The sequence below is a fragment of the Fringilla coelebs genome (assembly GCF_963513975.1).
Source record: "Fringilla coelebs genome assembly, chromosome: 4".
NCBI classification, from domain to species: domain Eukaryota; kingdom Metazoa; phylum Chordata; class Aves; order Passeriformes; family Fringillidae; genus Fringilla; species Fringilla coelebs.
Genome location: NC_140032.1, coordinates 45599537 through 45743715, shown reverse-complemented (window position 1 = coordinate 45743715; position 144179 = coordinate 45599537). Strand labels below are relative to the sequence as shown.

The 144179-nt window shown below is 42.0% G+C and overlaps 3 protein-coding genes across 9 annotated transcripts; 1 reads left to right on the top strand and 2 right to left on the bottom strand.

Moving 5' to 3' along the window:
- Positions 1–44561: 44561 nt before the first annotated feature.
- Positions 44562–57708, top strand: FAM241A (family with sequence similarity 241 member A; the record flags this gene model as incomplete). The annotated part of the gene is made up of 2 exons (XM_084204369.1): positions 44562–44666; positions 57463–57708. Exons 1-2 carry the CDS (start codon positions 44565–44567, stop codon positions 57706–57708), a joined length of 348 nt encoding a protein of 115 aa, XP_084060495.1. The 5' UTR covers positions 44562–44564.
- A 22199-nt stretch (positions 57709–79907) lies between these two features.
- On the bottom strand, positions 79908–136767 carry SLC20A2 (solute carrier family 20 member 2). 6 transcript variants are annotated; one of them, XR_014616137.1, is made up of 14 exons: positions 136696–136742; positions 118236–118379; positions 118069–118153; positions 111887–112437; positions 107080–107220; positions 105779–105864; positions 103680–103776; positions 101586–101702; positions 100721–100924; positions 98710–99298; positions 87925–88110; positions 87114–87198; positions 86522–86606; positions 81442–81559 (listed from the first exon to the last, which is right to left on the bottom strand). XR_014616137.1 is itself a non-coding variant. In XM_084205022.1 (13 exons), the coding sequence occupies exons 4-13, from the start codon at positions 112173–112175 to the stop codon at positions 81395–81397; spliced, it is 1959 nt and encodes a 652-aa protein (XP_084061148.1). In that variant the 5' UTR covers positions 112176–112437; positions 118069–118153; positions 118236–118379; positions 136696–136744; the 3' UTR covers positions 79908–81394. The 6 variants fall into 6 exon arrangements, 5 of the variants coding, with proteins under 5 accessions (XP_084061148.1, XP_084061144.1, XP_084061146.1 ...); XM_084205022.1 differs by lacking the exon at positions 87114–87198 and having other exon boundaries at positions 79908–81559; positions 136696–136744; XM_084205018.1 differs by lacking the exon at positions 86522–86606 and having other exon boundaries at positions 79908–81559; positions 136696–136739.
- A 614-nt stretch (positions 136768–137381) lies between these two features.
- SMIM19 (small integral membrane protein 19) lies at positions 137382–139885 on the bottom strand. Of its 2 annotated transcripts, none has more exons than XM_084204083.1 (3): positions 139696–139885; positions 139439–139563; positions 137382–138277 (listed from the first exon to the last, which is right to left on the bottom strand). In XM_084204083.1, the coding sequence occupies exons 1-3, from the start codon at positions 139860–139862 to the stop codon at positions 138210–138212; spliced, it is 360 nt and encodes a 119-aa protein (XP_084060209.1). In that variant the 5' UTR covers positions 139863–139885; the 3' UTR covers positions 137382–138209. The 2 variants fall into 2 exon arrangements, with proteins under 2 accessions (XP_084060209.1, XP_084060208.1); XM_084204082.1 differs by lacking the exon at positions 137382–138277 and adding an exon at positions 138349–138844.
- Between the last annotated feature and the right edge of the window lie 4294 nt (positions 139886–144179).

Here is a 144179-nt window from a genome sequence, read left to right as displayed (position 1 = left end):
CCAAAGCTGCAATGAAAAATTATTTTTCAGGTTCTTCAATGAAAAGCTATCTGAATAGAGAAGAAACATGACCTTTTTTTTTATTTACCTTGCTGTTTTAGAACGAAAATAATATGATTGCAAGGGCAGAGCATATTCTTCACAACTCTTTGTCATGCAGCAGCTGTGCTTTAAGTGATTTAAGAAAAAGCAGTGAAACAACAGAGTGCACTATGCACTCATTTAATCCATCAGGTACTGTCATGCTGCTAACTTTCCTTTGTGCAGAGAAATAATCTGATCTTTAGTTAAAATCTTTTATTGAAGCAAACCAAATATTTTACAGCCAACATTCTTCAGCTGGTCATTTTATCTGAAAATGTTTCCATTTTCTGAGCAGTTATTTTTCATAAAATCCTACCAGTTGAAAGCTATTTTTCTTCCTTTATTCTTCATAAAGAGCAAAAGGAGAACCTCAAGAGCTACATAAAGCTTTATATTCCATCTGGGAAGCTCATCAGCCATCCACAGAAATGAAGCTATTTAAAGTAACAGTAAATAGAGATGTGAACATTTGGAATTTGGAAAGCTGAATCCACTGGAAATAAGTTATTTTTCAAAGTCCTTTTCAATATGGTTTTTGCCAATAATACAGTGAATCTGGGACATATCTAATGATTCCATAAAAATCCTTTATGTTCAGTCTACCAAATACTTAGGAAAACAGGAGGACCAAAAAAGAGAGGAGGAAGGAAAATTTATGGCAAATCAATATAGAAATCAGCTGTATTTATCAGGATGTGACAATGTTAATTTTTTTATTCCTTGTGCCCAAAACTTTTGTGTATGCTTGCTTTGAAATGCTTCCTTGCCATAAAATACTTAACAATGAAATATTTAGAAAACCAGTTAGGAAGAAGAATTTCCTTTAATCAGTTTGGAACTTAACAGTTCACTTATGTTTTAATTGGGATATACTGGAAAATGCCCTTCACATTACAATTGTCCTTTTGAGTCATAAGTTTACTTTGATTTCTGCAGTACGTTCCACAGGTGACAGTGGAAAGGGCTTGGTATGGCTCCTAGAGGAGCTGAAATAAGGAAAAAAAATAAGGAAAAGCAAAATAAAAATTCAAAATGTGCATGGACTTACTGCACTGACTTTCCTATGAGTCTGTTTTTCCTAATGTGATATTAAACCTGGGTTTTACCAGGTATGGATGAAGAGCTTAACTTACTCTTGACTGACTCTGGTGGGCCATCAAAGAAATCCTCTGACTTATATCGATGTAAAAGCAAACCAAAAGACTAACTGGGACATGTATCATTGAGTTCACCACACAGAATGCAGGGGGTCACACCTTAGCAACGTGAATTCCCAAGGGAGCTTTTTAACTGGAAAGGGAGATAAACGGTGTGAGTGCAACACAATACCCTGGGGAAAGCTGAAGTGGGTAATCCTGCTCAGAGGAAGAGTGGAGCAGCCCAGAGGCTGAGGTTGTCATTCCAGGTAGAACACTGAAACAGAGCAGCTGAAAATAAGAGAAGAGGATCTATAGTCTGCACTGACATGTTTTACTTTAAACACCTCAAATCAGCTTCTTGCTTTCTTGCCTTCTTTCTTGCTTTCTTTTCCTGCCTTAATTCGTAGAGAAGTTGGCAGCTTCTTAAAGGTTGGTTTTGTTGAAATTAAGCATTTGAACAGCTCTAAAAAATATGACCCAGAAAGCTCACCTCCATTGACATTGCAAGCACAGCAAAATAGCTGAGATATCCTCCTGCAACGTGAAAAGATGAGTTCAAACCTTGAGGCTGAATAGCTAATTTTGTATCAAATTATGTAAAATGATATAACCTTTTTTATGAGGTACTATTTGATAAGGATATTTTAATTAGTTTTAAGTGTACGGTAATTCGATTGAATGTATTCATTGAGATAGGAATTTTAAGTTGTCATTCCACATTTCATGTTCCCTCCTGAAAGAAATAAATGAATGAATGATCTTTGCTTCAAATACAGATGTTTATCCTGGAATAAGGGCCAGATCTTACCAGTTCAGCCCAAATCAGAGACAATGACAGCCTTCTGAGTGTGACTCTGGCCCTGGTAACAAAAAAAAAAAAAAACCAAAAAAAATTACAACTCAAGAGAGAACTACACCTGTGCTTGTCAATAAGCAATTTCTCCAGAGAAGTTAGACAAGCATGTGACACTGACACTACTGCATATAATTTCTAATTTCCTGAGAACCAGTTTACTTTTGACCACCAGCAGGGTTTCTTTGTTTTTCATTAGGACATGGCTAAAGCTTTCTGTGTAACCATATCCAGATTGCTAATGAAAAAATATTGTCTGGAGTCACACATGTAATCTGCAGACTGTGGGTATAATGAGGGTAGGGAGCAATGTATCAACCTGTGCACGTACTGAGTGGCTTTGTTACCATACCACTGCCTCAACTGAGCCTGTATTGTGCTGCTTATTTTGACAGATGTGTGTGAAAATCTGCCTCTAGGTGGAGTTTCCATAGGCTAGTTCTTTTGCAGACTTCGGGCCCTTTCATCTTTCCTTCCTTTTCTTTTTTTTATTTTTGACTTAGTGCCCTATCCTTACTAGTGAAAATTGAATTGAATTCCAATTAACTTAATAGAAATAGCAGAGATTCTTATATTCTGGGAAATGTAATGCATTGGAACAAAATTGCCTCCATTTTTCACATTACCCTTCAATTGCAAATGGTGCTCATCGTGTACTGTCATATTTTTTGGTGAGGACTGACAGATTTCCTGAGACAGTTCTGTGCAGTAAAAGCTGTATGATAAGGCAGGCTGGGCTGGGCTGTGGATAGTAACAAATCTGTCATTGCTTGTACAGCCACAGAAGCACAGACTCCTTCACAACTACAAAACCAGTGTGGTGCAAACAAAGGAGAGATGCTTCTTGAAACCAGAATAAACCTGATTCCGATGATCTAGGGCCCTCTGAACTCACTCTCCATTTTTCCATCCAATGCCAACGAGGCTGTAGTTGTTGTAAGATACACCATGTGCTCCTAGGGTGCTATCCTGTCCTCTTATTTGCCCTCTGCTCTCCCATGCATTTCAGCCAAAGTTTTATCTACAAATGCCTCCTTCCAGATCAGACCTCACCTCGTTCTTATGGTGGTGTAAAGTTGATGCCCGGGGCACAGGGGGAGAAGAGGCAGAAGAGGGAAGCAATTATTCTCTCCATACGTAGGCGCTTCCTCCTTCTCTTCCACCCCTTAGAAGCACAGGAAGTTCATCCTCAAACCATATGGTACCTAGAGATATGCTGTCTTGGGGGAATGCCAAGGGCCCAGCAGCACCCTCAGGGGCCAAGGGGGTCCTTCGCCTCACCTCCTCTCCCCAAGTTTCCGTGGCGTGCTTTCCTTCACAAGATTCCCTTATCTCCCTTCTGCCAGTGCATCTCCTCCTGGTCTGCAACACCTGTGCTGCATTACAGTGCAGAAAACAATACCCACACTGAGACAGGCAAACTGTATTTCATTTGTCAGCCTTGCTCAGCTCCAGAAAAGCCACTGGAATTAATCCACTATGCAGCCTTTGATAGCCTGTTACTGAGAGGCTGGGTGAAGGTTCTGGGGGCACTGCAGGAAGTGTCAAGGCCTTTGGATCAACGTTTGAGTGCACCAAATTGTGCTTGAAGTAACCAGCTTGAAGTAACCAGCAGTAATTATTTTGTTCCTGTGATGTGCTTGTTTCTCACTGAGCTCTCCATTGGCAGTGATGTAATCAAAGTCTCTTGGCGTGTAGTTGGGGAACACACAATGGTTTGTCTGCTTTGGCATTTGTGATCCACTTTGTTAGCAGGACCTGATTATAATTTGAAATATATTATTTCCTTCAAAGTGGCATAGTTTTGAAAAATAGCATGTGATGCACTAATAAATTATTCAGCCTTCTGAACTGGCTACATGAAAAGCACATTTTTCCATCTGCATCTGGCTAGGCATTTGCAACTGTTTCTCTTGGATCTGTACCGCAGCCCACTTAGCCCCGGTTTTGTGACCTCCAGAAAGGATTAATGCAATATGTTGTGCAGGGGCCTGCTAGTGAAGGTCACTTGGAAGTGCAGGCCAGTGTGACATGTGGCTTCCCACCTGCTCAGTGCTTTGGCTGCAGGGAGCACGTTATCCCACGTTTCCAATCTGCCGTGAGCCCGGGCACGCGACAGGCAGAGGGTCCCCCTCCTTTCTAACCATATTCCAGTTAAGTGCTACAGTGCTGCTGGGTTTGCTGGGCTATTTCTCATGGGACCAGTAGTAAGAGACTGCCTACAGTCATATCTTCAGCTACAGTTAATGCAATGCCACTTTTAAAAGTCAGAACTTGAGACCAGCCCCTTAACACCACTTCTTGTGGAGGAAAAGGAGAGCCTGCTGTGAGTGCTGCCAGTAGGGAGGTCCTTTGCCATTCCTGTTGAACTTATACAAGGGTTTGGTACTACCCAGCCATTAACAAAAACTCATCCTTTGTGCTTTGATTCACTTTCAAGAAGTCAATTAAGATTAGACACTATTTTTGTTGAGTTTTTCTGCAGCACTCAGGACTCCAATCTAAACCCAAGATGTCCTTAGAAGAGGGACATAAGGATGGTGCTAGTCTAGGGCAACTGAAACTCCTAAGGCAGCTCAAGACTCCTTTTTACTTTCTCTTCTGTCTGGGAAATAGCATTGTGTAGTCTGCTCTGAGATAGGAAGACTTAAGGGGAAGATGGCTTTTTTAGGATCTAATTAATCATTTGTTTTCATTGTGTTACCTGCTTTCTGCACTTGGAGGTATATTTCATCAATCAAACAAGAAGCATTTGTATGTGCAATGACTACTGGAGCAGTTTGCAACAAGCTGTAGAAAGCCAAAATGATCTCTGTACCTTAAGCATACTGATATTCATAGGCAGTGTACTCTGTTGTTAGGCACTGGATAAACAATGATGATACAGACTGAAAATAGAGCTACACAAACATTTTATTTTTGTGACAAAAGCTGCTTAGTGTGCCAGAAACATAATCATGATCATATTCAGCTAAAAAATATCAGGATTTAAATGCCCTGGGCCTTAATTTTGATGAAAGACTTTTGCATACCACCAAAAAGAGAAATAATCAGTACTGCCTAGGGTCTGGCATCAATCAGGCTCAAAATTATTTCTTTGCCAAGGAAAACACATCTTCCATATCTTGGGCTAGGCTGGATGTCTGATGTGTTGGTACTAGAAGAAAACAAAAATTGGGCACGTTTAGACTAAGATGAGAAGTTTGAGTCCTACATGACAAGGAAAAGGTGCATATTCTTGTTAACTCTGACAAATCTGAGAAGTCAGATTTGAATCCTCATTAAATGTAAAATAAAAATAACATTGAGGAAGAAAGATTTGCCAGATTATGCCTTCCTATTATTTTAATGTGTGATTTAGTAGAAGAAGGAGTATTAAGACAGGCCATGAATGAATATGATATACTGCACTTTGGCTAGACAAATCAGGCACAGATTTAAATGGAGAAAGGTGGGGGAATGAGTTATCGCTTTTTCCCCACCATGTGTATCACCACAGTGGGGAAAATGCAGATAGCACAGCCACGGTCATGCCTGTACCTCCCAGCTCAGACAACTGGTCCTCAGCTCCCCTCCTTCTGTCCCAGCACCACCCTGTCTCTTGCTTCAACCCCACATCCACAGTACAGAAAGGCTTTGTCAGTCGCTCCCATAAGGACACCCAAGTTTCCAAAAAAGCTTCCAGAAAGTCATAATTACCCAGCTGCCAATAGTACTACTGTCTTTCCCAGGTTACAAGACCTGGCTGTGCATGGAGTGATACACAGGATCTCACACACAGGCAGAGAACACCTTGAGCCACTTGGCCACGTGTTCCTCTGGACTTTCCTGCTATTCCTCATGTCTTGCCTCCCCACCTGCACGAAACACGGCACCGTGGAAAGGTCTTAGCCTGGCTCACACAGACACAAGGAACATACATTTGGCATAGAAGTGGCTGAATTCAGTGAGACTCAGGAGCGAAGAAAACTCACGGGACCAAGGCTGAGAAAGGGTCTTTCTACTCAGAAGCTTTTATTGTCCCAATAATTTTGGTGGTTGGGGAACACAACTTTTTGTTGTCTTCTGAGTGGTGAAGCTTGCATTGCCCATACCACATAACTCAGCCCCTGCATGTGTGTCAGCAGATAGCCAAAGGATGATGTTTCACAGCTCTGCAGTAGCTGGGCTAACCTTCTGCAAGGCTCTTAACCTTGAGCTAATAAGTTTTACTCCTTCAAGGGGTAAAATATTTAACTGCAGCTGTTTACTATTTACACAAAGGGACTGACATGGGGGCCTTCCTGTCATGCAGTTTGGCCCATATGAACTCTATTCAAAAAGAAAGGAGAACAAACATTCAGATTTTATTACATTTGCAACTTACAGAGGGCAGACTGTCCTCAGCTGTGTCGCTTGTGAGCTCTTTCTTGAGCTCTGCTCATTGTTAGAGACAATATTAATTTTTTCAGTCATTTTCCATTTGCTGTTCAACACCAAACCATGAAAAATGAGCACTGACGTAATGATTGATCATGGAGCTGAGGGTTGAAAGTGAACACTAGAACTGTTGGGCTCTATATGAAAAGGGTTTGGGGTTTTTTTTTCTTTTTTTTTAGATGATAATATATTGTTTGTGAATGGGTTATTTATTAGAGCCATGTGTAGCCTAAAAGGTTTGTAAAGATGATTACTAAAGCATATCCATATGTGGAATGTGTGTGCATATTTGTAAACTTGGCAATCCCTCCAGAATTTCTTTTTTAATGTTTGAAGAAAAAAGGTCTCTGAAATTGTGTAGGGTCATTCTTTTTCTTAATAGTAGACAACATATTATCAAAACTATTGTGCTTTGCGTAACTTTTAATTTAGTTCTTACATCACATGCTTATGATACTTCTAAAATGATGAATTATCTAAATATTTGATAGTCTGACATCAATCTTAGCATAAAATTTCTTCTTTGCAGCATATTATTTTCTCCAAATACTGTATTAGATCAGATACAGACTTTTTAAGGCATCTCTGTTGGAAGGTAACAAAAATTGGGCATGACTAAACTACTGTTTAGTAGATCTGGAGTGCTTTATCACAATGGAAATTGTCATGGTTTTTGTAAAATTTGTAATCCTGGAGCATCAGATTTTTCTTTAGGAAACTTTTGGCCAGATCACACTCCCGTGAGTTTTGTAAATAGAAACTTTGGAGTCTCAAGCAATATTCTGGTTTTCTGCTCTTAACTAGTGGGTCTTAATGCAGAGCTGTTCCCCTACTGTAAGCAGAGAAGTTCAGCTATAGCCCTGGTGGGGCTGAGAGCAGGTCTTTTTCTGTCATATGTTCCAAGACACCCCAACTGGTAACAGAAATAGGTTCTGTTGGATCTGACAGCATTAAATCAGGCTTTTACAAGATCTAAGCGTTGTACAAAGGAGACCGTCCTGCCGAGCGCCTCAGAGGCAGGCTGCTATCTATTAATCTCATTTTAAAGGAAATGAGGAAAGCAGCACAGACAGGTGCTCCCTAGCAAGGCATCACAAACATAAAAGGAAATCCACGAGCTGATACTGCAGAGAGGAAATGGGCTTGTAACTCAACATTGACAATTACACAACCAGCGGAGACAAACCCAGGTACTTCTGCGCGCAGCTAAATTCAGGCGCAGGGCTTTGCTGAGGCTCCGCAGAGTTTGCCATCATCTGCAATCATCTCCCCTCGTGGCTTTTTGGAGCTGTGCAAATGCCCTCAGCTTCTCTCTCCAAGGTGCCCAGAGCAGCACTGCGCTGTCCCTCTGTGGATTGTCCTGTGAAGTCCATGACTTGAACACCTTTGTAAATATTTTCCAGTACCTGTGTAAATTTCAAAGTAAGAAAAGAAATAGGTAAAAGCAACTTGGGAAAAGAGATCCCTTCCATGTAGTTGAGAGTTCATATTTCAGGAAATAGGGATGTGATTAAATTATGCATTTATTTAAGTGTCTTGTTTTATCAAGGCATAATAATTGATTTACAATACTCTTATAAATGAAGACATGGATCATATTAATTCATTTTCAGGTTGCCAGAATGCCTCACTGGTTTGGACTGGACTTAAGAAAGATCAAAAGTCATGTCACAAACTCGGAAAATATACAGAATACAGGTTTACTTGAGAAAAAGATCTAGTAAACAGAGCAGTCTGAAACTAAATGAGAAACTTAAAAGGGATTTGGGAAGTCAAGCACTGGAAGCTATGATTTGCTTCTCATGTTAAAAATAGCATCTCCTTCACATCTCTGTAGGATCAGGCTTATTTCAAACAATTCTAGTTTATGGAGACTATTCTATGGAAAAATATTTAATATATTAATTTTCCTTTAGGCAGACATTTCAGCTGCAATAATAAACTGTACCTAAATTTCATGAATGAATTAATTTCACATCAAAGCTATGGTTTATGCCCATAAAAAGTTTAATGTTATAGCCCAGTGTGGAAAAACATTTAAATATCCTGGAAGCATTTAATTCCTAAAATATGCAATAAATGTACTTGAAAAAAGTATGAAGTTTGATGTCAGTGATGCTGTAATTTCTCTTCAGCTAACTATTATTTTGGGGAGCAATTTAAGTATATAAATAATTGTAGATTTCTTTTAACTGCAAGTTATGAATATATATAACTAGCTTCTTATTCTTCAGCTTGGTCATAAATAGTCTCTAATTTTGTACCAACTATTTTATGGAGGAGGTTTGGAGGGGGTTGCAGTAACTATGTATGCGATTTAAGAGTCTTCAGACCTGGCTTGTTTCTTTTTTGTCGAAGATCAGCAATGGTTACACAAGGTTTAAACCATTACTGAGTACTTAAAAATTTCTTACCAGATGTCTGTATGATTTTGTTTTCTAGTCTAATATTTAACTGGGCATCAAAGCAGGCTCTAGGATTTTTTGTGTTCACAGAAATGAAAACCAAATCCTTACTAAATTCATCAAATTAAATCCTTGAGACATCCCATTACTTGGTGTATCGCTCTCAAGGAAAATTTACCATTCTATTTCTGTGTCTTAGATTCTTTCATTTACTTCCATAACTTTTTGTATTGTGATTGCCTAGGGTTTCTTTAAATTCTTTGGATTCTTTAGGATCATTAGTGTTAAATCATTGCAGGTTGTCCTCTGTACGCTGTCATATGAACTTGCACAACACATATTGGTGGCTACTGTACTCTAACACTTGATCAACTGCTCCTTCCCCTGGGCTTTTGTACCTTCTGTCTGAACTTTTATTACTGCCTGTTAAATTATGGCAGTCCCATTAGTGCCTAACAAATGTCTTTGTTCTCCTGGAATTGTCGCTGTTTGTTGGTCTTCTCCCAGCTGCTGGTTACATAGTTTCCAATTTTGCCAGATGTAGTAGTTTGCCATTTTTTCATCTCAGATGCAGCTCTGGCTCGACTTTGGTTAAATGCAGCCCCACAAGTTCTCCAGCATTGTGTCAAGGTATTTTCCCACCTCTTCTACACTGTTTATTGAGTGCCTATTTTTCCCCTTGCCTAGATAGTCTTGTACACTAGGGGAGGAGTGTAACAGAGATTACTTTAAAAATGTTTTCACAAGTCCTGTTAGTCATCCATTCAGATTTACCATTGTTACCAGTATGAACTCTAATCACTGTATCCATTTCTCCCTTACATACCACTCCTTCAGTATACATGTATGATTTATTTTATTAGCTTTGCTGACAGTTAAAGGTTTCTGGCATTTGAGAAAGTAAGTGTTGGCATTCCCACTCCTGTGATCAGGAACTACAGATAAGTATTCCCCTGCAGATACTCAGGCAGAGTTGTGTTACTTGCTACCTTAGCTGACAGGGTTGCAAATATATATGCAATATAAATACAGGTCTTAAAAGCACCAGTGAGCAATTCCTTTCTTTTTCCCATTTCAAATTATATGTGAGAATGTCTGTGCCATTACCAGTAATTCTTGCACAACAAATACTAGATTTTTTTAGACTGAAGTGGTCTAGAGTAAGAAAGATCATTGGGTAGTGTTATAATCTAAGAGTGCTTGCTAAAGCATCATAGTCACATTTCTCAGAAGAATGTAACCTCAGTATAAGGAGGCCTTTTGGTATCTTCTTGCTGGTAGGCTGCCTACCTCCTTGCTGTGTCACTTGGCAATCCTTTTATACAGAACTCCATCTTCAGCAGAGTAATAAATACCAAAAGCAATTAAACACATGAGATACAAAGGTTTTTCCAGTGAATTGTTTTGCCTTCAGTGTCTGTGATCTGTACTGCATGTCTGAACCAAAGTCATATGGCCACACTTTTGCCCATATACATGACAGATGAGGACAGATACTGCAGGAGCTTGCACAAGGTTGCAATTTTTATTCCTGGTTACTACAATATGATTATTTGCACTAGCTGGTTTCTAGTCAGTGTAGGACTGAGTATTAGTGGTGAGTATTAGTGGTACTCTAGGCTGAGTATTAGTGGTGTAATTTTAGAGCCACTGGAGGGCTGGGGATAAGAGGGAGTGAGATGAAAAAGGAATCACTTTTTATGGATTGACTGTTTGGCAGCTGTCATCCAAGCAAACACTGTGTAAACTATCCAAACTGCACCACACCTTTCTAGGCACCCGTAAGGGCAACACTTATTTCATTTAATTGAAGGATAAAAAAATGAATCAGATGGATAAACTGAACATGTCACCAGCCTTCCTGAGAGCAAAATGTTATTGGCCCTCTTACTTTCATTCACATACTCCAGTGCTAGTCTAAACATCTCTCCACTTTCCTAGCAAAAATTATCAAATCCTAGATAAGAGAAAGAGTGTATCAGGCCCGAGCACAGCTCATATATTTTGTACAAATGCTGGGGGGAGAACTGGAGAATACCCAAATGACTGTTTTATTACTGAACAGATCTCTTTGTCTAACCTGTCAGCTACCTGGCTGGGAACCTCTCATCTTGACACAGTAACGAGAGAACCAGTTTTAGAAATGAATGTTCAGATGCTGAAAAAAGCAAGTCCCAACTCATATGCTCCAAATGTCACCTTTCTGTTTAATAAGGTGTAATTTAGATGCCAGTTCAGTGGAGGTTTCACCCCTTGCTTTTTCACTTCCAGGTAAGCATGTCAGTGTTGAGATGTACATGCCCTGCAGCTGTGGCAATCTTCCCTGACGACAAGCATAAAAAGGATTAATGGCAAACACTTTTTTTTAAATATTCCTCCCCTTGGTTGGTTAATTTTCCACTCAAAGTTCTCATTTTATTCATTTGACTCACTCAGACACTTCAGTAAGGTTTAACATTGGAGTAAGACATAAAACTCCCTCCTCTGGGAAGTGTGATAATGCAGCCCTCACTGTTGCAACACTGTCCCAAGTTACATTTCCCCAGGGTCTGTCCCTTCATTTTTAGGAAGTCAGACAACAAAACTGCAAATCTTTTCTCCAAAGCCTGATGAGCCTTCTGCCTGTGTCGGCTGTCCGTCAGGTTGCTCCATTCAAGTCTGTAGGATTTGTAGTCCTGTCCAGAAAAATTATCTCACTTGTTTTGTCTAAGATGCCTTTTACACCCACAGCTGGAATAGGTGTGCATGTGCAATCCCTGTGATTTTAAATGTCAAAAAAGAGAGGTGTTGGATGTGGGCCCAGCTTCAGAAAAAAACAGCTCTTTAGTAATTTGTGATTGCAATGCTTGTGAAGGTTTGACAGCTCTGCAGCCAGAGACCAGATTGTGGCTACTACAGAGGTGAGTGATAAAAGAACCCTCCATCACTGAATGGTGCCTCCATGCAATGGAAGTGCCCAAGTACCTTGAAACTGTGCAGTGGCTCTCCCTCAAGGCATCAATTCTCTATCAGCAAAATGAGTGGAGGTATAGAGGGACTAAGAAAAATGTGGGAAAAGCTAATGATGGTGAATATGGGATCAGTTTTTGTGCTACCAAATGAAACAGGTCAAGAAGGAGGAAACAGTAAGAGCAGCCTGAATCAGTGGCTGAAGTCCAAACAACAAAGAGGCACAAGGTGAAGGTGACAAGGAAGGGATGCTGGCAGATATTGTGCCAAGAAAAGACCAAAAGGTCAGCATGGATGGAGAGGAGAAACACAAGCCATGGAGGGGAGAAACACAAGCCGTGTAGGAAAGACAGAAGGATGGTTTCTTGGAGAGGAGAGGGAATCCCATCCCAGTGAGAATGACAGACTCTTGGTGACAGAAGCACTTTTCCTGAGGGATGAGTTGATCAATTAGGTAGCTTTACTGCAGCTTTTCTAGAGATGGATGAAGCGCTAGCCCAAGGTAAATCAATTGCTGACAGAATCTGTGCCCTTCCTTAGATGTTGGCAGACATAGCTGTGCCTTAGTGGGGAAGGCAACTTTGTCAGAATTTGAATTAAGCCAGTGGCAACCTGTTTCCCTACCTGTAGCTTTTTTTGTTTCAAATATGGCCCTTATTCAGTTTTATTCCCAGTTCTCAAGCTTTCTTAAATGTTCTTCCACTGGTCTTCTTGTTGATCTTGGACACTACATACCTCAATTTGTACATCTTTAAAGTAAGCCTAAAATAACTCATCTAAGGTTGTCCTATCCATTAATATGTGGGAGCTGTGAACTTAGAAGAGGGAAAACATATTTTAATTAGATTAAGTTACCTTTCTAAAAATCAAAACATTCTTGTAATACATTTCCTTTCCATTTGAAATCCTTTTTAATAAGTGTTGCATACAATTCATTAGATGTGAGTTGTCACTTATCTACCTTAATTTCGGGTTTTTATTTCACTGTAAAACAATTTAAATAGAATCCAAAAAATACCAAATATTTGTCTGATCTGTCTTTATATTGAACAGCCACTTTACAGGGGTTGTGCCTATCCAACCAGGAGATGTCTATAATGATGACAGGTCCTGATTTTTTGAAAAACAAGGTTAGCTTATCTGACACTAAAATCTCTGGCTCTTACACCCAAAATTGAGAAGGACACTGAGTGTCTGAGAAGCATATGTTCCAAATCAGCTGTCAGTAAATGACCGAGCAAATGCATGGAACTTAGACATTCTTCACACTTTGCAAATGCAGACACTTTCTCTCATATTTAAGTTTTTCCTTTACACTTCTTTTCAGATGGAAACCTCTCCAAAAGCCAGGTAACATGGTGCACAATGGGAAAATAGCACTGAAAGTGATTGATTGCAAAAATTGGAATATGTATTGTGTAATCATATGCCGGGAGAAGGAGCAGGCAACATGACTTGGTTTCCATTTCAAATAAATAGACAGTGGAACAATCAAGTAACTGCCAAAGTAAATTAATTCAGCATGGTTGGAACACCAGCACATCGCTGCCTCAGAGAAGGTTGCTGTCACAAGTTACAGTATCAGCAGTGAAAGACACAGATTTTCTGTTTTATTTTTCACTTTCTGAGCCACACTCTGCTCTCTGTCAGTCTAACTGACATCTGGAGGAACGCTGCTGAGTTCACTCAAATTAGTCAAAAGTTTAAATTATTGTAAAACAGATCAGATTCCTGCCCACTGTCCTTGAACCCCTGAGATATGCAAAATGTACGATGGACTCTTTCTCGTGGGGATTTATACACTGATTTAACTGTTCCCAACAACTTCTTTACCACATTATGAGCTTTAGGGGAGAAGGAAAAAAAAATTTTACCTATGAAAGAGTGATAGAAATAAAGAAGAATTAGTAGCTCTCCATGGAAATTGCAAGAGGTCCCAAGGCCATATCAAAACACATAATTTAAATTCTTTTGGCTTTCACCCACAGAGCTGAACTTCTCTTCCAACATGTCCAAATCTGCATTTGATCTTGTAATTTGAGATATGGTAAGGTAGAGGTTATCATACCCCTTTGCTTTGAAATCTGTCACAGAGCTTCTTGTAAAAGGCTTTGATTTTGTATAAGGTGAATATAAAATCAGAACATGCACAACATGTTTTACACCAAACACTGTCTACAAACTTCCGTGGTGTTGTGCAGGTGTGAGCAAGGATTTACCAACACACAACGTTTTTTACCAATACACAGCTCGTGTCAGAAGGGCAGAGCACTCACAGCCTAATACCTGACATGCTTTATGTGAAAGCAGGACACTCCTTCATTAGCTGAAGGTCACAGATTATAATAATGCTTGGCACTTACAATCCTGGAGGCGTTGTACTCCATCTAATTAAAATTGGCAGATATGTCAGCTTTTATGCATAGGGAAAATAAAGTCGAGATTTCCCTAAAGGCAGAGATAGGAGAGGAAAGAATTCATAGGCACAGAATCCTAATTCTATTTCAGTTCCTTGGTACCCAGTTCTTCCTCAGATTCCTGACCAGGCTTTCTAATAATAATGGAAAAATTTGAATTTAGTTTAAAAAAATATTGAGGAATAACTACTAATTCTATCATTTATGATAAACCAGAGCATAACATTTTGAATAGAAAAGAGCTTTTTCAGGAGTATGAATAGAAAAGCAAAGCATAACACCCACTGGTGTTAAAATTCAAAGGCCTATTACAAGCCAAAAGTTATACCTAGTTTTTCTTAATACTACACACCTTCTTTCCCAGAGCAAAATCTTGGAATATCAGCAGAAGCATTAAAGAATATTCACCCTTGTGCATTTATGAACATCTAACACATTCATCTTATACAGACTTTGCATGTCAATGCATTTATTAAGCTGGACACCATAGCATTACTCTTTAGCTTATGTTAAGCAGGGAAGCAGAAGGGAAAACCCAAATCTGAACTATTCCATTTTTATATGTTTTATTCTTTTTTCTACCAAGTTTTTATAATAGATGAATACTTCATAATGAAATACCCAATTCTTCAGAAATCACAGTTGCATGAAGCTCACTTCAGCTGTCAGTCTGTCATTTTTCATGCTGGTACTACATGATGTGAGAGGTCTCCACAAAAGTCAGTTTCCTTGGTGCTCTTCATGCTCATTTGAGGTTGGCTGTTACTGGTGTTTGGAGCAGCAATGGTCATATCCCTGAGATGCCAACTGAAGGAAAACATCTCCTTTGCTCAGAAAATTCCATGACATCTACAAGGGTGTCCTGGTTTAGGGCAAATTTGGGAGAAATTTGCCTTGGACAAAAGGTAAAAAAGCATTTTGGGATTTCTCTGCAGCACAGACAGACTCAGCTAAATCTGGTAGAGTAACACCACTGATCTTCAGCAGACCCAACTGCAGGAGTGGAAGCAATGCCTAAGAATTCTGCATCTTTGGGATGCAACCTGGCAGTGTTAATCCATGCAAAATGCCATGGAACTTGCCTATGTATCTTATTAATTAATAAAGAGAGAGGCTGTGGAGTGCAGAGTACATGCAGTTGGCTGGCTGTAGCTTGCAGCTCATAGAATTTGCTATTCTGTGTGGCAGCAGCACTAACTAGAGATGTTTAAATAATCACGTGTATTTTAGTGTGTCTTCTCCACTCTTAAAATTGAACACAAAAACAATTCTTCCAAAGGACCTTCTCCCTCTCATTGCACACTGGCTTAGAGAATGTCTCAACACTTAATAAATACTGTGGACTTTTCAAACCATACTTTGCACTCTTAAAACATTGTGCAAGCATTGTCTAGCAACATCTGAAATATATGGAGAGATCCAAGTTCAGTAAAGTGCATTATATATATTGCCTCTTACCCTTATTCAGTGACTGTAATTTCAATACTTCTGAAGATAAGGAACACACAGAGCAGGCTGCTACCCCCACATAGTTGTTTTATTGCTACCAACTTGATTATTTTGTTCAAACTAGAGCAATCCAGAAGGTCATTCTTAATAAAAGCAACAACTGTGGACAAGATGAATTGTATCAAATTATTATTTTTTCAAGAAAGCAGAATGTTCAGTCACAGTGTCTTGTATCTCCTTGCTTTTAAAACAGAGGTATTACTCTGGAATAACTGTTTTAATAGGCCACATATGTGTAAGAAAATAGCAAAAATGATAGTGTGGAAAGTTGAGAAGTTTTCTCCCTCAAAGCAGTAGGTAGAAAATATTTAATGTAAGAATGTGAAAGTTTGGTTTTTTTTAGTTGAAAAAGCAGCTATTTATACTGAAAAATTCCAAAGATTAAGCTTCTGCTCTTTAATGTCTCAGCCCTAAAATGTATGTGATATGTGTGTTCAGTTTGTTCCTTTTCACATTTGCCCTTTAAGTGCAGCATCCACTGATAGCCATTTAGAAAGCACTTGAGTGCTGTGTGTTTAGGAAAGCTAACAAGAGAGAGGTTTTAGATATAAGGACTTGTGTTTAAAACAACCTTGTGAAATTGCTGGTTTCTATGTACTGCCAGGAACCAACCTGGCCTGGGAGGAGAGCAGGGAAGCTTCAGAGAAAGTCTCAAAGAAATGAGCCATAGCCAATGCTGTCATCAATGCCAGTGAGAGTCAGACTGGCAGTTTAGTCAGGGTTTAGCTAGTGTCTGGAATTTGGACACCCCTGAACAAAAATCCATAATGCCAGGGAGCTCTGTAGCTGACTAGCACTTGAGCCAGACATACAGACATGGAGTGGGTATCCTGCTGCAGATGACATGTCCAGCCTTTGGAGAAAGTAAGGGCTCAGACAGATGTAGAAATGACAACTATCTGCTTGTTTCATCCTGTCACATGAGATGGCCAGAATCACATTTATCCTTCTCTAACAGTGCATTCACAGATATCACTTTTTTCTCCATATTGCTCCTGCAAGGAGTCATCTTTGTTGCTGAACAAGGCAGGAGAGGTTGCAAAAGCATTCAGTGCTCATGAGAGATGTTTAAAATGTAAGCCACCAGGTTTAATGAGGGGACAGGCCTTTTCCAGCAGCCACCAGGTCACGGGAACTTTTTGTTTAGCTTGTCTTGCTTGGTCTTGCAAGGCACCTTTTATGGCAAAGGTTGTCCATAACACAAGAGTTTCTGGAGATGAGTACACATTTGACCCACTGCAGTGATTTGATTGTGGTGTTCATGGAGGCTGAGTGTGCCTGAAATGCCTGAAAGTGTAGTTTATCTTCTGTGTTATTATCCAAATTGGTCTGCCAAAGTCATGAAATTGAGGCTGGGGTTCAGTGAGGTTTGCCAGAGCCTTTATCAGTTGTTGAGGAACAGAGTTCCAGGGGGATTGATGGGAATTGGTGAGTCTTGATGTTTTCTCTGCATCAGATCCACCTCCTTTTCAGGATATTGCACCATTATTGATACAGCTTTTAAAAATTTAGAATATATTTGCACCCTTTTATTTTTTTTAACCTAAACTACAAAAGCCTTGCTGTGAAACACTTCAGTGGCATGAGAAGCTGCCAAGAACTGGTAACCTAGGGCATGAGCTTGGACAATTAACCCATAGTTAATAGTTCCCAAGAAATGTCCAGTGATCAGTATGGCTTAATTGCTTTGTAGTAAACTGACAGAAAGTATCTCCCAAGCATGTTACTTTCCAAACTGTGTCCTTTAAAAAACCTTATTCGCATTATTCTTTAGATTTTTGACCTCCCATTCATCCTTCTCCTGTCATACAACAGATGAACTTCAGTCTAGCATGAATGATGTCACGTGTTCATCTAGCAGGAGTCCTCATCAGCATTGCTCTTAGTTGTTCTGCCTTGAAAATACCATGTTTCAATAGAAATGAGAAAAATGCCTTTATCCTCATTTCTCTGTGAAGCACAATTTATTTGGAGGATAAGCCTAGACCTGTTATGTTAATCATAAATCAATTATATTTATCCCAAACCTGGAAAGCATGAAAATACCTTCTTTCCTAATTGTAAAATCCAGTAGGATATTCACAGTAATTAAGGCTTGTTTTGTACAAATCATAAGCTCATATCATAATCATTAGAGCTACAACAGAGTATTTGTCTATCTTAGAATATTTGAAATGTCTGTTTCAATTGCAGTGGAGGTTTGGGAATTTATTTATTTTTGCAAGCTAAAGTAAATCCTTTCCTGAACCAGGTTTCCCCTTTTTATTCCTCATGTAGCCTTTTGAATTTAGTCAGATTTTACATGACATGAAGAAAGTGAGAAGGGAACTATGAGGTTAAGCCTGTAAAATACTGTCTCTGCCCAGTACCATTGGCCATTGATTGGGCAGATAAGCACCCTGCAATATTGCTCCTTCCACCTTTAGTCTGTAAATAGATTATGTCAGTCAAGCTGTCCCCACTGTTTGTTATTACTAGCACTTGAATCATCCCATGTGTTTTTCAGGTTCAGACCTTCTCAGTGTTAAGGAATGTACAAGGAGAGTCAAAAAAGCTCACAAATGAAGAAATTATTTTAGGAAATAAAGAAATATTCTTAATTCTGCTATATGCATAAGTGGCTGAGATGCAAAGTAAAGATACTTAATTGTCTTCATGATCCTTATTTTTTGCAGTAGGGTTTTTTGAGGGTGGGTTTTTGTTTTTTTTTTTTTTGTATGTTCATTGGGTTGCTTTGGTGTTTTGGGATTTTTTAGGGGGTGAGGAGGGATTGGGGGATGGAATTTACAGTTCTGATCCCACCTGGTAAGCAGAGGTTTCAGCTTATAGGAAAACAGGAAAAAATAATTTACCTAAAATCTGTAGTTTGCACATGCTATTCCCCAACCATGTCTAAAAACTGGCTAAGTTCATTGTGGGCTTCAACACCCTTAAAGCAATTTACCCCATTTGATACTGAGGTGCTGGGTTTGGCTCACATTGTGACTAACAGTGCAAGAGAATAAATTATCTGCATCTTTTCTCACAGTTCAGTTGCCAAGATATCAAATAAGTACACTTCTTCTTGTGAAAGTGTACATTTCATTGTCAATGTCTAGAACTCAAGCACCAGAAATGTCCCATTATTCTGTGTTCATTATTAAGTGTGTGTCATGGACTCATTTCTCCTGTTCATCTCGGACTCTGTGGAATGTTAGCATGATCTTATGGTCAGGCCCTGCTGCCCTTTGGCCATTAAGTACTAAACTGTCAGAATGAATGGAAACAGGTGTATGCAGAGAAAAAGAGATGGCTATATCTGAAAGAGTGATTCGGATTGCTGTAGCCATGGTTGAAATTAAATCTGGCTGAGAAGTGCAACCAAAATTTTTCAGGCTCTTTTGTGCACCATCATGACTACTGACCATCATGCCAGCAAGCATGTTCATAAAAGGGCCTTTCTAAAATTCTCTCTTCATGACAGTACCCAAAACAGTTGCATGTTATTTCTTTTTGCAGCTACTGGAATATTTTGTCTTTGTTGTGTCAAAACTTCCGAATGAGTAGGTCAAAAAACTCAAATGCAATCTTTATATTTCTTTCAGTTCCCTAAAAAATTACTAAAATCAATCCCAGTGAGGTTGTGTGTAATTGCCAGCACTGAAAAGCAGGCACCTGAAGTATCCCATCATTTCTCAAGCACTGTGAGATCTGGTCTGCCTGGCTCAGGTATAAAGTGCACTTTGAGGTTATGTGCTCTTCCTACAGGCTGATGCTATTATGGCATCATGCATAAAAGCAGCTGCTATTTGAGTCAAAGTACAGATATGATAATTAATTTTACAGGATATATAGTATAATGAAGAGCTGCATCACTACAGACAGGTTTAAATTGACAGTTCAAGTCTTTCGTTATCCTTTTGGTGGCGAAAGAGGGACATCTGGTGGGAGGTCTTTGTAAAAAATTGGGCAATGTTATTGTCTATTTGCAGTAGGATACAAATCCCAAGTTGTATATTCTGCGTAACCTATAGACTTTGCATAATTTCTAACCAGGAGAGTTGGTTAATTAATGTATCAAACCCACACACCAGGATGTTTTGCAGTGGTGCATACTGTAAAGCCCTCACTTTCCTTTATCAAGTTCACAAAGAAGTATAGCTAAGGCTGGATAATATCCAGTACCCTCTTGTAATGAGATTTTCACAAAAGGTCTGGGAGAAAAGTGGTGGGATGAAAACTCATCCAGAAAAAGCACTTAATACTTTTTGTTCAGAGTTAGAAAAGAAATATGAGGAATCCTCTAGCTTGCCTGAGTACATAAAAAAGCAAGACATTGCAGCATTACTAAGCCTTGAGTAGACATCTTCTAAAGGATTAAAACCTACTTAATCAACCTCTGGGAATGCAACAAGGCAGGAGACAAAACATACAGTTATACTTGAGCATGACATTTAAAAATAAAGTGCAGCAGATTAAAGGAAGTCATAAGAATGTGGCACATCTATGTTAAAATGCCCAGTATGCTTGGGCCCATCAAGTAAATAATAACTAAAGATTGCATTTATTGATAAAGAAGAGGACAACTACAAATCTTTGTTGTTTCCATCTTCTTCAGTCCTTTTCTAGCAATAGTCAATCTGGAATATGCAGCTTTGCTCCTTCTGCTGCCAGTTCAGAGCTTCTGTCCCATTTTGGGAATGATCCTCTTCAGAAAGCATCGTACAACCAGGTGGCTCCAGGGTCACAGCAGTCACAGGGTGAGAGCTTCAGTCTTGCTGTGGGAGGAGCAATGCTGGAAAATCATTCCCTGCACAGCTATTGCTGCACAGGGCATTGAGGAGAAGACAGCCAGCATGAGGTGAGACCTTGCCACAGCTGCTGACTCTGCCAGGCTCTTGCTTTACAGCTGAGCTATCTCACCCACTGCAAACCGGGTGAATTTAATTTCCTGGGAATTCTGACAGAAACATTTCACCAAAGTCAGCACAACAGATCTGTTGCAAGCTGAGAATTGAAATGAATGTACTTCTTTTTTCCCCACTCCACTGCTATATTTCATTTCTTTGTCTAAATCATTTCATAGTCTGTGTCCCATGGCAGCACTGTTACAAATTCAGATGTTTTTTTAATATTTCTCTGTTCTCACTAAAGGATTCTTTGAATGCATTCCAGATTTATCTGCAGCCTTTAAAGTGCAGTAAGGGACTATCAGTGCATCTAATTTATGCCTGCATTTGTATTTAAGTTGTCATTAGCATAAGGTATTAAATCAGATTATGATTAACTTGCTTTTGCAAAGCTAAAGCAGAACTTTCTAATATCAAATGTAACTTACTACTCTCCAAAAAGTTATTTCCATATAAAGTATATTTATTAAATGTGCTGAACTGTTATGTAGTTCCTTTAAATTTATGAAAAGACACAGAAACTGCTTGGCAAGAATACTTGAAATGACAATATATATCATAAATGCCTTTCATATTATATAAAAAAAGCATGCATAAAAAACAACTAGAAAAGTTTAGCATGTTCACTTATGCTCTGAGCATAATGTAAGCCAAACTAACCTCATTTTATATGAGGCCCTCTTTTATTCAAATATATTACTAAGCTTTATTTTATCTGTTGCATTTTCATTATTTTTGGCCAAATCTGAAGTGCGAGCATTCAGGCTTCTAAGCCGCCTGATAGAGAGGAATTTAAGAATGGAACAGCATTCAGAACTGATGGATACATAACTTATTTTAAAAGATGGGCTCCTGAGCTAGCTCAAAGAAGCAATGCTAATGGGATCCTATCTGGAATGCACATTGTAATTGTCTGGACTTTTACTGCAAGAAAATTTTCACTTCTCTCTTTCAAAAGTGAGTGATGTCATGGTTTGTTAATTTTGGCAAACAGTCAGAGCAGTTTAGTTTTGAAACATGCTACAACTGGCAAGATAAGCCATCAGGAAAATTATTAGAGCTAAGTGCCCTTTTACTGTCAAACAACAAAGAACACAATTTGTTGCACGAAATCTTCAATTCCCACTGGTTCCTGTAGGGTTTTGTATCAGTGATGCAAACTCATTTTGAAAGGCAGGGTCTCCCAGCTGATGGTGGACAGCAAAGCAGCTTTGTGGAACACCATAACTCAATAGTTACTGCACCCATGACTCTTCATCAGGGCCATGTGACAACGATGGTTGTGTGACCAACTTGTCCATTTCAAGATGTGCTCAAAGCAATATTTTGGATTTAAATGATCATTGATCAAAGAATAAAGTTTTAGCACTGAATCTGAACTCGCTCCCACATTTGACAGGTGACTGGTAGGGATTAGATAGGGAATGGTAGATTATCCATGCCATTTTTGAGAAAACCCCAGTGAGATTGTTTTCCAGGGGAGAATACATTGGCTAAGCTGTATAACTTAACATTTTCAAGACTTGACCAGTTCAATTGACCCGTTCATGGAGTTTTTCATTCTTAGAAAGGTAGTTGAATTTTATCAGCAGCCTGGTATGTTCTTCTATTTCTATCCCGTATTAGTCTAACAAGATTTTCTACTTTTCTGTGGAACATTGATTATTTATGATTTGCTAGTGAAAAATACAAGCCTTGATGGAAAAAATCATCCAGTATCTTGTGGTAGATCTGCCTTTCTGAGAGCCACAGTAGCTTCACAGCCAGGGTAATTGCTTGCACTACCAGAGGCCAGATGGAGGCAGTTAATGCCTGGTGAGGTGTGCAAATGGCATCATCCCTAAGGATTGGTGGGAGTTTCCTTACAGAGTCCAAAAATTAAAAGGCTTTCATGACTCTCCATTGTGTATGTGAACATATGAATTTTCAAAATACCTTCAGATCATTTTTGTGGAAATGAATCCATATGTAAACCTGTTCTTTGTCTTAGTTGTGCAATTTTAATTGTCCCAGACTGTTGCATGAAATAACAGGTGGCCAAGATGTAGTTGCATGACGAAGAAAATAGGTCCCTTGTGGTAGTAGATTGCAGAAATCTCCAGCACAAAAAATAAGTGAACAAGTGTTTGCAATAGACAGTTTATGAATATAAAAGAAATACTGTCAGTGATTTGGGTTAAAATTATACTGGAGTTAATGCTTACCCACTCTTTTCTTAGGAACAGGGCAATAAAGAAGATATGCCTATATTTTATTTTTTAATTGATATTACGTGTCAAATCTTGAAAAAACAGATCCAAACTCTGTTGAACTCTACAAGCAGAATCCATGACAGATTAATTTTTGGTATGGAAGCCTAGGAACATCACACACAACTGGACCCTCTGTGGCAGACTGGCTCCCAGTGTAAGGCTGTTGACAAATCATATGTGCAACATGTACACAGCTGAAGGTGTGCAATGCATGCATCCATACTTTTCTTCATAAACTCTGCATAGGAGTCTTCCATTTTCCTGGGAAGTAAACTCTTTTTCTTTGACTGCAGAGAGGTAAAAGATACTCTGTGGGAGAATTCAAAAAAGGAAGCATTCATTTGAATTGAAAGCACAGACAGGAAAATACGTGACACCTATAGCACAAGAGTTTATTTCTAAAGGATTAGCTGATGAGATTTTTAGGAATAAATACAATGTACATTAGGTTTAGAAAAGGCTTTTCCCTAGATTACTATAAGAACATTATGCCATTGATTTCTGACATTGGATTTGTAAACTTAAAATGTAGTGTTGAATCAGTAAGCACAGCTTTCATGGAACTTAAAAATCATCTCATGCAGTAATTGTTTCAGCTGTAATTCTGACACCAGCAGAAGTGTGGGAAGTGTGATTTTTGTTCTAATTGTATGATGATTTGGCTGAAATTGTTACTTTTAATGTAATTCCATAGAATTAATGAAGGTGCTCTAGAAAAAAATTATTTTCTGGCCCTAATTTTCAACTGTATATTTATTTTCTTTTTTTTTTTACGAAAATATAATTGAGATGGTTGTACTGGTTGCATCTAAAATGCTCATGCTAATTTAACACCTGTATCATATTGTGCACTCCTTGTTTTTTACGAGGAGGAGAACTCAAATACTTTTGAGATAATCCTATGGTCATCACTTGTTAGAAATTAAGGTTGACACATTAGATTGTTTATGAGAGTCCTGGCAAAAGGGCTTGTGAAAACATCACTGAAACTACTTCTTAAAGCTGGAATAATTTTTTGCAAACAAGTCTGCTTAACACATTTTAAGCTCTCCTACTTGGCAGAACAAAAACCCTTCCTGCTTGGTCTTGGTTCAATTTTTTTTTTCAATTTTAATGAAAAGAACGGTTATTTCCACATCTTGTGTGGAAGTAGCAATAGCAATTCAATATTTTCAGTAATACTACCAGCAAAGGAGATGCAGGGAGACTGAAAATTCTCCTAAGATGTTTCTGTTTAGATAGCACATAGTGAAAAGATAAGGTTTAAAGTATGCACCCAGCCTCTTCCTGCATAGGAAAGCTAAACACTGTCCATACTGGCCTGTTTCTCAGGCTTATCTCATACTGGAAGAATATCTAGGAAAATGGGCTGCTTATAATCTTGGCATCTGATACAATGAAACTAAAGCCTGATGTTTCCTGCTGTTGCCAAGTCTTCACTGTCAAGTTAGGGTTGACTTTTGGTAATCTAGAATCTGATCTTTCATCATTTTTTAAAATATTTCTGTTTCTTTCATTATTCCTCCTTCCTATTCCTTCTCCTTTTCCTTTAGTTACTGTAGAAACAGATATCAATCTATATTTCTACGTATGTATATGAGCCAGCCAAGAAGGCCAGTGGTATTCTGGAGAGGCTTAGGAAGAGCATTGCCAGCAGGTTGAGGGACACGATCCTGCCCCTCTGCCCAGCCCTGGTGAGGCACATCTGGTGTGCTGTGCGCAGTTCTGGGCTCCTCAGCACAAGGGAGACATGGAGCTCCTGGAGCACATGCAGCAGAGAGCAACAAAAACTATGAGGGGACTGGAACATCTCTTTTATCCAGAAGGGCTGAGGCAGCTGGGCTTGTTCAGCCACAAGAGGAGATGGGGAAATCCCCTGAGAGGGGATTTCATCAGTGTGTATAAATATCTAAAGTGAGGGTGCCAAGGAGATTGATTCAGGCTCTTGTCAGTGCTGCTGAGCAATGGAAGAAGAGGCAGCAGGCAGAAACTGATGTACAGGAAGTTCTATCTGAACATGAGGAAGAACTTCTTTATTGTGCAGGTGACTGAGCCCTGGCATAGGTTGCCCAGAAAAGTTGTGGAGTCTCCTTCACTTGGAGATACTCAAGAACCTTCTGTACACAATCCTGTGCCATGTGCTCTGGGATGGCCCTGCTTGATCAGGATGGTTGGACAAGGTGACTACAATTGTAGACCCTTTCAAACTTAACCATTCTGTGACCCTGTGATATGTGTTTAAGTCTATGTATAAACATGTCTATGTAAAAATAATCTTGCAAAATCATCAGTAACTGAAATTCCCTTCTCTGGATCAACTGTGCTGAGTTCCCCCACCAGGAATGAGAGAACCACAAAGGATAAGAGAACTCACAGACTCTTAGGAGGCAAATCAGGCAAATCAGACCAGGTGCTCTTTCAGTATCAGCTCCCAGGATACAGACAGAGAAGGTGCTGGAGTGCCTGGCCCTCCCTCAGGATGCCACCAATTCTCTGCATCATTCTTACTTGCCAGCACATTGTTGGGAAATATTTATATTTCAGTGGTGTACGGGAGCACAACTCGAGATAAGGCACTATTGCACAAGGCTCTAAGGCAAACTTAGTAATAGCACACAGACTGCTTAGGAAAGCTCACATCAATTTAGAGAGCCCTCAGGAAAATCACTCCTGTAACAGAAATTACTCATCCTCTGAACACCAAATGCTCCGTTAAGCTCTGAGATGTGCAGTAAGACACAGTAATCGCATTTTGCCCTGAAGCGTTTGGGAGTTAATAATTCTTGTAGAGAAAATCCACCTCATTCAATTCTCAGAGGAGCTCACTGTCCACACGGCCATCAGATCAGTCCAGTTTTCATCTAGAGATGTTGCTTCAGAGGGCCAGCAAGTATTTCATGCTGTATGCTGGAATGTAATTCTGCATTGCTCACCCAGAAGAAGATAATGAACAGTGACTTAGGTGACTGAAGTGACAAGGGCCACGGCAGCAATGGATAATATTGGCCAATACAAACTGATAAGCATGCGTGGGTACAGAAATGTCCCTCAGTAGCTCCGGCTTTGTGGGACACGCTGCTTTCCATGTACACAATGCTGGCTCCCATTTCTGACTCCCAGCTGTCCCCCAAGAGAAGCAGGACCAGGCACAAGCTGGGGGCTGCTCAAATCTCCCACTGCTCTTGCTGGGGACAGGAAGCACTTTCTCTCACATCCATGACTCCGTACATGTACAAGCCTATTTGAAGGGAAATGGAAATCAAGCTTTCACTGGCCCTGTAGCCCAGTTCTTTCTCTTTCAAAATATTGCGAAGGTATATTTATTTATTGTTTATTGTTTTAAAGCTCAAATGCCTTAGTGACAGAAGCTTTTGACGCAAATATTTGGAAGCTATTCCTATGCAAGCTTTTAAAACTTAACTTCTCTAGAGTACTCCAGGGGTCTAGACAGATTTATTTCCTCCACATATGCTTTCCTTCTCTCTTTCTCTGTTCATCTCCCCTTCCCATGTTCTGTAAAACATATTAACTCCTTTATCCTGAAAGGTATTTACTTTCAACTCTTTCAAGAGACAGACCTTAACTCCACAGCTACATCATCTAGTCTCTAGAACTGCAAATGTTGCTATGCTGCCTTGACTCTAAAAGAAGTTACAAAAAAGATTTTTTTCCTCCTTTCCAATGACTCATTAGGAATTATTCTGTATTAAATATCCCCACCCACTGACTTGCATGTTTTATCAATAGTTATAAATATCCTGAAACAGTATAAACCGATCAAATAAATACAGCTGTTTTCTGGCTCTTGACTGAGACAAAAAGACAACCATAATCAAGCACTTTAGAGCAAAAGTAGGTTTATGCAACTGACTCTTGAATTTTCTTTCTAGGGTATTTTGTAAAGAGGAGGAAATGCTTTTAACTCACGCTGCCCCAGAGTTGTAATTATTGTACCATTTCTTTGGATTTTAATGGTGTTTTATGTCTCCATGTATCTAGTTCATAAATTCTCAGACATTTTTTCCCCACTTTTGATACCTTTACCTCCTTTTGGAATGGGAGACCTCAGTACCATGGAAGTAAAAAATAAGCTGTTGCAGAAGAGACTGAAAGATTGATGAAGAACAGGAACTAATAAATTACATGCAGTGAGCATATCCCGCACTTACTTCACATAAGTCTTCAAAATTATTATGATGTAATGATTTTTTTGTTCCATAAAGAGGGTTTTTGGCAAGAACTTACCTAGTGAGCACATCTTAGCATTAAACCTACACCCACTTTTTTTTTTTTTTTTTTCTTGGCAGGAACTGGCATTTTAAAAAAGCCCTAAAGCTGGGAATAGGTCTGATGGAACTCAGCACCACTGCTCCTTTAGTGGGTTCATCATCATTCAGGTAACCTTCATGCTGTCTAAAAACCCAGCCCCTGCAGAGTTATTTTGCAGGGGCTGGAGTTATTTGAGTTATTTTGCTCAGGTGAGTGTTTCAGAGCATTCACCTCACCAACTTTGTATCTTTCAAGCACAAAGCCTCTGATACTGCCAAATCCAGTAACCTAAGTAAATAAAGCTGCACTTGAAAAAAAACCAAAACTAACTAGAGAAATATCAGAGGTGGGTACCAAAACTGATTGTTTTCAGACATGGAGTAATCCATAATAGCAAGTTAAAATAACAATTCATAATGCCATAACAGGAACTAATCTGTGCTACAAATAATAAGTAAATGGCAGTGGAAACTAAGCCTGAATGGGCTTGTTATGTTCAGCTGTAATTTGTGTAACTCCATGATCATTCTTTCTGATTTTGGAAGAGCTGTCTCAGTTTATCTGTCAATCATGCAAAGGGGGCTTGGCATTGTTTCTGATTAAAGAAGCTTCACACATTGTGTCACAAATCTCACCTTTGAAGAAATTAAGGATTTAAAGGCAGGCACAAAGGACCTCAGCTCCAGAGCTCCAAACAGGAGGTTTACATTGAATTAAGGGTGGAAATGGTTTGGGCCCTTCCAGAAGCACCATCTGTTTCTACGGCTGGTCATTGTTTAGATTATTTATGACCATAATTTTAAATTTATCTGGTTAACCTTTGGATAGCCTCCCAAAATAACTATTGACTCTTTGAATTTTCAAGGTAATATATTAAGATGCAAGGGTTTAATGTTATTATTTTATGGAAAGAACCACAAGCATTTTTTATGTAATATATCAATACCTACAGACCCAGGAAATAGCTATACTATCACACAGCACAAAGAACTGCACCATCTCCAATATTTGTTGTTCATACCATGACCTATTCAGACTGAAATTTCTTCATGAGAAAAAACAAAGGACAGTTTGGGGGTTTTTTGGAGCTGGGGTATTTTTTGTTGTTGTTGGTTTGGTTTTTTTTGTTTTTGTGAGACTTCCCCTCCCCTACAGTATCCATCTTCACGTTATAGTTCAGCAGAGTACATGGCATGAAGCTCCTCCAAAAATAACAGAAAAGAAAAAGAAAATGGGTCTTGAGGACTCATGACTTGCATCAGATTAAAATGGATGAAAGGAGATGAAAAAAAATTACTTACATAACAGTGTGTATGACCTCATCTTGAACTATTAGAGGTGCTGGGAGTCTTTCCATTTTCCTTGAGAGATCAGGTCCCATAATTCAAAAATATTGTGCAAAAATAAGAAATGTACAGAGCCCTGGTTGGTTTGGCAAACATTGATCAAGGATGGTTCAAACTTAGGTTGAAAATAAGCTAGTAGAAATCAGTATCTGTGGGAAAGGTTGTGTAAGACTGAGATAGGTTTAGCCAGAGTATAATTACAGTTTTTTTTTATGCTCACTAGGTTGTGCATACCAATATATTGACTTCAGAATTAGAAAGCATCAACTTTCATGACTTTATTTGTATTTAAAGGGCAGAACTCCAGCTAAATGAGAACATTCATAGAATTTATTCTTCAAAAAGGGTGAGGCCACAATCTTGTGTAGCTTTTGGCTTCTCTCTGTGTAACAGGCTAAAAACAAACCCTGAGATTAAAACACCTTACTGTTTTGCTTTGGACTTCATGGCTTATTTCTAGTCTTGGTCTAAAATTCACTTTGCAGTACTGTGAATCTAAACAGCTCTGTACAAAATATACATTATTAAGGATATTGGCAACCCTTAAAAAATTAAAATATACTGCTAGGGAAGGTTAGTCTTTTCTTAGCAAAATAAGGATAAATTAGGGAAAGATTTTTAGTCTTCCTAATAATGTACTGCATTCCTATTCTTACCAGAGAAAATACATATAAATTATGAAAATCTACAGAAAGGCTTTCTTCCTGATTATCTCCTTGCATTCTCCCATCATTAAAAAATAAAACCAAGAGAAAGATTGCAGTACAGCCCTACAACAAACAATAGCCCCAGGTATTTTAGCAGGACCTATATTTACCTGGTAGAACAAAAGAACATTAGATGAGGATCTCAGTAAAACAGGAATTCAGGCCTCCCAGGTGGTATTGCAGAAAGATCAGATTGTTTCATTTGGGTGAAAAACAGCCAAAATGCTGCATATCTATTCTTTTTGTTGCTCACCCAAATTCACTTTAGCATATCCTTTTTAGCAGTCAGTGAAGGCATTCAACCAACCACATTATCACCTGAGCTGCTGAAGTCAAACTCAGCAGATGCAGCAAACCAGAATGACTTATTTCATTACAGCTGGTAATGAAATAAGGTGGCTTATTTGGTAGCTTCCCAAAATGCACTCAGTATTGTACCCTGTGGTCATGGAATCTTCCTTTTTATCACTCTACACCTATAAAATTAATTTGTCATGTTAGACCCAGATTGAAATTTCCATATTCATCTGAAACACTCGCAAAATTGAAATGAAATTGTTTCAATGTAAATTAACACCTAATGAGAAGGGATAAAGAAAGAGTCAGGCTCTCTTCAGTCATGCTTACTGACAGAACAAGAGGCAATAAAGCACAGATTTAAAAAAAAAACAACCTACAAAATCTAAGCACAAGGAAGCTTTTATTTACTCCAAGGTTGTTAAAAAATGGCACAAGTTGCCCAGAGGTGTTGTGGAGTCTCCATCCTTGGAGATTCTCAGAAGCAAGCTGGACATGGTCCTGCTTGACCAGGCATGGACTAGGTGACCTCCAGAGGTGCCTTTCAATCTCAGCCATTCTGTGATTCTCTGAAAAGGAACTTCTCCTATAATTAGTTCACCTAATTCAGCTCCAGTGTGAGATTCACAGCACAGTGTGAAGAACTTGATTATATAGTAGGTTTTTATTCTAAGTAAGATTCCTCAATGACTAAACTGTATTTGGTTACTAATCACAAACTGATAAGCTGAGGGTAAAAAAGATGGGGGAAGGTGTGCTGTGTACCTGTTGTCCTGGTGGCTGATCAGCTTCAAATAATGCATTTGATCCATAGTTAAGTGAATCTTGTGAGCCATATTTTTGTTCAGTGTCTTGCTGATTTGATAAATAAACAGAGGAATGTTTTACAGTATGGTGCTGGGATGTGTTTTGAAGTTTGCTGCAAAATGAAAACAAAACTACCAGATATTGTTGCATGAATTAATCCTATACTACCGCCTAGTGGCTAAGGTCTAAATGAGTCACAGTGAAACTCCACTGCACTTCATATATGGATAGGTACATAAGAGTTGTGTGTGTTAATATTTTTTCATCCATTTAAAAATATTATATTATATTATGTTATGTTTGTTATGTTATGCTATGTTTATTATATTTCCACACAGTAACAGTGTTGCCAAATATAGTGAAGAGCAGAGAAATTCCCACGTTCAAGGACACTAATATTCATGTTGAGCACGACCAGGGATTGAGCACACTCTTACTGTGAACAGGATCTCCATTTAATGTCATTATAGTTTGAGATAGAATGATTTTTAAAAGCAGACTTTAGTGAAGGACTTCAGCTGTGATATTTGATACATCTATCAGTTGTCATCAACAGAAAAAAAACTTTCTTTGGGTAGATTGTATTACAAATGCCCCATGAAGAGTGTCTTGCATCTTCCTGGAAAGCTCTTGTGCCCCAAACATTCATGGACTTGGCAGTGAATAGTTTCTTTTGCTCAGCTCAACAGATTCACATACATTAAGCCTTCAGACATCTATTTCACATTCACTGCTGAAATTCCTGTGCCTGGCTAAGTTCACAGGTTAAAGCCCATTAGTGTATTGAGTTTGAAGAAATAAATCCTTCAGGAGTCCCAGGTTTTCCCATTTCTTCCAAACTCCATGCTATGGATCTTAGCAGGAATATACAACTTAGCAATAAATCAGACTCTTGCAGAAGCTTAGAGGAAAACAGCAGTAGTAAAAACTACTTCTCCAGCCAACAGTGACAACAGCTAGTTGGAGGAAAGGATTCCTCCTCAGGAAAATGAGTTTCCAGCTGTTTGCACTACATGGCTTTTAATTCTTGGCTTTCTGTGTGCCTGCCACCAAAGCTGCTCCTGCTACAAGTATCAGCTCTCTGTGAAGGCAGGAGTTATCAGGGGCAAGAAGCAATAGATGTGCACACTGACTATGTCTGGTTGTGGGTTTTGTGTTTTTTTTAAGCCAAGGTATCTATATGTAGAGCTAGATATATAGAGATAAATTTAATTGCTTGATTTAGGTCTCTTCCCTAGAGGCTTCTGTAACTCGGGTCTTGCTGGAAGAGGAATTTTAGCACACAAGGTTAGAGGAGGACAGGAGAAAAAAGTCATTTTGTCCACGAGGTGGCACATGGGCATCGGGCTTCTATGTTTAAAAATCATGTGAAGGCAAAAATAAACTTCAGGTAATGATTATATGAGCTGTAAGGTATTATTGAGCCAGGATCTCTCTGTTTGAGGAAATGTAATCCACCCAGTTCTCTTCTGGGGAGGTCATTTTGATCTTAACCTAGGGAGTTGAATTTCTGTCATTGACTTAAAAGGAAAGTGACCTGGCCTCAAATATGCGGAAGTATCAGGGAAACAAAATATCTTTGCAGTGTTGCAGGACAGACTATTCTCTTCTCTCTGTTTGTTAGATGAGCTACATGAGTGATGGTGAGTGATTTATATGTAATTCAGCAGAGAAGGGAAATGGAAAAGGTGACAGCCACTGAGTGGCACAAACTCAGAGTTTTGGACAATGAATAAGCCAAACAAGCAGGACAATTCATGCTGCCAGAGCTTCCTGCAGTGATGTAAAACACCCAAGCATAGAGTTCATAAACCTCTATTTTTGTGCTGTTTTAATCCAACACACCCATTGCTTGATGTCCCTTCTCTACCATACCAGCTGAGAGTTAGGCTGAGGAATTGGTACAAAGTGAAGACATCTCTGTGGCATAAGTGAGGAAAAAATTACTTGTGGCAACACAGTTGGAGATTGGAAGCTGTTATTTTGCCAGTCATCTGTGAAACAAGTATAGTTGAAAGCTTTTTATATTTTTTTTTTATTCTATTCCGTGCATGACTAATATGAGTATGTCTAGGTAAATGTCAGGTGTAAGGGACATGCAATATACTGATGGAAGCTGAATCTCTTTATCCAGTGAAATAAATCCACCTCATGTGTCAGCAGCCAGTGCACAGCAGAACCCCCAGCCAATACAGTCCAGGACAGGCAAATTCACATCTTACCACAAGACCCTCTCAGTTCTTTCCTTGATTTCCATAGAAATGACTTTCCCAAAAGCAACTCAGTGAGATCATAGAGAAGAGCTGCCAAGGCCTTTGTGCTAGGACAGGTCTGTGACACTGTTTTTCAGTTGGTAATTAAGGAATATTGTGTTGATGACATGGAAGTAGAGAAGAGCTTTTATTTCCTGACCAGCCAATCCACTTTTTGGCCTCATATTTCTGTTCCTTTTCCATCAAGGGTAATTTAGAACCATTTGTGGTTTGCTAGTCCATCTAATTTCCAGGCTTCTCAGACACCTCACTATAATCTTTACTGTTTGTTAAAATAAGGGAACTTTCTGTCTCCTTAGTGCAATACATGTACAACTACTGAACATTTCCTCAACCCTGTCTAGTTTTGTTCTGCTGAAAAGCTTGAAAGGGAACTGGAAAAAGGACAAGTAATGATTGTAAGAGCACTTACAAGAAAACAGCACATGAGGTATCTAGCTGTCTTTCTCAGAAAGAACAAAAGGCTTCATCCCATCAATGCATGAAACTCACTTAAAAGTCCTGTTTGTTTCTGTTAAGGAAAACGCTTTCCAGGGAATTCGGCTAAATTGGCTGTTCTAGGAAGGGCAATTGTGTGCTAATCTACACCATGCAGGAGGAATCTGCCTGACCCTGTACCATCACTGCAAGCAGACACAACTGGAAACAATAGGTTCAATTAGTTTGCAGTCATAGAAACAAGCAGGTCCAGTAATGAGCAATTCCCAGAAACACAACAGCATCCTGGAATGATGCTGTTGCTATCTCTGATCTGAAACATTTTGCTGGGGTTCTCATGATGAGTTTAGCTGAGTTGTTAAATACAAATACTATAAAGAAAACTGGCATTCCTCTTGCCCACAGAGGCAGGGTACTTCTCTCAAAATCTGCTCTACCTGCAATGCCTTGGAACCTCACAATGGCCTTGTATTATTCTAATTATCCAGCCACACTGAAAGTGTTTGAGAGCCTCTGCACAGATTTTCATTATACATCTCAGAGGAACTTGTGTCAAAACTTTCCACAAAGGAACAGTTTCTAACCTTCTCTTTGCTGTCATCTCTGCCTTCCTTCATACCTCCCTTCTTGCTAGTTCCACCCTACTTCTACTTCACCCTCAACCCAGAATTAGTATTAGAAAGCTTTACAAAAGGAATTAGAGGGGAAAATTTCTTGCCTCTACCAAATAAATTCCAAAAAGTACTACAGGAGCAGTACTCTAAAATTGAGAATAAGACTATACTTTATCATTGTTGCCATGGTAACCAAAACTAGGCCATTCACTTCCCCCCCCCCCCCCCCCATTTTTCAGTCTGTATTTCTGATATGCTAAAGAACTTGGTTCCTGAACAGGGGTCTGATTAACTGCAAAACACCAAACTCTGTAACATGAAAAAGAAAAGAAATTAAGTAGTTGAGAGTTTTATGATTGTTTCTCCAATTAGGAAAGAGGAGGAAAAAAAAGCCAGGAATGAGAATGTGTTTCTACTGAGAAAGGAGGAGAGGTTACAAGAAAATGAGGATAAGGCTCAGACGTGGGCATACAGAAACATTTTAAGGTGATGAGAAGCAGGCAGTCCTCTTCATGTTTTGAGTCAACTCCTAATGGCACTCAGTGCTGGACTCTTGGCCCAGGATCTCAGAGGAACCACAGTACTAAGGAATCAGAGACCAATTTCCTTGACATCAATTTCCAGGCATTCTTGTTTCAGATCTCCCTTCAAAGAAAAGAGATCACTTGGTTCCAACTCCAGTCCTGAAGCTGCAAATGACAATGTATTTTTCCATGACAAGGCAAGGACTAAAAGCAAAATTCAAGCTTACATACATTTTTTACAAGACTAGAGGTGTATCAATATTGTGCATCTGTAAACACAATACACCAGTAAATTTCATAATGTCTATAATTTTGTCTGCCTTGATCAGCAAAGGGTTTCTTACAGTGATAAGCACTATTTGATTGATATTTTAAAGAATTCAGTGGTTTCACAGACTCACACAAATGCCATAGCAATTACTAAACAATTGCACAAAACAATGATGACCATAGTCGAAATTCAGTGCAGCTTTTTAGCACAAAACCTCATGGTTTTATACTGTGGTTTGTAGAAGTGCCTCTCTATAAAGTTCATTAAGTAACAAAATCTCTCATATGGCAATAAAAAGAAAAAAGCCAATCAGACAGGAAGGATGGGAAATTCTAATTGAAAAACTAATGATCATATGGCTTGACGAGGAACTCAAAATGAAGAAAATAAGCAGGGAAGGCATTGAATTGCACAAATATATTAATTTGAATGGGGTTTGGTTTCATTTCACAGAACTTGCATTTCCAAATATTAAAGATCAGAAGCTTTAAGAGATAATATACTTAGGAACAGTCCAGCATAACTTAAATTTTCTTAAAATTTTTGACATTTTCTCTCTAAAAAATAAAGACATTTTTGCTTTACACAATCAGCCTTTGCTGCTTCGAAGCAACATGCCTTCTTATCATTCTTTGGCTTGATCACACCCTCACTCATATGGTAGTGATGAAGCTGACTGAGAACTTCTACCGTCAGTGAGTTCAGGTTGAGGTTCCAGGTGTAGCACTGCATACAAAGTAGCACATTTCAAATGAACATTGTCAAAGGCAATGTCATGCCAGCTTTGTGCGACATACGCAGCTTTTAGTGCCAGTTCTCCTCTCTAACAAACACACTCCAAACACACTCCAAACACACTCCAAACACTCTCCTCAAAGTGCTGTTTCCTAGCACCCCCTGGCTGCTTTTGCTGCAGCCACGTGGAGCACCAGCAGCACATTTCATCCTGAAAGCTGCCGTTTGGGTCCCACTGGAACTGTGCTTAGGAGGAAAGGCTACGGGATGCTAAATTTGTCCAAAGAAGGTCATCGTATACTTTAAAAAAACATTGAATTCAAAGCAGGCATGAGTTCAACAGCTTGACTCTTTTTTGACTAGCTGTCTTAATTTAATGAGCATCTCTCCCTTAGAATCACTGCCCTGAGTCTGTATAAATGGAACGGCTATTTTAGCATCTGTTAGGTGAGCAGAGCTGGTCTGATGGTCTGGTGTCCGTGAGATTGGTCTGGATTAAGCTGTCCCACTATGAATGTTCCAGGATAACTGTTCAGAGTGAAAACCCCATTAAAATTAAATAAAATAGCTTTACTCCAGTACTACTATATTCTGATATTTTTAAAAGTTATCAACTTGCAGTTATAGTCATTAAAAAGGGAGGAATGGGGACACAAAAAAGAACAAACACTAACATGAAGCAGCTTTTAGACAAGCTTTTAGTAACTTTCCTTTTCAATTGTTTTTCCCTTTGGGATTAGCCATTTTCTTTTTCAACAGTCATGCAGTACCAGAACAGATTTGCACTTCTTTGGGAACAATAAATTTGCTCTGTTCCGTTTGGATGTCTCCCTGAACATGAAGTACAAAAATAATCTGATAAGGGAAAAAAAATCCTAGGGTATTTTAAAAGCTAAATATTCAGTTAGATTTTTTTATTAAGTACACCAGCTCTCCATAATTAGGCAATAAGTCAACTAGGCATTCACTGAAGCCGAATCACGATCCCTGAGCAGCTTTAAAGACTTAACAGCTGCTGCTTTAATGTAGGTCCATAATAATATTTTACACTCACTCTCCAACACTGATGTGAAAGGAAAAACAAAGTTAAAAAAAAAATAGCAATTCCAAAGCAGAACTCATTCAGTATTCCCAGTATCTTAGTACATAATATTTAAGCCAATTTGCTCAGGACATAAGGAACAGAGAGCTTGACAGCCATGAAAACCTCAGTTATTCAGTATTTGTTTGGGGAGGGTTCCTTCATATTTCAGAGCTTCTCCTTTCCTACTTACTACATTTGTCCTTTGTTGCCCCAAGGAGAAATTGTAATAGCAATAGTAGCTTCTTTGCATTTCTTTAATTAAGTTCTGAGAGGTGCCAGATGCTTCCATTTTGCCATCTCCCTTTCTCTTACTAAAGCACAGAGGAGTTAATCATATAGCAGTCTTTAGTTTACTCTGAACCCAGGCTGGGGCCATGTAATTAAGTCTTGCCTCTTAGTTGAAGTTTAGCCTGTCATCACAGCAGGTCTCTGTTGCATTGCTTCGTGTTGTTTTTTAAACCAATAGAGAAATATCAGATTTTATTACTCTCTGTAGTTTAAATTATTAAAGACTTGATTTGTAATCATTTCTTCTTGTCCAAGAACTAAATGTTATAATTTGGCCCTTAGGAAGGGCCTGGTTCAGTCATAGTGAAATGTAGGTAGTTAGGGCTTGAAAAAAAAAGCAGAAAAATTCCGAAGGATGATTGTTCCTATTAATTTTAATCATATTCAGAGGTTATTTAAGTGCTCAAAGGTACCAGTAGGTGTTCCCTGGCACTTTCACAAACATCTCAGGTCGCTTTTGAAAAGCCTGATGTTGCATTATCTGCAGCCTTAGCTGTCTAAACATTCTTTGACTTGGTTCATGACTCTTGCATCCTCTCTTCAAGGATACAGCAATGTTAAGCAAGGCAAATGTTTTGACACATACACCAGAAACAGCCAATGGATTCAGTCTTAACCTTTCCTAATGGACATTTTATCCAGTCAGTGGTGCAACTGGGATGCAGTTCCCTTCCCAGCTACATCTGCAGGTTGACCAGATGTGGTATTTATCACTTTAGCTCTCTCCTCACCTCGCACAAGTCAGAAGAGACCCCCAAAGTACTTTGAGAGGGTCCCCAGTTGATGGACTGGATATCCAGTAAACAAGGGACTTTAGCTAGGAAAACATACCCAGCTCTACCTTCCTGTCTCACAGGATGACTGTCAGATATTCACAGAGATCTAGTCACGAATTAACTGCAGATCCAAAACTTTGTTTAAAGGAAGGACTTCACAAATAAATTTTAATAATAAACATTTTGAGAAAAATTTGCTCTTTGCTCTGCTTGGGGACAATTAGCAAAGAAGAGAGGTAAAATTAATCAAATAAATTTATCCATTGTGAATTATTCACAAAATTTTATGGAAAGCCTTAAATTAGTCCAAGATAAAAATCCCAATTTATTACTCTCTTCCCTGAAGCACAAGAATATGTGACAGCTTCAAATAACCAGGCTTTGTTTAAAGAAAAAATCAAGTTTAAACCAAATCACTTAGGCCTTTTTGAATCTTTAATAACTCTCTTGAATCAACCTTGTCAGATTTGTAGTCACATTAAATTAATTACAGCAAATGAAACTGGGGCCACATAAACTGAAGTCACCACCAAGTAGAGCCCTGACTCCTCAGACAGAGCGTGAGTCTTGCACACATGCACACACACGGAGCTTTCTCACAGGCTGCTATTGTCAGAAAATAAAATACTGTCTCTACTGCCAGGCTAAAAACAAAACATTAATTGTATGGGGATTCTGCCAGTCTTTCTCCCTATGTCTGTTCATCATGTCCCTTTCTGGCCCACTCTAGAGGGCCAGAAAGCCTTCTCAGTGAAGTACTTTGAGTAAGGCCACCCCTTTTCCTTACCATGCACATATATATTCATTGATATTTCTTTGAGAAAATCATGCTACCACAATCACTTGTGGTTGCCTGGGTCTTGAGATTTTAATCAGTAATTAACATGATCTTTCCCAGTTTTAACCAAAGGGCCTCTTCTGCTGGCACATATCCCCTTGGTTGTTTCTGTAGTTTAGTTTTACATGCTCAGAATTGCTCTAAACCCTAATTCATCTGTCCACATGAGACTTAATACACATGCACACACAAACCCCCCAAGCAGCAGCCTACTATTCTGGCCTGTCCTTACTTGCACTTGGACAAATGACAGCACATTAAGGAAAGCTAAGGGTTTATTTTAGCCTAAGAAATTTTGTGTTATGAGTCCATTCTTATTAAAGTACCCACTGGCTGAATATCCTTGTCCTTAAAACAAAAACACAACCAAAAAAAGAGCTTTTTTTCATGTAAACAAAAAGAGATTCTCAGTGGAGGAGAGCAAGCATAATTAAATATTGGGGATGAGGTCATAGATTGAGAGTGTGGAGTGTTCAGCACCAGTGCCTTATTAAGAGTTTTCCTCTCCCTTCTTTTTCTCATGCCTTGAGCCATTCGTTTCTGTTCCTATGACTCAAAGCTCCATCCTGGCTTAGTGGCAACAAAACTGTTTGTGGGACTGGGCTAGGAATGATCACAAGCTCTTTGTCATACTTGGCCAATATGTTTCTCTCCAGCAGGGTTCTCCATGCACCTGCAGCTGTGGGAGGGCAATGGGCCACAGGGATGGATGAGGAAGGGAGAGGCAGAGGGAGGGACTTGTGACACCGGTGTGGTGGCACTGTAAAGATAAAGCATCGTATTAGTACCACGTCAGATTGATTTCAGCTTCCAGATGAACTGAGAGAAAAGTCTTATTGCTACGGAACACAGCGAAAAAAGGACTGCAAAAAGAAAAGGGCTCTATTCCTGTGGAAAACTGCTGGAAGCACAAGAGCTTTGTGAGTAGCAGCAAGCAGCAAACTGGACCTATACTTCCCACGTGCTGAAGTAATAAATAAATAAATACCCTGTTGTAAATTTGGACTGTCTATACATTTTCAAAATATTTTTTGCCTGCTCTGTGCTTATACTGCAGTGGAGTAAATGCTTATAAAAGGCTCATGGCAAGATAAGAAAATCAAAACTCACTTCTGAGGTGGTAGCCAAGAAGAAAGGTAATAAATCACAAAAGATCAGAGCAATTGAAGTAAGCAAATTTAAGTTTTAAAATTTTGTTTTGAAAGCCTACTAATTCCAATAGGGTGGAGGTAAATATTGATCATTCAAAGCAGGCTATGCAGAAAATCAGCCTCTCATCAAGGATGATAAATTAACCTCACCTACAAACAGAATGAAATGAAAAGAAAAATTTTAGACTTGATAGCCAGGAAAAAGCCTTTTGTCAGATTTTTTATAATGTGAAATAATATCCAAAGGAAATGGCAGAATTTACTTGAAACGTTTAAAAAAAATTACACTGGCAAATGCATTAGAAAAGGTACTACAGAAAACCACCCTGCAATGCCTACGAGTGCTCCAGGTGACCTTTTGTAATAGAACTCCTCCGTTACTGTTTTGCTTCTGCCTTTCTGAGCCCCTGTATATGAGCCCATGTATATTTTGCTTTGACCCTTAAATGAGATTTCATGATACATATCAACTGTTGGAGAAAGATATTGCTAATGTGAAGTGATCTTCAGTGTCCTTTTGTCATTATACATGGAAGAAAAAGAAACCAAATTAATTGTTTCATTTCATTTTTATTCAGTATCCTTTAATATATTTTCATGTTTTGAATTCCAATTTCTTCCAGTTCACTTTGTAGCCGGTGCTGGAAAAGCCTTTTCTTGTATTTCTTAATATGCTTGAAGGATCTAAGGAAATTACAAAATTTAACAGCTTTACTTCAAAAATCCATGTAAGAGCTGCAATGACCATCATAAGCTGCATGGTCATACTGGACAAATTGTCTGAGAGTTTAGAGAATTTACTTATATTAACATCTGGAATATAAAGTAGATAAAACCCATCAGAGAGTTTGAAATGTTCCATTCATCAGTAAATCCATTATACTGTATAAAACCACATTGACCTTTTACCAGTTATGACAAAAGTTTCCATTAACCGAGCTTTAAAGAACCTCTGTTTTTTCCAAGCCTTTTAATATTTAGATGAACTCTGGAGATTGCAAAGATTTGGATTAAACTGTGCAGTCAGCAATCTGAGTGAATCTCATACTGAAGTCAGTTATATCTGTGGGATGCATATAAAGAGGGGGGGAAAGTTTTTGTTGGGTTTTTTTTGTTGTTTTTTTTTTTTAAGTTCTTAACCACATATTTATCAAAGGAAGTTAGCTAAGTTGCCACCGATAGGAAGTGGCAGGTAGCAAGCAGGTGAGAACTCTGGACATCCACTATATCTAATTCCTGTTCCTTCTGAGTCTCCACAAGGATGAGTTCTGTGTTGGGATTAACTCCAAAGGCTTGGTCTGGAGCAGATGGAGGCACACAGACTTGTGTCTGTTGAATTGGCTGGTTTATGGTGCCTGATTTTAGGCTGATGGTCGCTGTTCATGCCAGCTTTCTGCCAGGTGGGAGAGAGGACACAGTGCCTGCCCTGGTATAAGACTTTTATACACAGAGCTAATCCATGAAAAATGTTTGACCTGTCTGAACCAGGAAGGAGTCTGTGCTACATGGTGATGTCCTTTTTAATCTGGAATTAAATGGTCAAAACCTGGTTTTGTTGTATCATCAAACCACAGCCTGCACTCTGGCAGGCTTCAGCTTTGCCTCCATGCCCTTAGGATGGGATAGCTGGGATGGGATAGCTGGGATGGGCAAGTCCTGAGGGCAAGAGCAGCTGATGTCCCTAGAGAGGGGGCTCACTGCCTTGGCCATGACAGCAGCCTAAGAAGACATGACTGAACGCCATGGGCATGAAAATAAAAATGCAGGGTGAATGCGATACATTTCCCTGGGCAACAGGACCAATAGAAGCACTCTGTGTGACTCAGCTGCATGTGATCCCTGTGGTAGCACGCCTTCCTCTGCTGCCTTTAAAATACTGCTCTCATTACCCAACTGCACCCAGGATCAGGAAGTCTCTGAACCTCAGACTACTGGAAGCCACAAGAATACTCTCAAGAAGTATCACTGCAGCATCTGTTACTCTCTCCCCACCATCTACTATTGGCTTTGGTCAGTGCCAAATAGAGGGAGTTTAGTCCCACTCGTTCCAGCTGTGTCTGTGTTTTGCAGCCTACAGTGGTGTTTCAGCAAGGCCAGAGGCTCAGCCTGTCCTGCCTCTCAGCAAAGCTGCAGCATTCAGTCTTTCTCCAGCTGCAAGCACCTGTTTTTCACAAAACCCCTTTAATTACAGATTTTTAGCAAGAGCTTCTGACTCTCCTTAGTGACCCCCAAATAACAGAGTTGTGCAAGGTGAGCTCTTTTTATTCCTTGGGAGATATTTTTTTTTCTGTACACATATTTACAAATCAACTAAAAGTTGTCCCATGGGAAACAATTATTTTGTAGAATCTGCCTTTTAGCTTCTATCTCTGCTTTTTCTTTTTTTTTTTTTTTTTTTTTTTTGGCATGTTGCTTTTTTGCCTATCACTTAAATTACACTGAGATTTATCCTTGCATTTTCTAAAAGTATCACTACTGGGAGAAGGCACCATCAGAAGAAGGTCAGCCACGTCCAGAGGACTTTGGGGGATGAGGAACTTCCCTCAGACAGTGATCTTGAAAGGGAAGTTGCTAAGTTGTGTGGATCTCTTTTGGTGACAGGTCCTTCAGCTTGTGATTAGATCTTTATGAAGCTACCAGGCACTGCCAAAAGTCGGGAAAAAATCCAAATTTCAGTAAGACAAAGGAGAAGCAACCAGAGCAGTTAGCAGCAGCTCAGCTACATTCACAGACCCAGACACCGGTGCACAGAGCACATGAAGCCTCAGAAAGTTCACCTTGAGAAGAGCTAAAGGTTGCCAGGTGAGCATTTGCTAGGAAGGGGAACGGGTTCCTTTAAGGTTAGTGAAGTTGCACAGGTTACAATGGCGAATGCATCCGAAAAGATCTCAGTGAGGGCTTCTGAGTCCCTGTTCTTTCCCTGAGCACTGGATCTGTTATTCCAGAATTGCCTTCACATGTGGAGAGTGCCAGGGAGCCCGAGGCAGTTCCACTGCACTGAGTTGTTCAATGTGAAGAAGCAGTCAAAGGCTGCCAGCTGCAGTAGGAAGGAGTGTGGCTTTTTAAGAAATATGACAAACTTTCCTTCACTGCAGAATTAATGGAAGAGTCTTTGTCTACAGGGAGACAACATCAAACCAGTGGGACTGCAGATATGTGAGGAAGAAAGAGCAGCACCAAGCCAGCCAACACGTTTTAGTACTCCTGGCAGGATGGTCACTGCTCCCCAGGAGGCAGTGGGGTCAGAGGCTGTGCTGTGAAGAACTGTGGTGGCCTCAGCATCAACTTTTTCTAAAAAGTTTCTAATGCATGTTTTCGCGATCCACAGCCCAGCAAAGGTTTATGGATGTAAATGTACTGAAAAGCTCACTGAAATAGACACCTAATCTATGCTTAAATTAAGACTTTTTTTTCCAGAGGGCTTTTACAGAATGTCGGTACTATGTGTGACACTTCATTTCTTCACAAATCGCCCACAGAGCAGAGAACCTCAGGGATGTTTTACTACACTGCTGCTGAGCAGTCATATTGTGCACAGAGATGTATCACCACAGTGCCAGAGGATTTTTTCTTGTGTCCAGTAATTTTGCATGCCAGCAGGACTGCAATAGTTTATGGTCACTGTCTAAACAGTGTGATATTTCTTCAAGCTTCTCTCCGTTCCTAATAAAAAATACTAACAAACAAATGGGTCATGGAGGAGAACTCTGGTCGAGAAGTTAGTCAGGCCTTCAGGACAAACTGCTTTTGGCCACCCTGCACCTTGGGGAGCAGTTGTTCCATCAGGATGAGGAGCCACGGCCGAGAGGGCAGGCAGAGCAGTGGCCCAGTGCTCAGTCCCAGCTGTCCCTGTGCTGTCCCTCAGCCCCTGCAGCCAAACTGAGGGGCCTGGCAAGTGCAGGGGCTTGTGTATTGCCCCCCACTTATGAAGAACCTTTGCTTGTAGGCTGAAGGTGTGACTGAGTGGTTTTTGTGATGGTTTTAGGTGTGCTACAAAAACAGCTACTGCTGTTTATTGCCCAACAGTAATGACAGGAAAAGCAAACAGCAGGTAGAATTTGCTCCAAATGACAGTGGGATCCACACACAGCCACCAGAAAAACATATAATATTAATCCAGATGTCTGATTTCCACTGAATCCTGCTGTTAACACAGCCTGTTAGCACCTCCACTAATTGCTTATGGAACGAAAACTGAGCCAAGCAGACCTGTCACCAACAGTGCATGAACTGGATGAGGAGAAAAGATGCAGAAGGATGACAACAGTGGCCCCACCACAGCTTGGGAACGCCCCACATTGAAATCCAGCTTCACTTTCAGACTCTGTCCTTCCTGTACTGGGGTGGATAGCATGGATAAGGCACGGAGGGCTGGCAGGAGTGAGGCCTCCCTGCAGAGGGAGGGAGGGTGCTCCTCAAAGCGGGATCCAGGCACACCCTGTGCAGAGGCACTTCGTTAGCGCAGAACTGGAGACTCCCTTGGAAAAGAACTTCAAGACCACTGAGTCTGTTAACCCAGCACCGCCAAGTTCCCCACTGAACCATGTTCCCAAGTGCCACATCTACACATCTTTTAATACCCCCAGGGACGATCGTTTCACCCGGGCACCCAGTTCCAACACTTGACCAACCTTTCAGTGAAGAATTTTTTTCCAAAAATCCAATCTAAACCTTCCCTGGCATTGTCCATACACTAAGTCTCATTTTCGGGGTCTGCTGTTGCGTTTCCTTTTTCCTGGTGTGCATTAGTTCCTTTCAAAGAACAGAAGACACGATTCAAGCAGCTTCGGAAGAGCGAGGCCAGTGTTTCCTCTTTCCCGAGGGAGGAACAGCGAACGCCACATCTCACACTGCCAAGAGCAGCCGTTCCTCCCCAGGGACGCACCAACGAGGAGTGGTGCTAAAATTAACGCTATATTAACACCTGGCGCTTCCTGCTTTGAACAAAAGCTTTAGAAATCGGGCGCTCGGGGTGGTTTATTTTTCGCTCCAACGAGCAGCAAGCGCCCGCCCAGCCCGAGGCGGGAGCCGGCAGCTGGAGGCTCCCCACCCCGGGCCCCCCATCCCCGCCGCGGGGCCGCTGCCAGGGGCCGCCCCCCGCTCCCGCGGCACCGCCCTCTCTCCGTTCCTCCCTCCGTGCCGCCGCTCCCCCGGACCCCGTGACGGCCCCGTCCCGCCCCGGCAGGCGGGAGCGCGGGCAGCGCTGGGTCCCGCTCGGCGCGGAGCAGCCATGGGCTCGGCGGCGCAGCTCCCGCCGCCAGCGCCGCTCGGGGAATGCGAGCGGGAAGCGGGGGCGGCGGCCGCCCGGCACCGGCGGCGCCCCGAGGAGCAGGTGGGTGCCCGCCCGTGAGGGGTCTGGGAGGGCGGGCCGCGGCTCCGGGGCTGCCCCCGCCGCCTGGCGACGACAGAAAAGCGGCGACGCTTCTGATTCCTCTCCCGTGGCATTCCCGGTGCAGCCCACCCGTGCGAGCCGCTCCCGGTAACGCTCCATTGCGGCGGGGCTTATGCAACCTGCGTGGGGCTGCCCACGCCTGGTGCTGGGGTATCCCGGCAGGGGGCCCGCCTGACCCTCGTCCTCCCCTCCGGGACGCTTGGTCCGCCTGGAGGAAAATGGGAGCAGATGTACAAGGGTAGTCCCGGCACGGCATCCACATGTATCTCCCTGGAAATAACCAGGCTGCTCTTGCCATCCCCGGAATTCCCCCCAGTAGTTCAGCTCTCGTGTTCGTTCACTTGAGTATTTTAAGCTTGTAGTCTCTGTATTTCTTAGGAGACGTAATATACTGTAATTGGACGGAAACACCAACTCTTTTTTTTTTTTTATCTGCCTCAGAATTTATATTTTTTATGGTATGGAAGTGGGCTTTTTGCTTAGGAGCCGTTTTCCTATTGTTAGCTCTTAACTGCCTTTCCAGACACTCTTTTGTTTTGCAGAGAGCATCGTCCCGGTGTTTAGACAAAGGCAGTGCTCTTAATGCACCTTTATTGATGTTTCATTTAAAGGAAGAAAGAACACAGCCTTTTTCATGCACAATAGTAGAATGCAGTGATCTGCCCTGAAATGTCCTAGCACTCATGATTGAACAGGGGCAAACAGAGCTGCGGGAGCGCATCCATAAGCAATTTCTGAATTTTGATTGCATTATTAATTTTTGTTGAAAATTCTTATAAGATGCTCTGCACTTAACAATAAATGAGCCACGTTACAGCTGAAGTAGTTTAATATTGGAAAGTGTCTGGTAGTACTTGCCTGACACGACATCTAGAAGCGGGCCACTCTGAAAGATTCTGGTACTTGAGAATTCACTTAGCCACATTTACGCCACGTTTACGTAAGTCAGAGCATCTTCTTGCCCCTTTCTCTAGAAAAATGGGGCAGAGCAGAGCACATGCCCGAATGTAGGGTAAGCACAGATGCACCAAGGGAGGCTCAGAGTTCTCTCTGTGTCTATAAGCCCTACTGCAGGATGTCACAGGAGGCAAGTAAGGAATATTTGCTGGTTCTGGTTACTCTCCTTCCTGGAAAGAGACGTTAAAAAGTTGCATCAGATCATCTCATGCATTACTGTGCTCGAACTAGTTGTAATTCCTCGCCAAGGAGCTTTTCCCTGCAGTTTACAGCTGCCTCTTAGCGAAGGGTGTGTTGTGGTTTCAGGAGATGGTGCAGGCTGAAGCACTGCTTTCAGTGGTGCTTAAACACATTTTTTAAATGAAGCTGGTAAATGTACTGCTTGGGTGGCCACAGCCACACTCGGCTGACAAATTCTCTTTCCACTTTTCTCAAGCACTGATAGTGATGCTGGCCCTTTCTGACAAGTTGGGGTATAACAATAGGATAGTGGAGATTTTAAATATGCCAGAAGGAAGAAGGAGAAAATCCTTCCTGTTTATTGGATATGTTTCACTGTCATAGCACAGAGTAGTTTTTCTGCATACTGAGGTGCAGTCAGCTGGGAAAATAATAAAGTAGATTTGGAAATAAGAATTATAACTTGCCTATATTTAATTTACAGAGAGAATTAAAATATTGGATAAAGTAACAGTAAAAATAATAATAATTGGGTAGATAAGCAGTATTATTTTATTTTTATGTGTAGGGAAGATATAAGGACACAAGGAGTTGGTGGTACCTACACTTGCTGCAAACTTTGACGGAAAGTCCCACATTCTCTCGTTCAAGAGAAGAACAAAGTTGTAGCTTGATTTGGAGGGGCTCTTGTGTCACCAAGCCTTGTAACACTCTTGTACCTTTTTTGCCTTCTTGAGTGTGTTCAGTTTTTCTCCTTTTCCCCCTCCCTTTTTTGCTCTCATGGAGGAATTGTTGCTGACCTCCGCTGTTCCAGCGGGCAGGGATCCTGTTTCCAGGCTAGGTCCTTATTGGAGTCTGGTGGAGGCCCAGCGCTGTCGCTGTGTTTGCTGAGGGTATTTGCACTGCCAACACAGACTCTGGTCCTCAGCCTGTGTTTTCCTGTTCTGTGCTCTCTCCTGAACTATGAACGCGTGCGCCGCTTTAGTCATATGTGCCGTGCGGAAGAAAGGAGTCAAAATCTGCTTTGCTGCTGGTATAAATTCTTATTTCTCTCATGTGGTGTGAAGTAAAGCCTGCATGACAGAAAATCCTTTGGCCTCTTTTGAGAGGAATTTTTAAGTGAGGATCCGGGGCTTCAAACCTGGGTGTGATTTGGTTTTTCCCATTTACTGCAAAATAAACACAGTGTGTGTAAGATCATACCTTGTAACAGAAAACTAAAAGAATGCCTTTCTAACAAGCAGGACCTAAGTAATAATGAGTACACCCTTTAATTTTATTTTTTTTTTTTTTAATAGCACCCTGTAGGAAATAAATCTATTTAATGCCAAACCCTCTTTAATTTTTTATTGAAGCTTGTTATTGTGTCAGCACAGGCATGCCTAATGAAATTACTGACAGGTACATTTTTGTATGGACGGTTACATATCCATACATTCCAAATGGATGGATATGTAACTAAATGTTATACATAGCCTTTGAAATTCATTATTGCAATAGACTGTAGAATTACCTACTTCTGTGATTAGATTTGAAAGCTGAATTTGAAAGGATGATAATTTGATTTGTATGCTTTGTAGGTTTGCATGCAAAGGTAATTACACTTATTTTAGTCTTCAAAGCACTGCACACTGCAGGACCTTGGTAGTTTCTTGCACCTCTCCTGTATTGCAGTGCTGGGGTTCAGAAGTAGTAAGTGAAAGCACCCAAAGATTCAGCTGCTCCTGAAGCCATCTTGAGGGGAGTAGGTTGCTCCTTTGCCCCTCAAGATCACATTTTTTTCCTAACTGTTGATAGCTATTAGTCAGACACATAAATTGTCCTGTATTTTCAACACCACTAGAGATAAGGACCTCAAACCTTCTTCTCTAACCCACTTCCTAAAATAGGTTAGCCACTGTCACATTACTGCATTCTAATCTCATCAACACCTATGAATTAAACTATTAAATAAGAATAGAAAAGTGTGAGTGTGTATTAATAAAGTTGATGCAGAAGTCTTGCATTTGCATTGCCTGCATCCTGCACACGCCCTACCACAGGGCATGAGGTGGTATTATGGGGATGCACAGCCCCCTGTCTGTCTAGAGGGACTTTGAAGCCATGCTGTGTGACACAGTGGAGCTCTTGTGCTTGTCTTCTGTACTGAGAGCTGTGGGCGGTTCTGTGTCTGGGCAAAAATGGGGTTTAGTTCCTTGTAATCAAAGTTGAAGGCAATAAAAAAATTCCCAGTTGCTTCAGTGAGGCCAAGATCTTCACGCTGGTTTGAGATACACAGAATCCACAGTGCTGTTCAAGTGTAAAACCAAGGCTTTTAGAAGATGTTTAAGTGCAGAATTAATAGGTGGTATGTGTATTTGCAAGTAGATTTATTAGCAGAGACTATCACCTTTTCATTAACCTGAGTTTGTAAGCCTTTGGGGTGTTTTATTATTATTTTGAACGGTGTTTTATGGCTGTAAGTGGAGTATTTTATCTTCTAATAGATGGCTTCAGGTTTGAAGGTGCTGTTATAAAAGGGCTTTGAGAATTGAGAGTTTTGTTGAGGAGGTATGGGTGTCTCAGTTAAGTTCAAGCTGTGAACTTTTTGAATATCTTTACAGTATCACTAGTATTTCTCCAGAATGAGGAGGATGAGCAGAAACAGAACTAGAGATTAATATCAACAGACCTGTGGTATGCCTTGTGTAAAATCTTCAACTTTCATTGTTGGGTGGTTGTGTGCTGTGTTGCTCAGAATGCTATCATTTCAGTCATAAGTCAGTAATGATCAAGAATTATCTAAATTATACTTGTATATGTGGAACTTGCAATGCCTAAGGCTGGAAACATATTTCTAATTTATTCTACACTGAGATAATCTGAAAATTGTAGGTTTCTCCTGCTCAGTTGTTGGAATTTGTTTTCGAAAGTAATCATACTTGACAAGGACTTAATCCCAAATTTGTTCTGGCTCTACAGATTAATTAACTTTGTGGCAGAGGTTTGTAACTATAAAATAATAGATGATAATAACTTTCTTAAAAGCATTATCAAGTTTTCTGGGGCTTAACAGCATTTGAAGAAAAAAACCCCAACCCTTCAAACATACCTACAATATGTAGCACCTACAATAGATAGGATAATATGCTGTCTTTGAATGATGGAAAGATTCCATTTTCTTAACGAGAAAAGTATTCTGGAGATAGAAGTGAATAGAAATAGTCTTTCCTTAAAAGGTAAAATTAACAGCTGTTGCTTTTCAGCAGGCCAGTGCATTTGGTACCACACTAAACGTACGGGGGTTGCAAACCTTTTTGCTGAGTCAAGCTGACCAGTTTTAGTCGGGGACCCTGATAAATGAAATCCAATGGAAATTAAATGTTGCAGGTGTAATGAAAAGATGGATTAGACACTGCATTTGATCTGGCCTCTATGTAAAATTGCAGTACAGATGGGATCAAGTTTCAGGGACAGTAGCAGGAGCAGGGGGTGTAAACAGCATCCTAAAGCGGGGGAGTGAGGCAGTAGATCTTGACATGATGTCAGGCAAGTTTCTTCTCCATGGACCCTCGTGTGCCAGCTTCCTGTCTTTCACACTTTCTCATCTGGTGCTGTATTTGTGGGGAATTTACTTGTGAAATTATGGGACATTCTTTGTGTTTATCAAGGGAAGCCTCTATTCTTTTTGAAGCTATCTCTGTTCCACCCATTCACAAGTTAAATTATCTGGAAAAGCCTTTTCATCTGTTTAACACAAAACTTCTCCTGGTATTTCAGAGTTTGTTCCAGCAACTGTTGATTCTAAAGTTGCTGCAAAAGCTGACTGAAGGGAATCCAGTGCTGTTGCTTTTCTTATGCTGTTGCCTGTTTCTATAGAAACATCTTGTCTCAATTTTATAAGTGATTTCTAGATTCTTGCTGTAAAATGAATGCTAGCCCAAGCTTTGGTTTGCAATCTTCTGTTTAAACTTCCTCTAAGTATGTCACTTTTATTGGTAGCTGCTATAAAGTACTTCTGGTATTAAGAATTTTTCTAGTTTTCTTGCATTTGCTTCTTTTTCCCAGAGGAAGAAGTTAAACTTAGTTTTTTCTGTCTGGTTTTTCATCTGGAATTGAGGGGGGTTTTTTCCCCTCATTTCCAAATCTATTGATCTTTTCATAGTTAAATATCAGATTAAAATTAGCCTAGAGAAATTAAGCTCATTGGTTGCTTGGGGTTTTTTTTCTCCAGACAGTTGAAATTAATCTTGTTATCTTTGTAGTCTGTTGGCTCAATATCAAGATCGTTTTGCTGCTTACGTTTACGAGCTTAAATACTGATTGTTAATTTTATGCCAGCAAAGGATGCAAAGGGAGACTGGTCTTTTCCTGTAGTAAAGAGGAAGAAAATCAGAAACATTGCCAAAAAATCATTTGCCCTTCTTGGGCAAACTTCACTTTCTTTTAATTAAGTGTAAGATATCTTTTAAGTACAAGAAAGCAGGATGAGATCCTGATCAGGTGCCAGGTGTTACTAGTAATGAACTGTTTGGCATATGTGGAGGAGTAGGAAACAGACAGGCAGCACCCACCCGGCCAGTGCATCAGCAGGGCTTGTGCTGGTGCCCTGCAGTGGGGTGAGGCTGTGCTTTGCACAGAGGGCAGGCCACCAGCTGGGAACCTGCTGTTGGCTCCAAACCTCCAGAGCCTCTCCGTGGTAATCCACTGGGCAGTCATATGGCTGAGTACTGGTGAGATTGGACCATTCCTTCCCTCAGGACATCCATGGCTGGCTACCCAACTATTAAATATCTGTAGCTGCGTGTTGGCTGGTGTGTCCCTTTCTGCACCCAGATAAGTTGGTCTCTTATTCTGGAGTGGAGAGAACTTGTGGTTTCTTCCATCATGGTCTCTGTCATCTGCTCACTTTCTTCTCTTTTTTTTTTTTTCAGTTTCAGTTTTCATCTTCTGTAAAAGGTAACTCTGAGGCACTCTCTTCGGAACATTAACATCCCAACTTAGTGAAAAATACTCCTCTGTTTTTGAAAGTAAGCTTGTTCTTAAAGTCATATCTCACTGCCTTTTTTGACATTTAGGTGTCTGTGGGCTTCAGATAGCAGACACACCACCTGTTCCCTGGAGTAAAAATAACCATGACTGGAGTAAAATAGATAGTGAGCAGTTAAATACTGCAGGGAAAATTTCTTGCTTGGAAAAAAAAGAAGTGTTCAGAAAAAAAGAGAAATGTTCAGGGGGTGTAAATGTGATATCCCTGCATTTCTTTGTTAGAGGGTTGGGTTTTTTTAAATAACTCATTCAGAAGTCATCTCTGCATTCTTTATTACAGGGGTTTTTGATGTCCCATTTAGATGTAATTAAACACGTGTTTGCTATGGTACTCAAAAGCAATTTCTATATAATGTGGAAATAATTCTCTTAAGTGTGCCATTCCTTTTCTTTCTTTTATAACTGTATGTATGATGAAATATGATCAGAGGGTGTCACACAATTTAGAGACACTGCTGCTTTTCTGTGTTGGAGGTGAACATTGTGCATACCTTTTATGTCCTCTCGCATTGCCTTCTTTGCCCTGCAGCACTTTTTTGACTGTGAAATCATAAACTTTCTATGGAGAGTAGTTATTTTCCCAATCCATTGGCCTTTTTTCCTCCATTGCTGGAGTTCAGTGTTTGTCTAATGCACTTTCAGGCAGTAGACGCAAGAAAAGAGGCAATTACAGACTTGTACTCAGTCTGGTGCTGTTGTTAAGTCTGTGGTGGGAATTTTTCAGGTTGTTTGAGCAAGAGAAGACTGTTGGGGTTTCTTCTGCTCATTAGTTATGACCAAATACAAGAACACCACTTGTTTTGCTTGAATGGATCTTGTACCTTCAGAGTGGTTGAATAGATTTTTTTTTAACATCCTGACTCTTCATGTGGAGCAGGTTCCCTGTGTTCATCTACTCCCTCCTCCCACAAAACAAAGGCTCTTGAACTTTATCCAGTTGTTTCACTCAAGTCAGTTACTTGGCAGGTCTTTTCCACACACACAAAAATCCCAAACTAAGCACACCATCTCAAGATTCTTAGGCTAAGTGTGGAAAACTGGGGATCAAGCTCCTGCTTCAGAAGATGAAATGCCTGGAAAACCATAACTATACCTATTCTCCACATGGCCACATCAGGGGTGAGGTTACAGAGCTGAAACTTATGGTTACTTTAGAGCTGTTCAGTCCTCCCAGCAGAAAAAATTAAATGTTAAATCTGTGCTCCCGTGCTTTTTTTGATTAGACACATGAAGATAACTTCCCAAGCGTGTAGGGTTGTTCTGTGTCCCTCTTGGATCCATTTGTGTTCTGCATCCTCCACAGGCTTGGCAGACTTTCTTGGTGTGATGTGCAAATGGTCGGGGCAGGAACTGTGTGCTCTCAGCAGTTTGAGGGGAAGGACCATAAACTGGCTACATTACACACAGGAGAGGCAGACAGGGATCAGTCATAGGCCATTGCACTGAGAAGAGTTCAGTGCTAACTTTATCCTTCTCTCCCAGGGAATAGCATATGACTCACTGCAAAGATGGCTTCTTTCTGGGGGCAGGATGTTCTGATGGGATCTCATGTTTCACTGCCTGGTCAAAGCACCCTTTGATAGGAAGGGGTAAGCAAGAAAAAGATTGTCCTGTCAGGCTGGTGTGGAGCAGCCTCTGCTCGTGACATACATGTGTTTTCCTGAGTTTAGGAAGCAGTGAGTTTCAGTGAATGTGTGGAAATTTGCCATAAGCAGGGGTAGTTAGTGGTCAGAACACAGGGAATTTTGTGTTGTGTTGATGACAAACAGAACTGGAAAAGCCACAACCGGATGTTAGTTGGGTTCAGTAGGATGAGTAGGACTTTAGCTTTAAAACAACAAAGAAGGTAGTCAAGGAAAATATTCAGTGACATGGGGGATTTTCTTCCAGAAGCACTTCAGGGATGTAGGAGCATCAACTGTTCTGGAAGCAGGCTGAACTTGGCACTTAGTAGCTCCTCTGTGACCTCCTTGTAGGGTTTCATTCTGAAAAAAGGTGATTTTATGGCATCCTGCATCACATCTGTGACAGCCTGTCATGGTTCTCCTTGAAGCATCAAAGCCCCTAAGCTATTTGACCTTAACAGAGGGGAAAACTTAGTTCAGGGTTTCAGTATAAAAGCTTTTCAAGTCAGATCTTTTTGAAAGATCTTCAAGTTCTGACTTTCTGCCAGTAAACAGAGGGAGACAGCAGACCATGGCTTTCCTGATGAAAATCTGCCATTTTGAATAGGGAGGGAAATTTTAAAACACCAAACATCTGAAAAGACCAGAGGAAATGGAGTGGTTGATGGGAACCTGCAGGTACCAATGGCTTTGTGAAGGACATTGTTTGTGCATGCTGAGCAGTGGAGCAGATCAGATGCTTCCCTTTCTCTTCTGTGTGATAACTCTGTTTTTCACTTTAAATAATTAAAAAAAAAATTAGAAACCAAATATGAAATTGAGTATGGAGCACTGCAAGTGCTGGAGTCCCCAGCACAAGATAGACATGGACCTGGCTGGAGTGAGTCCAGAAGAGAGCCATGAAGGTGCTCAGAGGTGATGAAGATGCCTCTCTCCTGTTAAGACAGGCTGAGAGAGTTGGGGCTGTTCAGCCTGGGGCCATTATAGCACCTTGCTGTGCCTAAAAGGAGAGAATTGGAGAGGGACTTTTTACAGGGGCATGTAGGGATAGGACAAGGGGGAATAGTTTCAAACTGACAGAGGATAGATTCAGAATTCAGACTAAGTCATCCCAGTAAATCTAAAATAAAATTATATTGATGTAAAATTAATTTAAATTACAGTAAGAAGTAATTCATTACAGTAATTTGATAAGAAACATTAGGTTAGGAAACAAATGCAATCACCATTTCTAATACATTCTGGTTTAGACTTATTCACTTAGGAAAGCCTCATTCTCCTTTTTCCTTCAGGAACAATACCATATGTGTATATTTGGTGAGTGTCTTTCAGCCAGTTGGAGGAAGAGGATTCTTGTCTGGGAGGCAGTGCTGCTGTTCCTCTCTTTTCAGGAGATGTTTTGGGCATATATTAATCTATATCCATCCATCTAGATCTCTGGCTGCACTGCTGTTCCCCAGTCCCTCCGAATTTCTTCAGCACTCCTGTGTTTCAGAGTGAGGAAAGGCAAATGAGTGAAGATGAAGTGGCCCTCTCTTACGTTCCCTCCTGAGCTGTAGCAGATGAAGTCTGGGAGTGCCCCTTGCATGGCACATAATTACGAGGAGAAGAGCAGCTGGGAAAAGCCTGGAAAGCATGTTTTCTCTGGGGCTAGTGCAGGTCAAGAAATTCCCTCTGCTCCCTCCTGATACACAATCGATTCTTAAAAGTTATGAAACCTAGGCTGGGTTGTGAATTTTAAAATAGCAACTTTGAAACAGAAACTTCTGCTTTTACACGAGGAAGCTTTGGTTTTGCAGAGGCAAGGGGGTGAGCTGCTCAGAATGGGTACATTTCTCTCTCCACATTTTGTCTATTATGGTAGTGTCTGTCTAGCTTCAGGCTGATTCAGCAAGATTAGTATGAAAATAGCCTTATGAAAATAGTTCAGTAAAAATTAAAGAGTCAGCTGGGAACTGTGTGTTCACTGAAGACAGCCAATTTCTAAAATTGTTTAGAAAAGTATTTTTTGTTGGAAAAAAAAAATTAGTTCTGAAATTATGATTTGAGAACTATGGCATGTATATGGGGCTGCATGCCATTCTACTGTTGCCCTGAAAGTTAGTGACAGAAATTCTAGCTGCAGTATTAAAGCTTATTTCTTATTCCTTAGCAATTTGGAGTATTGTAACATTACTGGCATTTGCCCTAATCCTGTTTTAGCTACACCTCTGAAAAAATGTATTTGTCCAGCATGTGAAACATTACACAATAGTAAAGAAAAGTATGCCATCAGTGCTTTCATGACTGATCATCTGTTCTCAGCTGCTTATTGCTGAGTTGCCTGAAGCAAGATATACTTAGCCTGAATTAACTGAAGCAGACTTTGAAGTCTTGAGAATTTCCTTGATCATTTTGAAAGGTTTTGTAAGCTATTGAAAAATATTTGGAAAAATAACTTGACGCTTGTTCTGTGGTTAAACATCCACTTGTCAGTCTCTGTGCCTGGCAGCTCCCTGTGTGTAATCGCTTTAGATTCCATGAATCCTTGTTTGAGAAGGTGAGGGAGGGGTAGTGAAAAAATTAAAAAATACCTGGACAACCTAAGTGAGGTGGAATTTACTGTGTTTGCTTTGTTTAAGAGACAGAGTGCAACTTCTTGCTGTTAGCTTATCGAAGCAAGCGGGGCTGTGAGTGCAGTCCTGCGTCCTGCAGCTCCTGATACCGGGAAAGGCGTTGTTGGCATGGACACGTGTGGTTAACCCTGCTTAGCCCACTGGGAGCTGCAGAGGACCTGCAGACCTGTGCCTGCCTGCAGCCTCCTGGCCAGTGCTGCACTTGCTCTGTGTGAAGGCTTCCAGGACCTTGCTGAGTACCACTAGCAAGCCGGGGGTAAAGAAGCAATGTGCATGTTTTCCCCTTCCTCGTTGCCCCGGCCATGGATAGAAAATGTAGTGATTTCTCAGCTGTTCTCTCAGAAGTGGTCTCTGCACTGCTTGATGTGAGCTGTGCTCTGATCCTCTCCACCATCTTCTGTCACGTGCTCCCTCTGGTCTCTGCATGTAGGAAGCAAATAAATTTATTTGCCCTTCCCAGCACAGCCTGTCTCTTTTCCCCTAGTTGCTGTGATCATTATACATGTAGGCTGTGTCTGTTTGTCTCCCTGTGCTCTTTGGGAATGGAGGGATAAGAGTTCCATTGTGTTCTCAGCCCTGCCAAGTTTACAGGGGCTCACAAGAGGCTCTGCTTTTCTAGAAGAGACTGATCTTGAAACATTTGGAATATTGGTGAGTCAATGTTTCTTTGAATTAAATTGATTTAAATAAAGCACAATTAAAGTTAATATGCTGAAGAAAATCCAGTAAGGGGGAGAAAACAACTTGAGCCTGCAAAGTGGGCTGAAAAGAGGCAAGCAAGTGTGTGTCTGTACATAACCTCCAGTACTTCAGTTCTCCCTACTCAGGATGTTCTGTAGAACCACAGAAAGAGTGAACAAAGTATTAGTTATGAATTAGTTATGAACACATTACTATTTCAGCTTCCTGCACCTGCCCCTTTATGGGATTCAGTACTGAAGCTTAAACCAGACTCTTTATGAGTAAGTAAAGTTAAAAAAGAAAAAAAATCTTGGTACTTTCAGCTGAGGGACTGTTGGTTTGTTTTTTTTTTAGCAGCAGTTGTTGGGCTTTACCCAGAGCATTCAGCCAGCAGGTTCTGCATGGTGGCCTAAAGTCTGACCTAGAGAAACAATACTGGCTTCCATTGGTCTTTGCTGTATGTTTTTGTGTAAGAATCGTAATTCACCTTATTATTTGCTCTCTAATGGAGAGCCTGGCACTGCTGAGAAAGGGAATTTCTGTTTCTCTACCAAGACCATGCCGTGGAACAAAGGATGCAGAATAGCATTCATCCTTGAAGATGGAACATGTTTGCTTTGAATCTGGGAGTAGACTAATTGCACATAGAGCTTCTGGGCAATTTGTAGGACCTATTGATCAGTTGACTGAATTATTTATGAGTACCTGCTGTATGTGTTTTCACTGATGCCTAATGGAAGCATTAGAAGACTCATGTTCATCATCTTGAAACATGTTTGCTCTGTCATATCCAAACACAAGGCAAGAAGGTTTTGTGCAAAGAATCTCTGGACACTGGGGAGAGAGATGGGATCTCAAACTCTAATCTAGTTACAATTTACATGGTGAAACATTCCTGTTGTCTGCGGTGATATTTATTTACCTGTGGCATTTTCATTTAAAGATGGATCTCTGCCTTCCTGTGCATTTGCTCTGGCATTTTTTATTTCAAAAAAAAAGTCCAGAACTTGTTTCTCCTTCCCTTTGCTTTTTTATACCACCACTTTGGGTCTGTCCTTGGGTCTGTCTTCCTTTGCCTGACTTGTATGGCTTCTTACACCAACATTGGGATAGATGTTTGTCACTTTCCTGGTCAGATCCAGTGCCCTTCTTTCAGCAGTGATTAGCAGCCCTTCAGTTCCCTGGCCTTCAGTGCAAAATACTTCATAGTTCATGTTTAATAGTTTGATATCATTCTTGTAGTTCTGGAGATGTTCTGGAAATAGTTCAGCCATATCCCCTCCCTGGAATTAGAGGCATCTCATTCCATTGTGGTTGCCCTGACAACCACAGGCAGGTTGCACAGACAGGTAAGATGTATGAACTGCAGGAGAGCTTTACACCTTCTCTAGAGTGGCATCTGGATGGGAGGGAGGCTGTCATGTATTTGCAGCACCACTTCAGATGCCCCAGGTCTGGACAACATACATCCTTAGCATTGTACCAAGGTCACAAGTTATGTAGCATTTTCAATCTCTTGATTTAAGGAGTAGATTTATTGCATGTGTATCTTAGTTTTATGCATTCAGATGGAAACAGATGAGAGACTTGTTCAGAATCTCAGTAATAAAATTGTACAATGTATTTCCTCTTTTTGTCTTCTGCCTGCAGGTTCACCAAGAGCAAAGGAACCACGCCACGGAACCTGTGATAGATGACTACAAAAAGATGGGGACTCTGTTTGGAGAACTCAACAAAAGCCTTATCAGAATAGGCTTCACAAGGATGTACTTTGGAGAACGGATAGTAGAACCCGTGATAATTATATTCTTCTGGGTTATGCTCTGGTTTCTTGGCCTACAAGCTCTTGGACTCGTGGCTGTTCTGTGCCTTGTCATTATTTATGTACAACAGTAAAATTTTATAGATACTATTTGGAGGACATATTTCAACACTGTCACTATGTCAGTGGATTTATGTGTTTAAGTAAATGGGTGGTATATCAAAAGCTGCAGTGCTTCAAATTGCTGAACTTCTAATGAGGGGGACTAAAATTACATTTTAAACCAAATCAGCACTGCCCTTTTACATCTTTTAGGGGGAAGACAGGAGATGTTTGTAATGTAATGGTGTGAAATGTACTGTTTCCTGCACTCTTGGGGCCTTAGCCAAAGGACTGGCTTTTCATTTTCCTTTCCACTCTCCCCATGATCTTGCTTTGTATAATGAAAATTTCATGTCTGGTTTTAAGGGGACACTTGGTGTGAGTGTTCTGTTTCACTGCTGGGAGGGCTCATGTGCTGTTTGTTCCCTGAATCTGCATAATTTGTTAGTGTTTTGCTGAAAAGCTAAATCTGCTCAAGGGAGATTTGGTAACAAACCTGCATTCGTAAGATGAGTACAATTTCCAGACACAAAAGCAGCTTTGGGCAGTGTAGTTTATAGTAAGCTCTCCCCCAGGAAACAAGCTGTACTAGCAAAATGCCCTTATACTAATATTAGTGACATCACACAAGACTTCAGCTGTTGTTCAGGAGAAATTGCAATCCTTCATTGGCCAAGGGGTCTAGTGTAACACTGCCTTGTTTTTTGCAAATGCGCTCAGCTCCTGCTGCTATTTTTCTTTCTTTATTTTTTGTACTTGCTCTTTTCCCCCAGCCCTCCTTCTTAAGATAAATATTTGGATAATTCATGGAGTTTGTAGGTAGTTCCAGCTGCAGTGTTGGACACTTGCCATTCCAGACAGCATGAATGTTGTCTGCTTCCTCTGGGTGCTGTGACAAGTGGCTGAACAGCCAGATATCAGACCAGATCTCTCTATGCTTCCCACATTTGCTGCAGTGTGGGCCCACACAAGCTGAAGCTTTGTACACCTAAGCCAGCTGGACCTGTTTTCTCATGCAAGACAAGAACGGAGTTGAAACCAGGTGGTCATTTTATTTAGTAATCTTATCTTGTTCCTTTCCATACTAGGCAGCAAAAATGGTTCTCTGTAGGTACGTGTCATGGGCCACACAGCCTAGAGAACAGGTTATATAGATTCAGGAGTGGGTGCAAAATTCACTCAGCTCCCCACTAGCCACCCCAGGGGTGTGCTGGGTGTTTCCAAGTTCTCTTCTTCTCCTGAAGAGAAACAGAAAAATGGGACAGAATCTTTGCTACTAATACTTTGCTACTACTGCTAAATAGGCTACCAGTTTAATATTCGTTGTACATTACTCTTAGCAAGAAACTTAATTGCAAAATTTATTTCATCTGTAGTAGAGTGAAATTACATATTTGCTTAAAGAGATGTAATAGGAGATGTGAAATTTACAGAAAATTACTTAACCTTTTGCAGTGACTTTTTTCCTAAATGTTTTTACAACAATAAATTAGTTGAAGATACTGTCTTACTCAAAGACTTTTAAAGTTAAGGGAGGGTTCTCTATAGTCCCATTCCTGCAGCTGGATTCTCAAGTCCAGCTTTATTTGTGGATTATTTTGTCTGTTAGGCTGTTTCCAGGACTCCTGGCCCCAGTTCTTATAGAGTTTCCTGTTAGGAAAATAATTGTTATTTAGGGAAATGATTGATATTTAGGTGATCATAAAAGCCCAGCTCCTCTAGAGGCTTTTGTACTGGAATGCCATCTCTAGATGTGTGTGTGCTTTTCCAGTGAACAGGTAGTATCCTTCTGAGGAGGCAGGTCACCTCTCTGGATCTTCAGATGACCCAGCATGTGGATTCAGGAGGCTCTGCTGGACCAGCAGGACTGCAGGGCACTGGACTGAAGCCCAGCTGTGTAGTTAGATGGCAACCTGTGCTGATTGGCACCTGGTTAAAGAGTTCTGCTGTTGGCAGGGAAACCTCGGACAGCGAGCACAGGCTGAACTCAGAGCCAGGAGCTCTGTACTCAGAAGTGCCTAGGGCTAAGCTTTGGGTCTGTTTCAAGTCCCCTGTAAGGAGAACATCTGTTTACATCCTAGCAGATTTGTATAGATAGAATGATGGGGTTTTGTGTTTTCTCTTCCTGTGTAAGGGCTGTATTACAAAAACATCCTGTTGTTAAAAGTTAAAAAAAAAAATTCCTTTCTTTCTTCTCACAATCCAGTTACTGTACAGAGGATCTCATCTAATTCTCTTCATCCCATAGGAAAAAGTGTATCTTGTTGCAGTAGTTCTGTTGTGTAAAGATGCTGTGTTGTGAGATGGCATGTGGTATTTCCTTGAAGTGCTGATTGTGCTCTGTACATAAGGAAGGGGGAACAGTGAACCACAGGTGTGACCAACAGCCTCAGGGAGGACATTGTTTATATGCATGTGACCTTTCAGTGTGAGCAGAACTGTGACTGTTGCACTCATAAATTCAGTTGTTTGTTCAATGTTCGTGTTTGTGCTCACGTACTCTGGAGAAAATAGGGTAGCTTTGGGGCTGATACTGTGTTTAGTGGATGTCTTAGGTGGTTTCTCTTAAGGGTAACTATGTCTTGTCCTTTACAGAAGTTTTGCTTTTTTAACAACCTGAAAAAACAGTGCTAGTGGTGTAAGGTTGGCTGAAAATGGGAAAAGAAGAATGCATTGCATGGATAATCCCCCTCTCTTGTTTAGTTTCATACATTCCCTTGTATATAACAATTTGTACTGAAATGTCTGTCCTAAATTTTGTGCTATTACTCTATTATCCCACTCTCATTTGCAGGGAAGGCAGGAGGAGCTAAGGAAAAAGGGGAACTGGGATAGAATCAGACATAGAGAGTGGAAAGTGGAATGCAGTGAAACGATGCATATATGTGCCCAAAGAAATCTGATCATAAATGTGTGCCAAAAGTGAGGGGGAAATGGGTGAGCAATCCTTGCTTGTGTTCTTTATTCCATCCAGCCATAGTAGGAAGGCAAAGGAAGCACCAAATGTTCAAAGGATGTTCCTAGTTCAAAAAGCAGGAGGTTAATTTTTAAAAAGAAAAAAAAGGCAATTTCACAGTTGTCTATATAGTAAAAATTGATAATGTTATTTATGCTGTTACATATTATTATTATTATTATTGATAGGACTAAAAGCACCTTTATGCATCTGTGTATGAAAGAATTATGTCCCTTAAATCTGTGTTCAACAACAACAAACAGTATAATTCCTGTTGGCCAGTGTGGCATTGCAAGCGTTTTACATAACCTCCGTTTTTTAAGGGATGGACTCTTCAGTGCTGTTTCATGCCTGCCAAATGCATAAATGGTTGAAAGAGTGTGTACAGAGAAGCTCTGCAGGAGAATCTTGGAGAACCCTGTTGGCGCTGAAACATCATCACATCAAAACTGTCCACATAAAAAGGAAAAATCTTATTTCTTAAAAACTCTGTATTGAATGAATCCTATGGGAAGCACTTTGTTACTCTTTCTATTAAAAAGTATTTCCATCAATGAGATCTATGAATTCTTTGTGGTGTTTTATTCAAAGTTACCTGGATCCTTTCAAGATGTCATGGTAGACCCAGATAAAATAGGGCAGTGTTCAGATACCCACTGAAATCAGTTTACTTGCAGCTGGTGGAGAAAAAACTGCAGTACAAGAGCTGAATAAACTGCATCAGGTCTCTCTGGTTGTATGCAGCAAGTTATGCTAAACTACAAGAAAATAAATAGTGGAGCTAGATGTTAACAAATAATGGTGTTATGGTGTAAAGTAGCTTTCATTTCACAGCGTATCTATTTTGCATCCAGAGCAGCCTCTGAAGGAACCAGATGTCGTCAGGGGTGTGAAAAATCCTTTGAAGTGACAATTGCTGTGCCACAGAAAGGTTTGGGTGTCTTCAGTAGGTTTTTTTTTTTAGATACACATAGAACATTATGTGGTTCAAAACAAATCTACTTCAAGCTGTTTTAGTTTGCTTCTGCAGGTCTCTGCCACATCCAGCAGACACCTCAATGTATCTGTGTTGCTCAAGATGCCCAGTGAGTTAAGGAGTTGATGTTTTTTTAAAGTAGCAAAGTTGAATTTTGGTCCTTTGAACTCTTCTTGAATGTGCACAAAAGAAAGAAGGTTCATTCCTGAATAAATTCAAATTCAGATTTTATTTCAGTTCAAGTATCTTTGTCAGGCCTTTTATAGGGTGCATGCAAATTCAGAACAGCCTGGCTTTGATTCTTTCCATCCTGGGCTTTACTCTAGGGCTTAAGAACTTCTTAGCCTCTCCCCTCTGCTAGAACTAACAGCTTTATCTGCTTTGTCCATTCCTCCTTTAACTCTGGCATTTCCTTCTCTAGGGGTGTTCACTTTAAACAGTCTTTCTTTGTGCCAAAGGTTCAGGCTTTTTCATCATTCAGTCTTATTTAAAGCCATCTAGACAGAAAATCTATTTTCAGATTGGTGTTTTGTTTGTTTTACTGTGTGCCTGCTTAGCACCAGCGGGGGGAAAAAATAGAGGATTTTTAAAAAACATGTGTATGTTGGTCTGTCACTTCTTTTTTACAGTGCTTTTCTGCTGATTTAGATGCTGGTTACCAAAGCGTGGTTTGCAATCACCGAAGAGAGCATTGCAAGCAGGTAAGGAGCTGCTGGGAGGCTGGCACCAGGATTTTGAGCCTAGACAGGTCAAGCAGCACGTGGCTTAGGGTTGTTCCAAGCTTAAACAGGCAGGTGGACTTGTAGCTTCCCTTAACTCCTGCCAATGCCTTGGTTGCTTCCAGGAATATCTCAGAATGCAGAGAAAATCATCAGTGTTCCTTCTGCTGAAGGAATCTCACTCTGAAGAAAACTGAGCTTTCACACTTGGGTTCCTCTGTTTTTCACAGAGGAACCAAAGGGAATGGGAAAGGGGAATTGGACTAATAATAGTGAGTTTTAACTTGCATGCAAGCTTCTGGTGTTTTCAAATTCTGGTCTTGTCCTGTCCAGATAATATTTGTGTCTTGTGTGCAGTTGCACAAGTCTTTATCTCCCCCCAGCCTATATATGTATTTTCTAATTAGTACAAAAGTGAGGCTGCTATTATAATGTATGTTTTTCCCAATTTATTGAGTACTACACACCCTCTTTTTCCCCTAAAGTGGCAGGAGGGGTGTGACTGGATTAAAACCCTTCTGGTGACAGGAGCTGCAGCCTCAGGGTTGCTGTCTCCTTCCCAGGGTACAGCAGGCTGCCAGTACTGTTGAAATACCTGGAGTCCGAGTGGCATGGAAGGGGAAGGACTGTTATAGCCCAGTCCAAGGGATTTGGTTGGGCAGTGTTTGAGACAGAGCTGTTACAGACTGCTGCCTCAAGATTTTATGTCCTTCTAATGAAATTTAATTAAGCCCCATTCTTTCTTGGCTTGTCCTGGTGCCATCACCTTGTGTTTGGAATGAATGTTGGCTTGTGGCAAATTGTTCTGCTTCTGGAACCCATCTGTGTGTGTCTAGGCGTCTTTCAGTTGTACCATTTACTCTTAATTGCATTTTAAAACATTACAAGGGAAAAGGGCTCATCTTCCAGTCCTCATTTGGATGAGGATTTAATTAATATCTGTGAGAAAGGAGCCAGATTAGTCTCTGGCACACTGCTGAGGGCTTCCTTTCAGAGGAAAAAGATGCTAACTGATGTATGGGGGATGAATGTACAGGGTAGATGGATTTGCATACTGTCCAGAATGAGTGGTAAAAAGTGACCACTCTTCTGTCCTAGTGCACAAGTTAATTGGCTGGTTTTTATTATAGCAATCTTCCTCAAGCTAGCTGGAACATATTTCCTAGGTGCAAGAAGTCTGTAGCAAGGAAGTGAATTATTAATTAAGGGAAATTATTTGTCAGCCAAAATCCTGGTCTGTAACAGGAAGTCTCTTGACTTGAATGAAATTTGAGTCAGTACTTTGGCTTATTCAATCTTCTTGTTGAATATTTTACCTGTTTATCATTTTAAACCATTTTTTCATTCATGTCCTTTCTAAAAGCTGGTAATATGAGTCCAAAATTCCTGAAAGCCACTCCTCTGTCAATAGCTGTGACCGATGGGGCTGAAGGTAGCCTGTGAATATGGAATGGCAGGTCACAGGGTGAGACTGATGCGCCTTTAATGCTACCTGGCTGCTGTTACAAAGCCTTCAAGCAGGTTTTTGGCATTTCCTTTGCTGTCACTTTCTGTATTTATGCATCTTGTTACGTGCTGAATGAGAGCTTGCATTAACCAAGTACCTGACTTCCTCAGGCGCTTCTCTGAGCTTGTTCTGTGCTGCTGAACAGACTCCACAGAGCTGGGCACCCACACGACTGTCCTCTGCTTCCTGCTAAGAGTGGAAATACTGCCCGGCATCCCACAGTCCTGTCCTCATCCTAATAGGTTTAGGAGAAGCATGATGATGCAGTTTTACTGAGGGAAAAAATATTTCTATGCCTCTCTGGATCTTCTTGAAGCAGAAAGGGGGAAAAAAATAACAGTGTTGAGTTTACTTTTGATGCTTTGTAGATAAGGGAACTAAAGGCATGCAAATGTTTGAGTAATTTTTTTTCATTCAGTTTGTGATTAGAGAGATAAGACAGTATTTGGCTGAGCTCTGTTAGCAATAGAGTTTAACTTGGCTCTCAGTTAACAGGGTATTCAACACATACATGCAAATTGCTGTGGTTTTCACCTTTCCTTCACAATATCTATTTTTTCTTGTTCTAATGAATTAGCTTAACTCTTTTTTTTTTTTTTTGCTTTTTTTTTTTTGCTTTTTCTTAAAAGGAAGACTTTGGGGAGCCTCTGTTGCTTGCTTTGGATACACCTCAGTGGTGGTGGGACTGTTGGACAATTTAGTGTTTTGAGCCTCGTTGTTAAGACGTGCCTATCTTGTCAGCTGAGCTTTACCAGCTGCAGGGGAGGGGGGGTTAAAGTACAGTTAAGACTGGAGATTAATCTAATTTGCTTGTGCACTGGTGGCTTTGCTCCAGTTTCCCAGGAGACTAAGCCAACGTGTGTAATGACAACGTTTTCCAAAGAACTTTAGAAAGAGAGCTAAAGATCCTGTAAAACAGAATTGAGGTCTTCATGAGGAACTGTTCTGCCATTAATGATCTGTTCTTCCTTTGTTACTAAAAAAAGTAAATTCAGAGCATTCTAATGTCCTTCACTTAAGTTCTGAGTGTGGTAGCACAGATCCTTTTTGATGTTACCCCTCTCCCACCTTTTCTGAAACTTCTTTCTTGATTGTCGCCTTTCTTTTTCCCCTCCAAATGCCTGTGTAATACAGACACTAGAGGAAAAAAACCCAAAAGTTTAGCAATTCCCACTTACAAGGCACTTGCTTCCTGTTTAGAAGTAGTGCAGGCTGATTTTTCCTTCCTAAGTGCTTCAGAGTTCTCCTGGGGAAGCTCAGAATCTATTTCATTCAGAGTCATCTCTGCTCCTGTATCAAATGTGTTTTTTCTTTTACTTGTTTTGATGAGTAGCATTTAAAAGCAGGTTTGTGACTGAGCTTACTGGAGCCTGCTGCTGAAAACTCTCTTTGAATCTTCCCAGTGATTTTGCAGAGAGGGGTGGTTCTGGATGAATTATTAAAGAAGAGTAAGAGGACAAGAGCAGTTAGAGCAGGGCAAGGAGTTGTGCTGGGGTGTGGGAGATGTGCCTTCCATTCCAACTTGAATTCAACCCTGGGGACTTTTTCAGAAAGCTGAAAGCTGCAAAATCACTGTGAAGATTCAAAGGGAGTTTTCAACCTTCAGTAACCTTCCCTGTAACACAAAGTCATGAAGATGTGTGCCAGAAATACGATGTTTAACTGTCATGGGATCTGATAAGATGCAAAGGGCTTTTTGGAGTTTCCCATAAAACAGTGGAAGTAATTGAATTTTTTATTCCCTTAACTTTCAGCACTGTTAATGATTTATTTCCTGCATTCCTGGTGTTTGGGTTTTTTCCATGTTTGTAGTCAATGAATATTAGAGTTCACTTTTGTCTTCTGAGATCTAACATTCTCCATCTTCACATTTTTGCTCTATGTTTTTATTCAATCCATTGTCGTTCATAATGAGCTGAAAGCTTGTTAGATGCTGCTGCTGTTGACAGGAGATTTCTAGCCCTGCCCAGAAAAATATCCTTGGGTTGCCCTGTGCCAGCCTGGGGCCCAAGGTGTGTTTCCAGCAAGGCTCATTCCATGGCAGGTTCAAAGCCCACCTGTATCCTGGCTGTTCAGCACCCCAGGAAGAAATCCATCAGGGCTGTTCCATGGCAGCTCTGTTGTGAAGGACAACGTGGTTTGTGACAGGGGTCACCTGCATCTCCTTCAACAGGGCAGGCTGCCCCTCCTTGCAGGGGCAAGGGTAAGTCTGGCTCTCTCTGGGAGTGTAAAGCATTTGCTTAGATTTCTGACTGATGGCTTAGGTGGAGTCCTCTGCCAAGTGCATATTTGCATGGACTAAAATAGAACAGGCTCTGAGCTTTAAAAACAAACTAAGGGTAGGTTTCTGATTTTCTCCTTTGGGGTTTTTTATAAGGAATACATAGAATATTTTCTTTTTCAAATAAAGATGTGATATTTGAACTATTCTTTTGTAAAATGAAAACGCAGGGAGTCTTTCAATATGAGTCTTCCCATTTCACTTCCCAGGACATCCTGGGGTTTCCATATGTCCTAGCAGTTGCCTGAAGAGCCCTGCCACAGCCTATTTCCTCGTGGTGGCTGTGTTTCAGCAGATACCATGCCAGCTGAATGTGTGTGGGTGTCCTCTGTGTGTTGCTGAATCAACATTTTTTTACTTGCTGAATTCAAAAGCACTTTATCGTGAGGAGAAGAAATGGAGTTCACTGCATGAAAAATGTATACAGGCACAAGGGTCCATGCCATCATTGCTGGAAAAAAGCACTGAAGCATTCCATGGAAAAATTTCACAGTTAATAGAGCCTTACATTGGGATGATTATCTTTGTTATCTCTTCCTGCTTCGATGACTTTACTAGCAGCAGAAATTTGTAAAACCATTGTAGCATTGCAGTTCACAGGTAAGTAATATCTGTTACCTTCCCAGCTGGACAACGAGCTGTCACAGTAAAAAAGTTATTAAATGTTTGATTTCAGGAGTGTCCTCTTCCTATTCTGCTTCCAGTAATACACACACAAATTAAACTACTGTATTATTTAGAAGGTTGATGCTACAAAACCCAGTGTAAAAAATCTTTACATACTGCACACAGTACCTTTAATCTATGTAGAATCTTGTGTCTTGAAACTTGGGTCTTCCATCATAAGCATCTGTGCAGGGGCCTCCTTCCTTGAGCTGTGCCTGGTGCTTCCCTGGCTCCATTCTGGTCCCCAGCCCCACAGGAAGAAGGGGGCTCTGCACTTCTCTCCTCATCAGTCACATCACATGCTGCTCTGGAAAGGTCTCTCAGACACAAAACTGAAGCTCACATGAAGATGGGGAGGAGCTGTCAAATTCCCTTCAGGTGACAGAGGGTGTTCAGCACTCAAAGGCATCAACCTCAGGAAGCCAGTAGGTACTCAGGTGCCAGCTTACAACAGAATCAGCTGCAGACAGCTGCCTAGGACTGACTCCTGAGTTTCAGACAGCCTGAAGAGCTGTCGGTTGTTTAATTAAATTGAGCTTTTATTTCATTTGTGTTCTGTCACTCAAGAGATCTCCAGCTCTTCCTAGCAATGTACAGCTTGGACATGTGTGAGCCAAACTGCAAATGTGTCCTGGTGCTGAGAAACTCCTTTGTAGCAGTCCTTTATAGTGCCCTGCCTGCATCAGTTCAATCACTATTGTCTCCAAAAATTGCCTGATGCAAAGCTTTTTTTGAATACTTTTGGACTCTTAACATGCTGAAGCATGTTTCTGCTTTAGCAGGCTGTTTCTGCTCTTGAGTGGGACTTCCTGCTTCTTTGTGGGTAAGGGCAAAGCAGGAACCAAGCTCTGCAGTAGCATTAACTTGTGCAGAGAGGGAAAAAAGAATTTAAATTATTTATGTGCCTCATGGCTTACTTTTGAGCTGATCTTCAGCAAACTCAGCTTTTCTTAAGCCTTTGATACTTTCATAGCTGATCCTTGAAAAAAAATAAATAAAAATAGTTTTAAGCCTTTTCCTGTATTTGGCTTTTCCAGGAAGTTTAGCACATCTGTAGCTTTTGCTTGGGTTTCCTATTTTGCCTTTTGAGCAGTGAAATTTTTGAATGGAGCGCCTGAAGCCCAGGCTCCTTAGAGTTAGCAGGAAACTGCTGCACTATTCTAAAATTGCTTACTTGAGGCTGCCTATTTCCATACCAGAAAACTTAGCCCTCTGTACAAAACCACATTTAAAAACCCATTTTATTTCTTAGAGCTATAGAATTTATTTCTTAGAGCTATGTACTTTTGATAACTGATTTCAGAGGCAGGACTGATGCAGCAGACATAACCAATATCTCTAAATCAGTAAGGTATTTATACAATAGAGGAAGAAAAGTGAAATCCAGCTTCAACTGAGACAAGGGAAATGAGGAAAAGCTGTCAGACTGGAATGAGTTTTACAGGAGAACTCTTCCCAGTGAAGTCTTGTACACCTACCTACCTCGTTCATATTTGTAGTAGTGATGGCAGCTACAAGAATTAGGCATGTAAAAAAACTTGCAAAAGCAATAGGAAGGATTGTGCAAAATGCTTCAACATTAAGGCCTGGAGTTATATAAAAAGGGAGAAGTAAATTTACAAGGGTATGATGTGCAAGGTCATAGAGCTGAGAATTCATGAAAAGGCACCCTAAGAGCTCATCTCTTGAAAGGGACAGAGGATAGCTGGAGCTTCAGTTGCACACTGGAGGAACAGGAGCCAAGAATAGGATGTGGCTGTCAGAAAAAAATAATCCTAGGATGTTTTGGACATATTTTTACTAGACATGTAACCAGTCATAGCATTACACTAATATTTTTTTAAATCTTATTTTTAATATCATGTGGTACAGAATTTTCAAACATTTTCATTAAAATCTTAATGGAAGGTGGCTTGTTTGTAAATGCAAAATGAAGTCATGGGGCAAAGCATAAGTGAAAGGGTAATGCTGACTGTAGGGTAGTTAGTTAAAACTGTTTGTAACTTTAGTCCACATATTAGGCAAAGCCCTCATTTGAGTAAGACTCTGAAAGATTTACATCAGTGACAACTAGGACTGAAAAGAGCTTTTAGGATAAAGCCTGGTTGTTTCCAAAAGAGTTGCTCTGGGATGTTTTTCTGCAAGAGTAGAAGACCAGACTCTCCCTCTGAAGCAAATTTCTTCCAGTTCTCTGGTACAGCTACAAATAAAAGCTGAGCTATTTCACTTGCCCTCTTCCAGAAACATCAGTGCCAGGGACCCCTTTCAAGTCCTCTGCAGAGATTGCCTTTTTGCTCGTTTCCTGTTTTGATTGTGAGCACGGAGCAGTGTAGGTCACAGAGATGATCGAACCTTGTCTTTGCTCCGGCTTTAACTGAAAGATTCACGTCTGAGATAACACAGATTATATTTGCTTCATAGTGTTCTGTTTCCAATATCTGATGTCTCCAGGTTGGAGGCAGAAGTGATATTATTTCCTATTGAACGACCCAGCTGATAATGGTCTGTGTTAGACCATTGAAGTGGAAGAAAGAAAGGAGCTACCTTAGGTTATGATCTTCAGTTATTGCCAAATTCTGCTTGCTTGCATTTGGTTTCCTCAATTAACCATACATTGTAGCAATGCGCCCCCAGCACCCTGGACATTTAATTACTTGTGACCACAAGAACTGATAATCTGGTGGCCAGTGATGTGAGCAGCACTTCCCTTCCCAGTGTAACAGGAGTTGCCCAACAGCTACAGCGCTTCCTGCCCTTCCGCACGCAGCTCAGCAGCGCACGGATGCCTGGGCAGGCACAGCCCCCCACGGGAGCTGTGGCACAGGGAAACCTTTCCAGCTGGGGCTCAGGATGCTAGGCTAACCAAGCCAGCAGGAAAAGCACAGCTGCCATCACCTCTGGGATTACTGCACAGCTTCTGCAGCTGGACAAGATGACTCAAACGCAGCCAGTAAAGCCCACAGAGCAAGAGCCACAGGTGGCATTGCTCGATGTACTTCTTCATCCAGGGAGCCAAAAAATGCAGGCTTAGGGGATCATGGAGCTGAAATCAACTTTAAAAGAAAAGGATAGCCCAAAGATTACAACTCTGGTTACATTTTTCATATAGCTTGGAATAATTTCTCCTTTCCTCTGTTGAGGGTGACTATCTGTTTTGTAAAGGTGAAAGGAAGAAGGGCATAAATAAAAGGGAACACCATTTAAGGGAACATCAAAGCTGTGCTAATGTGGGATGACATTGCAGGACCAGCAAGTTTATACTGCTTCAACCTGCATATAATAGCTTTCCATTACTGTGATGTGCTCTTCAAAGTGCAAAGTTCCCTGGCAAACATACCACAGTAGCGCAGACCCGAACTCCAAGCCTGTTGGTAGGTGTGGTTAAAACATGTATGTTCTCTTTAAAAGCATGTACATACATTCCTTGTGCCTGAGGAAAACGCAGTGAAAAGATGGCCTTTAAGAAATTTCCATCCCTGTAACTCATCTGATACGTTATCAGATCCCAACATAGATCAGGGATCTTCCATGGGGCAGAGCTTACTGCCACAAAGGCAGCATCTGGTATTATTTGTTTTCAATTAGTACCTGCAAACTTCTATGCATCTGATGCTGAAAATCCTGCTGTAAGAAATGAAAAAAGGGTTGAAAATTGTGATTTTCTTGGGGAGGTATAGAGAGGTTGTGTTTGGGAGCTGAGACAAACCAAGCATGGCCCTGCAGAGATCCAGGCTCACACTTCCCCATTCTGGTTTCCCACTCCCACTTCTGTTGGAGGCCCACACTTCAGGCAGTCATTTCAGAATGTGGGGAAATGTCAGTGACCAATCTGAACTCGCCTCAGTAACAAATTATTGGTCTCAGTTCCAGTAAGAAAAACACATTTTTGGCTGGTGTGTATTTTCCCCAACAATCCCGCTAGAAAATTCCCACTCAGCTGCTGAACCTACTGGGCATGCACAGCCTGAACTCTCCCTGCCTGGGCAGCTCTGCAGGAAAGTGCTCCCAAGCATCCAACAGCTCTTGATCCCATGCTCACTACATCCCACCATGCTGGCAGTTTCAGGTTGTCCAGTGGGAGCACCTAGAAATGATATTTAAGTGTTTTAGTGCACTAATGGGTAAGTCATTATCTTTAACGTGGGAGCCTCATTCAAAGACACAGTTCTTGCTCAAAAAAACGAGCTTGAATTCCAAGATGCACTGTTTGGTAAAGCTACACACTGCCAAATATCAGCCTGTGGGATGTGACTGAGAAAAATGAAGAAATGGTGCCGGCAGGTACGACATGAAGTAAAACAAAATCTGCCTCAAGTGACTGAGGAAACAAGTGATGTTCACTGCCTGTTGAAATACAGCAGGGGCTCATCTGTCCCACCTCGGTGCCTTGTTGAAAAGTCATCACTGCTGTGGCTGCAGCACTGCGTGCTGAGCTGCCTTACCATCTCAGGGGAGCCCAGGGGCTGCAATGGAAACAGCACAGAGAGCTTTCCAGGAGCTTGAGGGCTTAACCTAAGTGGACCATTTGTTTATATAAAGGTGAAACTAATTGACACCATCTTCATTAATCACATCTGCCATCACTGCTGCCCCCCAGCGAATGCTACAAAAGACAACTGAGTATGGCTGGCAGGATTTCTTTTTGTCTTCAAAGTGACTCAGGCAGGGCAAAAAAAATCAAACACATCCTCAAATTTGCATTTCTGGGGCTCTTTTGAAATGAGACATGTTGCCAAGGCATTTCTAAGAGAATACTTATTCCTTAGTGTGTGCTATTTACTAACTAGAAAAGGTGTAAAGACAAGTAATTCCTGTTCCATTGAAAAATCTTTATCTCATTTAAAATTGTTCATAAAAGTCCTAGGCACAAAGAACAAGATATTTGTCTCAGCCCAAATTCCACAAGGGCAGGTTTTTAAATGAAATACACTTTCTGGCAGGGCTCTGTTGCCCAGTGCCCTGTCTGTGTGGAACCCTGGTGCTGCAGGGAAGGACGACAGACACACAAGAATTCACCACTACCACCAGGGCTGCCTCATGAACACCAGCAGGGAATCAGAGCAGTGTATGGGTGTGGTGTTTGCTGGGTCCCCAGGACGAAGGAGGAATTGATTCATCTTACTCCATGCTCTTAGAAGGCTAATTTATTATTTTATGATATTATAGTAAAGAGTACTATACTAAAACTATAGTAAAGAGTAGAGAAAGGATACTTACAGAAGGCTTAACAAGATACTAATGAAAAACTCGTGACTGACTCCTCAGATTCTTGACACAGCTGGATGGGGATTGATCATTAAGTAAAAACAATTCACATGTTGGATAAACAATCTCCAACCACATTCCAAAGCGGCAAAAATATGAGAAGCAATCAGATAATTATTGCTTTCATTCTTCTCTGAGGCTTCTCAGCTTCCCAGGAGAAGAATCCTGGGCAAAGAGGATTTTTCAGAAAATATGATGGTGACAGTAGGGGAGTCCCTGAAGCACCACATTCCAGGAAATTGTCCAGCTGATCTCCCCACCCAACTGCTCTTGTTAACAGTTTAATAACCTTCTGGGATATTTTTGGCCAGCTACCCCTCCTACCACCAGGGTCCCTCCTCCCACATGGTTTCTTCTCCCCAGCGCAGCACCACATGGTCCAGGGTGGGGGAACAATGATGATGGTGATGATGATGACAAAAGACCTGGGGAAGGCAGCAGCTGCCAGGATTCAGATCTGCCCAGGCCTGCCCTGATCCCCCCACTCCTCCAGCCACCGGAGCAGCGCTGGCACTGGGCTGCATGGAGACTTGGGAACTGCCTTTTGCCCCCAGACCTCCCCAGGATCAGCCAGGGAGCCTCAGGGCTGAGCCCAAACACGCAGGGTCAGGACTCTGCTGCCAGCCTGGGAACAGCAGCACGGTCCTGGTTCCACACCCAAAGCAGAAGCACAGAACATTCCGGGTTGGAAGGGACCCGCAAGGATCGCAGAGTCCAGCTCTTCAGCGAGCGGCCCACTCTCACTGGGATCAAACCCAAAACTTGGCACTACCGGCACCAGGCTCTCCCCAGCTGCATCCCAGCACTGGGCTCTGTCTGTGCTTCTGAGACAGCAGCACAGGACTCGCTCTCCTGTGTTCCAAGCCCCAGATTTGACCAAATGAACCTCCTTTCAAGCCCTAAAGCTGCACCAGTTAGTCCCCATTTCTCAAACCACAGGATTTAACCTCAGTTTTTTGGTCTCCAAGTTGACCAAGTGAGTCTAGTTCCAAGTCCCCAACAAACACATGACTTGGTGTCTGTTTCCAAGCTCAACAGTGCAGAACTTGGTCTCCAATTTGCTAACCCCAAAACTGCCCAAATGAGCCAGTTTCCAAGCCCCAACAATGCAGGACTTCAGGACAGTTTTTCAAGAAGTAAAACACAGTACTTGATATCAGTTTTCAAAACCTCAAACTGCCCCAGATGAGTCTGGTTTCAAATTTGTGAAACACAGGACTTCTTTTGTTTTTTCAAGCCCCCTCAAAATCACAATTCACTGTTTCTAAGCCCTAAATTGAGCCAGTTTGGAAAAGCCTTACTAGTTGCCTAAGGGCAGATGAAAGGAAAAGGTAAATTCAATTTAAACCTCATCTAAGCCAGCTTAATCATAAGGCAGTGAAGAGTGGCAGGCAGTGTCCACCCTGCTGCTGCTCTGCCACTGGAATTTCTGCTTCCAACACTGCCTTCGGCCCTTGTTTGACACAACCCCACTAGCAGCAAACTCCAGACCAACTAGCAGAGCCTGGCTGTATCCTTTTATATCCCTGACCCCAATCTGACATTTCTGAGGCAAATTCACTAGCTCTGGCATGGCTGGAAGCAATGCAGGGGGGAGGATGGAGGATGTCCTGGTGTCCCCATAGATGCGTACACATTTCCACCAACATTGCCCTACGAGCATGTCCCAGTGACAGCTGCAGTTTCCCTTCTGGGTTGAATTGAGCTGCATTTAAATCAGTATCATCTGCAGGAACAGGTCCTGCTGCTCCTCAGAATGATCATTAGGGAGCTGCTTGGTTCTGTCAGGTGGGACACACACCTCTCTCCGTGGTAATTAGTCTTTGGGAGACTAAAAAGGATAAACTGTTACACAAGCCTAAGAGCCTCAGAGCCTGCTGAATCCATAGACTTTTGTCTTTCTGTACCACCTGATGGCACACTTGCATTAGCACACTGCAGGCTGAAGGCAGCACCAGTCAACCAGCACATCCTGCCCAAAGTTGTTTCTTCAGCATCGTGACCATACCTGTTCAATTGAATAAAGCATCCAACACTGGAGTATTGAGTAAAAATAAACAGGGCATACAAAATAATTATGCAAAAAAAGCCCTGTATTTTGCAATTTTTATACCATATCATACCTGGATAATTGGGGGGGGGGGGTTTCAGTTGATTTGGTAAGAAATTTGTCCTTGCCTTACTGAGACTTGCTTCCCAAGGATGAGAAATTTTTCTTGCCCTCTATGAGAAGGTTTGTAGCAGATTTGTCAATTGCATTTGTTACTAAACTGTAAATGGAAATTAATTTCTGTCCTCCAGGTAATACAACTGTGACCCAACTACATATCAAGGAAACAAGCTCCAGGGGCCCATATAAGAGTTATCATGGAATATTTTGGGTTGGAAGGGCCCTTAAAGGTCATCTAAGTTATCACATTTGCCAGGTACCGCTGGAGGGTTATCAATACATCAGCAAATGCTGCAGATGGTTACAGACCAGGTAGAACAACTTGCTGGTCTAATGGATTTTATGACTTTGTGAAAAATTTATTAAAATATTTATTAGCTCTTTATATGCAGAATCTTAATGGAGGATGTAAACAAGCTGTATCTGAACTTCAACATCTCCCAGTGAGAGCCTCTCAGAGAGAGGTTTTGAAGCATTTCCTGTCCTGACTTCCTCCATTACCCACTGAATGGCATTGTGATAATTACAGCTTCAGGAAAAATAGCTGCTAAACAATGATAGCAGAAAAGCCCTACAGCCATCTTCTCAATTAAATTAAGTGGAAATTTAGTCCTTGACTACTGCTTCTGAAACTGGCTGAGCAGAATAAGAGCAAGCACCCTGGTGGCTTGAAGGATAACGAGGGCAGGAGCAAGAATTCTCAGTTTGCTCTGTGACTATCTCTCTATGCCCCATCATCTGAAAAGTCAGTGGCCACCTCTGCCCTAGAGCTAATGTTGGCATGGGAATAAAACCAACAGCTTGCCACTTGAATCTACTCTAACAGAGGCCCCTTAAAGCTGGTGAATTTTGAGGAAGGCATTAGCATCTCTGTAGCAATGTTCCTCTTCTGGTTTTGGATCAGCAGCTTGCGTTTGTGCCCTTATTTGTGTCACCCACAACCTCTTGATCTCTGAAGGCTATTTTGGTATTGTGAGCATGCCCTTCCCACCTCATTTATTTCTATCCTTTCCGTTTATCCTGGTACTAGTGCTTTTTATCAACACCATCTGCAAACTCCTCATATTTGTTACTGGTTCTTCCAAATTAGAAAATTTTGTCTCTGTACATTCCTGTGCAGAGGGGATCTGGAGTAATTTTTGGTAACAAAGGAAATATCTTTATTTGATGCAAACTCTCTGAAATGAAAGGATGAAGCAAACAAGTAAGAAGTCTTTGCCATAATACATATGACAAATAATGTGAATCCAGGAGATTTTCTTCAAAAGATATCCAAAAGTATTTACTCCAGCCCTCGTAAAGGAAGGGAAACTGCCTTAATGAACATTATTTGGGATAGGAATAGGAAGGACAGCGCTTTATGGAAAAAAACAGCCTGCAAGTTGATAAAGCCTTCTAACCTCTTTCTGCAGTGCTTAAAAACCTTAACCCAAATATATGAAAAGGTTTTTAGCTGACCTTTACACAAGGAAGCTCTTGAACTGTTGTCTCAAAGATTCGGGTCACGGATTTCTGCATCCAAATTGTTTTAAGTGCTCAGGAAAAAAATATCTAAAGCTTTGGAAAGCAGCAAAAGCAGCACATGGCTGACCTAAAAAATCCAGGTGCATTCACCTTTGTCTATCATCCAAAGCTTGTCCACAGGACTCAATTTGTGACATTGTCCCCATAAAGTGACCAAGCCCTTCGTGGTCCTTGGGTCAAGTTCTCTTTCTCCCTTTAATAATTTCTTGTGCCAGTTCCACATTGGTTTTGGTGTATTTTGAGCAGCACTTGACCCCAGCACTGACAGACACTTAATCAGTGCAACAAAGCATCTCTGTTCTCATGGGAAACAGAAGCAGTCATCTGTCAGAAAGCAGCCAAGACTTACTGCAGGTTGTCATGCAAAGTCAGAGACTGAGAAGAGAGGAATTGTCAGCTTTACCTTGATAAGCCCATGAGTGTGAAAGACATGTCACATGCAATTTCCATTACAGAGATCAGCAGGATTGCATGAGAAGCAAGAATAAGTGGGAAAATCAGGCGTACAGAAAATAATTCAGACCAGAAACTTTGGGCAGTTCCAGGCGTGCCTGTTTTCCATAGGAACTAAAGGGATTCTCAATATTGTCTTGCAAGATAAGAGAAGATCATCCATTACAAAGCACATCAAGACAGCAAGGTAACATTTTCAGATTAACCTTCCTATATTTTTTCCCCTCCAGCAAAAAAAGAGAGAAATCCTCTCACAGTCAGAAAGCAGTTTTAGTATCATCCAAAAATGCTTTAGTGCTTCCCAAACAGAGCCATCTCCCTGTTTCACATAAGAGCAGTGTACTACACCCTCCTCGCCTTTCCCTGATGCACCCCACCAGCCCATATCCTTCCCTGACAAAGGGACAAGCAGCTTGTCCCCTTGTGCCAGGGAAAGGATATGGACTGGTGGGTGTCCCTAGTTAGTGATCCAAGTCAGCTTTCAGAGGCAGAGAACCCCAGCTGTCCTTACAATGAGAGACCAGGAACAAGCTCTTCAGCAGCAACTTGAATTCTGTAAGCTGCGTGAACTGCTCCCAGAAAGGCACTGGCATGCACTGTGCCAAAATGTGGGAAGATCCATCCAGGGGCTGGCTGCAACTGGGCAGGAGGACTGACAGCCTACTGCAGGAGGACTGACATCAATCACACACCTGCCACTCCGTTTTCTCTTCCTGAAGCACAGCAATGAATAATGATCTACAGTAAATATTTGCACCTCAGTAGCACACGTCACATCCTTGAACTTAGGGTTTATCAGATGAGAAGTCACCTTCCTGAAGTGGGATGTTTATTGTCAGCTGGGGCAGATGCAAGGAGCCACAAAAATCAGACGTTGTTTGTGCTTGGTTTCCAGGCTTTGACTTTGTTTTGAAGCTGGTTGCAGTTAAGGAAGGAAACAAGCTTTTGTTATTCACATTCATCTTCTCGCACAAAAAAACCCTGCACCTGAAAGCTGGCAGCAGCACAGCATATTTGTACAAGTTAAAAATACTATTTCACTTTGGAAAAATTACACCCCTTTGAAAACTGCAATTAGCTGACTAAGTGGTGCAATATGCTTATAAAATCTTTCAGACCAATGCTACCCCTGGAAAAGGGTTTGCTCATCAATACAAGTGACATACTGGTTACTTTTGCAAGACAAATAGATGAAAAGTCTTCTTATATCAATCAGTATGAAAATGTAATTTAATTCTGTGCAACAGTAATACCTTTTTCTCCTAGAACCTAAGATACTGGAAATAAAACTGAGTGTGCAAAATTTGGTTATTTGTAATAACTAAACATTTGTATTTACAATTTTCACCGGGAAAGAGCACAATCCACATTTTTGTTATGTATAATTAATTTCTGCTCTGCTTTACTGTTTAGAAAAAGGAGGCTCACAAAGCTTCACGCTGGCAATAAAAATCTTACTCCAATTCAGACTTCTTTTTGGTAACCAGCAGGTGGAGTCAATGCTCCATCAAACCAATCATCAGGGTCACTAGAGCAAGCTCCACAAAAGGAGGAACACAAAACCAAGGGTCCTTAAACCTTAAAAAAAAGAAACCCAAAACCATAATAAACCACTTTCCCCAACAACTACCTTCTCTAGAGAAGTAAAAGCATGGGACACTAATTCAAACACTCTTCTGCCCTCCAAAAATGTGGATCTGTCCATCAGCATCATCTCGCAGTCCAGGAGCACCTAGGTCCCAGACCTGGGATAGGATATCTCTCAAAGCAAGCCAGGTCTCTCTATCACAAAGGGCTCTGTGCCTTTGCTTTGTCCTGCTCCATGCACCTCCCCACCGCATCTCCTGGCCTCTCCCACCTCACATGTCCCCCTCAGAAGGAGCTCTTGGTGACCAACTCTAGAACAAACCTCAGGGCCTGTGGCACGGGCAGAGCTCGGAGCAGTCACGAGCGCACTGGGCACTCACCTTGGAGGTGGGAGACCAGCAGCAGGGAGCTGCCAAAAACAGGGCTGCTCTGCTGGAGAGGACAGGCCAGGATGCACAGGTCACCATGCCACAGCAACTTGACCATCACAGGGCACTCAGCCAAGCAGCACAAGCAGAGCTAGCGGCAATAGCACGCCCCAGCATCATCCCAGCGACCATCAGACATGCAAAGGCAAAGCAACTCCCAGGGCAAACCATGAAATCTGGTAGTGGGGTGAAAGCTGGAGGCAGGAGGAGAGGTTGATGAGGGTAATTACTCTATTAGCACCTCCCCTCTGCCAGCTGGTTCTCCTCAGGCTGCTTTGAGCCAAGGATTTACCATTGGTCTATGAGGCCCAGTAGACACCTTGGTTTCTGAAATTCAGGCTGCATTGCCTTGGCTGAAACACTTTCTACTTGTAATAAATATTTCCATCAGCCTTCTGTCTCTCTTCTGACCTGCTTCTTGTGTTCACTTTTCCTGCAGCCCCAGCAGCCTGTGCACACTTCTCCCCAGCACGCAGCAAGGTCTGCCAGGTGACAGCCCCGCTGTCCTGTGCGCTGCCTGGGAGGGCTGCAGCCCTGGTGGCCGTGAACCACGGTGGGAAGAGCTCTGCCAGGGGACAGGGCAGCCCTGCAGGGTGGGTGCCAGGATCCCGTGTCTCTGTCAAGGTCTATCAGCATCTGCTTGTTAAACAGGCCTTGGCGGAACAAGCTCAGCTCTCCAGCCCCACCGAGCTCCGATGCTGCTGAAAAAATGCAAATCCCCACCATCTCTTGAGCTGAAAATAGACCTATTTTGGTTGCTGCCTGAGCAAAGGGAGTTTTAACTGTGCCCATATTTGCACCCTGTTTCACCAGTTGTGCAGATTCTGCTTCTCTGGGGTGTCAAAGGACACCTCTGTGGCGTGAAGAAAGTCGCTTTGGATTCTCCATCTCCCTCCACAGTGAAGGTTATTGTAGCTGGGGCAGGAATATTTTGGAGGTCCTTCCTTGCCAGCCATTTCCCTCACAGCAGTTTTATTTATAAATGTGTGTGCTGACAGACACCCAGCTGTGTGTGCTGGGGGATTATCACATACCCCCGGAGCTGGCACAGCCCTCTGCATGCTGCCTGCATCTGGCAGGGCTGCAGCTGAGTCCCTGACACTGGAGTGAGAGAACTCTGGTTTGTCTCTGTAGATAAAACAAGGTGGGAAGCTGCTGGGCCACTGGGCAGGCATTTCCTTATGCAAGTGCTAAGATTCCACCCTTTTCCACAGGTCCCAAATTTTCTCTGTGCATTTCCTGACCGCTCTGGTCATTCAGCTGCTGCCCACCCATTTGCCAGCACTATTTATACCACAGCTCTAGGGTTTCAGAGGGGTTGGAAACCGAGCACCATGGTGCCATGGCAATAGGGATGCTTCCAGAGCCCCAGGGTGAGAGCCAGGGTGAGGGGGGCAGTTGGAGGCAGCGAGTGCCCAGGGAATGTGTCTGAAGCAGCCCACGAGCTCCCAAACCTCGACCGAGAGACGCCGGTGAGCCAAGCCCGGGCAGAGCGAGGCTGGGTACTGGGGCTGCCAGGACAGCAGGAAGAAAAGGGAGGTTTTGTCAGCACCACACAGAGCATGGTTTGATCCCACTGACCACAGCACACAAAGGACAAAGGGCGGCAGATGCCAAGGAGTAGGCTCTAACTGCCTGGGGAGCCTTCCCATTACAGCTGAGTAACACTCCAAAAACGCGAGAGGCAGTTGTAGGGGCTGTTTATCATTTTATTATAAATTTGGTATGAATGACCAATGGAAAAATCACAATGGAGTACCAAGAACATTTTATCAAAATTTTAGCAGCATTTAAACAGTAATAGATTCCCAACCTCCTCTGGGCACCCCTTGCCCTTTGCCTCCCACGCATAACTCAGTAACCCTCACTCAAATGTGCTTTCCAAAGGCGTGCAGGGGATGTAGCTGGCCATTTTCCCAAGCTGCCACGAAAAAAAATCTCATCCCAAATGCTGGTTACCATTCAACCTCCATCCACACAGGGCCAGGCTCCCGTCCCCTCCTCGCTGTAGGCAGCACAGCAGGAGGCTGGCTGGCCGTGGCTGGCATGGGGCTCGCCAGGGGGGAGGCAGCACCTGCTCACGTCCTCCCCTGCATGGGTCAGCACTCCCGTGGGTGCCCATCACCTCCAGGCACAAATCCTGGGCTGAGCCCTCGCCCGCTCGCTGCTGCCCTTCGCTTCTGCAGGCGGGGGTGCTCCACGGCCCGCTCCTGTACCTGAGTGTGTGCTTGTGTCTGCATGGAGAGAAGGAGGGAGGCTGGCGCTCTGTCCTCCCGCAGGAACCGAGAGCAGGGCAACCAGGAGCTGAGACTCGAAGGGGGAAGGTAGAAGGTGAGCAGTGAGATACTCAAGTATCAACCCACAGGATGATGTCAGTCTACTGTCAGCTAACGTGGAGAGCCATGGGCTGCCTACTAAGTACGAGAACTAATTTTTTGTGTGCGCTTTTTTTCTTTTAAAGTTACATTAAGACATGAACAGTACTATCCCGGCCTCACTGGCCGGAGCTTGGTGAAACAACGTTGAATCAGAGGTGGGGAAACACAACACACGTGGAGACAACAACATAATATCGGCAAGCTATTCCCCTGCTTCTTTGGTACTTCCTAAACTTTCTTATCCAAAATATATAAGGGAAACGCACCATTTAAAAGTTACTGTTCATAAGTATTTACACAGCCATAACCATCACGCTATGATACACAAAAATCAATATGATATGAACAAAGTTATTTTATGAAAAGCACTTCCGCACATTTTATTTTGTTCCAGTATCTTAATAGCTTTAAAAAAGTCATGTATTACGCAGTCCTGTACCTCGCTTCTTCTTATATCAAATGGACAAGAAACATTTCCTAATCCATACTCTTCTTCAAAAGATTAAAAAATAGCCACCAAAATGATACACTATGTACAAATTTTACTAAATATTAAGTTCTAGGCAATTATTTTCACCCCACTGATGATATAACTTAGGTATTGTTACCTACTATATGCATATATATTTCTTTAATATATAAGAAATGGCACCACATCACCATGTCACCAATATGACACATTGTTATGTACAGTAGATAAGAAGTTAGGTATGGAAGATGGATCCTCTCCGACTGCTTCTTTCACGGGAACGCTTCTCCCATCGGTAGTAGCTCGGCCATTTCCCCTTTTCCCAGCAGAGGAAGCTCCTCAGATGTAAGGCAGGATCCCGTACATCAGCAGCGCCATCACGCCGGCGCTGAACAAGCCGGCCACCGGCACAGTCACAAACCAGGCCAGGAAGATGTTGCGGAACAGGCGCCAGTCCACGGCTTTCTTGGAGCGGATCCAGCCCACGGCCACCACGGAGCCAACCTTGGGAGCGTGGGGAAGAGAGAGGGAGACAGGGTGTGAGGGGTAGGTCTGAGCCCCGGTAACCTGTGGCCACTGCCACACCAATGCCAGTCAGCTGATACCAAGCGATGCCCTGAGATAAAGGAGCCCCTGAGGATGACAATGGCGCTGTTCTGGTGTGGTGGCAGGAGGGTGACACTTCCAGGGCACTTAAGCCTTTGTTTTTCAATGTTGTCCTGTTTTTCATGCGTCTTGGGGTCAGCCAAAGGCAATAAACTGTGTTGGTGAGTTTTTCTCTGCCCTGCTAACTCCTACGCGAGCCTTCAGTGCAACTGAGGCAGCCCTCCACCTGAGTCAGTGCACAGGGGAGAGAGCAAGTGCCCAGTGACTCTGGCCTAACTGCAGTTTCAATCAGGAAAACACCAGGAAAGCTGTTTTTAGGGCTCTGCTGGAGAGCATCACATGGGGCAGGCCAGGACAGCTAGTATGGTTCCTGTCCCACTGCCTGTCCTCTTGCTGGTTTGGGATGCCCTGCCTGTTCTCCCAGCAGCTGCTGAGCCTCTCTGTGCAGCTCACAGCCCAGCACACAGCGCTGACAAAACACCACATCCATATTCCAATACTGCAGGCTACAAACAGCACGGCAGTGACAAGGTAAAAGCAGCTGAGCCCACCCTGTGGCAGTGATGGTGGCTTGGCAGAGGGCAGAAAGGCAGTGCAGGCTTAGACCCAGTAAATCAAACCTATCAATCTGAGCCCTGTGAGGGAAACAACTCTTCTGGACCAGCTAGCCAAGCAAAGCATTCAGAACTAAAATCCTGTCTTGCAGAAAAAGGCACCAGATTCTATTATGGGGCACTAACTGTTCAGACACCAAGAGGATGGTGGGGAATGGATAAAACACCAAGATATCCCTCAAAGACACTACTACCAGGACAGCTGGGTAGGTCAGTGGTTTTGTAGACAAAACACACTGTATTATGGAAAAAGCTGCAACCTTTTCTTCCTTCAAAGATATTTTCAGTTCATAAACTCAGGTATAAACCCAGCATATCAGTTTTTAAGAAAAAAAAACTGGACTGAGAAAAACATTTTCAATGAAAAATTATACAAAAATTTCAGAAAGATTACATTTTCTTTCCACCCTGGAAGTGCTTTCCATGCTGTTAGCAAAAACAGTGTATTCAAAGTGCATGGTAAAGCAGCAAGAAATGTGGAAGAAATATCCTGTTTTGAAGGAAAGAAAACTCCAAGACACAGCTGGGCATGTGCTCCCTGAAGTGCCATCCCTGCCTCCCTGCTTATTTTCTTAATGGGAGTATCAGTCCCTGCCTATAGATCAAAAGATGGGTTGCTGCCCTTGTACAGAGCCAGGAATATGATACATGCCAGGAGTACAGGGAATAGATAGCATGGGGATATAAAATCTCCATGTTTTGCTAACACCTGTTTAGCTTCTAACTGCTTAACATTTCTTTTTGGAGAAGAGTTACCTGTGGAAGACCCTGTAACTCTAGGGTGCCTGTGACAGAACAGAGGAAAACTAAACTTGATATTCTATGACCAGTAAGGTCTCTGTTGAAAGTTTGACCCAATAAGGAAATTTGTTAGATAATATTTCATCTGAATACTCCAGGAGTGAACAATATGCTGCTCTGCAATTAGGAGGAGTAAGTGTGTTGAGTAGGTGGAGGTGTATCTAGGTGAAGAGGAACCCCACACTTGTGACCACATCAAAGCATTAACCCAAGGAAACAGCATTTGGGTTTTCAGCAGCTCAGCTGTTAGGCTCAGCTTTACATTTGGTGTGTGTTACGTATTGAGCAAGGCTGCAGTCTACATACGCTAATCTCAGAGTCCTTCCTGAAATTTAAATGGTATCAGCAATGATGGCATTGGCAATCTGTTTTAAACATTATTAAAGTTTAGTTTATTAATAGTGATTTTTGATAGACTAGAGGTTAGGAGAGTAGCTAATCCTTGGGTGTAGGCATACTACACCTTCTGTAGAATTTCAGATGGTATCTACTTTGAGATTGGTTTGAAACCAGTGCAGTTTGCCTTCAGTATGCTCTGCTTAAAGCATTACAGAAATGCTTTTGGCTCTCTTGTTCCTGTGCAATGCTGTATAATAAGAACACACAGAACATGATAATTCAATTGTAGCAACAGAGAATATTTTTCAAAACCGCAAAATCATAATGGCAAAATGGAGCTGACAGAATGACCTCAGCAAAGTCACTTTTGCAGAGGAAAAGCATTTAACTGCTGCACTCTAATTTTATCTTACATGAACACACTCTGTTACAGCTAAGAAAAGCCTATTTCTAAATCTCCAATCTGAGAACAAATAACAGGCACTCTAAGACTCTGTGTGATCATTTGCCCACCTGGGCAGCAGAAAGGGAAGGTCTGCATTCCCACCACATGGGCTTTTCAGTGCTAAATCCCAGGGGAGGCTGAACTGGTGCAGCCAGAGCAATGTGGCTACTGCATTCAGACCCACAAATTCCTTTGGAGGCTCAAAAGATTAGGACTTTCTTCCAAGCCCTCTTGACTTGGAGGCTTTCAAGGGTCTTTCCTCTCCCCTTGGACCTGTAGCAAAGATGAAGGTGCAGTTCAGGCTCTCAGCAGGCACTGAGAGTGAAAAAGCTGCTTTGCCATAGATTGGGACAGGCACATGAGCCAGTGACCACCTCTTGTAGACCAAAAGGCTCTGGTTTAGGACCAAAGGCAGGTCCTGATCTGAGAGAGCTCGACAAACCTTCCCCAGAAGCTAAATGCTTTTTATTCCTGCTACCAACCTCCACCGCATCTGCTACGAGATCTGAAAACTGCTGCTCAGAGCTTCCTACTTGGTCTCCACTTTTCATTACAGTCTACTGTTTCACCTCAAAAAGGTTTCTCTCCACCTCACCTGTTTCATGCAGCTCCTTATTTGCCATCAGTTTATCCAGCTGCTGCACATTCAGATGACTGACACTAAAGCAAATGCTATTTTGCAGTGGGAAAAGAATAATTCCCAATCCCTGATGCTGGAAGCTCAAGATTAGGCTCACCTCAAACCTGTTTTCTTTTGGATTTCTAAGGCAAAGTAACTTTTCTGCTGATTTTTAAGAAGGCATTTTTGACTCAGTGCTGACAGCACTTTCAGCGAGGCATTTTCCCATGGAGCAAATGATATTTAACAATTCTTTTATTCCTTTCCTGGCCCTCAAAGAAAGCAAGGAATACAAGAATACATCAGTTACAAGTGTTTGCTTTATCTTGCGCTGCTCACTTTGGATCTTTCAACTCAGGATCTCATTTTGCTGAAACACAGAGTCAGTTATAATAACATGACATCCCTGGAACAGTCTAATCCTATTGCAAAGTGGATCTTCCCATTAAGAATGATCCATCTAATGAGATACAGCAAGATACAGGGAGCAGACACAGACTAACCACATTAGCTGCTTTTATGGAAGTATTTTTTAAAAAGAACTATTTTGCTCTGCAGTTAGAAAAGACCAAGCTTTTAGCAGCATTGAGTGAATGAATACCCCTCTCATTAGCTTCTGGCTGCCAAGACATTTTCTTTTTAAATTCAGTCTGTTTGGACCAAAGTATGTTTTCTCTTTTACAACAGTTGGCTAGAAGTGTTTCAGGCACGCAATTGGGATAATCAAAGCTGTATTATTCTCCCTGGCAAATTCTTCATCGTGCATTTGATATACCAGTCAGCCTAAAGGGAGGTGGTTTCAGGCTAGCATTTTTAGAAGTGGATAACATTGTGATTATTTTTCCCCTCCCTGCTTGATTTAGAGGAACCAGAGTTCTGTCAATGCCAGGAAATCTGAGCAGCCTTTCAGAGCAGCTCAGCCTTGGCTGCTTCTCAAAGAGCACCAGGGTAGAAGAAATAAATGATTTTGCAATAGAGGAAGGCTTTCTGAAGAAATGGTTTGCACTAGAAAAAGGCGAATTGAACCAACTTTGGGCATTTTGCAGGATGTGTGGATTTCATTGACTCTTTTACTGGAAAGCAGGTCAATGTCACAGGCAAGGCTGCCAGGCTTCTTTGCCAGCCTGCCTGCCATGCCATGGAGCAGTTATCCCCGGAAACCTGTCTGTCCCAGCCCCAGCCAGGGGCTCCTAGCTCCCCAGGGTGCAGCAGTGAATCCTACAAGGACTGTCTTTTTTTAGGACTTCGTCTTGGTGGCATGCCATGATGCAGAGGGACTGCCATTCTGGGGTCTCTGATTTTGGAGGGGCTTCCCCACATCCTGCCAGACGCTGAAAGAAACAAACAGCTCTGCATGTCCGGGAGCCTGAGAGTCCATGGAGAAACAAAGGAAAAAAGACAGGATATTTGACCTGAGAATTTCCCAGGGAATAAAATTCCAAATTCCCATTATGATCTTTCAGTAGTGTAAACGTCCCCACGCTCCCTCATGTCTACAAGCTATATAAATGTCTTCATGACACAATTAAATTGTGCTCATTACCCAGCCTGTATCTATACTACAAAGTGCTCTTTAAAAAAAAAAACAAACTAACAAAAAAGCAAAGTACCTTGTTCAAAGGACTAATTACAAGGGCCAGATTCTGTACTACAATGCACAAAAGTGAGGACAAGTTGGTTTAAAAGAAGAGAGACATTAAAAATATTAGCTTAATGATGTAGCAGTGTTTTTCATACAGGTGGTTTTAAAATACACATAACTGGGTACACACAGACTACGAATCTACGTTATTTTAACATGTCTATATTAGTTCAATACAACCATGTAGGGGTGAAAGACAGTCCAAACTTTTGTGCAATTAGTTATGATGCTGACTTTGCTTGGCTGTACTGCCTTTAAAAGTGGGCTCCGTTATTTTGCGGTCACAGTCTGCAGGGCATGGCACAGTGAAGGCAATCTGCAACACTTGGTATCTCCCAGATTTGTTATGGTTTGTCCTAGTGATGTGATTTACTGATAGTATCACTGCAAACTCCAATACCTTGCAATGGGTGGAGCTTATTGGAATACCCACATTTGAGGCTACAAGTACCGTTAGCGCACACATTACTTCAATGCAAAATCCACTGTGAAGAAATAAAAAAAAAAAAAAAAAAAGACAGATGGAAAACCTGTAGTAAAAGAGTTATATGCAGGAAATCCCATGCCATGCACTTATCAAGAAAGTCAAGTATAAATGATGAATGGTGCGCAGCCTCTGAACAAGGGAGAAATGTTACCCGACCAGGTTCAAATGGCACCGTCAGAGGAAACCAGGCTCTTCCTTGCAATCATGTGCTTTAAAACTGAGGTCAGGCTTTTGCAAGCGCTATTTTTCTTCACCAGCAACTATGGAGTTTATGCTGTGGCCAATTCCAGTGACTTTAATGTGACAACTCCAACACATTTTCTGGAAGCCTGATTACTTTCCCACGTTGCTGGCGTGGCCGTGACGTGCTGAGGCACCCCTACCTAACCATCCTCCGTCAGCGGCTGTTTTCTCCTCACCGTGCCATTATCCCTGGCTCGAGCAGCACAATTTTAAGATGAATAGTCCAGACTGCCTTGACTGCAGTCGCTGGGCAAAGGCATACCTTGCAGTGTGTAGTACTGACAGGAAGTCCAACATTGGAAGCTACCACAACTGTGAACGCCGAAGCCAACTCAATAGTGAATCCACTGCGGGAAGCATAAGAAAACACTTCACAATCACTCTTTGCATCAGCTCGGACTGATACCATGCAGCGTGCCAAAGTCTTACCCGTTTCTTCTTTCGACTCTTTTATCTCCAACTGATTTTTGGTCATGTGAGTAAGTTAAGAGAACAAGAAAGGGCTGAACAATGGGAAGGGCACAGGCTAGTCATCTGCAGTACCCCGTCTGCGCGGCTCACTGCGTCAGAGACCTTCTCTACTCTACGCCGCGGTGGATCGTGCCTAATTAGTAATTCGGTTAAGCACCAGCAGAGGTCGAGTATGCATTAAAGACAAAAATTACTGTAATGAATACATATGGGTTTAATGGTCTCAAGCGCACTGGGAAAGCCACTGTAATCTTGCCATTTCCAAATGCAACTTCTACCACGCTAATTAGGGTCATCAGCAGAAGACTCTGCTGCCTGTTCATGCAGACCTCTATGCCTTAAACACATTCAGTATTACAGGGTTATCCTTTTTCCTTTCTCTCTTTCTTTCTTTTTCTCATGCTTTCTTTTTCTCCTTTTTTGCTTATTTCTTTCTTTTTTTTTTTTTTTTAGAAAGACAGAGAAGTCAAACCAGGTTATCACTAAAATCAAAGCACAGCAAATCCAGCAGACTGCATTACAAACGAAATACTGGAACAGCAATTTCTCAGACTGGCTCACACACAAAGTTCACACAACCACAATGACACCTGTGGACCTACCTTGATGGTGTGATTGGAGTGAGGTCTTTACCCATAGTCTGGATAACTCTTCTTCCCCAGACCCAGAGGCCCACACAGATGCCAACACCTCCATAGAACAGCAGCCAGATGGGAGTTGATGCTTCCTGCATTACGGCACCTTGCTCGTAGATAAGCCAGAGTGCGACGAGGGGACCGATGGCATTGCTGGACAAACAGAAACGTGTCACCCGAGTCACAAAAATGCACAGAGTTGCCTTGAAAGAAGTCTTGTTATTTTCTGCATGATTTTTCTTCATCATGGGTGCAGCACTACTCTGACTTGGCCCTACAGGCAACACCCTTTCTCACTTGGAAAGGGTGCAGCAGGAGACTCTTATCATGTTGCTTTTTCAGTTGTCACTTCTTCACTGATAACACAGAGCAAGGCCTGAAAGAAATTTCTCTTTTACAAATAGTTTCCTGAAATGTCAGAGTTGGAAGTACCTTGTTATGTTTGTTCTGTGACAAAAATCAGTATTTTTAGTGCCACCCTGAAACCTCATATTTACCAATTTTACCAATACCTCAAATTTTTCCAAAACCTCAATTTACCAAATTTACCAATACCTCAAAATTTACCAATTCAGGAGCTGTGCATATTTAAAATTCAAGTATCAAATCAGCTCTTTTTATCAAAGAGGGGAAAATAACGAGCAAAATTACCATCACAGACAAGAATATAGAAATATTATCTAGTTTGACAGCCTGTAAAGTTTGGGATATGATCTGAGTGCAGCTGGGAAGGTGACTTAGTTATCTTCAAAGGTGTTGCAGAGTGAGTTGTACTGGATCAGAGAGGAGCCTTTGGTGACACAGAGCTGAAGTAAGCCCTTTTTGCTGCTACTATCTGGAAAAACATTGGAAGTCAGCAACACTGAAGTCCCCACTCTTAACACAGGTCATCTGATACTGGTGTCTGGAGTCAGACTTCTGGCTCTGTTTATTCTAAAAAAGCATCAAGTTTCTAGACAGAAACCTCTAGCTAGAAGAAAAACTTGAAAGCCAGTATCCAATTACTTTGGAGGCTTAAATACTAAAAAGCAGATAAGAATGCCAACATCCCTTTTGTTTTCAACTCTTTTACTAAACCAAGTAGCTGCTTGCCTTGCTGAGCAGCATTTATTCACCACGTAGCTAGTGAAGCAGTGCTACATTTATGTCTAAATAATAGTGAGAAGAGCAGAACAGACCTGACTGATGTCATTCCAAAAATCTGAAAACTATCAGGGAAGCTCCCCTCTTTGTAAACCAGTAGGAAAGCAGGTCACAGCAAGCACTGCAGGCAGGACTGACAACCATGCCCACCCTGGAGCCAGAACCTGCTAAATTTAGCTCCTGGTTCCACTCCAAAGCACACAGATGGAGTAAGGGCCAGTTTTAATGTCAAATGTTGTGCAAACCAGGCCACTGTATATGCCAGTTAATAATTTCCTTGAATCCTGTCTTTACCAGATAGGAGGTGCCAGGGGCCGAGTGGGATTGCCGAGAGACAAGGGTCACCAGCAGCGCAAAGCTGGCACATCTCAGCAACACAGGACCCTCCTGCCTTCATCTGGCCCTTGAGAAATTGAGCTCTGAACCCTGAGAAGTGATCCTGAAGCAAAGTAATAAGGAAAAACTTTTCCCTTGTAAACGCACACAGCAACGTTCAAGCTGCAAGGGAAATGAAAGCAGTTAAAAATGCTCATTGCTATAAAAAAGAATTACTAATTCTTACAGATTTTGAGAAAGATTCTGAAAATAAATCAGTGAGCTAACATGAATAATAAAATGGAGTGGACTTGAAGACACTGGGTAGTACAACGAAGAACTAAAGACTCTAAATAAAGAGTGATTTCCACAAGCTAAAACACTTTAAAATTCTGTTCTGATACTGTGCCCAAGTAAACATTCAATTCACTGAGTTTTGGAAGGACAGTATGTGAAAAGTCCTTAGGGCCTAAATGCAAGAATTATTTTACTTCCATGGAAGAAGAGATTATTGACTGAAGCATTTCTAATATTTTGAAATCAACCTAAAACTCAACTGCTTTTCCAGTGTTTTCAGGTGTGGATTAAATTACTTGCACATTTAAATGCCTTCTTGGGCACAGAAAAAGAAAGGTAATTCAATGTACGAAGGTACCCGAATAAACTGATGGATACTGAAGGATGGATAAAGGCAAATAATACATTGATCAGATGAATAAAGGCAAAACTGATCATCCCTTTTTATAGTGCTGTATGACATGGAAAAAAACTTCCCTGTTAAAAATAACAGCCACATTTGGAGTGAAATCAGGCACTGATTCCTGACTGTTCTGAAAAGATTAAGCATATGTATTTGTCAGTCCCAACGTAAATGAAGAGGCAGAAAAGGCTTCCAAAACTGCAGCAGCAAACTGCTCTCCCATATCAAACACAGCTTTAATTATTTGCAAATGCTACACCTCTGTGCATCAACAAAGCTTAATCCTTGAGGAAAAGGTTCTTATTCATGGCAAGGGAATACAAGCCAAAACTCTGCTGACATATGCTCAGCCTCAGAGAATCTGAGTGGCTGATTCTGTCCAACAGATCAGAAGAGATAACTCTGCTGCCCACAGAGGCAGCATTTCTGACACCTCCCCTGTAAGAAAAGAAAGCCAAACAGCGCTGGATGTGCTGATGATAGGCTTGGAAAGGCAAAGAGGTAAAAACTAACCTCATTTTCCTTTGTGGGTGTCTGCATCACTGGTTATCTTTACCAGAGAGACCATTTTTCCTCTCCCAGTAAATCATGCTCAATGTGACTTAAATGTTTAGCTCTTAGGGATAGTGGCATCTCCCAGCCTGAATATCTGCAAGTGGCTACAAACAGCAACAACAGTGGCTTGAATCTAGCATCGTAACAGCTCTCCAAGGGGCTCCTTCAGCTTCTAGACTTGTCCAGGAGGTGCAGTCCAAGGGGCTTGTGGTATCAATGCTCCCTATGCCAATGGAAAACAGCTCTAGAAGAAGCTGCTAGGCCTGTCCCACCATGAAACTGCCAAAAGCTTGCAGCAACTGGGTCTGACTCAGGCACTGCAAAGACTGTGATCTTGGTTCTGCACAGAGGTAGAAGACAACCACTCCCAACAGCACAGTAAGAGAGGGCAAGGGATAAACAACACATAAGAAAACCCCAGCAACAAAAAAGGCATTGTTAGATAAGACAGTTTGCTTAACAGATGTCTCCTACAGCTGAGTGACTAACCAGATGAACCACAAGGATGCTGGCTAGACTGGGATGTGGCTTTCACAGTATTTCCCACTGGCTCTAGCTCATCTGATTCAAGACATAACTAGCAGGAAAGCAGACCTCAAATCTTCCATGCATTTGGCTACAAGTCATTTCACAAGTCTATTTTCAATAAGTTATTTTCTCTTACTCTCCCCACACAGGTTTCCACTTACCTTAACTAACTCTCCTTTGTGCTGGAGCTCCATATGGTAGTTTAGAGAAGAAAAAAGCCTGAGATTGTCACACAGGGGCTCTGAACCCCCATGCACATCTATCTATCTATATGGAAAACTGCCCTCAGGTTCCTATGAAACTGAAGTACTTTAAAGAATTTGCTGTATTATCTAGCTGTTGGGTTTAAGACAGAAAATAAACTGCTCCTGTCATGGTATTACTTAAATTTTGCACACCTAATACACACTTTCCCACCGAGCACAAGGGGATGGCCAATAGGAGTTAATTTTTGAATGAGTTTATGTAAATGTTATGGCATAAGAAGCCCATCTTCTGAGTCTGCCTGCTGCAAAGTGTATTCTCCACATCCAGCACTTTCCCCCACCTCTGCTGGGCTCCCCCAGCCCGATCACTCGCAGGGCACAGGGCTTTGCAGCTGGGGTGCTGCACAGGGGCTGACTGCCTTCCCTGGAGGTGCAGTGCAGGATTTAATGCCACCCACAGCAGTATTTGCACTGGCAGATGTGTTCCATGGTGGCTCACTAAGGGCTGCTCCGTGGTTCTGAAGTGCTGCCTGACCCTCGTGATGATTTTGCTGGCGCTCTCGGTAAACGTGATTGGCACAATTCTCCTCTTCTGCTCACTTGTGCCAGTTTAGAATCTGTCACACAGCATTTATAAAACTGTTGTGGAAGATAGCATTTGACAGTGAATCTGAACTATAAATAGAGCTGGCTTCTCCTCTCCCCTGTGAGACAGATAGTATTACCAACAAAAATAACCACCCCACATCCAGCTATCATGAGACAGGCTTAGAAATGACAGTTTCCCATGCACACACACACACGAGCAGAAATTTTTAGGGGCCTTTGGGTCACAAGTCCAAGACCTTCTCTAAAGGAATAAGGACTAACACTTTGGGGTTTTTATTAGTAAAAACAAGGGGCTTTTTCCCAGTAGTTCAGGCCGTCAGCTGAATGCTCTGTGACCAAACCCCATCAAACTTGTTGTAACATGTTATGAAGCAGCAACATTGCTATTTCCTGGCTGCTGTTTGAGGGGAGTAGTGAGTTGCTCAAAAAGAAAATCTAACTGTATTTGAAAACTACACTCTGAATATGCTTTGTGAACAATGTATAGACTCCTTGATGACCATGCTTAGATTCTTTGCCACCTGAAAAAGGAGGTTACTTTTTAGCCCCTTTTTCTAGCTGGGTGAAAGAACCTTGAAATGTACATTATCACAAATTAAAGCTGAATGACAAACAAAACAGCCATCTGAAAAATCTGTATTAGGTGTCCAATATTACAAGTATAATTACAAAATGTCCAGCCATTTGACTATTTCCCAAACCAGGATTTCACAAACAAACCTTCCACTGGGAAAATCAGTGGGATGATATTTCTAAATAGGCTGCAGTTATGTCTTGAGACATCACCCAGCTGAGCAAGAGTGAAAGACATCTGTAGGTAGCAACAGGAAATAAAACATGCTCTAATCTCCAACGTTATCAGATTATCAGGAGAGTTTTATCCTACTTCAAATAACTGGACAGCCTTGACATCTACCACAGCACAATAAAAGTGTGTCAGAGCTGTGCCCTGTGAAGTGCAAGCTTTGGATGTGTTAATGAGTCAGGGTGGACATGCTTTTATTCCTGCAGCTCATCTCTGTGTCCTGCAAATGCTGGCCCTGAACCCCCACCCTGGATCCTGGAGGGTTGGGTCTGTGTCCACCAGTATCAGCTTTTCCCCTGGTAAGCCCAGCCATGAGCCCTGCTCACAGAGGGATGGGGAGGGATTCCCCCCTTTCTTGCTGCCCTTCTCTGACTTGCCTGCATGGTACAACAAAAATGTCATGTACCTGCACAATTAAGGACAGAAACGAAGATCCACTTGGGGCACAGGTGGGACTTACAGGATGGACTATTATTAAAAAGGGAAGAAATCAGAAATCAGGCTTCCCTCACTAAATATAACAGGCAGATTAGCTTCCTGAATATTCTAAGTGATCTTGACTGCAGCTCTCAGGGAGGAAATAAGAAATACCTGTTTTGTAATCCAGCCTTACTATAGCTCCTTTAGACTCCTTATTTAGCCAAGAGGCCGAATCCCACTAAGCTCTCCGTGTGCAGTGAGATACTGGCAATGTTCTGGCCCTTCCCTCCTCTAATCCCGTTGCCTTTACTTTCAGAAGAGGGGGAAAAGGTGAATCCTACTGCTGTTTGTGCACTCTGACCTAAACTTAAGTGAAATCTCTATGAAGGTGAGAGGAGAAAGCTCTTCTTCATGTATTTTGGGCAAGCACACATTTCCTAGTTTCTCAAACTGTTTTGTTTAAAAATGAATTCCCTATCTAGTAGCAGTCAGCTTCCCTAAAACCACTGAAAGAATGTAGAGAAATATATTAAAAATATCAAATACTTTTACTATAGTTCTGAGATGGTTTTAAATCCTGCTATCAGTAATGTAGCCTATATTGTTTGGATGATGAGAAGCATTCTTTCTCAAACTTGTGCCATAAATCTGTATGACATTACCTGCAGACTCTAACTCCAATGACCCCTTTTGCTTAATATCTAAGCAGGAATACGCAAGGGGAGTCCTGAAGTCCTCCACAGGAAATTTAATTAGAGCAGACACACTCCAACAATTTATGCAGCAGGAACTCAGGAAAACTGAGATCCTGTGAAACGACTGCAGGCAGGTTTCAACTCCCTACAGCATCTACCAGCCAAACCTCAGCACTGCCTGTCCCTTGGCACGCACAGGCACACACACGGGTGGTGGCAGGGTCCCTGGTCACCCTGCCCAGCTGCAGCATCACGCTGTCAGAGCACTAAATCATCCTTCCTCCATGGCCCGAGCCCATGGGCCCAGGTAGCTGCCTGCTCACACCAGCCAAGGCACACAGGTCATACTGATGTGCCCAGGGTTTCTCCTGTGACAGCAGGAGTGATGGCCTGAGGCAGAGGAGGAGGGCAGTAGGGACAGAAGAGGCTGCCCATTTATAGGAGAAGGAATCTGTGAGAAATGACTGAACACATGCACGGACAGGTGTGGAGGAGTGCAAGGCTCAGGCTTTCCTCACAGCATAAACAGCATATTTTAATCAGCAAAACTCACACTGACCTACAGCATCTCTCTGTGGGTCATCCTGCTTTGCTTGCAAGAATTCAAGGAATAACAAGCTCCAGAGATTGCTTGAGCAATCAACAAAAGCATCTTCCCACTTGCTAGGATAGGACTGTGGGGCAAACACAGTTTGCTCACAGCTTTCTCATTCCCAGCCCAGCAGCAGAGCAGCCACAGCCACTGCTGCGCTGGGCACTAGAGAAAATATGACTCCCTGTTCCTTTTAACACACAGCTGCCCCAGCCAGTATCCCTGCTGAACAGGGAGTTCTGATGGCTACAAACACCAGCTCCTACAGCAAACATGGCTGATTTCATTATGATGCTAAAAAGCATCATCTCAGAAGAAGCTGGGGTCTAAAGTACCCCATGAGTTAGTTAAGAATTAATTCTGCAGTGAGGGAAAAATACTGATTTAACTCTTCCAGGTCTCTGGGTAAGTCCTGGACAAAGAAACAAGAGAGATCCACTTATGTTCTTCTGCCCACCAAAGTGCTGTCCAAACTATATGAGGCACTTCTGATCCATCAAGTTTTTCTGAGCTGCATCACAGTTCAGTCTGTACTGTACTGAAATATGAAATATTTCATGCTGAAATATGCTCCAAAACAGGTCAATCATTTACCTTGCAATCACCTGCAGTTTTTAAGTTTCATATTAGCTTATTAGCAATCGTTTCTAGCCATGTCCAAAACAGGCAGCCCATCTGCCTTTGTTTTGAGAGCCAGCTAATTCAGACATGTTTCAGACTTTAAAACACAGCACAAACCCTGCAGCTACAGCAACTGTTCTGCTGTTTTGTTGTTACCCAGGTAGGCTGCTGTGGCTGCAGCACTGAAGCTCCAGATGACAATTCCTGCTGAATCAGCCTATATCTACAAAAAAATAAACTCAGTCCAACTCAGCCATAGGTGCATATAATCCCTGCTGGCCAACAAAGCCCAGCCTCCCGGCCTCTCTGGAAAGCTGGCTCTGAACAAGCATTTAGAAGCTGGCAGTTCTCCTTGTGTCACGCTCCTGGCCCAGGTCTTTTTTCCACCCTGCCCTTTTTATTCTCCCATTGCCCTTGCACTGACCTGACGCACTCCCTTTGTGCCCGGCTGCTGAGCCAGTGGGACCTGCTCACTTGGCGCCGCTAATTAACTTCAACAACATTTTTTTTCAGCGGTTCTGCCCCAACACATTTATTTGGGATTTTAAATTCTTTAGATTTCATTCAGTCCATGTGCACGGTGGTGTCACAAGGCTCTCGGCCCGGCTCAGCTGGTCCCAGCCCTGGAAAGGCTCCAGCACCCTTGACACAGTGCACATAAGCTTGGAGGCAGGGCAGGAGAGGATGGTCCGAACAAAACAGTCACCCAAATAAGGAGCTACCATCACTGCCTTCTCCTTTTAACACACAGCTGCCCCAGCCAGCATCCTTGCTGGTGTCAGCCTGGACATGAGCTCTGATGGCTACAAACATCAGCTCCTACAGCAAACATGGCTGATTTTGTAATGAATATAAAAAGCATCATCTCAGAAGAAGCTGGGGTCTAACTACCCCATGAGTTAGTTAAGCATTAGTTCTGCAGTCGAGGGAAAAATACTGATTTAACTCTTCCAGGTCTCTGGGTAAATCCTGGACAATTAAACAAAAGAGATCTCCATATGATCTTCTGTCCACCAAAGTGCCATCCAAACTATATGGGGCACTTCTTATCCATGAAGTTTTTCTGAGCCACATCACAGTTCTGTATGTACTATATGTCCCATGCTTAAATATGCTCTAAAACAGGTCAATCTGCAATACCCTGCAGTTTTTAAGTTTCATATTGTCTTTTTATTTTTCTCTCTTTGCTCCTGCAAACAGCCTGATGGAAAATAAATAGAAAACATGACACAAGAATAAGTTCCAGGATATGGAAAGAAAATGTTGCAGTCAAGTCCAAAGAAAAAGATGTGGACAGTGGAGGTGCTATCCTAAATACATGAGTGAGGAGCTTAAAACCAAATGCAGGGGAAGACAGGATTTTAACAACAGCATTCAAGGCTGAGGAAAAACATTAGAGAAACGGCATGAAAGCAGCACCAAAAATGAGCAGAAGGAAAGTGTACAAAGGAGGGAGATGAAAAGACAGCAGTCATCAGTGGAAGGTGGACTGCCAGGACTTACTTTCTTACATAAATGTGAACAGAAAGCTGCACTACTCATTAGGTTCTACTGCATCGTTTTTTATACAATGCACTGCCTTTTGAGCTCTGCAGATCTTCATGCAACATGTGGCAGAGCCGAGACATCCTTTGCTCCACTAGACAAACACTGACAAAGCATCTTTGCTATATGAGCCACAGGATAGATATCGGCATTCCCAGAGAATTTTCTTTAATAAATCTTCTAGGCATATGAAGGGGTCTTTCATTTTATTCTTTAGCTGGAACTCAGTACAATTGCAAGGATGGGTTCCTATCCAATTCTAGACACATGAGCACCTCCCTGCATTTCTACCAGCTTTGACAAAATGAAGCCAACTTGTTCTTTAGATTTGCAATTATTTGAACTCAGCTTAAGAAAAGATTTTGGAATAAACAGGACTTAATAAAAACACATTTCCTGGCAAATTTGATAGGATCACCAACAGAACTAGGGATCTGAAAAACACTAAAAGCATATGAATTTTCGGGAAAGGATATTGCTACAGTAACAAGCCAGTCCAAATGCAAAATTCTAAGGGAATAAGGCTGTAAGATGCAACAACACATACAGCACAGAGTCTGAACTTTATATTTCATCCTGACCAGCTCCTGTCAACACCAAATCTGATTTCTGAACTAACTGCATCTTTACAGATCACCTAACAAAATCGACTTCCCTTTTCTCTACATAACATGCAAGTGATGCATCAAACATGTGAGTCCTTGAGGAGTATGTATAAGCATCACCTGCAGGGAATAAAGGAGCTGTGACACCTGCTGAGGTAGGCTGTGAACTTTCTGCATAATACCCTGGTATTTCCCAGGATACATTACAAGAAATATCAGCAGCCTTTGTCCTTATCCCTGTGTTCCCTTCAGCACTCACTGCTGGCCACTTGCAGAGCTTGGATATTGACTCCCATGGGTCTTTGCTCTTGGCCAGTATGCTCAGAGCAAAGGACCTTAACAACAGAGACCATCTGAGAGAAAAAAAAGCTACACCACTGCCCTCTGATCCAGAGGATGAGGGGCCTCTGGACTCCTTCCCAGAGCCAGATCCCTGCGGATACCAAGGAAGTACAAAAGGCTTTTCAGAAAGCTCTGGTCTGAATTCCCAGGATGCGGGATGGACGGGGAGCGAAGAAACATGTTTGTAAGTGTTTTCACGATGGGTTATGAGTTAAATTAGGAGGCTGACAGGAACAAGAAGCAGTAAGTGTTGTCCTTGAAGAGTGGGACAGAGTGTGCCCAGAAGGCTAAGGAGAACGATGAAAATTATGAATGCTGTAAAGTCCTGCTGAAAATACTGAAACCAACACCATCAGGGCACGGCTGACACAGCAAGGGTCCAGCAGGAAGGGGACTCAGTACAGCCCCATCCTCAACCCAAATAAGGATAGCTGCTCCAACAAGCCACTTGAGAGAATTCCTCAGGGGACCTTATCATGATACTGGAAAAAGCGTCTATTAAATACCAAGTGGATTGCTCCAGGTCTAGGGAAGAGGCAGCCCAGCCAAATCCTAAAGGAAAAATACAGAGTGTTCCCAGCGGCACAGCAAACCCACCCAAACTGCTCTTCAGCCACATGCCACTGAGATGGTGAGGTGCTGTGTGACAAGAGATGAAATTTATCTAACAGCAAAAATAGTCTAAAACCTCTCGTCTGTTGAAAGTTTCTGATTTTGCAGTTAAGATAGGCTTCAAATTCTGCAGGTCTGGGACTGTCCGGTTTGCCTTTACAGTGGCTGGCAGGCTGGATGGAATCTAATGCCTCCAAGATTGCAAAATTAAAGGTAAATTAAACGAATTACTTCACAGTTATTTAGCAGCAAATATAAAAGGCTTTACCCTTGAGAAGAAAAGAAACCACAGACTAAGCAGTGCAATTCCTGGAAAGCACCGAGGACACTGATGATACACAGCCCTGATGATCATCTACCTGCAGAAATGAAAACGCTTTCCAACCAGCAAAGCTGGTAAACCTTGCTCCACGTACTTGAACTGTAAAATTGCTGGCTTGTGAGATCTCCTCCTCTTACCTGACATCATTGCCTCCGTGGGCAAAGGATCCAAAGCAGGCTGTTAAGATCTGGAGGAAGTGGAAAAGTAGATGGACCTGAGAGGTGTCTTTCTCTTCCTTATCCTCCTCCACAGGATCAACGGGGGGCCGGTTAGGATCTGCGAGTTCAGAGGCCAGCTTCATTTCCACCCCACCTTCCTCCGCCTCAATCTCTGCCTCCGCCACCGCGTTGCAATAGCTGGAGTAGCTGTCGTAGCGGACTCGCTTCTTGGAGTAGGAAACGGTGTCTCCCACCAACTTCTCACTGTCTTCTGGGGTCGATGTGTCCGCTGCCTTAAAGGAGGAGTGCACGGGCATGCCGCAGATAGCAGCGGTGTAGCAGGTGTAGCTGTTGTTGCGCCGTAAGAGTTTGTAGTTGTTTTCTGCAGTGGGCCTCTCATCGTTGGCCCTGTCCAGGTGGATTTTGTGGAGCAAGTCTTTGTATAAACCTGAGTCCTTGTGCACAGTGTGATAAACGTGGCCATCGCTCCTCACGTGGCCGTCGAAGCTGAAGGTGCCATTGGAAACAGGTGATTTCACCGAGGTGTGCGTCACCGAAAATGCCCTTCCTAAAAAGGCAGAGATTCAGAGGCCTTCTTTATACAAAATGCAATACAAAAGCCCCCTTCCTCCAACACAAGCATCTGAGAATACAGGACAAAGAAGATCAATTGGCACTACATGCAGTGAATATGCCAAGATTCAATTCACTGCAAAATAAAGGCTCTCATCTTCTGTGCAAAAAGAGCTTTGCTCCAGTGCTGAGTCTCCCCAGACATGCTGCATGACCTCTAGCAAGTCACTTGGGATCAGCTATTTGAATGTGATACTTGATGGTTAAATCCTCAGGTTCTTTGAAAATATAAATTTCCATTAAATTCCTTTCTTGTAAAGCAAGCTCTGCTTTTTCTGAGCTTTTGTCTACATTGAATAGAAATAATTAGGATTTCTGAAATGTGGTTTACTGCATTTTCATACTGGGACTTATCTGTTTAAGAGACATTTAATTGACACTCATTTGTTTAGGAGACATTTACATAGCTTTAAAAAGTAATTTAAAAAAAACAAATTAAAAATTCATGTTCTTCAGAAGTATTTCCTTAGCTATTGCAACATTTTCTATATACTAGTTCTATGAACACGATGATGTAAATTCCCACTGTATACATTTAATGTTTAGCATACACTGCAGGACACACATCAAAATGTATCACAGGTAATACTTCTGAAGAAACAGTCTTTTTCATTTCCTGACTTCCTGGATTTTCACTGTGCAACATTCAGAACTGGGTTTGGCTATTTTTAAACTGGAAACACACACTCTGAGGGCTCCACGTCATGACTTATTTGATTTTGTAAGAATCAGTTGAATATATTAGGCATTTATTAACCAAATTACAGGGCTTTGTAGATGTTAGCAAAGTGATATCAAAGTCAGCAGACCGCTAAGTGGAGGGGGGTGTTCCCACCATGTGGCAGAACAGAAAGAGCTTTATGCACAAGTCTACTTCTTACAAACATATGTTCAGAAAACAATGTGTGACATTTTTCCAGTGGACACACTCCAAATGGTCATACATTTATCAACTAACGTCCAAATCTTTTCATCTCCTTTTGTAGTATGCTAATCATCTTTATGCTGAATTTAACCTTCATACATCAGCAATCTGTGTGCTCTGTATTTTTCCACTGCTTGATAGGATGGAAACACCATTAAGAATACAAAGCAAAGCAATGCAAAAAGGCAAGTCATTTTTTTTTTCAGCTGTTTCTAAAATTGAAATACAGCCAAACAAAATGTAATTGATTTTACGTCCTCTCCAGAAAATGTCACTTGTAAATGAGCATCGTTCCAAACAAGCCCTGAAAAGGGATTAGAGATGGAAATTCCAAACCCCAATTTACTATTTACAGCAGAGACCTACTTGAAGTTAAGAAACTTCATTGAAGCAGGAAGAGAGCAAACCCTCCAAGCTGTCTTAGCTCCTTACCATAGGGTACACGTGGATGGTTTCCATTTGCAATATTATCTGATGCCCCAGCAGCTTCTGTTACTGAGCCAGTAAGGGGAATCGTGCTCTCATCAGATGCTTTGGCACCAGGAAGCTCTTTAAAGACTGGTGTTTCTTCATCCTGAATTTTATCAAGACTTTCATCTGATATCCTTGACAGTGCAGCATCTTTCTTTAACCGGCCTAAGGAAAGAATAGCACTGTAATTTTAAACCCAACCTATACCTCTTGTTACTTAAGTTTCCATTGTTTGCATCAACAGCATGGTTTAACTTGGCTACAATAAACAAGCTTCATTTCATACACACACTATTTATTTCTAACACTCAACCATGTTCATGTGTGAAAATTCTAGAACATCTTTGTTTCTTCTGATAAAATTCACCAAAGTAGGTAACTGAAGGAAAACACTGCGCTGTTCATCTGTTAATGAAACCTGAAACTTTTCTCTGCATTTGTTGAGAGTAGCAAAGCAACTAAAGCTGTGATCAGCCAAACTCACTGTAAAGCTAAAACAGTCACTTAAAGATGATCTTTCTGACAGGCTTTTTCTCGAATTTTTTCTTAATAAAATAGAAACCAGATTATATTCCAGGTTTTATTTTGCTGTTTCTGCTAGACTTCAGAACTTAGCACTGCAACAGGTTGCCTAACAAGGTTTTGAATTTCTACCACTGCAGCTTTTTCAGAGCAAATTACACAAACAAATACATGAGGAATAGTTTAGGCACATCCTGCCTGTGGGTGGGAACTGAACTAGGTGACCCCTCAAGGGCACTTTCACCTCTGAAATGTAATATTCCATGATTTTATATCACTCACATTTCATCAAATAACTACTTACTTTCTATTTTTCTCTTCATCCAGGGACACACAAAAATCCAGACTAAGACAGCAAATACTAAGGACACACCAATTGATATTAGAGCAATGGCCCACATTGGCAGTATCAGTCCCAGTACTGTAAAGACAAAGCAATACAACAGAAGCAAGCCATTAATTAACATGACTTAATTATCCCAGGCAGTGGAAGAGCAGCCTGTTGCAGAAAAGCCAGTGTTCACAGTGTATTCAAAGCCAACAAGGAAGGATCTGATGATTTTTAACACATTACCAGTTACTGCAGTATTTAAAGGTATAGTTGACATGAAAACACTTGCAGGTTTAGTCTTCCAGTTTCCCGTTGCCCCACTGTGATGTTATTTCCCAAAGAGCCCCACATCAGGGCTGCCAAAACAAGTTTGCAGTGCTTTTATAAATGAATGAACAGTAAACCATGTTGCCCATTAGGGTTAAGTGTTTACCTGACCTTTGCTCTGGTCCATAAAGCCTGCTGCTTAGCTTGCTCTAAGCCCTTATTTGCTTGCAATACGAGATTAATGCAGCTGAGGCTTCGTCCTGCAATGCACAGCGACATTAACAACTCGTGTTTCTCTAATTATTCCCCCAACAGAGATCCTTCCACTTGTTCAATGAAGCAATCTGACTCACAATGAAGAAAGAGCTTGGACTCTGGTCTTTCAAACCCATATAAACATTGCCTATCTTGAAACCTACATGATTAATTTATCCTTGTGAGTAAATGTTGCCAGACCAGAGGCCTTGGAGAGTAAATAAGTTTTTCCCCAGTATCAAAAATGGAGTCCCACCTTTTTATTCACACACTTTAGAGACTGCTAAGCTGAAACAGAGGGAACATTAAGATTATTATTTCATTTATTTTGCTTAATGAGTAAGTGCAGAGTGCCTGACCTACTTCTGCAGTACAACTAATGAGGAAATGTGAGTTATACAGCTGATTTACTGTTAAACATCTTGGATACATAGCCAATTAGACTTAAGAGAAACAGTAATGTTACCTTCAAATTTGGGAATATCTTAAGTTTTTATTAATTCCAGTAATGTTATGCTATGGAGTAGGGTCTATCAACTGTGTTTATCTAGTACATCTAGTGTGTTGGATTTAGAGAAATATTTCCATTTTAAAAAAGGTCACTTTCTAAGCCTGATTTCTTAATTCAGGGCCATGAAGAGGAGTCTCTTCAATTGACTCTTCATTCATAGTTCTTGGACAATAATCTAACCTAAAGATAACATTTAATGACCAGTCTTCAACAAAGTAGTTGAGATCATTGAACATCTGTGTTCTGAACCGTTTTGCTAGAAGTGTGTGTTTAAACATATGCTACTTCAGTAAAGTATAAAAATATAAATGTAAATTCATAAAATATGAGAACATAAATATACAAACATAAATACAACAATATAAAAATTCAACTAATATAAAAATTCAGATATAAATATATATGTGAATAAACACAAACATGTAAGTGCACATAAAATATACAAATATACAAAAATATAAATAAAGTCCTTCAACTTAATTTCCTTCTACTGAGTTCTAACCAAAACACAGCACCAAAGAAAGGAGATGCATACAGTGAAGAAACAGGTTTGGGGATTCGGATTCTTATCATTAAAGGGAAATAAAGAATTAAATTTAAATAACAGTCTTGGGGCCAGACGTGCCAGAACAGTAACTCTGCTGATGTCAGTAAAGGAGTGAAGGTATTACACTGAGAGCAAACAGCACCTGCTCTCCCACCCTGCTCTGAACCTTCACTCCCTGATGCACAACCTAGAACACCTTTGAGAGCTCAGCATGTGCTCAGATTTACAAAGCCAAAGCTGCCTCTCAGTACCTTCCCTTCCTCTAAAGAGGGATTTTTTTTGTAGCTCTTCCCCACTAACCAGAGCAATCAGGAGGGTGTCACGAAAACACACGCACAAATAGAGGCATGTGGGGAGGTGAATGATTTACTCCTGCCCTTGTTAACTCCTAATGCAGGAGATAACCCTGTGGTGTCTGGGTGATGCTGGCAGAGCATCCTTACACGCAGTGGGAAGCCTCACTCCCATGCCTCCCCTGCTCACTCACCTGGTGCCCCAGTGTACATGATGGAAAACACGTTAATAGCTATGGTAGCAGCATAAAACACCGGGAGCGCGCGGAGACCATTGGGCACAGGGTCTTCCTGCAGAGAAACCACAGAAAAAAGAAAACATCAGCTGCATTTCACACCAGATTCATGTCAGCACGAACCTCCACGTGGAAAATACATGCTCCTGAGTCAGTGCCAGGCAGATGGAGCTTTTGGATGTCAAGGAAAGGACAGTGACCTGCTTGGTTACACCAAGTCCACAAGGCTGGTCCTGGCAAGTACCAGCACTCTGGGGAAGCTTGACAATGTCAATGGGAACCAGGGACTCATACTTTCCAGTCAGCTGCTGAGTGACCTGGGGGCAGGTTTCTTTCTGCAGGGGCGTTCTTATTTATTTTGTGTCCAAGATGAGGAGTCCCTTTCACTTAGCATGACTGAAGGGTGCCAAGCAGGAGAGGGCTTTGATGTTTTGGACCAGCGCTAGAAGCAGCAGTGCAAGGCATCCATCTCAAAACCATATTCCCAAGCTCTCTTCTTTGACCAAGACAGCCTGGCACTTCCTACCAGCTAACAGAAATCTCTGAAATCCCAGGTGTCTGGCTGCATTAAGCAGGTGACACACACAAAGTGAGCAGGCAATGTTTAGCACGGCACCGTGTCTGCTGCCCACTGCGCTCTCGTGCTCTCGGCACTCACAGGGAAAGACTCAGCTGAGAGAGCAGTGGAAACGCAGCGTGTGAGCCACGGACAGAGCCTTTGTGAGAGACTGCTCCGGCCTTTTCAGGGGCTCCACGTGTTTGCAAAGAGCCTGGCAAAGCTGAGGGCTGGCTAATGTGGTTTCATTTCCTGCTGCCATGAGCTGTACAAGGGAGCTGAGAAAAGGCTGCGGTCACCCTGTGCTATGCCCGGTCCCCAAGCAGGATGCAGATGGGCTGTATTTGCAGGGCCAGCTGCTATTCACTGACATCCCCAGCAAGGGCATGGAGCCCTATAACAGGCCACAGACCCACAAGCTAGAAAGCTGCTCTTTTATTATGCATGCACACAAGTCACAACCTGCTTATGTCAGAAGCTCCACAGATCTTCCGGCTTTGTGAATGGCACAGGCGGCAGTTGGGAGGCAATTTCCTTAACTTGAATTTTTCTGCCTCTTGAATGCTTAAATATATGGCATTAATACCAGAGTTCCCATGATTTTGATGGCTAATTTCTTAGGTTGCTAGGCTTTAAATACAATAGTGGAACCTTTCCTTATCTTTCATGCAACTTGATTTATTTCTTATTCAAAGCTGAATCTGATCAAATCTATCATCTGTTTTTATCACTGACATTTATTTAGAGCAGAAATAAAGAACGATGAAGCTGAGGTTACAGGTGGTGCTATTTATAGCAAAAGAATTAATCCCTCATCTATTTAAGTTCCCTGTATAACTGCTAATATAGTGTCCCTTATTTTAGGTCACTGTCATGCTCTTCACTTCCCCATTTTAGCAAGTTGAATGGTGTGAGAGAAATGGAAAAGGCAGTTCAGGTTTCCAGACCATGCTGGGTGGCAGTTGAGTCATCTTTTGCACTGGAGATACATGGACCAATGTTACCTCAGGTCACTAAAACCCATTGATTCAGGTTTCTTGAGAATCTACAAAATAGGCAGATGCCCATCTTCTAATGTTTGATATGCTGGAAAACCAAGGCTTAAAATTTCCCAACTTTAAAGTACCAATTAGAGTATCTCCAAGGGAGGACTGTGCTGTTTAAATTACAGTCAGAACAGCAATTGTGAGGTTAAGTCAATGCCAACAAGCTTGTGCTAATATAGAACCAGCCCCAATGCACCATCCTCTGACCTAACAGAATATACAATATTAATTATCACATAGCACCTTCTAAGCCTCAAACGCTTGTCAAATTACTTACTGTGAGCTTTCAGAACTGCTAGGAGCAAGTATAACTCAAATGGCTATTAAAAAAATGACTGGTCTCCTGTCCAAAAAGAAGTCATAAACTTTGAGCTATGGAAATGGCAGCACTCAAATGGGAGGTTAAAACACAGCCTTCATACTAAGCACTCATTATAATAGTGAGATTTCTTTACCTTGTTTAAAATGAAGAATCTGATCAGCACAAATAGGATTCCAGACATCAAGCCAGATAACAGTGGGGAAATAAACCAAGAGGCAACTGTGTTGAAGAAAGAATGAAACTTGAAATAAACAGTATTCTTGCATAATAGTTAAGTACATTGTTAATGAGCAATAAATTTAAAACAATTCTTGTACAACTGGAATTAATGTTCTGTATGTTTACTTACAACTGGTGCAACTCAATGTCCACCGACACTCATGAAAGTCAAAGTAATGCTAAACACCATTAGAAACAACAGCCAAAGCATTTCCTGCTAATTTTGCAAGTTCAGCAATCAAAATCCTCAGGAAAGTTTCTTGTAGTTTGAATCAGAGTAGACCAAGAAAGCGCTGTAATTTCCCAACCACCATGACCATGAATGTTGCAAGCATATGGAAAGCAACTGCACCTAGCAGGATGACATGCTGCTCCCAGGGTAACAGTCTCGAGTTCCAAAATGCCACAGAAGCATCAACTGTAATGTATGATGCATGTACATTTTTTGCAGGCCAGCACTGCAAGCGTCCAGGATGATTTAACTGAAGTAGGTGGCAAAGCTCCCACTGATTTCAATAAAACTGGATTAGGGCAGCACTCTGGAAATCTCATCCACAGTGATTTATTGCTTGCAGCATGGTTAACAGATTGATTCTGCTGCCACTGAAAACTCTTTTACTATTGACAGAATTTTAAAAAATCACACGCATTGCTTAAGTTCTAATATATTACCATGCCCTCAGCATGCCTTCCCTCTAATAGAGACTTTAAACTGCACCTCAAGTTCCAAAGGCTTCCAAAACAATAAGAAAACACTCCATCACATCCCTGCTTGGACGTGCCACTGTTCTTGGCAATGGGAAGCTGTGAGTTAAATGTGCTGTATGCCCTGAAGGTGGTGGGTGGAGAAACATGACTGTGGGCATTCACATGATAGCATTCATATTGCTGAGAGCAAGAGCAGGGTAGTATGAGCTGCCTCAAAGAGAACTAGAAGAGGAGGAATGTCACCTTGAAGCATGTTTCTTGAGGGACAATGTGTCCCCAGCTTACCACTGGGGATGTGCAACTTTTGCCTTACCCCTTTCTCCACCAGAGACACACTGCAGCCCTTAATGAACATGGCACCAGTGCATTTTCTGAATGACACGACCAGGGTGGAAAATAAATTAATGAGGGAGTGCTATCAGCACAAAGCAGATTTCTGGGAATGTTTTTCGCAGGCAGCACACACTATTTCACATACCCCCACACATAAAAGGAGACAGCACTCACCAATCTTGACAAGCTGCATCCACTGCACACCCTGCGTGCCAATTGCCACCAGAGAAAATCCAATTGTAGCACCTACAATGCAATGGGTCCCTGATATTGGGAGCTTCAGGAACGATGCAATTAGCTGCCAAACAGCAGAACCTAGAAACAAATGAACCATACAGTATAAACAACAACAATAATGTAACACAGAAAATTCTTTGCCACGTGCCCAACATTCTTTTACAAGTGCTGCCTACACTCCTCATGCAAAAGAGAGCTTCTAAAGAGGGTTTTGTTCCTGTTCTGTCTCTAAAAGCAGATACTAAGACAGTTTAATAGCAGCTTTGAATGCTACATCTTACTTATGACTGTTTATGACTAACAGCTCCCTACAATCCATGACAGTTCTGCTTTCAGTATTTACAGCCTGTCTGATTAAGTACACAAACTGCTCCCAGTGTACATCAAGCTTAGAAAACCTCCCTCTTGAGAGCTGACCCTGTAAGCCTCCAGGGGATCAGCATGAGGAGGCATTCACCATTTCACTAGTGAACTACCCATGCTCCTAAACTTGGATACTACCAGAGAAAGGTTCAAATTGTGGGACAGAGAGATTTCATGCTTCATCTCAGTGATACACAGGCATCCAGTCCTCTATAGGAAAAATGGACAGAGGAAAGAGTACAGACTCTCTCACTGCCTTCATCTGCAGCTCATTGGTGCAAAGAAATTCAAGAAGGATTCAAGGAGAAATTCAAGACTGCTGAAAAGGCTTATGTTAGTCATGGAGTAGCCAAAGATACTCTGCATAAGGAAATAAGTTCCCCTAACTATCTAAGGGACAGTGGGTAATGTCTGTAAAGTAAATACGACATCTGGCACTCCAGCAAGACATCCAGGTAGGATGCTGGCCAAGAGTGCAGGGGAAAAAAAAGTATCCCAAGCATCTCTTTCAGGAGTTAGACCAGACACAGATGGCCACCCAGCTCTCGAGCATGCAGCTCCATGCTCTGACTCCTTTTCACTTGGCAAAGACACAAGATCCCTGGTCCTCTTGCAGTGGCACTAACCTCAGGACACCAAAATACTTTTGAGAGTGACACCAGCTTTCTGTGGACCTCCCCTAATTAGAGAATTCTTATGAAGATCTCATTGTAATACTTCATGGCCTTAAGACTAAATATTCATGTATTTAGTCACCAGTGGCAGCAATCAGACTGTGATAAGAGATCCTGAATTTTCTGGCTCAGCCACCTCTCCCCTTAACACTTCTGCAGCAAATACGGGTGATAAAGCAAGGTCACTGAACATATGCTGGCAGCCTACCCAAAGTTTCAACCTCCATCCTCAATTCCAACATGAGAAGATGGTTTGAAGGTCTTGAAACAGAGCCATCTGCAAACACTGATTTGCTGGTATCATATGTGGCTGCATTTGGAAGTCAACCAGTTTGTAAAACTGATCTCTCCTGGCGTACTATCCCAAAACAACTGTTACTTCTCTTGCTAGTGGAAATTCTAGATCAATCAAGGAACACCTGCTCTTTAATTTTCTGGCTTCTTTTCCCCTGGACTAAAATAAAAATAAAAATAAAAACACTTTGAAACCTTTGACATGAACTTAGAGACCAGCAAATGGAAGTGAGGAGAAGGAGAAATCAGATGTTACATCTGAAAGAAGCCAAATAAAAAGATAAGCTACCCATAGATATGTAATTACAAAATATTCAGTATAAAATACAGAGGAAGTGCAACCAAGCTACAGCTGCACTGCAAATGTCTGGTGAGGACTGGGTTTGTTGTCGGGGGAAATAGAGGGAGTATGGAACTATTTCTTGTTTATTTAACTTAATAGAATCACAGAATGGTTTGTGTTGGAAGGGACCTTAAAAATCATCTAATTCCAAACCCTGTGCCATGGGCAGGGACACCTTCCACTAGAGCAGATTGCTCAGCTGAAAACAAACAGTAGAGAAAGAAACAGGTGGTGAAGGACCAATGGATGGCCTGAGAGGGACAATGCATAATCGAAAGAAGTTTAAGGAAGCGTTGAGGAACAGAAGAAAATACAAAGGAAGGCAGAGCAGGACTTTACTCTGGGACTTGCAGTGTTTTAACTACCTACATCAAAGCTTTAAATCCTCTTTAACATAAAATGTATGTTCTCAACTTTTACCTTCACAAAACTAGCTTAGGAAGCAGGAGGCTCATTGGGCCGGGTTACAGAGTCCCAAAATCAGACCCTTCATGCCTGTGGACACCGTGGCCCACACCTTTTGCTCTGGGTTAATACCCCCTGAAGACAGAGGGCTGGCTGCAGACTGCCCTGACCAGGAGCTGCCTGCACCAGCGTGCGGCCAGGGTGCATTCCACGCTGCCCTGCCACGGAGAGCACCTCGTTCTCCTGAGGCTCCAGTGCTCCATGCCAGCTGTGAGCCCACACCAAACACCACGTCACCTGCAGGACTAGATTAGTACTTGGCTCTGCTAATCCTGGCTGGGATGTCCTCTCTGTTGGTGGCATCTCCTCAGTCACATCAGCTGCTGACTTCAGCTCACACCAGAACCTCTAGAACAACACACGGGCAAGTCCTGACAATAACCTGACAATTAGTTGATACTGGGCAAGTACTACAATCTACCCCCAAGAGCAACGGTCCTTAACTTCTCATCTGCCTAATAAACAACATTTTAATGTGCTCCAAATTACTACAAAATGCTACATATTAAATCACTTCCCGCTTCCTTTTCTCTTAGGAGAAAAGGTTGCCCTGAAAATTACATCTGCTGTTTGCTGCAAGCATCAAGAGGATCTTCCACCAACATCTGGAAAGAGGATACAGTGACTTTTGGTCTCTCCCAGACTGTTGACTCATTTAAGCCTCATTGAAATTCAGAAGCTAAATCCATTTGCAAAAACATGATCATGAGAGAACAGGGTGGGGGAAAATGCAGAGCAAAAACAGAAAGAGGAAAAGTAAACATCCAAAAAGCTAAGAGAAAACAGAGAAAAAATATCATACATCCAGAGAAAAGCTGAAGATGGATTTGAGGGGAAAAAAAAAAACTGAAATCTGCATTTTGTAACTTGCGATTAATTCTGAGACTTATAATGTGGAATTTCTTCCTAATGCCCCTACTGGAGGAAGGGAATGCAACTGGTCATGAAGTTCACACAGGCTTATGTAAATAGGCATGCAAATAAGTTGTTTTCTTTGAGCTTCTGGCCAGTTGCCTCTGCAGGGGGTATCTGAGACTTAAAACTTTGCCCTGCCAGGATCAGGATACCAGAAATAGATCCAGAAAAGAAAACGGACCCTTCCTTCAAAGGGGATCAAGAACACGCAGGTCACTCCCACTTCAGGCGGTGTGCAGTGCTCCCGGCTCACCCATGGCAAGAGACACCTCAGCAAGCACAAGGATAACAGATGCAAGTGGGAGGGTGCTAAAAAGCCACCCTACACCTTGAGGGAAAGAGCAAACACTTACAGCTGACCCTGCAAGGTATCAGGAAAGAGGAACTGATGGGGTGGATGGGGCAGGAGCACTTGAGGCGGGTTAGAGTGGGGCCATCTGTGGAAGTGGCTGCTGCCCCAGTGATTTCTTGGTACCCAACCCCTGTTCCCTTGGGCAAGGAAAGGTGGCCAGTCTTTAGGAGGCTCAGAAACAGCCACAGAACCAAAGGAACTACCTTCACACTCTCAGGCACACAAAGCACTCAGTGTCCGTTTCAAACCATAAAAATAAGAGAAACGTTTTTTTAAAAGGGACTCAATTTTCCCTTTTCCCAAAGGAAACAGGAAAACAACCACATGTAGTAAACCTCTGCACAGACTCACCTAGCTCCTGTGCAGGTCTTGCCTAAAAAGCCTGAGGAGGTTAGAAGGGATAGGTGGAAATAATATTGAGGTCAGGTTTAAGCAGGTTAAAGGAAGAAAATCTTTAAGTGGAACATCCCTGTCAAGCAGAGGATGCTTCGATGCTTGTGTAAATCACCACGCTGCCAGACTGAGGTGGGAGGGCTGGCCCCTAGCCGGGGCTGCCTCTCCCACAGATAAAGGGTTTCCTCCTGCTGCCTCCTGCCCTTTAAGAGCAGGTTTGCTCCTTGAGGGAGGGAGCTCTCTAAAAGCTCCCAAAGCCTCTTGCACATAAACAAAGAGTAAATACCGTGGCTTATTGTTACTTACCTCAGAATATGCTGTTTGTTCTGAAGAGAGATTTAGTTAACTACAAACACAAGCAAGGGGGCAGACTCTAAGGGCTGACCTGCTGTCGTTTGGGTCAGAAAAACTAAGAATACCTTAAATGTGTGGTTATCTATACTGCTCCCTTAGTTCTGCCGTGGGCAAGGGTGAAGTGTAGGACTAACTGCAGTCACTCTGCCGGGCAATCGGTTTACACAAGTGTTTGGATTTTCTGAAACTTTTAAAAAAATTATTCCTTCTCATACACACTCATTGCAAACTGCTGATTCTGTAGGATCTTCTGTACAGACACAAATGCTAGGCTTTTATATTTTTCATTTACCATCACAAAAATCACCAAAATAAATTTTTTCAGTGTCTTATACACATTGCGTGTAAGATCCATTGTGTTAAACATTTCTTTTTACCTATTAGTTAAGTGGCTGAACTACTGAAAAATGTAAATTGTTAGAAGCATTTTAAAAAAACATAGTAGACTTAAAAAGGAATACAGGCCCCTACATTCACACAAAAACAGATGTGCAGGTCCGGAAGATGGGAAGACTGAATTAACAATGCTCACAATTAACAGGGTGACAAATACAGCCCAAACATTACTTGGAATAGGAAAGTGTTACTTACCAACCATTGCACTCACTTCTCCTGCCATCAGCAGTGGGACAGTGTTGTTGTACAGGTTAACATCAATGATACCTTTCCGAATTGTTTCTCCTACTTTTGCTCCCAGTAACACTGAGCCAGTGGTTTCAAAAACTGAAGCCAAAATGCAAGCCTGGCGTAAAGTAACAACACCAGAGCCCACGGCCGTTCCGAAGGAATTTGCAACATCATTCGCCCCGACAGAAAAAGCTAAAATAAAAGCAATGATAAAACCCACAATGACCATCCACAGGTACTCATCCATTGCCATCTTTCCCCAAACTGTAGATTAGCTTCCCCTTTGCAAATAGTTAATAGTCAAGGCTGGAGGGCACCGCAACGGATTTGGAAAGCAGATTTCTTGTAAACAATGAGTTCTCTCTGGAAAGTGCTGGGTAGTGTTAGAATGTGAAGAAACTGCTAACTGCTGATTTTCGAACTACTATAAATACTGTTCATTTGGCTGCCTTCGGTCAGCAGTGAAACACATTCCATATTTTGCTTCCAAACCGGTAGGACTGCGATGTTCTGTCCTGCAACAGAGGAAAAAAAAAAAAAAAAGAAAAAACAAAATTAAAAAAAAAGGGGAGCACTCAGCAGAGCTCATAACAATGCGTGTTTTCAGAAATAAACAGATGATTTAAACCTACTAATGGGGTCCTACCTCAGCATGTGACTGCTCTAATCATAAAGCAATTCAGAAAAGATTCAAATTAGGTCACCTCCAAAGCAATATGTTTCTTGCAGTATCACTGACCAAGAAAATCTTTCGAGCAATTTAAAAGGATTTTAAAAGTTTGAGAATTTTGTTTGTGTTGAATTCACCAAGCAGAGCAATGAGCCCTCTTTCTAGCAGGAGGATTCCTCTCGGCTTTTTGCAGCAGATGATATAAGACATAGGGTACACAGATCACACCACACAGCCTGACTCCCACCTGATACAGAACACCTGGCTCCACTGACCTCAGCAGAGCTCTCAACATTTTATCAGCTGCAGCCTTGGATACGCTCCTTTGAAAAATTATTTTATATGCATGTCTGTCTAGGAAATACCACTGAAAATACTCTGAAGAACATTAATATTCATCTGTTGTTGCTATCACATCCCATGCTGTGAGAATACAATTTCCTTACGGCTTTTCAGTCACTGAAACAGCACAGTAATTTCAATATTTCCATGCATCCCTACTGGTTTAGAGAAGTCTATGAAAAAGGTGCAATGAAATCACTGAACTCTCTTTTTCCCTATAGATAGTTACCAATTACTAACAGTTATTATATTCAAACTATTGTCACAGATATCTTTGAGTATTTATTTTGACAGTTTCAGTTTTATGACTGCCTTTTGAATTACATCTTTCTCAGTCCGATAAAAGAGTGAGCTTCTTCAAAGCAAAAAATGGACACGGAGAAAGGGAGTTTAAAAAATAAAGCTTTCATCATCCAAAAGACTGTTAAATAGAGTGATAAGGCCCACAGTGACAGGAAGATGGCCAAAAGCTAGAAGCAAATTTTCTCAAACTACCTGCCTCCTCTGAGGGCCAATTCTCTTCTGTTACTGGCCTCCACAAAGACATCTGTGGTCCTGTGGCAATGGGTTAAATGAACATTTAGCAGCAAATATGCATTAGCCAACTCCACCTCTTTGAAGAAGCACTTCTAGAGAGCAGGGGATGTCAGATTAAAGCCCTGAGCCCACCTCCTGCTCACTCTCTATTTCTCCACAGTCACTTCAATACAATATTCCCACATGGACAGTTTCAAGATCATGCCTAATTTTTTTCAATGACCCAAATGCAATTTGGGTCCTGCAGTAGCAGGGAGGAAGGGTCTCTGAAAATCCTAAAACAACAGCAAAAATAAAAATTGAGAGAGATTTTGCATACTCCTGAGGTGCTGGATCGTCGAGAACAACCAAGAGGAAAATAAAACATCTATCCATAAGTGTTTCCTAGAAAACTCTAAAATTGATGTCAAGGATTGATGTTTTCTCTACAGAAACATACTCAGCAAAAAAAGATGTCCCTCTTTTTTTCTGCAGGCTCCAAACTGGCTGAACAACTGTTGCTCCAGTCTTTTCCAGACATGGAGCAGACATCAATCCTTGAATGCCTTACACTCTAAAATAACATTTCAGAAGGTCTTAATGGCTAAAAACATTTGTATAAGGATTTTTATACTATGAGATAACATGAGAAAACGAAGCACCAAAGCATGTTTTCTGTTTGAAGACTTGTTGCTTTTTTATAATTCATGAGCACTCAGCCCATTGAGTGGAAAAGGACTTGACAGAAACAGAAAATGATATTTGAAACAGGCTAATGATACTTGGAAGAAACAACAGCAGTTAGCACTTGTTTACCTGTGAATGAAGACAAAACCCCACTAAAAGCATTTGTTAAAAAAATTTCTATTATGCATGTCAGACTTTTGCTAGGAGATGAAGTACTGGACTAGGGTCCTTCCTTGATCCTGGAGATTAATGATTAAATTCTTCATCCTGCATGCATTTCCACAGTACCTTTGCCAAGTTAGCCTCAGTGCCCCAGTTTCGTCTCCTGACAATGGGCAAAGCTGACGGTGGTCCATGCATGTATCCACAGACTGTGACTATACAAGACCCATTTCTTTGGACCAGCTAGATAAAAGCACACCCTTTTTCCCAATAGAAACCTGTCTTTTCTCCACTTATCAACCAGCCTACCAATTTATTGTGGTGACCCAGTTCCTGGGACTGAGAGAAAGAGCAGGGCGATTGGGACATTCCCCCACCACAACAGAACTCGTGGGACAATGTTTGCCAAATCTGGCTCCTCCAGCCACAGCGAGTTCTTGCAGTTTCCAAAATAAACCACTAAGTCACAAGGTTGCCTTTATTAGCTTCCCTGGGAGAGGGTGGGGTGAACTCCTCCAGATGGTCCCAAAGAAATGAAGACTTCAAGAGTGCGTATGTGCGCTCCTAAATCGCCTCCTGAAGGCCAGAGAGTCTCCAGGAGACTGTCAGCAGGGCTTCTGGCAAAGGGCTCAGAGAGGCAGCTACACAAACTCCCTCCCCGTGAAATAGGATACATGGCCTCAGGAGAAAAGGATGTCTTAAGTAAGAAGTCACCCTTCCTGTCATTTTATGCAAGGTGATGGTTCAAAATAGAGCTTCCTCCAAAACCTGAGAGGCTCAACTTGATGTCCACTGTAGATGTGTTGGCACAAGCAACATCACAGCAGCAGCCAAGCTGTGTCTTTAACAAGATGGAAATCAAAAGGAAAAAAGGAATAAGCACATGTTTAAAAATTAACAAGTAGGCTGCCTTTGAATGTCTAGGTGTTACTACTCTCAACCTTAAAAAACGGTAAGAGATTTTAAATGCTTATAAAAAAAAGAAAAAAAGGCACATCTCTGCTGAGAAAGTTTTCAGAAATGCAAAATATCCTGCAAAGCAGGCCAGTGACTAAATACAGACTAAATCTTAGTCTGCTTCCTCTAGAGCCCAAAATACATTTGGCATGCTCAGACATGCTGAATTATGCCCCTCATCACCCAATGTAACCCAAGAGCTTGTGATATATCATGCTGTTGCTGGGATGAAAAAGAAAATGGAAAAAAAAAAAAAGCAAGAGGGAATGGCAGGTGATCTGCTCCACGTGTCACACCTGGAAGTCACCAGCCTGTGTCTCTCCTGTTCTCATACTTCATCAACGTGCCTCGATGCAACCCAAATGCAATTCAACCTGACCTGCTGGGTGCTGGGAGATCCTCCCAGTTACCTCTGGGACTGATACCTTCTCTGCAGTCAGCTGTGCTGTGCTACCACAGCAGACTCTGGATGGAAATGTACATTTTCCTATTTAGGCTTTGGATAACTCTTCCTGAACCAGCCCAGCCTGTTCTGCCATGCTGCAAACTCGCACTTGGGAATTAGCAGGGCAGAGGAATTGTGTTAGGACCTGAAGCTGGAGCATGCATCTCTGATGATTGGAGGGAAATGCATAGAGATGGCATTTCAAGCTGGAAGAAGCTAATTCTGCATTAAGGCAAGTTTTTTAGCTAACAGAGTTTTCTTATGGTCCATAGTCAGTTGACCATACTTAAAATGTTTGAATTGAAGCCTTTTAAATGGACTTAGAAACTTGCACCTGAGTGAGAAAAATTTGATTTTTGGAAATGCTAAGCACATCCCTCTGCCTCACTGGCAGATGATCCAGACACCCCCCCTTGGACTGTATTTTATTGTTCACTAAACAGCTTGTTATAACTCTGTCAACACAGAGTGCTATTTCTTCCTTAAGAAAGAGTTGAGAACAAAACCTAGGTAAAAAAGCACCTCGATTCATGCACAATGACAAGTGAATCCTCAGGAAAAAGTTTGGATCTCGTGTTAAGCATGAGATCATTTTAGGACATGTTTATATATGGACATTTACTAAGACAGGTCTCCTGGAAGCTATTCACGGTACACTACTGAGCCTAGACAAATTTTAGTGAAAAAAATAGTACTACATTTGAAAATCAGAGATGTCAGGGTTTGGGGGTTTTTGTTTTTGCTAAAGGAATTGCTGCTAATGAGAACAGAGAAGTACCAAGCAGCAGGAATGAATGGATAAATAAAAGCTCAGGACTAAGTTCAAATTCTAAGGAAGTAGTCAGAGTGCATTACCCTCTAGCAATCCAACTGTGTGACATAAAGGAACAAACAGAGATCCCATAAATGTCCTTTAATATTCCCTTCACTGAAAATTAGGGAAGAACCTACAGCATTTGTGAGGCACTGAAAGGTATGCAGCTCATACCATATATAAATCATGCTGCATGCAGCTCTCCTACTCTCAGAAGTTCCCCCATGCTGCAGCTGAAAATTTTCTTCTCTTCTGGATGGGACAGAGATGCTGCGACATCCCAGTTTAAACTGATTTGTTGTTGCCCAAGTATGAACAAAAATCAAAGGACAGCAGCTAGTGTAGCATTTCCCAAAATAATTTTTATGACTACTCCACTCTGCATTATGGCAAGGCAGACAAGGGAGGACAATTTCTTTTCCTCTGCCGTGTTGAAAACAGTAGATGTTTAATGATTGACAGCGGCACTGGATTTGTACTGACAGGCAGGTTCACTTCTAGTTACCAGCGGGGGAAAAGTCTGTCTAAAATGCTTACCAGACAGCAGCTCCTAGGAGGTTAGTCCATATCCTCTCTACTTCTGTCTCTTGCTTTTTATATAAAACCAATCTGTCAGGTTCCCACCAATGTGTATAAACTCAGGCCAGATCTGGCATTCCAGTCCCTGGGTACTGAACGCAGCACTGCATAGAAACCAAGCCTGGTTTATAACCAGAGCTACTAACTTCGCTCTTATCAATAGTCCTTATCATTTCCAGTTCATGCTCAGGCCACAAGGCTCACAAATGATTTACTTTCAATTACTAATGCTACATTCATGATATGAAAGGTAGTATTGAATCAAGGGGTTCAAGACTGAGAACATCCCTATATGGCTCTAAATTACATGCACCGGACTTGTCACAAGGCCAAACATTATGCAAGTTTAATGCTCCAGTACACAAAAAGCACTCTGAACTTACTATAAAAAAAAAAATCAATTACCACATCAGCAGAAGCAGGTTTTGTATCAATCAGTCCCTATTTTAACACATTCACAATGTGTTTAAGCATACTTCATGCTGCTACTTGATATGGAAACAAGACAGAAGTTGATAGCTTTCCAGGGATTCCTGTCCAGTTTAACATTGCAGAGAGGGACTGTCACTGTCAGCTCTCAAAACTTCCAGAGGATGCTTCCTTTTCCTAGTCCCTATCTACCTTCTGTTCCCACCACTGAAAGGTCAAAAATGGATATAAAATACCTAGCATGAGATTTTGTTGCTGAAAACATTCACTAAAAACACAGACAGCAGTCACTTTAAGCAATTATACAAACAAGTAAGAAAGGTGAAGTATCAACAAACTCTCATGCATTTGCTGATAAAGATTTTTCTCTAACTAAAGGACAATTTGATCCTTCAGTGACTGAACAAAGTTTTTCTAACAGGCAAGTAGCTTTTATGACTCAATACTAGAGATTTTCAAGATCCATTCAGGGAAAACAAGTGTTCATGGTTACAGAAAACATGTTTTATAAAAGAAAACCATGCAGAGAAGTCTTTAAAACTCACCCAGTATTTAAAAGTTGTTTCAAGAGAAAAACGAGCTAAGTTCTTCTAGCAACCTTCCCTCCTGATCAGAAACACAGGTTGAAGTCTAAAATAGACATGCTATCATTCAGCACAGTCACATCTGAACATGCAAACTTTCAGAGGGTAGAAAGAGGGCTGTAACTTACACCAGGCAGTCCGGGGATAAAATTCACTCCGGCACAGGAGAGCACACAAAACAACACTGAGAAGCATCAATGCGAGTCCAGATTCTTATTCAGTAGGTGGAAATCTGCCTCCTCTTAAGCAAAGAATTCTGCTGGGGGTGGGCACTGATAAAACACAACACTGCGTCACGACTGCACCAGAGAGACAAACCAATCCAATGAAGCTCGTATTAAAAGCAACAAAACGTTCCCTTCCCCCCTCCCCACCCCCAGGCATAGGCATAGACAAGAAAGGAAATCTCATTTTTGACTGTCAGTTGGGTGTTTTGGTGAGACCAGGTAATCTCTGAGGAGTCCCAGATCTTTTATTTGCAAGCACACTGAAATGCACTTTTAATTCAAGTGCATGTGACAGTAGGGTACGTGCATCCAATTTGGGAATGATGTTGCACGCTTGCTACTTTATCCATGTCAGTAGAGGTCCCACAGGCTACACTGACTGCAGAAAGTTAAAGATGTGCACAAGCTCTGACTGGATCGATGCCTAAGCAAACAACTTCACTTTCAACAGTTCAGCCTAAATTACCCAATCCAGATTCCTTCAACCGCTTTCCTTTAAGTGGGAAACATTTTTGCACATAAGTCAAGGCAAAACTAACGTTTGCCTAAAAGTACCCGGCTTAGCTTTATATAAAATAATTGCTTTAAGACTATATAATGCATCAAAGCTATCATATTCAGCAAAAAGGAATTAAAATCAAAACTGCATTGTCGCAGTTAAAAATCTGATTGACAAAAATTTATTTGGACACATTTATGGCTTATAAATTTATCTGCTAGGTTTTACTCCATTCAGAGTCACTTAAATGTGCATAATGATATTACAACTTAATATAATTAAATCAGTAAATTTTCTGCATCCTGAACATTTGAAAAAAACCAAATCAATTCAGATTTGTAAACACAGACTTGGAAACATAATCCTTCCTGATCTATTTGTTCAAGTTTGAATAAAGAATATTTCCTAACAAGAAGTCAAAAGTTTTCTGAATTGGTTAAATTCAGCTCCACATCTACATGGGTTATCTGGTAAAACTGAAAAGTGTTTTACTATTCTTAAGAAAACTCACATGGATTAGGAAGCCTACATCACCTTCTAAAAAGAATTAGAGCAAAACTCTAACTAGAAATCTGCAATGAAGAAATGACATTAAAATCCACCACCCCCACCTCCCCAAAAAAATATAATTATACCTATTGGGCCATGATTATTTTTGAGAAATGGTGATTCTTTATCTAAGGTCGATACCCCATTACAATTAAGTCTGAGATACAGCTGCTACCTTTATGAAAAGCTACATCTCTTAAGTCTGGTTGTGATGTCTTTCCTTTTGCTTCTGTAATAGCTGGCAAACAGGCTTCCAGTTTTTAGAAAACTGAGAGGCTAAGACTTTCACAGTGGCTTTCCCTTATGGACAAAAGCAACATATTTTAACAACAAGCATGTTAATCTTTTCCTGCAGATTATATATCTTAATACCTTTTTTTACTTTTTTTTTCCTAACAAGTAGCATCAATCAATTCAAGTGAGAGCGACCATAATCACAAACATTAAGTCAGCTTGTATTTATAGATCTGGATTCCAAAGTTTTAAGAAAGCGAATAAATAAGCGCAGAAACTTCTTGTAGCACTTGTTTAACTTTATAAAGTAAAAAGAAAAAAAAATGGCAAAATATTATTCCATGTTCTCTTTATAGCTGATGTCTGCCTCCAACTCGAACGCTCCCACTAAATCCATCCTAATTCTCCTTTAGAGCAGCTAAGGACCATTCCCCCAGCCTAGAGCAACCACCACCAGCGTGCAGGTAAAAACACTGCCGAGGGCACATGGCATCTGAGAGGTATCTACTTCAGTTTCAAGCCCCAGAAGCTTCCAGGCTGACCTGTGGGAAGCATCTCAGACCCAGGAGAGCTGCAAACTGGAACCATTTGAGTGCTGCTTCCCATGAGCCAGCCTGGCCACAACGGTGGCTTCTTGTTGACCTAAGCTTCAGAGCTCGGTCTACACGCAAAGCAAAGGATATAATAAACAGCACAGAGAAAAGGAAATATCTTCAAAGTTTTTGTTCTGCTACATCAGCATTGTGGACTTCAGGCATGGGAAAATTCAAGCCAAGATAGGTTGACCATTAGAAAGAGTTATAATTTGGGACACCACTAAAGAAGCAAGCAAAGGAAAATTTATAAGACCACAGAATAAATTACGAGGATTGGTTTTTGGAAATGGCAGCACCAGTTTGGTTCCCATCAAATCAAATATTTGTAGAAATGATAAATTACAATCTCGATCAGATATCATAATTTGGTTTTAATTGTAATTTATTTTGGTAAATCCACAATTGATAGATCCTTGTTTGATTCAACAAACTCATGCTAGGCAGATTTATATTCAGGCTTAAATAAAGTAATGGGACAAGCCAATTTAAATATTTAATTTTAAACCCCTTTTGTTCTGCATTTCTGCATTAGCTATTTTCTGAAAGATGCCCAGGTTCTCATTTCCCAGTGACCACCAAAACAAAGTTAATTTTGCAACTAAGGGTAACTTTTATATCAAAGGTAACTGGCTTTTTTTGCCATTCAGGTTGGAAGACTACATATGTAAATGATTATTCATATTTCAAAACACATACATTTTGAGTAGAAAATAATGGGGGATAAGTATAATTTTCTAACATAAAAACCCCTAAGAATTGGAACCCGAATGCCTGTAAAATGCATTTACTCATGAACAGAAATACCACAAAAAAATCCAAAAGCTGCAAGGTTAGTGACCAGCTACAGGAGTTTCTGGGCTCTTACATACCTGCTGGTACTCTAAAACTGGGAGCCATAAGCACCTGGAACTGGAGACCCTGACCCTGCCTGGGAACACTTGTTCCCCCTCAATCTATAAATAAAGGAAATGAAATTAATGAGGAGGAATGAAAACGGGTGGCAGATGGCAGCCCATCATACCTCAAAAAAATCTGCAGCCCTCTTCTTTCTGGTACTGAAGGCTCCCATGACCATCTCCACCATGGGAGCCTTGAAGGACACCACAGGCCAATCATGACCTGGAAATCAGCCCTGAGGCCCTTCAGACTAACAGAGATTTAACCAAACCTGCTCTACCAAACACAGCACCTCTTCTTGGAGCTCTAGTAGTTCTGTTATGTTCAATGAATACCAACAAAACTCTGAGCATCTGCTCTGCAGAGAGCTGCAAACACAGTTTAAGTTAAAAAGATCCAATAAAAGCACATCTGCTTTTGCCTATTGGATAGCAAGTTCTGAAACGTTGTTGTCTATCAGGATAATCTCTGAAAGAGATGTATCCATGTTTCACAACAAGAAACGGTCTCAGGGACTCTCTGGAAAGTTTAATGCAGTAGACATAAAAATTAAGAAGTCATTTAGCATTCAGGGATGGAGCAACTCCTCTGCTCTAAGGAATCAAACCCCTTGGATGGGCTTTCTTGATGGCTCTGAACTCTGTCACCCTGTCATCCAAACATTTTTTTTTCCAGCAAGCTTGTGGGCTCTCAAAGAGGACATCCCACCCCAGTCAGGGGACTTCCATTCCCAGTGGTCGAGGTGAATTAGCTGTGCTTGCACAGGCATGCATGGAGAGCTGCCATGTTACAGCATGTGACTCTGCTTGAGATCACACTTGCCTGCTGAGCGAGCCAGCCCTGGGAAATCAAAGGAAGGAACCCACAAGTGGAATTGCTGGAGGCCAAGGCTGGCGCAGAGGATGACACAGGCTCCGGGTGCTGTGTGGCCTGGGAGAGCCATGCTGACTCCAGCCCCTACCACAGCACAAGCCCATGTCCAGCCAGGAGGAGTTCAAAGGCAGCAAAGCAATTCTGAAGGAGCAAGGCTTCGGCCAGTGCTGATTCAAGCTGGGAATGGTCCATTCCCAGTTAATGCTGGGAACTGGACTTGGATTGCCTGTGATTCCAGCCCACTGACCAGAGACCAGGACACACCCATGTCTATACTAAGACCAAGGAAAAGGATGAGCTGCTCTTCAGAGCCACCCTGAGCTTAACCTTCCCCTCCCCAGACCCATATGCAAAAGAAGCAATCAGCATGGGCACAGTACTATAAAAGCCGTGGTTACTGCTGACAACTCAAGGAGCATTATCCTGAAATACTAACAGACCTGTACCGACTTTACACAGAACATAAAAACTGCCCACGAAACACTCCTGTGGCAATCCAGAAATATGCATTTTGCAAATTCAGAGGCATATGTAAAGATGCCCTTGGTGAAAAGCCAGAGTGTGGTTGCCAAAAGTCAACAATGCAAATTTTTCAGATAAAGGAAACCTGACACATCCAGCCCCAGATTGCCTGCCATTTCCATTTTGGTTTGTGTTTCAGAGAACAACCACTGTGGAGCCTTCTGTTTGAGCCAGAAGAGATGGCTGGAGCTCCCTTGAGTCCAGCAACCCCCTCTCTTCAAACAGAGCTGGAGTGAGTGAGTAGCTATCAGCACGCCAAACCACACTGTCTGGCTCTCACTGCCAACCTCCAAAATCGGTGTGGCCCACAGGACAGAAGACCAAGCACTCCTGATCTAGCTGAATGTCAAAAGGAGGAAAGGACCGGGGCTATAACCAAACAGAAGTGTCAAGCAGGGTTATGGGGGTAAATGGAAATAGATGAAGCCAGTACACTCTGGCAATGGAAATTTTGCTGCTCCTTTTTTTTCCCTATGAGCATTGCAGTAATAGAGACATAAAGGGGGAAACAGCAATGAAAGCTGTGACCTTGGCTTCATTTCACAGGAATCAGAGCCAAATATTCTTATGCTTATGCTGCCTGGTGACCATGCAAAGCATGGCATCTGCCAATTAATAGGCCTGTTGCCCCCTCAAAGCCCAGTAGCTGCTGATCTCCGTTCTTGAGTCCATGCAATATCCACATCTGTCTCCTGCAGCCTTTGCTGCTAGAGGCATGAGGAGCATGATGGGGAAGAAAATAGCTTGAGTTCCACCTACCAGGCAGTATTAACTTCCTGGTAGCTTCACCGTAGGTTGACAATACTGCTGAAGCAAAGAAGTGCCCAAGAGACTTGTGAGATGGGCTACAGATTAAATCACTGTCAATGCAACGTGCCAAAGAGTGCCCCACAGCTGGGTTCTTGGCTTAGCAAACACCCCCAAGAGGACTTACTAAGGGTGTGTGGTCATATGAAGCAGGTTGAGAAAAGTTACGCTTTATCTCTCATGGAAGGAGGAGCAAACCCAGTGGTCCAGTGCCAACATCCAGGTGGAGTACAGAGTCTTCCTAAAGGTCTGGGCAAGACAACAGGACACACAGACTGATGAGCGTATTCATCTTCCAAGAGAGCTTGAACAACTAAAATTTCTCTGCTTGACGCAGGTAGGGAAGAGGAAGTTATTAGGCAGCAGAATGTATTTCAGTACTTGGCACCAGCAAACAGGGCGGTGGCCTCTGTGCCTCATCCTCAGGATAAGGCATTCCTAACTAAGCCACGATGATGACAGTGACACATCTCAGAAGCCCCATGGCTGCCCAGAGGAGAAAAGATAGAACGGATGCTGCTGAGAGGTCAGGAATAGCAAAGAGGATTCCATGAGGAACCCTCCCCTCTTCCCTGCCTTCTGGTGTGAGAACCAGAGCTGGCCATGCCAGATCCTGCTGTGGCCGCCATGGCTCAGGCTGGGACTTCTCTAGACTATGACCAACCCAACAATGGGAGTGGCACTGACACAGACCTCTCTGCTCCACACAAGCACTGTGAGGAGAGCCACACCACTCCAAGGATGGGTGCAAATTCCAGAATCAGCTGAAAAAAATCAAGCAGAAAAGGAGAAAATAACCCCCCAAAATAAATAGAATTAAGTCTATGGCAGCCACGCACGACAATCACACCGTGCCAAGAGTCCTCTGAAATATGGAAGAACATGCAGAGTACATTTCTTGCAAGACGTGGAAAGGACCAAGGTCCATCCCTGTCATACTGATAAGGAAAATTTACCCACTGTTATCCATAAAACAAACGAGCAAGTAGATAATCATATAAACAAAGAACACTGAATACAGAGGCAAAAAGAATATAAAGTATTTTTTCCTTTAAGGAAGTAATTAAGCAACCTATAATTAATAAAAAAATGGTTTCTTGTCACCAAGACCTTCAGAAGTCACATAAATCATTTCCTGTTCCATCTCTTCTACACATAAATTAAAAAGGGGAAAATTAATTATGCCATTTCTTCAACTATCAATCAGTTTCTCCACTTTGAATTAAGCAGATATTTAATTAAATCAAATTAATAAAATTATGTGAGAAAAAGAGTTGCTCTGAAACAGTGGAATACATTACTCCCAAAATGGGCTTAATATTTCAATCAACATTGTCGCCAAGCCTTTAACCAGATATCTTTCACAGTTTGATTTTTTTCTTTAAAACTTCATCAGGCATGAAGATATCTTAACCATTTAATTTAATACTAATAGCTAAATAGATTACAATAAATTTGGTCTATATTACAAGTTTGTTTCTTTCAAATCCAAAGTACTGTGGTTTTACAAGAAAAATAATCCTTTTCAGTTTTAAAAATTTCTCAGTTAAGCAAAAAGTATTTTCCATTCTCTAAAGTAATCCAGAACCTGGACTGTATTATTCACTAATGTACTTTCCATCTGGGATATACTGATGCACTAATCATATGTGAAATTCAGGGGTGCAGAAGACCATTCTCTATCTACTTGCAAACTATCATCAATTACTGAAAAATCTATTTTAAATTGGAAAAAAATTACAAACTCATCCACTGGCTACTCTAATCCTGGAATTCTGTTTTGACTGAGATTCTCTAAGGTTTATTCAGAAAGCAGATTAATTGCACAAACTCGAATGCAGAGTTCTCCATCAATAAAGTCTTCCACAGGAACCCACACTGAGTGTGCCTCATGGGCAAACACCATGAAAGGAGTAATGCTGGGAGAAACACTAGGTGAACACAGGGGTACAGGTAACATGAAGAAAACAAATGTGCAGATTTACTTGTTCCAGTCAGCAACAGTAGCTAAAGTTTATTGATTTCAGTTTCAGCAGCTAAAAATCCATGAAAACATTCTTATATGATACAGACAATACTATCCCATATTCAAATTTCTATCAAAGTAATAAAATAGGCTAGGATTTTCTCACAGTCATTGCAATTTACTAATCAATTAGTACAATAAAACCTATTTTAAAAGGTAAATATTATAAAGCACAAATAGTTTTTGTATCCCTTTGTGATGTAGAAGCTTGATTATATGGAAATATCTAAGTAAAGAGACTGAAAAAATATAACTGGAAAAATATAACTACATAAATAGCTGGACACATTCTCAGCCACCGTCTCTCAACTGTTCCCTTTATATCCACTGTAAAACTACTTCCAACACACTAATCACATCTATCGGAAGAAACTAAAATTATATGATTTCAAACTATTTTCATTTTAAAAAACAGTCCTTTAAAAACTGCTTTTACTCTTCTATCTAATTATATACTCTTAAAGGCCAAATATTCAGTCCGTATACAAAAATAACCATAGCCTTTTATTAAGGATAAGACACCAGATAGGAGTTCATAAGAAAAATAAAGATATTCTTTGCCTGTCACTACCAGCAATACTTTTCAATACAGGAAAACACATTTACTTTTAAAATTTTAAATACATATACATCAAAGTCTTAATAACTTTGCATCAGAGACTTACTACAATCAAATCTGTTCACAGCATCATGAAGTTGTTGAACTGCATGGCCAGTACTTCCTTCGAGATACTTCACAGCACAGCCAAGATGTTCAAAAACTATCTCTCCAAAAAGCTCTCTCCTGACTAAGTAATCTGCGCTTATAACCCGACAACCCTGGCAAGGAATTTTACCCAGAACATTTTTCTGACCAACAGTCAGATAGAAAAGATAAAATTGATTGATATTTGATTCTGGCTTCTGTCTAAGGACACCATAAGAACAATACATTATAAGGTTACTCAAATTAGAGCGCTAGCACTATTTTTTTTTCTTTTACCTACGCACCTGTCGTCATCCTTTCTACGCAAAGGCTGTTTATTAAACTTAAGTAAAACCCCTATCTTCCTATTTTGTAATGGTCTGAGCTTTTCCATATTCAATGTACGTTTCAACAAGAAAAACCCCAAATTGATTTCAAGTACAAAGCAGCAGCTATCTTATCCACAAATGAAAACTACAGCGATGTTCTGCTCTTCCTAAAACAAGCTTGAAGCCACGATTATATTAAAGACACAGATATGAGGGGATTTTTCAACTTCCAAACAGACATGCAAACAAAGTATTACAGTTCAGGGGTGCAGGTAAATGAATAAGCAAGAAAACTACGTGACGTTTGTGCAGCGTCCTCTCAAATCCTGCAATCCCTTCTAGAAAGTCTGGGTCTACATCTCCCTCTTCTTTACTCATGTTCTTCTCGCATGGCTTGGTCTCAGAAACTTTCCATGCCTGTAACGGAAACTTGAGCCAACTTCTTAAATGTATGATTTCTTCATCTCCACTCATCATCCACTTCTGTTTCTGAGAAGCTCCTCATCATGACACCTGTATCTCAAGAAGCAAAACAGGAAACATCACAGGGATGAAGCAATGAAAGATGAATAATAATATGCCTCTGTGTCTTTAATAAAATCCCAACTTTCATTCAAGTTCCTTTTAGGAAATCAGAGTTCCTTTCACAAGTGCAAAGCTTACAAACCTAGTTTGGCAAAACATCGCGTGCCAAAAACAGGGTAACCAATCTCCCAATCTGCACCTCTGATCCTGACACCATGAGCAGGAGAAATCCTGTACCAGCTAGCCTTACACACTGTGGAAAATATGACCAGGTGCCAAGCTTGCAGAACTAGTCTGTGGCAGCCAGCTCAACTAAAAGAAACTGCTGACCCATCTGCTGACTTACCCGCTACTGAAAACAATGCCAGTTATCTTTACGCAGGACTCACTTGTCCAAGTAGAGCTCTAGCCCACAAGTTAGATGAAAAACAAAGATGCGAGTAAGCTTCTCCTCTACTTTTCCCATTGCTCCCTAATCTGCACAACCTCCATAGCACACAGTTCGTGGTTTTATACACTTAGGTACAAGAGAAGACAAAGCTTTCTCTGCATTACAGCAGCTTAACTACAAGGTGACAACAGCCTAAGGTATTTTCAACCTGTCATAAAATTTGGCATTGGGGTGGAGGGCACTTGCCTTTTTCTGCCATCCAAAACTTGGGGTCAAGCAGGCCCAAAGCCAAGAGCAGCAATGTTTAGAGTCTAACAACAAAACAGCAAAGGGATGACTCATCTGCAAAACGGAGACACAACCCTCTTGTGTCCAAAGATGCAGCTTAAACCATCTGCCTGCTTTAGAGTTTTGCCTGAATGCTGAATAAGGGGGTACAGGAGAATTATTTCTGCAGCCTCCCCAGCCATGAAGCCTTCAGAGCAGATAAGCAGGCACCAAAACCATTCTGCCAGCCAGCTCTCAGTGAAACAGAAGCATGAAAGCCATTTTATCTCTCCCTTTTAGGGTTAAGGCCACATTTAAATAAACATTAGCATCAAAACCTCTTTGTACTAGAAGCAGAGCAGACCCTACATCTTATCAGGTATCACCTAAACTCAGAATTCCACATCCCATCTAAAATCCTTCTTTATTTTGCAAAAACAGTTGATAGCAGCATGCTCCTAAGCATGAATCAGAAAGACAGTGTAGTCCTTCCCCAATTCCTCCCTGTGAAACAGGGCTCATTTTGGCTTTCTTACAGCAGAAATGAGGGATAGCTGTAGGGACAGAGTCCCACCAGAGCACAAAGTTTTGGCTTTGCTTGCACATCACAGTCAAGAAGATAACTGAACCTTAAGCCTCAAAGCAAGAAGCCCTCTGAGAGCACTCTGGGTATTGCAGAAAAAACATCTTTTAAGCAGCTGGACAGAAATGTATTTGCTGTGCTGGGATTACATGTCAAAGAAAAATACATATTCCCCCAATTCTGAACTCTTGATTAAGTCCTTACCCTCAAAAGTGCTCAGAAGGCAAACAATCCTGAAAGCTCGTGCCTCAGTGATCATGCCTGCTACTGAGACATGCTACTGCCTACTCAGGAAAGGTAACTATCACAGATTTCAAGAGCTTAAAAGCTTTCAAAAGCACTAAAGCTGAGGCAGTCACAAATGTCCAACTGTCAGGACATCCAGAATTATTTTATAATATATATACCATCCAATTATTATACACCACAGTGATTCTTAATCTTTTATCGCAATGATCACTGTATACAAGAAGCAGAAAGCACAATTTTACTGTTCCATAGTCATCATAACTCCTTATTCTTTCTGAGCAGCAGAAATTAACTGAGGACAAGTAATTCAATCTATTATTGACATCTTCACTTGTTAATCAGATGTCTACAGTCAGCTTATACACCATACAGACTACAACACATCCAGGCTGCTCACTGTTGCATGCAGAAAGAGAACTGCAGGAAAAGGTTAATAGCTGTCCAAAAGATCTGATGCTGGCTGCCACCTGAAACAACCAAGGAATTTTCAGTTTGCTTTTGAAGAGACAATTTACTGGCAGGCTGGTACTTCTAACTTTGATCTTCCTTCCTTCCAACACCAGCAGAAGCTCAGTAACAGAAGTTCTGAAGCTTTGTAGCTCAGTAACAAAACACAGAAACCTCCCAGAATGTTAACTCAATTACAGTATTTTGGCAAGGAAGCCTTCCCCTTGTACCTTGGGGAAAATCTTAAAAGATTAAACAGTGCATGTTTTAAAAGTAACACGCCTCAATTATTTGGTGTAACTCTTCATTCACCTAAATGCTTTGAGAGAAAAAATATTCTTCAATAACTTGCTTGAAAGACTGAAAGTATTTGTTTCCCAAAGAAACAATGGTTATACAACCACACTGATTGTTCCATGCACAGAAATGTAAACTACAAGGCCAATTTCAACCTAATCTCATGTAAAAGCTAGGACATTGCAGAGGTGCTCAATTCCTACAGCAGACTTGCAAAGTAAGCAACAAAGGCAGCCCCCTGAGCAAAAGGTCTGGTTCTCAAACATCAGGGAGACAGCATGTTTTGATTAAATATACCCAAGAACTAACTAGAAGGCAGTGAGAAGCTGCTCAGACACTGTGCTGTGGGGAAAATCAGGGATGCTCACAGCACTGCTGTGTAATGGAAAGAGAGGAATAAGGAAAAATGTTTAAGGTACTGCAGTGCCACCAAAATCATAAGACCTCTAGGAAATACTTATTTTCACTAGTTCAGCTGCTCACAGAGCTACCTTTGAATCTATGGAGCAATACAGCAATGCCTTATGAGCCCATCACATCTTCCATCTCTATGGGCTGCTGCTGACATGTCAACAGGCAATTCTCAGGATGCATTAAAGGCACTTGGACACCAGCTGTCCTGTTTCACCAATGGGAATCTGGAAAAGCAGACATACACTGCAGCACCAAAAAAAAAAAAAAAGCTTTTCAAACCCTTTCAACAAGAGCCTACCCAGGCAGAGTAAGCTAAGCACTGGCACGACAGGTCAGACTGCTGGTCCATTTGTTTGAGAATCCTGCCTCCTGTGATCAGGACCAGATGCTTCAGAAGGTAGAACAGTTCAGGTAGTAAGCAATGATGTAATTCCCCCAAAAGGGAAATTCCTTCCTGACCTCATCAATAAGCATGAAGGTTTATGTGCTTAATTTATTTTTAATCCTATTTACAGCAACTCTGGACATTGTCATTATATATATAAATGCCCAAGTCTGCTTGGAATCCGACTAAACTTTTGCTCTCAGTAATATTGTGTGGTGTATTTATGCCTAATGTCTTTTAAATATCCCTTTCTTGCACTATGGGAACTAACACAGCATTAACCACCTCCGTTCCCCTTCCAAGAGCTCCAGCCTGCCTTGCACCATAAATTTCCATGCCACACTATGCCCTGTGACAGGACACAATCTGAGGATCTTCAAGGAAACTACTGAGCAACTTCTATCAGATATCTAGCAACATTTTAGCTACACTTCTGGGATCTGCAGGAAAGCTGGCAGTTGCACCAAGATTTCAGCAGGCCACACCTTCTTCTAGATCTTGCAAGCTCACTTTCATGTCGTTTTCCACTCCAGGGATGCCACCCTTATAAACAAGATGTTTTGCTCTATGTTGTGCACTTTGAAGCCCCCCTTCAAGGTTCTGATAAATTTACTTAGAACAGAGAGCTGTAAAGGAACCTCTCTGAACAAAGAACTGCCCTCTCATCTCCATACCTGAATAAAGAACAACAGGGCCCAGCCATGCAACACCAATCCCATTTTGCTCTTGGCTGATGTTCTTGTGGGCTGCAGGTTCCCCTCTGCAATAACTTTAGCTTGTGTTGCTACTTTGGTTCCTTATGGATGAACTCATGGCACATTCATCATGGTTATTGTGCCAAGTACTTATTAAAGCTCCAGTGCTCTCTGCTGTTTCTGCTCACACAATGTATGCATCAACGTATAAAGCCACACCTTCATTCAACAAAAGCTTGGTGGGGAAAAAAAAATATATATGCAAGCAGCAGACAAGAAAGGGAGACTCTTAAAGCACACTTGATGTTCTAGATCCTCTTGTCTCCCCAAAACACAGACCTGCTTTCAGTCATTACTTGGACTGCATTTTCTTCTCCAAGCCTTTGAAGCTAAAACTTTGGACTCCAGGCCACAGGTTCTCAGTCCAAAAGACTTCAGGAAAGAAAGAGAGAAAGGCTGGTATCTCGTGGGAAGATGGCCTCCCAAGGAGATGACAGAGTTTTTACAGCATCTGTGAGAAATACCACACAGTCATCACTGTTAGACCACAAATGTTGTGATTATGGGCTTGGAACTGGTGAGTTATGGTAAGAGAATACTTCTCTGCCTCAACCAAAATGAAAATTACACCATTTCATCTCTCTTTGGAACAACCTTAAGGCGAGCAAGGGGGTGAGAGAAAAAGCCTGTTCCAGCTTATGGTTCAGAAACAAATGAAGTTCTTTAATGATCAAAATAGCACTAACAGAACTGGTAAAAGGCCCCATTTTGTCAACAGTTACCTCATTAAATAATCCAAACACATGCAACTTTTTTCTCTATTTGAGTATCAGAGACTTATTAGTCAATAAAGTGACAGGTCTCATAAAAGCAGTAAAATTGTCCTTTTGCATATTTCTCAAGGACCTCTCCATGCTGTTTAATAGTTACACAGGTCTTAGAAACTCTGTTTCAGAGCAAGGATCTTGATGGTTTCTTTCCAAGAAGCTGTAAAGGTTTTCCTGTTCTTCTACCTCACGTGTAAAGACAATATACTGAGCTGGGTACTCGTACAATGCTCTTAGGCAATGCTGAAAGAGTGATCCAAGCCACAAGGCTCAGAGCACTGCCACACCAGCACCGCCAGGACCTCGGATCAGCCAGCAAGTGGTTTGCCTTTGGCATTCCAGAATGTGCTGAGGTTGAAAGGGAAGACAATAATGATACAGAACAATTCTCCCATCAGCAGTGGCAAAACTAATCTCAGAGGCACAGAGTGCAATGCTTTCACCACTTTGGGGTCATTACTGACTTTGAAGTCAAAAAGAAGTGATATTTTCTGTTTGTCACACACAGAAGCAGACTTTGGGTAAGGAGACTTTTTTAACAGACTCAACTCAGGTATTTTTGGTTGCTAGAATTCTCAATCTGTTGTGATAAAATTAGCTTTAAATAAATGTACAATACAAGCAGTACATACTTTGCCTAAGAAAAAATCTTCTGGCCACTTACAGATCATGTGAACCCAGTTATTTAGCTGAGCTAAAAACATCAATTATTCCGAGCCTTATCTGACTGTAGATTTGGATCTGTTAACAACAGCACTGCCACATATCAAAACCCATGACAACCCACACCTCTTTTAGTAAAACAAGGAAAAGTTCCTGCAAACAATGGTTGCTGCTATTTAACAACACAGTCAGGAAGAAAAGAAGTAAGACTGAAAAACCTGCGCCTTTCCCTCTATCCTTCAAACCTTTCCCTGAAAAGAAAAAGCAACTCTTCTGTCAGTCCACTCTTCCTTCCATATTACAGCAGAAAGAAATGGGCTGCCTTCAACTACCACTCCCTGATGTCCACCAACCAAAGCTATGGAAGATGATAATCTCATTTTTTTCCTCCTCTGCAAGGTTTTCATCAACCAGTACAAGTTCTGCTCTGTTCTTTCAACCAGTATCACAGAACCTGGCTCTGTATAGCTTATCACCATGATCCAAGCAACAGCAAAATAGTCTCTCAAACATACCTAGTGCTCAGTGCTGGGTAAAGTTCACAGCAGCTGTTTGAGTCCCAGAAAGACATCTGAGAGAAGCGCCATAAATAACGACATCACATGGAGTCTCCCATTGCACAACCCACATACATCTTCCCTGCTCAGGAATTCACGCCTCGCACCCTTCGCTGTCACTCAAGAGCGTATTACAAACCATGTTTCCAAGATGATCCACAGGATATTTTGGAAAGTAATACAGCCCTCCTGTTGGCTGAGTCTTTTCAAAATACCTGTTCTACTCCATTATGAAAATGATAAATGTTGCTACCATCTTATCAAAACCATGGTCTTTCTCAGGAGCAAGCTGTAGATCCACCTGTGCATTTTATACATCATGGATGTCCAAAACCAGTTCCAGCAAGTCTGACAGCCTGGCAGAAACTGAAGGGGACTACTCCTTCGCAGACTCAGGATCTAAGTTCTTCTTCAGATATGCAAATGTAAAGTATTTCCTCAGACTACAGTTTCAGTAAACCCCAAATGTGAACAGCCCCTTTTCAAGATTAATTCATTTCACTGCTAGATTAAAATTAAACCAAATTCTCTTAAAACACCTCATTCCTAGGCATCTGCAAGGAGAGAATCACTTTTCAAACCAGTGCCTAGATATAATTTTATAAAAATTAGATTTTTTTTTCCTGGAGTTTTGCCACAAATTGCCTTTGAGGGCTTGGTTCAGAAATTCCAAAGTTAGTTTATTGTTTTTCATATTGAGAACTAATTCCTTTTAGCAATTCTGTTAATCTTGGAGTTTGAAGTTATTTTTATTAAAGTAACGCCCAGAGTTTAGATATTCCATAAAAAGATCAGGAATTATTTTTATTAAAGTAACGCCCAAAGCTTAGACATTCCTTTCAAAAATAAGGCAAAGCACCTTCATTCTTAAAAAGGTTCTTAGTCTTTTCAATGCAAACACAGATTTCACAGACAGCTGAGCACTGCGAAGTTTTATCAGCCATTTTTTACCAAAGCCTTAAGGAAAAAAGTAATTAGGCAGGATTTTTCTGCCTAAAAAAATCATGAGCCTTTTGCTCCTAACAGTACGTGTGTCTTTTTTTTCCCCTCTCTTCTTGCCTTCTGTTACAGAAGAAGCACCAATTTCTACTCCCTGATGCCAGATTTCTCATGAGACATTTCTGCTGGCTCTGGGCTGCTCTGCCAGCAGTCAGTACCTCTGGTCATCCTCTATATCTCTCCCTCAGCCAGCAGGGAGGCCCCTCGACCCAGGCAATGCCAACTTCTGGTGGAGCTTGTTAGACTACAAAAAACTGGATCATAGCCCATCTTTTGCCACAACAGATGCGGGGCTGCAAAGCGAAGGATCTTACCTCCATTCTCGAGGGCCTGAGGCACTGAAACCTTCTGCTCTTCAGCGGCACCCCTGTCTCAAGGACAAGACCGAGTGCTGCCCTTTTGTTTGAGTGACTATGGTCATAAACAACACCCAGGTTCCTTACCATGACTAAAGCACAGTTTAAGTGTTTGGAGGGGAAAGGGAACGCCTTTTGATCACTACTTCTGATCTGGAGCATAAGCAACCATGACTGAAGACTCCACTTTGTCAGCAAGCCTCCTCCAATTGCTGTTGCTCTTTAGGCATAACAGGCCAAAGACATCATGGATTTAATAACACGTTTTCTAACAACGTATTGCTTCCCTGTTGAAGAAGGCACGCAATGACAATTTTCAATTTCTTTAATGCAGAAATTAGGGCTGGGGCAAAATCTTTTCAGTTCCTCCAAAAGAGATGCTAAGTTGCAACATCCCCACCTTTCTCCCTGCAGCGTGTATAATTTCAGCTTGCTCAATAGCATGGGCACTCCTGAGTTCAGGAGGACTTTAAAAGGAGCGATTAAAGCTCACGGAAGTAAGCTAACATGAATAAACTGCCCAGGCAACAGGGAAACATTCCAGAGCCCTGTGCTGTCACCAGGCTTTTGGCCAATGCTGCTTAATCATATATGCAAAACATAAATTACAGAAAGATTCATCACTGGTTAGAATATTCACAACTAATAATTTTGCATTGCACTGAAGAAGCTTCCCTGCAAACTGTCCTCAGACAAAAGCACTGGGATCTTCTCCCCATTCTCAAAGCTTCTACCGGCATCATCAGTACTAGTGGTACAGCAAAGGCTTCCTCTGTGGGTCTTCTCAATGAGTCAGGCAGTTTTGAAAACGAAGTTTGAGAGCAAGTTTAGCACCACTTGAGCATCACTCTGCTGAAATTCCTAAATCCTGTGGCTGGCTATAAGGCATCATGGCAGCTGCTGCAGGATACGTTCTCATCTGGGCTCGGCTTGCACATACCAGTTCATACTATCCGGGCATGTAACACTGGACTGAAACTCAAAATGCTCGTGACACAGGGGAGGATATTTTCACTACAAGGCCCTCAGAGTTTACAACGTCTTCTTTAAACACAGACATACTCATAGCTCAAATATTTAAGACCCTCTTGAGCCTTGTCATAGAATTTATACAGCTTTATCAAAAAACCTTTGATCTTCTGTGCAGTGCTGAGTAAAAATCCTAGCCAGCCACATTTTGGGTTAAGAGGAGAGAGATGACTCTTCCACCACTTAACAGAAGATTATCGTTTTCACATAAGATTATAGAGGCATGGTAGTAATGCCATCTGAAGAATGCATTTACAGACCTGACATTCAGCAGCTCACATGGAGACAACAGAGTAGTCAGATTCTCAAAAACTTTGGAGTTATAATTGAGAGCAACTTGTTAATGACTTTCTGCAGTACCTTACAGATGTAAAGTTTTAACTGCTTAGAAAGCCTTCCCTCACATGCTTCATGTGATCAGACACCACTAAATCTACACATCATAATAGCTTTTTTAACAGTATTGGGTAAGCTGGAAACAGTTCCCTCTGTACAGCATTCTCAAAAATAAATGTAACTGAAGATAACTTTGGCCCAATTTTTGTTAGGTCATAAACTTTCCCCATCCAACACATCCAAAGTTCTGCATTAACTAAGTTCCATGAGAGTTTGAGAATCTGCTCCCGTGCATGCCTATAAGCCTGACTACTAAAAATGAATGCAAAAAAAAAAAATCTATTGTCTCTCTACCCTACCTGCCTTTGCTTTTAGCATCATGAATTAACAGGTAAAAATCAGTGCAGATGTTTAAGGTAAAATTTCAAAAGCTGACTACACCTTCTGTCCCAACACCTACTTGTACTGTACGGCTGAAAACATAAACCCCCCTGCAGAACAGGGTATAGTTTCACTGGGACAGAACTCCCGTGGCTGCACTTGCCAAGAAAACAAACCACGACCTGCCTTTCGCTCATGGCTCAAGCAGCACACTTCGAACACTCTAGCACAAAGGCACGGGCCCTAGAAAACCTTTTGCTTTTGCTACTTCTCCTTACAAGCTTTTTGTTCTGGACAAGTAAGTTTGAGATGCTCCTGCCACCGCCCCAGGTGCATGAATACAAACGAAGCCGCACTCTGCTCCAGATTTCTAAGCCCTTCACGGTGCTTTCAGCTGAGCAGAGAGGCAAACCGTGAAATGATTATCTGCAGCCCGAAAGACGGCTGTGCTGGGTAAGGCTCATTCTCTGCCACGCTGCTCCATTGAAGCGAGCGGCGCCGCACAGGGGGCTGCGGCGGACAGCGGCGCCGGCGAAGATGCGCCACTGGAAAGGCTCCGTTCCCCGCCTGCCCGCCCGGGTGGGCAGGGCCGGTGGGCAGGAGGGAGGACCCAGATGTCCGGACCGCCACGAGCCTCCGTGCCGGGACATCGCTGCGGCGCCCGCGGCGCGAACCCGGGCACAGGACAGGCGGGGAGCGCTCCCGCGGAGGACGGAGCGGAGCGCTCCCGCGGAGGACGGCCGTGCCGGCCCGGCGGCGGCACCAAACCCTCCCGCGGGAATGGAGCCGGACCCGGACACCCCTTCCCCGCCCCCGACCATGCTTTCTCCTCGGGCGACCCCTTCCCGCCTCGCCACGGCCCCCGGCGAGGCGCCCCATGCCCTCCCCTCGGCGCGGACGGGGCGGAGGGCGGCGGGGGCTCGGGCGACGCGGCCCCACTCACCGCCCGGCGGGCGCCTCCGGCCTCCGAGCAGCAGCGGCGGCGGCGGCAGCAGCGGGAGCCGGCGCGTCCCGGAGACGGAAGCGCCGGAGGAAGTGAGGTCGCGCGAAGGGGAAACGGCGCCGTTTCCGGGAGGTGGAGGGGGATGAGGGCTGGTTTGTCCCGGGCCCGGGGAGCTCTGCCGGGCGTGGATCTCTGTGCCTCGTAAGCCCCGCCGAATGACGGGGACGCGCTGCGGAGCGGGGTCATCACACGCGCACAGTAACGTGGGGAGGACCCCGCGCCCTCCCCGCTCCCCGCGGAGTGACCCCGCTGTTTTCCGCGGTTCCTTACAGCGAGGAAGCTGTCACAAGGGGCCACCCTTCACCCAAAGGAGCTTTCCATGGGGCAAACCCATGGAGCCTTCTACCACTGTCAGTTCGGCCCAGGTCATGTTTGACAGTCCCTACAGACACTGAAGTACAGATCATTTCAGTGTAGTAAAATTTGGTGCTCAAAGCCAAGTTTCTTAATGTCCAAATGTAACCGCAGCAGTGCTCACCACTGCATCAAGACTGAACAGATTTCAGCACAGAATAGGTGAAAACCTCTGGACAGAAACTCCCAGCACTGTGCTGGTTGTTCATCACTTGGCCAACTCAAGTTGTGGAACCTTAGGAATTACAGCATGATACGTCTTCAAATAGTTTTCATGATTAGATGCTTTTATTAAAAAGTAATTTCTGCAGAATCCTTTCAATTAACTGATTTTGAGATTTACCTAGAAAGAAAAAGTAACTGCAGTGTGAAGTCTCTTTTGGACAAGCTATGACCTGCTTATACTGATTTTTACAGACAGACCAATTATTTACAGCAACTGACTAAATTAATCTAACTACCTTTGCTATTAACATTAGAGTAGTGGCTTTAAGTGTCTTCTAGATGTGTAGCTCACTGTGTACTTCTCAAAGTTTCTCCAGGAAAGGTTCACAGTATTGCATACACAACTCCCAAATAAACAGCATAACTTTTCTGCACTACCACCAGTGACACTCTGGGCTCTCAAAGCTTCACCTTCACCAGGCAGTACGACCACAGTGCCTTCATTCACACTTACTGACTGTATTCAGCAAATTCAACAACTCATCAAGAAGGAACACAAGGCTTTCCAGGCAGACAGGTATTGCCTCACTTTCTCCAGGGTGCTGTTGCCAGAGAACGCAGGAGCTGATTTCCAAGGTGCTACCAGAGAGAAATAATTTCAGATATTGCTAAGACTGCACTTCCCTACCCTCAGGTTCCTCTGAGCAGATCTGCCCTGTGCTGGGTACTTTCCTGCTGAATGTTCCAGTGGGTACTTGCTTTACTTCACAAGGGCTCAGAGAAAAGCTACTAAGAACAAACTTTTAGGGACAGTCCCCTCCCTTTCCCCCTTGCCTTCAGCTATGTGTCAGTTAAAAAGCATTGAAAATAGCTCCACATTGACTCTTAAAATCAGCACTGGATATATGTCCTGAGTTCCTACAGAACTGTGGGCTTCATTCCACTGAGAGCTGTACGCTTTCAGTCTGTTTTGGTGGCTGCTGCTGCTGTTCATACTTCCTTGCTGAAAAAAAGAAACACCAATCAACACCAATTATACAATTTATTTTATATTATTATTACTATTATTGTGTTATTTATTACATATATGTACACATATATGTTTTTATATATATATTCACGTAACTACGACAACAATCAAGAAAGAGGCGTAGCATCAGAGAACGTAATTTCAGCCACACAAGGGGAAGTCTCAGTCACCACGTGGAACTTCACCTTTGGTGTATGGCCTTATAAATGCTGAACAGTAGAGTCATAGCAAAATATCAGTGAATCATGGCAGAGAACTATGATTTCATTCAGGTCCTTTTATTGAAATAAAAATAAATAAAGGCTATGGCTTCAGAAGTTTTATTACCGATGACCTGAACAGCTCAACAGTCACAAGGCCGATGTCCACATTTCTCATCTCCTCCACAATATACAAGCCACAAGCTAACAATTACACTGACTTCAAAATTAATCTGGCTAGCAAGGCAAAGGGAGATGAAAGAGCTGTGTGCAGTGGTACAAACACCATCAGCAAATGCCAGCAGGTATTCCACTGTAGGAAGAACATCCAGTTTTGTTCCTACAGAATGCAATGGCCCGGTGTAAGAATCATTACATCAAGTCTTTGCATTTAAAAGGTGGTTTCAGATCACTAAGGGTTTTTTTGCGGTATTTCCTCTAGGTATGCATGTAGGGCAGATGTGAAGCAAGGTTGTGGTGCTCTGAATTGGACCACTGGAATATCAGGGGCACGGGGCTCTTTCCTGCTTCCATCCTGACCATCAGCATTGAGATCGGAGCAGCAACACTTGTTGGTACAGTAAAATTCTAATTCATTTTCAATTTATGTGGTTGTCTTACTCATGATTCCACAGTCCTCTCAACTTTTACAAATCCGTCCACATTTTCACAACACCCAGGCCTTCCTAGCTCTTTCAAAGTGTAACATGGGATTCGTTTTGACATGTGCTTTAGGATAATTGCACAGCCGCTCCCTCGCTCCGTACTTCCTCACGCACCAGTCCTGCGGCCCGGGCTGCTGCCGAGGCCCTGCTGCTCACAGGGTGCCACAGGACCGGGGGCGTTCCCGCTGCACAAGGCTCGAGGCCGCCCCTTTAGGAACGGCCCCCAGCAGCCCGCAGGCCCGGGGGATCCCCGTTTCCCTCCGACTTACCGATGGAGTACATCTCCAGCTGCTGCCGCAGGCGGATCTTCTTCATGCTGTCGTAGAAGTTGGGCTCGGGCGGCGTCTCGGCAGCTGGGGGCAGGGTGAAGATGCGCATGATCCTCCTCTTGTTCCTGCGAGCAGGAGGGGGGCGCGGCGGTGAGGGCACGGCGGTGCGGGCGCTCGCCCCTCCACGTGCGGGCCCCGCGGGAGCCCCCGCTCCGCCCCGCCCCGCCCCGCCCCGCCCCGCCCGGGCCGCCTCTCACCGCCGCGCGTAGACGAGGAGGGCGAGGCTGGCCAGCACCACCAGCAGGTACACGTTGGTGGCCTCGTTCCACGCCTCGTGCACCGAGTAGTCGATGGCGCCGCCGTCGCCCAGCGCCGCCGAGGCGCCGCCGCCGCCGCCCGCCACGCCAGCCCCCGCCACCGCCATGGGGAGCGCGGCCGGCAGGGGCGGCCCCGCGGCCCCGGGAAGTGACGTCAGGGCGGGGCCGGGCGCCATGGCGGGGGGGCTCCGAGGGGCGCCGGGCGTCGTAATTAGCGCTGACTGTGAACTGTGCCGGGGAACGCTAATGCCGCTGTTTGCCAAAATGTATACACAGGAAAAAAATCTTAATAGTTGGGTTTGTGGGACGCCACCCAGCACCTGGGCTCGTGCACTCTGAAATGAATCAGAGAATCAGAATCAGTGAGGTTGGAAAAGAGCTCTGAGACCGTCGAGTCCAGTCTGTGACCGAACACCACCTTGACAACCAGACAAGTGCCACATCCAGCCTTTCATTAAACACCTTGGGGAGGGTGACTCCACCACCTCCCTGGGCAGCCCATTCCAGTGTCTAATCACATTTTCTGTGAAGAAATTCCTCCTAATGTCCAACCTAAACCAATGCTAAGTTAAGACCGAGTCCTGTCACTTGTCACCATGGAGAAGAGGCCAACCCTCACCCGGCTACAAGCTCCTTTCAGGGAGCTGTAGAGAGAATAAGCAATGTCTCTTTCAGGTGTGTAATTACAGGCTTGTGGCACACTGGGTAACAAATCCAATTTTTCTGTAGTGTCCGTGAGGCCCTGGGGTGCCTTTTCACGCTTTCTTTCTTTTCTTTCACCCCACATCTCCAGCTACCAGACCCTTGGGGAGAGGACATGCAGAGGGGGCCACTTCTTTCCCAGGGGCACCAGAGATACAACAAGTCCCTTGGTTTTGCAGTGCCAGCGTCCAAGGAAAAGGCACAGCTGGTGTGGGGCAGGAGAAGTGTGAATCGAGCAGCTCTGGGAGCCTGGCAGGCGAGGATTCATCTGCCTGGGCTGGTGCTTATGCAGCGGCAGGGGAACTATGTGGAATGCAGTTCTGCAGTGCGTGGTGTCAAAAATAAAGAAGAGGTTCAGATTATCATGAGCTCTTGCTTTTCACATAGGAACTAAATGCGACAGTTTAAATTTGTCAAAATAGAAAGAGCAAAAGAGCACTTTCTGAATTACTTTGCGCCTTATTATTTTTTGTTGTTGTTTGGTACAAAAATGGGAGCTGCTGGAATAACATAGCTTAATTGATGGTCCATATGCTGCTGTTGCCAAAAAGCACAATTCTAGGATTATGCTTTGGCAGAGCAAGTGTTTCAGCTCAGAACCTTGAAAAGTTTTCTGAGCTGCTTACTGAGATGCAGGTAAACTAGGCTGCTCTAACACTCACACAGACACAAACTTTTTCCCTAAAGCCTGATGTGGAATGTTTGAGCTACATGAGAGGTTAGGTGTGCTTTTCGCTAGGGCCTTCTGCTTCTTTCTATCCGCCTCTGGCCCTGATACTTCCTTTTGCCATAGCTCCCTTCAGATACTAGAACTGTTACAATTTAGATGTCAATGATATGGTCCATGTCCCTCTGCTCAGCATATATTTGGGGTATGTGCTTGTGTTATGGTTATCCATCTTCACCCTTTATAAGACAAGAAAGGGAGAAAACCCAAGTATTTTTAGGGTGTGATTAATCTAACCTGTGTCAAATTCAGAATCACACCTCCTGTGTCCAGGAAACACTCTGATCCCTTACTGAGTGCAAGGAGTCTAGACACCTCATTTGGATGGCACTTGCTTTGCAGTTACCTAATCAGCCTGAGGAAACTCTATCCTTTGGGGAGCTGTGTTCTCACTGTGAGATGTTCCAAGTCTTTCTCTTTCCATGGTATGGAACAGATTCATTTTAAGAGGCCTTAGATCAGGACATAAAAGAATATGAGTGAAAATGACAATATTAAAAAAAAAACCTAAGGCACTGGTGTCATGAGAAAAGTTCCTTGCCCCACATGGTGTGGGAAAGGAGGATAGAATAGCAATCAGACATAATTCTAGGTCATTAAATTGGGATGGCACCCATGCACAGAACTGTGGAAACCACTAAGAGAGATTTAAAAAAAAATTCACTTACGCAACACGACAAGAGACATTTAATTAAGCCTGGTTTCAGAGGGATTTTAAGCAGTTTCTTATGAAGTTGAGGCTTTTTGTTTGCTTTTTTAGTGTGTTGAACTTTCCTGCTAACGAGCCTGACAAGAAAGCATCACACATCTTTGAACAAAAGTGGAAAGAACAAATGTAAATAACTTTGGTGCTCTTTATAGTGCATTACTGTCTCTAGACCTCAGCTGAGATCAGGTTCCCTTGGATGGGGAGGAGAGAAGCTGTATTTAGCTGTAACTAAAGGCACTTTTTGTATTAACCCGGCAGCTCGCTCTGGACAAGCTGGGAAGGAACTGGGATGCCCCAGGACTCTGCCCACAGCCTCCCATGCAGAGCAAACCAAGGCCTGCATCCACAAAGCATGACTTCAGGTCCTGGCATTTTCTCTGCAGCCTCCAGCACACAGAAACGGATTGTCTCACTCAGCATTGCCCAGTTCATTTGATTTAATGAAATGCTTGATTTCTGACTTTGATTATCCACCTGCCCCCAACCTACAAGACAGGCAGAGACAGATTTTCTGCTTCCACATACCCCTCTGAATTTAGTAAATGTGAATCAGTGGATAGGACAGTGTTAGACTGAGGAGCACAACAGCTGGTGCTGCCCTGAGCGTGACAGCCTTGCAAACCTGAGGAAAAGGGGTGATCTTCCCATTTGACTGTAGAAATAGGAGTTCTGGGGGTGCAGGCCTTCTGCATGACTTCCTTGAAGAATCTGGCCCAAACAGCAAAGTTGGCTGACTCTTAGGCTTACAGGTCAGCTTATCTGGTACGCTGTTATTTCCTTTAAGAGCATGTGCTTTTGTTTCAGTCTTGGGCTCCTAAAGCACGTTCAGAAGTGGGAATGCAAGCTGCCCTTGAATTTGGTCAGAGCACAGTCAGTCCTTGCAGCTGCAATTTTGTGTGAGAAATTGTGTTACTTGTCCATGTAGGTTAGGTAGCACATTTATTTGTGCCTTGGATGAGGCAGGATGGGATCACCAATATTTGTGCATGCTGTTCATACATGAGGACAGAAGTTGTTTTATATTTTCTTGTACAAAAGCTGCAGGTAGGGAAAGGACTGTCATTTTGTGCTGTGCCTTTATAGCATCCTGGCCCATGACCAAAGTCTGTAGGCACCAAACTAATAATATGTAATGATAATATATGGCACTGGCATAAACTAAACATAGTTAATGGAGACCCAAGCTTAGTGGCTAGATTTTCAACATTACAGGCAAATAAGCCTGGGGAGTTTCAGTCTGAGTTAGACACAGCGCCCCACTCTCCCTCCATACTAGGAAGGAGCTCTTAGGGAGAAAAACACTTAAAAATCACAAATTTTATGGAGACTTTGTTCATTCCACAAAGAAATCCAGAGTGTACTTGATAAAAGTACTCACTTCAGTCTCACAGATTTATCAAGAGAATTGCTGAAAAGGGTCTTCCAGCTCTACAGGGAAAGAATTCACTTTCCAAAAGACATTACCATCCAGCAGCTACTAGAAATTTGACTGAGAGCTACTGAATGTTATCAGTTTTGAAAATCCATATCCAAAAATGTGAATGCTGAAACAGTAAGCTTGGTGTATTAAAAGTTATGGCCAAAGAATGTGTGTGTGTATGTCTATATATAAATACATATTTTTTAATGCATTTTGAGTTACCCAGAGCTAAACAGAATCAAAAGTTGCTGATACGTAAATATCACTGTAATGTAAATATATTCACCATTTAATCCTGATAAATACTGGATTGTAGACTTCTGAACAGAGACTGACAATTATTGCAAACCTTGTGGTCATCTCAAGTATACAGTGCCTCAATTAAAATAAAACCACAAAATCCTTTTCCTTTTTTAAAAGTACCATGTAGCATATAATTTATTTGGTTGGACTCTACAAATATACACATTATATCACTCTAGAAGAACTTGAGAACCACTTTTTTCTTGTTCCCAGGGTCTCTTGACTGTTGGTAAGACGTTACAGTCATAATGATAGAATCGGTTTACAGTTGAATATTCTGCCAAATAGCTCACAAATTATATTTGGCAAACAACACTGCCTCTGTTTCACAAAGATAATGATCTGATGTTTTGTTTATGTGGAAAGGAAAATATTATTTTAGAGCTTGTGACAGAATTTCAAAAACTTTGTGCGGTGTTCTCAACATGTGATACATTTAAAAGTTACCACTCTATTAAATACAGTATAACACAGATTTTCAACGGATCCTTGAAAAAGAAAAAAAAAAAAATCAAACAAATGTTCAATTAAATACATTGTGTCCATTTTACTTCCTCCGTATT

Bases quoted from the DNA above. Each gene is read 5' to 3' on its own strand.
- SLC20A2 (XM_084205021.1), bottom strand. From the start codon at position 112,175: ATGGCAATGGATGAGTACCTGTGGATGGTCATTGTGGGTTTTATCATT. The intron at 101,703-103,679 runs GTGAGTGAGCAG...TTGTCTTTACAG, and splicing joins CATGTACACTGGGGCACCAG to TACTGGGACTGATACTGCCA. The intron at 81,560-87,113 runs GTATGCCTTTGC...CACGCTCCCAAG, and splicing joins TCAGTACTACACACTGCAAG to GTTGGCTCCGTGGTGGCCGT.
- SMIM19 (XM_084204082.1), bottom strand. From the start codon at position 139,862: ATGGCGGTGGCGGGGGCTGGCGTGGCGGGCGGCGGCGGCGGCGCCTCG. The intron at 139,564-139,695 runs GTGAGAGGCGGC...TCCTGCTCGCAG, and splicing joins CTCCTCGTCTACGCGCGGCG to GAACAAGAGGAGGATCATGC. The intron at 138,845-139,438 runs GTAAGTCGGAGG...TGCATTCTGTAG, and splicing joins GCTGGAGATGTACTCCATCG to GAACAAAACTGGATGTTCTT.